At 51.6% G+C, this 141,224-nt stretch overlaps 2 protein-coding genes and 1 long non-coding RNA gene across 7 annotated transcripts in view; 1 reads left to right on the top strand and 2 right to left on the bottom strand.

Annotated features, from left to right (window-relative positions):
• The first annotated feature begins 18,829 nt into the window (after positions 1–18,829).
• On the top strand, positions 18,830–81,933 carry NR3C1 (nuclear receptor subfamily 3 group C member 1). Of its 3 annotated transcripts, none has more exons than XM_056502573.1 (9): positions 18,830–19,029; positions 20,670–21,837; positions 56,982–57,145; positions 60,489–60,605; positions 66,522–66,791; positions 69,919–70,063; positions 73,749–73,879; positions 76,702–76,859; positions 77,679–81,933. In XM_056502573.1, exons 2-9 carry the CDS (start codon positions 20,684–20,686, stop codon positions 77,829–77,831), a joined length of 2,292 nt encoding a protein of 763 aa, XP_056358548.1. In that variant the 5' UTR covers positions 18,830–19,029; positions 20,670–20,683; the 3' UTR covers positions 77,832–81,933. The 3 variants fall into 3 exon arrangements, with proteins under 3 accessions (XP_056358548.1, XP_056358551.1, XP_056358550.1); XM_056502576.1 differs by lacking the exon at positions 18,830–19,029 and adding an exon at positions 19,870–19,958; XM_056502575.1 differs by lacking the exon at positions 18,830–19,029 and adding an exon at positions 19,893–20,575.
• LOC130258854 (uncharacterized) lies at positions 19,548–20,513 on the bottom strand. Its single transcript, XR_008841548.1, has 2 exons — positions 20,424–20,513; positions 19,548–19,895 (listed from the first exon to the last, which is right to left on the bottom strand). It is a non-coding gene; the product is annotated as an uncharacterized LOC130258854 (long non-coding RNA).
• A 6,874-nt stretch (positions 81,934–88,807) lies between the features above and the next one.
• ARHGAP26 (Rho GTPase activating protein 26) overlaps positions 88,808–141,224 on the bottom strand; it is a 104,084-nt gene continuing 51,667 nt past the window's right edge. The window contains exons 13-23 of one of the 3 annotated variants that reach the window (XM_056502577.1): positions 135,610–135,675; positions 134,860–134,934; positions 130,707–130,794; positions 129,615–129,673; positions 128,882–128,987; positions 115,482–115,641; positions 114,114–114,246; positions 108,759–108,912; positions 92,866–92,976; positions 91,552–91,643; positions 88,808–90,155 (exon numbers count right to left, since the gene is read on the bottom strand). In XM_056502577.1, the coding sequence (XP_056358552.1) occupies positions 90,067–90,155; positions 91,552–91,643; positions 92,866–92,976; positions 108,759–108,912; positions 114,114–114,246; positions 115,482–115,641; positions 128,882–128,987; positions 129,615–129,673; positions 130,707–130,794; positions 134,860–134,934; positions 135,610–135,675 (1,133 nt within the window). In that variant the 3' untranslated portion in view covers positions 88,808–90,066. The other 2 variants (XM_056502578.1, XM_056502579.1) reach the window with 2 other exon arrangements.

A 141,224-nucleotide genomic window follows, 5' to 3' on the forward strand; every position in this document is an offset into this window, starting at 1 on the left:
GTATTTGCACTATATTTACACTATTACACTCTATTGACACTTTTTATACACTATTTACATTATGTGCATTCTATTTACACTATTACACTCTATTTACCCTATTTACACTCTATTTCCACTGTGTACACTCTATTTCCACTATTACACTCTATTTCCACTGTGTACACTCCATTTCCTCCATTTCCAGCTCTGCCCTGGGGAGCAGCTCTGGGTGCATCCCCCTGAGCCCGTGCATGGCAGGTGACCCCCACTCTGTGTTTTTACACAGAATTAAAGCTGCAGCAGACTGGAGTCTCCAGCACAGAGCTGCATCTCCTTATTCCAGGAAAAGGGATCGTTGCCCCCAGCAGAATGGTGCCTTTTGTCTGCAGAAAAACCAGCAGGAGCACTTGCAAAGCTCCTCAGAAATTCTGCAAGTGGCCCAGAGCTCGCTTTGTCAAAGAATTTAAACATGTAGTCCTGACATGTAAATATTTCCAGAAATATTTCCTGAATAAATAAGATTCCTTCCAAGATGACCTCAGCCCTTGGCAGCAGCGAGAGCTGCACTGTACATCTTCCAGAAGGATTCATCTGCCGGGCTGGAGCTGCTGCCAGCAGCCTGGCACCTCTGCAGGGATGGGGCAGGGCTCTGGAGAGTGTCACCCCTGCCCAGCCCACCCCAAAACCTCCTTTCCCTGCTCATCCCACCCTCCTGCAGGCCCCTCTGATCCCACCATGTATAGGCAAATGTGGGGAGGCAGAACTGAGCATCCCTGCACTTTGTGCCCATAAATCATGTGGGATTTATGGTTCCATAACTCAGCCTGCACTCCAGATTAGCAGGGCTGGGACTTGGTTTGCCTCCAGTTTCTGGGCAGGTTCCTGGGGGCTCTGCAGGGCTGTTCCTGCTGGTCTGACCTTCCAAAGCTGCTGTGGGCTTTTCTCCCTGGTATTTTTGGAGTTTCCCTTCAGGGTGAGCATCTGTCCCTGCAGCCTGAGCCAGCTCCCCACCCTGTGTGCTCCCAGATCCCTGAGGGACAGGGAAACATTTCCCTGCAGACCTGGGGGGATGTAGGACACAGCAGGCAACAAATAAAGAAATAAATTAATAAATGAATAAAGCAATAAATGTTCATCACAGCCCTCTCTTACAGCTAAGAGCCATTTCCCATTTCTGTGTCTGGGAATTTCCCTCCCCTCCTTTCTGCCAGCCCATTTCCTCCCCAGAATTTTGGTTTCCTCACCCCCTGCTCTGCCCTTACCTGTGTGGCTCCACCTCACCTCCCTCCCCTCTCTCCATATCTGGCACCTGCAGCCAATTTCTTGCTGAGCTGAGCAAAGCACAAATTATTCCTGCCAATTAAATCTTTCTCCAATGATCTCCAGCTCATTTCAGCTGCCCAGGGAGCTGCAAAGTCTCAGTTCCCCCTCCTGGGAAGGCTGGTGCAGCAGCTCTGGGGGAGCAGTTCTGCCTCCATAAAACTCTGGTTTTTCTCTCTGCTTGTCTAAAGTTATAAAAGTGATAAAAACTCTACTCGTTTCTTCAAGTTCAAGGAGAACACAGAGTTTCCCAAAGGGTATCTCTTCAGAAAAAGGGATTTTAAAACCAGTTTCATTTCTTGGCCAATTTGTTGCTCAGCCCTGACTGTGTTATCAAAATACTGTATTTGCAGAAGTGAGCAGGGCTGGCTGGAACACAAGAATGTCATTTCTCTGGAAAACCCTGAGACTGGAATTTGTTTGCAATGCAAGTTGAACACAACCAAACGCTTTTTTTGGGGGGGGAAAAAGGAAAATATGCAAACTGTGCCTCCTGGATGGGAGAGTTCAGAGACACAGCAACCCCAGTGTGCAGCCCCTGGGTGGCACTGTCCAGGCTGGGCTGGGACATGGGGACGTGGGGAGGGGACCCTGCCCTGCCCTGGCATCCCCAGAGCCTCACAGGGACCTGCTCACACCTGAGTGTCCTTCCACGGATGGTGACTGAAATCCTGCTGAATTCTGCTAAAACTCTGCTGAATTCTGATGAATTCTGCTGAATTCTGCTGAAATTCTGCTGAAATTCTGCTGAAATCCTGCTGAATCCTCTTGAATCCTGCTGAATCCTGCTGAATTCCTGCTGAATTCCTGCTGAATTCCTGCTGAAATCCTGTTGAAATCTGCTGAAATCCTGCTGAATCCTGCTGAAATCCTGCTGAATTCTGCTGAAATCCTGCTGAATCCTGCTGAAATCCTGCTGAATTCTGCTGAAATCCTGCTGAATTCTGCTGAATTCTGCTGAATTCTGCTGAAATTCTGCTGAATTCTGCTGAAATTCTGATGAAATCCTGGTGAAATCCTGCTGGATCCTGCTGAGTTCTGCTGAAATTCTGCTGAAATCCTGCTGAAATCCTGCTAAATCCTGCTGAATCCTGCTGAATTCTGCTGAATCCTGCTGAAATCCTGCTGGATCCTGCTGAGTTCTGCTGAAATCCTGCTGGAATCCTGCTGAATCCTGCTGAAATCCTGATGAAATCCTTCTGAAATCCTGCTGAATCCTTCTGAAATCCTGCTGAATCCTGCTGAAATCCTGCTGGAATCCTGCTGAATCCTGCTGAAATCCTGATGAAATCCTGATGAAATCCTGCTGAATCCTGCTGAATTCTTCTGGATCCTGCTGAAATCCTGCTGAATCCTGCTGAATTCTGCTGAAATCCTGCTGAATCCTGCTGAATTCTCCTGAAATCCTGCTGAATTCTCCTGAAATCCTGCTGGCTGCTCCCTGGAATCCTTCACAGGAGTCCCAAAATCCTGCAGAGCACGAGCCCTGCTGGCCTCTGACGTTTGTTTTCCATCTGTGGCTCCCTGGCTCTTTCCCCTCTTGGCTAATTATTGCAGCTCTTTTTAAATCATGCATTTGGTATTGGACTATGGATTTTCAAAAGTTTTTATGCTTGTCTGAGCTGGAAATATGTTCTGGCCTGACTTGTAATTCCCTCTGCAGCCTTGTTGGAGTCAGGTAATATACCTCAAATATGAAGTCAATACAAATGTACTGTAAGTCACTGCAGATTGAAAGACCCTTTTTCTTTTTTTTTTTTTTTTAACTTTTAATGAACAAGAATCTCAGGCAGCTAGAAATCATTTCAAAAAATTCCAAATCCTAATTAAGAAAATTATTTAAGAATATCTTGGGGTTTAAAACAATGCCAAGGGTTGGGTGCAAAGAGATGGGCACAGCTGGGCACAAATTATGTCCAAAGTTAAATATTTCCAGGTTAAATGGAACACACCAGATGCTTCCCAGAAACTGTATAATTTAATAATCAATTAATAATAATAACCAGAGCCATGGCCCTGGTCCTGCTGGGGTGAGGGGAGTGAGGGCAGTGCTGGGCCAGCTTTGGGCAGGGGCAATATTGGGGTGCAGTGGATTTTCCTGCCAGCAGGAAAGCAGAGGGGGAACAGAACATCCATCCCTGTGCCTGGGAACTCTCACAGTGGCCTTTGGGACCTTGTGCAGAATCACCAAATTTGCAAAAAATTAGAAAATTCTCAAGACAGAGCCACGAGTGTGGCCCAGAGCAAAGCCCAGCTGGGTGTGCAGCAGGTTTCTGTGATGGGGAAAGTTCCCATTCGAGCTCTCCAATGTTCTCATTCTGGTCTGGAGCTGTCAGAAGTGTCACTGCAAACCTGGGAGACCCTGGGTGACCCTGGGTGACCCTGAGTGACCCCTGGGTGACCCCTGGGTGACCCCTGGGACCCACCTAATTCAGAGTTCCTCTCAAGCACAGGTAAAGCCTTCCTAAAGGAAGACATGGCTGTGGTTATTATTAATTGATTCTTATTAACTGATCATTAAATTCTAAATTATTGATTATTAAATTCTAAATTATTGACCATTAAATTCTAAATTATTGATTATTGAATCAGACAGTTTCTGGGAAGCATCTGCTGTGTTATGTTTAACCTGGATGTATTTAATTTCAGACATAATTGGAAATTGTGCATTTTGCTTTAGAGATAACTTGGAGAGAAGAATTCCAGGATTCTGTGGTTGCAGCACCAGCCTTGTCTCCTCAGAGCTGATAACACTGATGGAGTCAGAGCTTGCTCAGTCCCATAAAGCAAATGAGTGACTCACAGGCTCCATCTCTGCAACTCTATTTATACCATCCCAGAAATGATATAAATACTGTGTTCATCAGACATCTGCATTCCCTTGATGGCAAGTTGATTATTTCTCCCTAGCACAGCCCAGTTCAGCGACTTCCTAAAGCTCCAGAGATGATTTATTCCTGGAAAAAAAAGTTAAAACACACTTTAAATGGTCAGCACCATATTGCCCATGGTGTCCCTGTCACCCCCTCCCAGGGCCAGGTGTGTCCCTGCAGCTGCACTTATGGATTATTTCAGAGTTTTTAATTTTTTAGTGGTTTTCAGATGTGCCCAAGGGGGTATTTATGGAGTGGAGATTTTTTTTTTCCCAGGGGATGAGAATTGTAAAAGTAAAAACACACAAAAAATCTTTATTTTTTCTCTTAGAAAAATCCCTATAGCCAAACAAGAAAAAATTCCTCTCCTTAAAATAAACTAAAACAATTATTCTAATAAAATACTAACTGATGTGTCTCTGTATGTTGTTGTGAAGAAATGTGAAAAGTAGCGGGGGAGGAGGAAATAATCTAAAAATCTTATTCTGAATTTCTTATTTTCTCTGTGTTGTCAATAAATTTCCTCTTTATGCCTTTTTAAGTTTTAAGCCTGCCTTGTTTTAGCTCCTAATCCTATCTCACAACAAAAATTAAGTATATTAAAATTAAAAAACTGAAACTGAACCAAGACAGTTCCAGAGCCTGCCCCAAAAAAGCAGTGAGAGCATCCCCAGAGCCAGGGCACAGCCCAGGGCTGCAGTGCAGGGTGTGACAGAAATGTGAATTCTGTCCCATCTGTTAACCCAGCTGGGGCAGTGCCCCTGATCTCCTGGCACACATTATCTGCTCATGGGCCATCTTTAAACCAGCTGGGCAATCATCTTTATCTTCCCACAGCCCATCTTCCCTCCAGGAGATATCTCCTGTTCATGGCCACTGAGTCCCAGGGCATGACTGATAAAATTCCATCATCCCACTGGGAGATGCTCCAGCCAGGGGAGCAGCCAAGCCTTTCCTACCCAGATAAAAACTGAGATTTGGGACACCAAGGAACCTTCTTCCCACTGGATCCCAGAGGAAAACCAGACCTTTGCACATCATCCCTGGAGCTTCAGAGGAAACTGCACCTTCTCCAGGAGCACTGCTCCAGCTGAACCACATCTGCCCCTGCAGGAGGATGCAGCCACCATTGAATGGGACTGTGCCAACACCCTGACTGACTGACGGGTGTCAGCTTGGATTCTGACTCTGGCAGGGTTGGGATTGTTCTGTGTAATGCTGCATTTCTATTTTCATTTTCCTAGTGAAGAACTGTTATTCCTGATTCCCATCTCTTTACCTGAGAGCCCCTTAATTTCAGAATTATAATAATTATAATTCTCCATTTCAAAGAGAATCTCCTGCCTTTATTGGCAGATACCTGTCCTCAAACCAGGACAGACACAGACTTGGGGAAGGAGTTCATTCTCCAGGGCTGCAGGCTGAGCTGCCTGCTCGGCTCCATCGCCCGACACTCGGGCTCTTCTTCCCGAAAGATGAAAAGTGCTCCTTCTTCAGAAGTTTCTTATTAAATGCATAATCTGGTTGAGCAAAACCATCTTGCTTTTAACTCGTTTTCAGGGCCTTTCATGGCATATTTGTTCCTGCTTGATCTACAAAGTGCTTTAAGTTTTGCAGAATTCCGTGGGTGTCGGGGGTTGTTTCCTCAGGCTTTTGTCTCAGGGAGGTTGGAATGGGAATTATTGCAAAGACAAAGCAAATGTCCCAGTGCCAGGCAGGTTCTCCAGGCACTTGTGGGCTCAGACTTGGCTGTGTTACCTTCTCACAGTAAATGGCTGGGGGCAGTCCCCGAAACCTGGGGTGCAGGTGGGACCCAGCTGTGCCCACTGAGAGTTTCAGGTCTGTGTTTTACTGGGAGCCGAGCCTAGCACCCGGGGGAGGGTGGGTGCCAGGGTGTGAGGATTGCTCCCACATCCCATCAGGAGCCCCCTCCCCACCAGGGACCCTCCTTGCCCTGCTGTCCCCGGGCTGTGTGCCCTGCAGGGCTCAGCACTGGCACTGTCCCTGTTTGGTGCCACTGCATCAGGTGGCTCAGGTGCAGTTCTGGCTCTTCTCCTTCACCTTCTGGCTCCTGCCCATTGCCAGCCCATCATCCCAGCTCCATCTCTGCAGAATCCCTGCAGGAGGGGCAGTGCAGCAGGGCAGGCTCAGGCTCCCCCCCACAGGTGATTTACTGACAGAATCCTGGTTTGGCAAACAGGTATTTCAGTCATTGCAGCTCCTTAAAGGAAAAACAGAGCTTACACCTAGATCAAATATCCAGATTCTATCAAATATCAAGGTTGTTCAGGTACTAGTTCAAATTACTTAATCTTTATTTATTTTTTCAATTTTCCCCAGCACTAATTAAAATCTCCCTAAACCCTTGCAACTCATACAATATCATATCTATTTTAGCCAAGCAAAAGCCTTTAAAAACATTCTCTTACTACATTAGGGGAAGGAAAAAGAAAAGAAAAATGAAAAAGATCTGAGCTCACCCAGGGGCAACCTGAGCCCACCCAGGGGCAACCTGAGCCCACCCTGGGGCAACCTGAGCCCACCCTGGGGCAATCTGAGCCCTCCCTGGGGCAACCTGAGCCCACCCTGGGGCAACCTGAGCCCACCCTGGGGCAATCTGAGCCCTCCCTGGGGCAACCTGAGCCCACCCTGGGGCAATCTGAGCCCACCTTGGGGCAATCTGAGCCCACCTTGGGGCAACCTGAGCCCACCCAGGGGCAATCAGAGCCCACCCTGGGGCAATCTGAGCCCACCCTGGGGCAATCTGAGCTCACCAGGGGCAACCTGAGCCCACCTTGGGGCAATCTGAGCCCTCCCTGGGGCTGGGGGCATCTCAGGGGGCACAAACACCCCCAGCTCACAGGCAGGAGGGGCTGGAAGGGCTCTGGGAATGGCAGGTTTTCCTGGAATTCTGGATGTTGTACAAAAACGGCTCTTTTCAGCCCCAGCAGACAGAAGCAGAGTAAAATAGGGGTTTGGAGTGGAAAACTGCCAATTATTCCAGATTGTTGTGATAGTTTAGTGATTCACACAAGACTTAGTCGGCTGCTGGAGAGAGCTCCTTCTCCAAATGCTCTTCAGGCTCTTCCAGAGCCTGTTTGGGAGTAATGCACACTTGGAAAAGACTCTGCTGTGCCTTTTTCCTGCTTCCTGAGGACTGGCAGGGCAGGGCAGGCTGGGCAGGGGGTTCCACGTTCCAAAATTCCCATTAAAAAAAGCAAAAAAACCCTAAAAATGCACGAAAAATGGCCCAAACACTCCTAAAATTATATTAAAAACACACACAAAAAAAAAAATGGTCCCAAAACGCAGCCAGATTTCAGGGATTTCTGAGGAAAAATGTGGAAAAAAGGTTGGGAGAAAAATCCGGTGAAAATCTCATGTTGAGCGGCCAAAACACCCAAAAATCAACCTAAAAATGGCCATAAAAGTGCTCAAACCTGCACTAGCACACCCCAAATCTACCCAAATTCCAAGGATTTCTGGGAAAGAACTCCTGACACATGCACTGAAGAACAGCCAAAAAAAACCCCAAAAATCCTTAAATCAGTGACTGGACACCCCAAATTTTCCCTGAACAAGCCAAGCCTGCCAGAACTGCAGCAGCAGCTCCATGGTGGCCCCAGGGGACAGGAGCAAGGCCACAGCTGGGCTGGGACTCTGGTTAAATGAAGGCAGCAGGAAAAGAAAGAAGCCCCAAATTGACTCATTTTTACCTTCCCTAAACTTCTCACTGAAGTATGTGAGTGACAAAATGTGCATGTGGCATCAATTCTGTTATAAATGAAAAAAAAAATAAAATTCTGTGCAGTTTATAGAAACCACAACAGATCTTTAGAACAAATGATTTTGGGTTTTTTTTTTTTCTTTACAATTTTGCAGTGTTGGCAGTTTAAGGAATCTGAAAATTGAATCCATCCATCTGGCATTGGGAAAACAAACAACATATTTGTCTCTGTTCTCTCTCCACTCCAAAGCTTAAAGATGTGAAACACAACCAAGCAAATGTGACACGGGAGGGGAGGGCAGGGCTGAAATCACTCAGCCCTGGGGCTGTCAGCCTGAACAGGTTCTAGAGACAAGATTTGACTCATTCACCCAAATTCCTCCTTGGAACAGAGAAATTTCAAGGATTAGAGAAGATGCTGAGCTCCTACTTTTGCTTTTTTCTCCTTCTGGACAGGAGAGAGGGATGGTGTCTCACCAGTGAGTCCAGCTGGTCCCTCTCCAGCTGTGCCCATCAGGAAAATGCAGCAAGCCACAGATTCTCTTCTTGGTGTGCAGAATGGAACGGATCCAGAAATTCAGCTCCCAGATCCCCTCAGGGATTTTTCTGTCCCTGCTTCTGGAGGTGATTTCTTTGATTTTGCTGTGCTGGGCTCCAACAGCTCAGCCCAGCAGGAAAGCTCTGGCTGTGGAGGGCAGGTCCTGGGCTGGGTGTGCCCTGAGATGTGAGCTGGAGGCTGAAGCTGTGGCATCCTGAGAGGGAAGGGTAATCTGGCACTGCTTCCCTCCAGGAGGATGCTCTGGCCTCCCCAGAGGGAATCCCATTGCTCAGACCTGAGCACTCCCAGGACAGCAGGCAGGAACTGAGGCTGCCAGCCCAGCCAGGAATGGATCACTGGGCACCTGGTGAAGGAGAGAAACTGCAAAGAGTTAATCTTTATCAGGAAAGCATAAGCACACTTAAGCACACATAATGGCCACATTATTTCCATTAAACTCCCTCCTCCCATCTATAACCTTGGTCACATAATCAGGAATGAAAATCATTATCTATTTCATTCACATCTGTTAGTAATTTTTTTGAAACCTCCTTTTAATCTGATTAGAACTTCTCCTGTAAAGCAAACAAATTCTAAACTCAAGGCTGAAATATCAGGTTAGCTGAGTATTCCACACAATATTTTAATTTTCTCTTCCTAATTGAATTTGTACATTGATCCATGTTACTGTTCTGGCCATTGTTACCAGCTGTTTCCCAAGTGCCCAAGGTGTGTGCTGCACTGACAGCAGGCTGCTTTCCAGGCTGTCCTGTCCCTGCCTGGGCTGTCCCTGTCCCTGTCCCAGCCCAGGGTGTCCCTGTCCTGCCCAGACTGTCCCTGCCCTGCCCAGACTGTCCCCCTGTCCCAGCCCCGTCTGTCCCCCTGTCCCAGCCCAGGCTGTCCCCTGTCCCTGCCCAGCCTGTCCCTCTGTCCCTGCCCAGCCTGTCCCCCTGTCCCTGCCCAGTCTGTCCCTCTGTCCCTGCCCTCTGTAACTCCCTGGGGACAGGGTCTGAGCTGAGCCCTTGGGGACTGGCCTGGTGGCAGCTGTGACAGGATCCCCCAGCCCTGGCAGTGCCCAGGGACAGGGCTTGGGGCACCCTGGGCAGTGGAATGTCCCCATGGCAGGACGGGACAGGATGGGCACAAAGGTCCCTCCAACCCAACCCAAACCATGCTGGGGCTCTCTGATTCTAGTTCAGAGGGACAGGAGGCAATTCAGGCATTTTGCTGCTCTCATTACTGTGCAGGGCTCAGGACACAGCACGGCACAGGAACCAGCATCCCTGTGCAGGCTGTGGAATCCTGTCTCTGCCAGCTCTCCAGAGAGGTCTGTCCATGGAAACTGGCACCAGTCCCCCGGGGCTGCTCCCAGCAGGGCCAGCCCAGGGCTGGGCTGAGCTCCCACCCTGGGGCCAGGGCTAAAATAACCTGGGCAGTTTCACTTTCCCTGTGCTGAGCAGAGCAGATGCTGCCAGGCAGTTTCCTCTGACACCTCGAATAAAGCAGCTTTAATAACCAGCTGCCAAGGCCTGGGGAGGAGCAGGCAGAGCCCCCAGCCCCAGTCTGCTCTCCTCTCTGCAGCTCTCTTGCCTCTGTCCCAGCCCCTGGGGCTGCAGGCACAGCAGGGCTTGGCAGGGAGAGCTCCCTGGAAAGCTTTATTTGCCTTCTGCTGTTGTTTCAGGTCCTGTTCTTTGTTAAGCAGTAATGGAAGAAGTCAAACCCCGACCTTTGGTGTGAGCACAAAAGAGCCTTTTGGGCACTCCAACGACCTCTGAGGGCTCCTGTAGTTCTTCACAAGTCTGAATAAAAGTTACTGTTCATAATGGGCTTTTTCCTTCCTCTCTGATGATGACTGAGGTATTTTAACTTAGTGTATATTGGTTTATTAGTAAATATTTCTCTGTTCCATCCATTCACTGGGAGCATCCTCTCACACTGCTGATTTAAGGTGTCCCTGCCCATGGCAGGGGATTGATCAAAATCATCTTTACTGGCCCTCCCAGCCCAAACCTGCCTGGGATTCTCTATTCTCACTCAGCTTTCCCAGAAGGAGGGGCAGGCTGTGAGCACTCAGAAGCTGAGGAGCTGTGCCCGTGGGTGCAGGTCCAAGGCAGGGACATCACCACAGAGCCCTGGTGATGCCAGACCCTCTCCTGCACACACATGATGCAGCAAGGCTCAGGACAGGGCTGCTCTCAGCAGCCAGGGAGCCTCAGCTCCTGAGAGACGTGAGAAACCTCTGCAATAATTCCCAGGCAGTGCTGAGCCCCGAGTTCTCATCTCTGCTGAGCCCCATAAATCATCACACCTGCAGGGCTCCTGCAGCCCCTTCGGCTGTGACAGCAGGGGTGGGGCTGCTCTTACCTGCAAATTAACCAGCAGCTCCACTCCATACCTGAAAAACCAGAGAAGACTTGTTTCACGGGAGAAACAATTTAATTTTTTTTTTTTTTAGGAAGTTTTGCATTGATACAGGAGAGTCCAAACCTGCAGCTTCATTAGTGCCTCTCAGCAATTAACCTCCCTCCTGTTCTCTCGGGGAGAAGTTTGCAAACTGAGGAGCTGAAATCCGTGCTGGGCAGGAGCTGCTGAGCTCTGTCTGCAGGGTGAGCCAGGCTCTTGTTCCCCCAGCAGCAAGCTCTGGTTTCCCAGCGTGACACCCACGGCAGAGCTGGCCCCATCCTCTCTCCGTGCTGGGGCTTCACTCCCAGCCCAGGCTCCTGCTCTGCTCTCCTGTCCCTTCCAGACAAATTGAGCTGCCCTGGGAAAGAGAGAGGATCCTTTAAAGGCTCAGAAAGTGGTTAAAATGTGGAAGCAAGAGGCAGGAAGGAATAGATCATTTCGCAGCTAAGTGGAGTCCCACAGAGATCTCTGCCATTCCAAATACTCGTAAATGACTTGGAAAAGGAGAGGAGGTGGCAGGAGGTGACAAAGTTGTCTGCTGAAAATACGTTATTCAGAGCAATAAACCCAAAATCCAACCATAAAGAGCTGCAGAAGTGCCTGACCAGTGCCTGGCCTGAAAGGAGCAGATGATCAAATGCCAGGCTGAGCTGGTAATGCACAGAAGATGAAAATGCACACAAGGAAAAGCAAGAAAAACATGTGAGTGTGTGCCATGAAAAACTGTAAATTAGGTATTGCCACTGGAGATATGGAGCTCTTCTGGAACAAACTCCCTGCTGGATGTCAGAAAAATCATCTGGAATGTTCGGAATGATGAGGGAAGGGAGAGACAAGAGCTTTGTGTGGCCATGTCTTGTGTCCTGTGTCCCCAGCAAGTCTACCCTAGAATTAAAAGGTGTAGAAAAGATGAAGACACAGGATTGGGGCAAAGCTGGAGCTTTGGAGAGCACACAGTGCTGCTTGGCTCCGTGTGCTGAGCCAGGGGTGAGGAGCTGTGACACCAGTGGGACGTGGGGACACGTCTGGGGACACTGAGCCCAGCCCCAGCCAGGGCTGCAGGGCAGGGAGGAGCTGCAGGGCTGCTCCAGGCTATTCCTGAGCAAAAGCTGGGAGAGCAAAAACTCCTGCTCCTTGGAGTAATTTAAGTGAGGCTGTTCCTGACAGAGCTGCTGCTTATTTACACCCAAGTGTTTCAGAGCCACTCACCAGTCTGGGTTTCAGTGCTGCTGGCAATGCAGAAACTCTCAGGTGGCAGAAGAGCCACCTGTTCTGGAGAGATTTCTGTTAGCAGAATGTTGGGGCTGTCTCTAAGCTCATCTTTAAATAAGATAAGACAATATGATTTTCTTCTTATTTGTTTTCTCTTTTCAGCACCAATTTCTGTGATGTCAGTCTGATGCCAAGCACAATCCCTCAGAGGAAATACCCTGGTAAGTCTTGTTTTTTTATGAGATCTCCCAACTAAATCACAGAAAAAGCTGTTTAAAACAGCAGTGCTTTGAAGGTTATATCCATGTAAATACTGGAACAACAAAACACAAGGAGAAAATAAGATGGAGCTTAAAGGACAAGGACAATTAAGCACTTTTTCCATAAAAAATTACAAGATCAAGACCTTGCATCAAATTCATTTCTACCATATTCCCTTCTTGGCTACAGAAAAAGTATTTTCTTTTTTTATGTCCCAGGTCCTTACCTAACTCCCTTTGAATTCTCTCATTTTGGGTATGTGATATTTAAAAAAAGGTTCAAAAATTCTTTCTTCATGTGGTGCTCACACTGCAAGTCCAAGAATCCTTCCCCTTGGCCCCTGGGATTGCCTCAGGCTTTTGTTGAGGGTACAAAGCATGGCAGAGTTTGGAATTATGGTTCCATTTGGGGAGGTACCAGATCTCCTGCTGTAAAGGCAGATGCTTTAAAAGGCACGTGGCATTTCACAAAACACACTTTTAGTGGTAACATTTTTGTTTTCTTCATACCTTTACTTCCATATTTCACTCCTGAGTCCGAGCTGAAAACTCTGCCAGTGTCACAGCTGAATTTGTTTCCTTAGAGAGCCCAGGTGCACATAACTCTGCTTTACTGCTGACAAGCCCTGGATTTATAGAACGTGGAAATCACCAAATGGGGGAGCAGGACTTGCTTTAGAAATAAAGAGGTGTCAGCCTGCTGAGTGTGCACTCCTGCAATGGATCTGCCATGCTGGAGTCCCTGGGGATGGAGCTCCAGAATTCCTGGGGATGGAGCTCCAGAATTCCTGGGGATGGAGCTCTAGAATTCCTGGGGATGGAGCTCCAGTTATTGGGGATGGAGCTCCAGTTTTATTTGGGATGGAGCTCCAGAGTGCTGGGAATGAAGCTCCAGAGCCCCTGGGGATGGAGCTCCAGAGTTCCTGGTCATGGAGCTCCAGAGTCCTTGGGATGCAGTTCCAGAGTCCCAGGGGATGCAGCTCCAGAGTCCCTGGGAATGAAGCTCCAGAGTTCCTGGGGATGGAGCTCCAGTTATTGGGGATGGAGCTCCAGAGCCCCTGGGGATGCACAGCTGTGCCCAGCTGTTTCCAGCTGTGCCCAGCTGATTCCAGCACGTTGCTGCAGCGCTGCCTTGGCACTGCTGTTCATCTGCCCCTCTGCAGCAGCCCCACAACATTCCAACCCCAGCACAGCAACTCCCAGCGCTGCTGTTCATCATTCTGCTGGCCTGGCTCCTCACACCTGGCCATTCATGGAGCTGTCCCAGGAACTGGTGAGCCAGCTCAGGCCTCCATCCACTCACCTGTCCAGGTGCCTCCTCCCTGAGCCAAGATCACCCCAGCAGCTCCCTCAGGGCTCTGTAACCCAGGGAGCCCCTACAGCCCCCTGCCCATGGGCTGTGCTGGCAATGCCACAGACCCCACTGAAATCTCTGTGCCCCTGGCTGCTGGATTTCAGCAGGCATTGTGCTGCAGGAAAAAATAGGGCTGCAATCAAAGGTGGTTCTCCTCTTGCAGGCATCCTGTAATTAGATCAAGTTTTCTTTTTTTCATGGAAAGGTCTTGATGCATAAACCAAAGGTTTCCTCTTCCTTGCATGTTGTTGCCAGATGTTTCTGCGAAGCTTCAAAACAACAAAGTTGTTTGTGTACTTGCACATGACTTCACCCATGCCTGTCACAAAGTGCTCCTCCCCCTCATCAATTAACCCAATTAATTCCTCTCCCCTTCCCCCCTCCACTTCTGACCCTGCATTTCCCTGTCTGTCTGTCCTAGCACTTGGGGTTTCAGCCTTTGTCACAGATCCCACAGGAATGGGTCGAGCTTGGAGCTCCTTCCAAGCCAGGCCATTCCATGATCCCTGAGGGCAGGAGCAGAGGGGTTCAGGAGGGAACAGGTCAGTGCATGTAAAGAAGAGGGAGCTGGGAAGGACAATGCACAGAGGAGGAGCTGAGAGTGGCTCATGAAGAAGTGAAGGACCTGGTGGGAAATCAAAGCACAAGATAGACCACAACAGACAAGGGCTACCATGGGAAATACAGGAAAAAGCAGAAAAACCCCAGGAGTCATTAATGCAAGGCAGAGGCAGAGGCAGGGCCCAGCCCCTGGGTGCCTCAGCCCGTGTCTGGGCACAGCTAATGGCAAAGCACACCTGCAGGGAGCTCAGGGCAGCAGCATCCTGGCAGGCAGGGGAGGATGCTCTGGTGTCCTGCTGCTGCAGCAGCTCCTGAGCTGTGGAGCCACAGCTGGGGAACATCCTCATCCCATCCTGCCTGCCCTGCAGAGCTACTGACAGGCTGCAGGCTCTGGCTGAGGCACTTTGATCTATGCTCAAGAATTAAACAGAATTACTCTCAAGCTGATAGGAAACAAAACACAGCTCCTTACAAGGCAACCAAGATCTTAAAAGATTTGGCCTTGGGAAGAGCCTTAGACCCTGGGCACGTCCCTGCCCTTTTGGGGAGAGCAGATTGCAGAGGGGGGAGCAGCTCTGCCTGTAAAACTGTTTTACATGAGCTGTGAGAGGCACAACCACAGCAGGATCTGCTCATCTCCAGGTGCCCCCCCGTCCCTGCTGACCCCAGGCAGATTTATGTCAGCCACAGGAGTCCCCTCTGGTGCTTCAGATGCTCCTTCTGACCTTTGGGAGGCTCTACACAAAACTCAGAGTGGCTCCTGCGTCCATGAATTGCTCATTCTCCTCAATGAGAGCCATAATTATGTTTTAATGATTTAATAATATTCTCCACTTCTATATTTTAAAGTCTATATTTAGTGTTTGTTAAGGTCAAGGCTCATTATCTGTGCACTATTATTACATTGTGGTGTAGGAATGTGCAGCCATTTATAGATTTTTTGAAATCTGTAGCATGACAATTGGAACCACTCTCCCTGCAGCTCCCCAAAATTCCTGGGGCTCTGGGCTCCAACCAGAAAAAAATCACAAGTTTTTTAAAGCCTAACTTGCTTCAAGCATTTGTGACCAACATCCCATAACAGATTTGAACTTGTTCTGTACTGGATACAAGTTAATGTTGTAAAAGAGCCAGAACATGCAACTTATCAACTTTTATTCATTATTTATTTCATTAACTTATCAACATTACATTTATTTTTACAGTGCAGGAGTGTCCTAGGGAGCACTTCTGTCTGAAGGAGCACCTGATCAAGGGAGAAGCTGTAACATTCTTTCCCAGTTTTATAGAGGAGAAAACATCTGACATTTTTAATCTGCTCCATTCAATAGGAACTCTCTGAAAGGGAATAGATCTCCAGGGCAAAATCCAGTGCAGACCCAGAGCTGCTCTGGGCACCCTGAGCCTCCCCACCCTCCCAGGGTACAGTAAAATTCCATGTACTAATCTAAACTTGGGCTCTTTTGGACCCAAGATGACATTAAGATAAAGAATTATTCATTAGAGCAGGAGTGTCCTGCCCATTAGTGCACAAACCCAGCTGTAATTAAGCATCTGAACGGGTGTTTATAAACAGATGTTCTCATCGAAATGTCTTAGAAATAAACAGCTTTGTTATTCCAGCTTCCCCAATCTGCAGAAGGAGCTCCAGCTCTCCTGCAGGCTGATGTTCTCCCACACGTCCCTAATATTTGAGTTCCCCAAATTTCAGGGGTAAGAGGGGCCCCCAAATGCGAGAGAGTTTCTGCAGCAGAACATTCACAGAGCAATAGTGTAAATTTCCCAGGTCCAGCACTTCGGGATTTCACGCTCTGGGAGACACTGTTGCCTTTACTGAGCAGCCAGGACCTGGAGCAGCCCCGCTGGTGACGGAGGTTTCACAGCCCGAACGTCCCGACTTCTGCTATTCTGGCTGCTCGCATGGGAAGAAGCGTTTCCTGAGAGCTGCAAATCCATTGCATCATTCGAAATGCACCACAAGGCAGTTCTGAGGGCTGCCTTCAACACATCTCTCAGAAATGGGGAAGAGCTACAATTTTTGGAGCCATTTTTCATAATTCGTGGGGGAAAAAAAATATTGTTAATATAACGTTGTGTGCATGTGTTTTGCATTTTAAAAGTAAAACAACAGCTTCCAAAAGTCAATGTGGCCTGAAAAAAAAACCCTTATAACTTAAACAAAAAGAAAAAAGAGGCATATAATTGTGCTAAATAATAAAATCTCTTCATCTTGTCCAACCCTCTGCCAAGGCAGGGTCACCTGGAGGTGACACAGGAATGTGTCTGGTGGGTTTGGGATGTCTCCAGAGAGGGAAACTCCGTGCCCTCCCTGGGCAGCTGTTCCTGCCCCCTCCATGGAAGGAAATTCTTCGTGTTGAGGTGGGACTCGCTGTATTTGGGTTTATTCTGCTTGTCCTGTCCCTGGTACCATCCTGTGCCAGCCCCGGGAGATGCTGGTGTGGATTGATGGGATCCCCTCTGAGTCCTCTCCTGAATAACCCAGCGCACACCCCATCAGAAAGATGCTCCAGACCCCTCAACGTCTTCGTGGCCTCTGCTGGACCTTCTGCAGTAGCTCCTTGGCTCGTCCATAAAGCAGAGCTCAGAGATGGACACGGGCTGGGGCTGGACACGGGCTGGGGATGGACACGGGCTGGGGATGGACACGGGATGGGGATGGACACGGACAGGGGATGGACACGGCATGGAGATGGACACGGGATGGAGATGGACACGGGCTGGGGATGGACACGGGCTGGGGATGGACACGGGATGGAGATGGACACGGGCTGGGGACGGACACGGGCTGGGGATGGACACGAGCTGGGGATGGACACGGACAGGGAATGGACACGGGATGGAGATGGACACGGGCTGGGGACGGACACGGGCAGGGGATGGACACGGGCAGGAGATGGACACGGGATGGAGATGGACACGGGATGGAGATGGACACGGGCTGGGGATGGACACGGACAGGGGATGGACACGAGCTGGGGATGGACACGGGCTGGGGACGGACACGGGCTGGGGATGGACACGAGCTGGGGATGGACACGAGCTGGGGATGGACACGGGCTGGGGACGGACACGGGATGGAGATGGACACGGGCTGGAGATGGACACGGGCTGGAGATGGACACGGGCAGGGGATGGACACGGGCTGGGGATGGACACGGGATGGAGATGGACACGGGATGGAGATGGACACGGACAGGGGATGGACACGGGATGGAGATGGACACGGGCTGGGGATGGACACGGGCAGGGGATGGACACGGGCTGGGGATGGACACGGGATGGGGACGGACACGGGATGGAGATGGACACGGGATGGAGATGGACACGGGCTGGAGATGGACACGGGCAGGGGATGGACACGGGCTGGGGATGGACACGGGCTGGGGACGGACACGGGATGGAGATGGACACGGGCTGGAGATGGACACGGGCTGGGGATGGACACGGGCTGGGGATGGACACGGACAGGGGATGGACACGGACAGGGGATGGACACGGGATGGAGATGGACACGGGATGGAGATGGACACGGGCTGGAGATGGACACGGGCAGGGGATGGACACGGGCTGGGGATGGACACGGGATGGAGATGGACACGGGCTGGGGATGGACATGGGCTGGGGACGGACACGGGTGGTAGCCGTGCCTCGCCAGTGCCGAGTGGATGCATCTCCCCCTGCTCTGCCCGTTCTGTTCTGTCCCTTCTGCCCTGTCCACTCTGCTCTGCTCTGCCCACTCTGCTGTGCCCTGCTCATTCTGCCCCGTCCACTCTGCCCTGTCCGTTCTGCTCTGCCCGCTCTGCTCTGTCCAGCTTTGCTTTGGTTCTGCCCCGTCCTGCCCAGCTCTGCCCGCTCTGCTCTGTCCGCTCTGTGTATCCTGCTCTGCCCCGTCCTGCCCGGCTCTGCCCTGCCCATCCCTGCCCGCTGTGCCCATGCCCTGTGTCCATCTCTCCGTGCCCAACCCGCTGTGTCCATCCCACTGTGGTCCATCCCATCTCTCCGTGCCCATCCCGTATTTCCGTGCCCATCTCTCCGTGCCCATTCCACTGTGTCCATCCCGCTGTGTTCATCCCATCTCCCCGTGCCCATCTCCCCGTGCCCATGCCGTATCTCCGTGCCCATCTCCCCGTGCCCATCCCGTATCTCCGTGCCATCTCCCCGTGCCCATCCCATCTCCCCGTGCCCATCCCGTATCTCCGTGCCATCTCCCCGTGCCCGTGCCATCTCCCCGTGCCCATCCCATCTCCCCGTGCCCATCCCGGCTGCACTTTCCCGTCTCGGCCAACAGGTCGCACCGTTCCCCCTCGGCTGGGGCAGCCCCGGGGCCGGGGCCGGGCCGGGCCGGGCACAGCCGAGCCGAGGCGAGCGGGGCGCGGAGCGGAGCAGCTCCGCCGCGATCCCCCGGCCGAGCCCGCCGTCTCCACTCCCTCTCCACGTCGGGGAGGCGGAGGGAGGGAGGGAGAGAGGGAGGGGACGGGGAGGAGGCGGCCGCCGCCGCCGTCCTCCATTTTGTGGCGGGGGCAGAAGCGCCGAGCGCGGCGCTGCCCGGCGGAGGGACGGGGCGGGGAGCGCGGGGAGGGGGCCCGGTCCGCGCTGGCAATTAGCGCTAATTAACGGAGGGGGCGCCGCGGGGACGGGTCAGGCTGTGGGGCCCGCGGCAGGAGCAGCAGGAGCGGCGGGGGGAGCGGAGCTGCCGCGGCCCCGAGGGGCGGCTGTTCACCCCCAGCCGCCATGGCCGTGGGCGGCTGAAGCGGCCCCAGCGCCCTCCCCCGGACGAGGTAAGGGCGGCGGGGGTCCCGGGAGCGCGGCGGGGGTGCTGGCGGTCCCGGCAGCAGTGCCCTGGGCGGGGGAGCCGAGCCGAGCCGCCCCCGGAGAGCCGGGCACGGCAGCGACCCCGGGCCGGGCCCCCGGTGCGCGCGTCCCGGGGGGAGCGGGGCTGGTTCTGCGCGGGTGGGTGTGCCAGGAGACGGCTCAACAGGTCCCGACACATTTCTCTGAAAACTGTACTTTGCGAAGGCGATTTTATTGCGATCCGGCGGCTTGGAGTGTTCGCGGCGCTTTCCGCCTTGGGCAGCCTCTCGCAGCTGATTTTTGACACGTTTCCTACGCTGCACGATTCGCTGCCTTGTTGTTTTTGGGGCGTTGTGGAAATTGTCAAATGAAACTGGCATTTTCCTCTCCGAGGTGTTCCCATTACCTCTCCGCTCCCCTTCACGTTCAGAAGGCAGCGCTGGAGGAGGAATTTTTTGTAATTTCTCTATTTTTTCCGGTGTCGGGTGTCCGCCTTAAGCTCCGCTCCGCGGGCCGGGTGCGGGTCCCGGGGCTCGGTTCTGCCGGGACCCCCGGGCCGTGTGAGGGCACCGGGGGCTCCGAGCCGCTCCCGCCCGGGATAAGCTCGCCCGGGCCACCTTAAGGTTTTTCCACGTGCTTTTTTTTCTTTGGGTTTTTTTTTTTTTTTTTTTTTTTTTTTTTTTTTTTTTTTTTTTTTTGTCGGTCGCAGCCTTAACTTTGCACACAGAAATAGCGGCGGGGCCGGGGCTGTGGCCGTGTCCCTGTGCCCGCTGAGGGCCGGGGGAAGGCCGGACGCCGTGTCGGAAGTTTGCCGGAGAATTTACAGTGTTTCTTCAAATATTTATGCTCTCCGCTGGAAAAAAAAAACCCAAACAAAACAGCCATGTAGCAAATACAAACATCTGAAACTTACGAGGTTTGTTCTCGGTGTCGGGTGTGTTTGGAGAGTAGCCGTGAACGGGTAGAGCGCTGGAAGCTAATAAAAATCCCGCTTTATTTTTAGCTAGCTTTTATTTATAAGTTTGAGATGTGTTTAAAGAATCATGCGGGGCTTGCTGCGGGATGGGTGGGTTGTGTTTTAAGACCGAGCCCGTGGCAATCGCGGTGTTTGTGGTGGGGAGATCGAGTGCTGGGGAATGCCAAACCAGCGAGGTGCCGCTCGGACCTGCTCTGCCAGGGGAGAGCTGGCTGGGAAAGGGGGAAATGTCCTTTCACCCTGCTCAAGGTGTGGTTAAATAGCAGGGAAATCTACCTGGCAAAACTCGTAACCCTTTAATAATTCTTGCAGTTGTCGGTGCGGGGATGGGTGACAGAGCTGGAGAGTGCGTGCAGGGATGTCACGTGCTGTAGCTTCATTTGAGTTGTGTGCAGGCAGACTTACCCCTTCCTCCAGCTTTAGCAAAGCTTGAACATACGTAGTTCCTCCTCACTAGCCAGAAAACAAAACCCAGAACTCGTGCGAACCGGCGCAGTGTTTGGGAGACGTGGCACGTGTCAGCGCGGTGTGCCGCGCCTTCGCTCTCCGAGCAGCAGGTTCGCCCGGCCAAGGGTTTAGACTTTTTATTTTAAGGCTCTTGTTAATGTGTCTTTGCTCTGCTGACTTTGACTGCTTCTCATCTTTTTATAGTTAATGGTAAAGTAATGGATTCCAAAGAATTGCTTAACCCGTTGGATCAGGACGAAACCAGGAAAAATGCACTCATCAGTACCAAAGGAGGGATCGTGATGGACTTCCATCCACCCTTCAGGGGTGGAGCCACTGTGCAAGCCCCTGTGTCTGCATCTCCTCTCCCTGCATCTTCTCAGTCAGAGTCCAGTCAGCAACCTGCTTTGGCTGACTTTCCGAAAGGATTAGGAAACAATGTGCCTCAGCCGGACCTTTCCAAGGCAGTGTCGCTCTCGATGGGACTGTACATGGGTGAAACAGACGCGAAAGTGATGGGAAACGACCTCGGATTTTCGCAGCAGGGCCAAATCGGCGTCTCCTCCGGAGAAACGGACTTCAGGCTCCTGGAGGAAAGCATTGCGAGCTTGAACAAGTCCTCGAGCCTGGCCGAGGGCGCCAAGGGCAGCGCGGCTTCGGAGGCGCCCGATTTCCCCGGCATGGCCGGGCGCGGCGAGCCGGGAGCTGCCGTCCAGAGCCAGGTGGGCTCCAACGGTGGCACCTTGTTCTCTGAAGACCAAAGCACCCTGGATATCCTCCAGGACCTGGAGCTGCCGCCGGTGTCGCCGGGCAAGGAGCCCAACGGGAGCCCGTGGCGGCTGGAGCCGCTGCTGGACGACGGCGGCTTGCTGTCCCCCATCTCCGACGACGCCGCCTTCCTCCTGGAAGGAAGCCTCGGCGAAGACTGCAAGCCTCCTCTTTTATCTGACACTAAACCTAAAATTAATGACCGTGGTGACCTTTTACCCAGTTCCAAAATGCCAATGCCTCAAGTGAAAACAGAAAAGGAGGACTACATTGAACTGCATACTCCCGGCAGTATCAAGCAGGAAAACACGGGCCCGCTGTACTGCCAGGCCAACTTCTCGGGCTCCAACCTGCTGGGTACGAAAGTCTCGGCCATCTCCATCCACGGGGTCAGCACCTCTGGGGGACAGATGTACCACTATGATTTAAATACTGCCTCGCTCTCTCAGCAGCAGGATCAGAAACCAATTTTTAATATCATTCCGTCTCTTCCTGCCGGGTCAGAAAATTGGAATAGGTGCCAGGGATCGGGGGACGAGGCATTGGCTCCGCTGGGAACGCTCAACCTCTCTGGCAGACCTGCTTTCTCTAATGGCTATTCAAGGTAATTAGTTTTTGTTGCTCTTTATTAAAACGCTCCAAGCGTGTTTAGCACGACTCCGTGCATGCTGGTTTGTTGCTTGGCCTTTATTTCTTTTTTGTTTTCCTTTTCCATTTGGAATGTGTGGCTGATCAGACGTAATTCCCCATAAACACGGGGAATGTTTATCCCACAGTACAACAGCAGCTTTAAGCAACTACTCAATTATTGGTATTAAAGGGAAGAAAAGTGGAGGGGAGCTGGCATGCTCTAAAAAGTAAATAAATAAAAATAAAACTTCCAAGATGCAGCCTAGAGGGAAAATCGAGTATGTGGCAGCAGGATCCATAGACAGGCAGTATGGAAGGAAGTATTTAAGTGTATACAAAAGCTCCTTCGTACCCAGGGGTTAGAGGATCAATCACTTTTTTTCCTTCCTAGCATTACTTAAATGTTATGCACAAAAATAACTTGGTTGCTGGGTAAATTTCTAGAATTACATTGAAGCTGAACTGGAGTTTTCGCTGTGCTCGGTATCGCATTTTCCTTACATGGACAAGAAGATTCCGAGTGGGAAACACTCAGCAGCCTGTTCAATAACTGCCTTGGAAGAGATAAGAGTGTTTGCAGTCCGACTTGAGCACACCTGGAATTTAACTCTGAGAGCAGCAGGAGGGGGTGTGGGAGCTGCTCCTACCTGTGGCTGTGTTTGCTGGAGTAATGCAGAGGAGCTGCTGCAGGGAGGGCTCTGCAGGGGCAGCGTGGCCAGCCCAGCCCAGCTCTGGGCCAGCTGTGGGCCAGCTGTGCTCAGCTGTGCCCCCAGAAGGTTCTGGTTCCAGGAACACCCAGTTGTGTCTCTCACTACTCTGTTTACCAACTCCTTGCACCAGCAGCGTGAGGCTCCACGGAGGATTTCGTGGAGTCTGTTGGAAAATGGCTTTGCCATTTGTGCCTCTGCAGAACCCTGATATTTGTAGGCTCCCAATGAAGGGTCTGGTTTAACATTCTGGGTTTTATTGCTGTGCTGACAGTTGGATCCCCAGGGTGTTCCCGGGGCTCTCCCTGTGCGATGTTTGCTCCATTTTCCCATGGCTGGAATGAAGTTTGTGAGGATTTCTTCTTTGTTTCAGGAAGACAACGTTTAGCTTCCTTTCATTCTCAATTTCTCTCATAGATTTTGATTTCTGTCATAAATATTTTATTTTTCTTTGAAATGCTGAAAGCAAATTGCAATGTAAGAGATCCAGAAAAAAAAAAAAAAATCAACATCTGTGGCTAGATTCCACCTTGATACGTGAATACTGAGCATGCCTTCCCATGGATTTCGACAGAGCAGACAAGCTCTGTGCTAACCTTTTGCATAATTAGTCCAATTCTTTGTTGTGTTCTGTTTGTTTCATGGGGATTTTTTGGGGAGTTTATTTCCTCTGCTCTCACTGTATCTTTAATGATAATCACAAACTGTGTGTCAAAGCAAGAAGTGTTTCAGCTTGGGGAGGAGGTTTCAGAGCCAGTTTAAGTGAGCAGATTGCCCTGAGATGATGAAATGTCACTTTTGAGGATCGTTCTGGGAGGTGCTGCCTGGGCTGTGCAGGGCTGGGTGTGCTGGCACAGGGAGCTCAGACCGTGGTGTTGTGTCCTGGGTGATCCTGGAGACAGTTCTGGGGCACTTTGGGGCAGTCTGGGCAGGGCTGGCAGTGCCAGGACAGGCAGGGCAGCTCCCAGAGCATCCCAGCCCCAGCTGCCTCCTCCAGTGCCCAGGGTTATCCACACCAGGGCTCCAGCATTGACATTCTTGCTTCCTGCAAGGTCATCTTATATTTTATTGCTTCCTTTTTGCTGGAAGATAATGCATTTTTTTTTTTTTTTCTTTATGGAATGTGTGAAGAATTTCGAGGTGGCTCCTAGTTGAGCTTTGCAGAAAAATGCATTTTTAACAGCTTTGTGGGAGCTGTTCTTACTTCCTGAGGATTTTTGTACACTTCAACTACAAAGTCCAGTTCTAAAAACAGAATTGTTTGGGTTTGCTTTATTATTTTTATTCTATAACATTCAGGCAGTTCCATCTTCCTTTTACAATGTTCGAGGTATTAATGAGCCCTGGGCTTGAAGCAGGAATTTTCTTCCTTCTTGAACCTTGCCAGAAATATTTGGTCTCAACTGGGTTAGTTTAAGGTGATGTGTTGTGGATTTGTTTGTTTTTCTTGCAGAAGACTTAACAAAATTGGCATTTGTTTTAGAAACAAAGGAAGGACTCTCTTGCCAGGTTCCCGTGGTCTGGTTTTTTTAAGGTACTAAATGTGAGAGGTGGAGGCTGGGATTTTGAGAAGCTTCAGGTTCCAGGAGGAAATTCTTTTTGGTGTTTGTAGAATTATTTGTCTACTAATAACATACTAATTGTAGGCTGAGCACAGGGGAAGAAAAGCTGCAGTTCAGACTGTTTAATCTGCCTGTTTAATGGGGAGCCTGGACTGTCCCTTTCTATCCACTCGGAATTGATGTCCTGCCATTTCTGAGTGGTTTTGCTCCTCCAGGTAGCCCAGCATGCTGCTTTAATGAGACAAGTGATCATCAGGCCCAAGAAAACCAATCAATTGCAGTGAACTGCAGGGGGGATCCAGACTGACAAGCAGAATGCAAACTTCAGGAAGTGATTGATGGGGATGAATTGGCAATAATCAATAAGGTGGTGGTGGTGGAAGAGGCAGCTGGTGCTCGTGCTGAGCTGCTGGAGCTCTGAGCTGCAGCTGCTCAAACCCAGATCGGAGCAGGAGGGAGGCTCTGGAGGCTGGGATGGCTCCAGGATCCACTGCAGCTGCAGGGAATGAAGGGGCAGAATGAAAGGGAGGAAAGATGAGGCTGACAGACAGTTTACCTTAGATTGTCCTTAGTGGCAGTGAGACAGCAGCTGGAAGGGGAGCAGATTGTGCTTCACTGAGGAGCTGGAGGTTTGCTGGTGCCCATCTCCAATGGGATGTTCTGTGATTTATTGCAAAACCCAGGGAAAACTGTTCCATTTCAAGGAAATTACTTTAGCAACACACACTCCTGGGGCTCTAGCATGGTATATACATTAAATCCTTCGCTCAGCTCCCGTTGCTCTGACTTCCTGGAGATGTGGCTTGTTGTGAGGGGAGTGAAGGATGCTGAGAGGCAGCCCAGCAATGCAGGGTTTGCTCCTACAGCCAGAAACTGGGCCCCACTGGCGCTGTTATGGCTTCTCTTATTACAGCTGAAATCATTCCTGGTAGTTAAGCTTGTGGGGGATAAGGATCATTAAGGAAGTTTAGGAAAGGGCAAGAGCTGAGAGAAGCCATTAAAGAGGAGGAGAGTCTGGAAGGAGGAAAAGTTTTGCTGGTTGGTCACAGCTTCCAAAATCTGCCCTTCCCCCTTGGGCTGGGACTCTCCTTGGGCTCAGGTGCGGTGTGGGAGGGAGGGGAAGGAAGGGATGGCTGCCAGCAGTGGGAAAGGTCACTTGTCCGTTTGTCTTGCCGCTTTGTTTCCCTCGGCCGCTGGCCAAGGCCGCTGGCTTGGCAGGGCTGGAGCAGCCTGACTCAGCACTGGGGTGGTGGGACATCTGCAGACGGGATTTCACACTGTTCACACCCCTGCTGGGATGGAGACCCAGCCTGGTGTGTGCAGGGCTCAGGGTCCCAGCAGTTTAATGTAGCCCTGTACTGGGGCTTTGGCTCTGGGGTACAGGAATAATCCAGTTGTTCTGGCAGAAAGGCATCAATCAGGAATGTCCTGCAGAATGTGCTCTGAGGTGCTGAGGGAAGGTAACTAGATAAAGGAGAGGTCATGGAAGGTGTAATCCACTTTTCTCAGTTTTCGCCGATCCTTCCATCGAGCTCACAGCCAAGGAGGTTGTTTTAAGTCCAGTCCAAATGGTTAACTTCTGCAAATTTATTTCTCCCTGCAATGTCTCTATTTTAAACTTAATTCTGGCTTATAAAGCAACCTTATTTTTGTTGTCCATACCATTTAAAAAAAATTATCTCCACAATTAAACCCCTTGTACTCTCCCACTGTAAGCAAAGCTGTGGTTGAACGAGTCCTATTCACGAATCTTCTCAGAAATGGGAAATACAGGTATTATCCAACTCCTACATTGTATATTTACCAGGCTAAAGATTACTTTTACAGTGAGAACAGTTTATCTTGGGGGAAGCAAATTTTGCTTCTTCCTTGGATTATTGCTGCTCATTCTAGAAATGAACAAGTGGTGCATATCCTGTGTGTGTAACTGCAAACTGCAAACGGGAATTATTTCTGCCCTTTAAAAGGTTCCCAAGTCCTCCTTGGACTAGCATTCATTTTTGGGGTAGTTGAAGCCTGCCCAAGGTGCTCCATTCTGTGAATGGTTCCCATGGCATCAGTCTTGAGGAGAAAACATCCCAATAAAATCCTATTTTCAGCCCAAGTTAGGGGCAATGGGAGAAGCTTGTTGTTACAATTACCTTGGGTTTGTGCTATTAAAATAAGTGTGAGCGTCACCTCTGGTGTAGAGAAGTGAACCTGGCAATGCCTTTGTGATCAGCTCAGAGCTCAGAACAAGTGTGTGTGCAGCAGGGTGGGTTTGGGGAGAGCACTTGCATGTGCTCAGTGCTGTGCTCCAGACCCAGGGAGTCTGGGTTAATCCCTCTCTGCTTTCCCAGCCTTTGTCTCCCAGAGTCTCAAGTACACACAGATTTTAATCTTATTTACTGAGGAATTAATGTGTGGCACTGTTGCATGTCCAGATGATTGTTCTCATCCCGGGGATTTTCTGGCTGATTCACTGTAGTACGAGATCCATTGATAACCATTTGTAGGAGCCACTGTAGTGTGAGATCCATTGATGCCCTTTTATTGCACAGCCTTTGCTTAAAGAGCCCAGGCCCTCTCAGAGCAGGAGTTAATCCTGTTCTCAGGGCTGCCTTCTGGAAATACTGGTCAGATGCTGTCAGTGCATGGCCTCGTCCCCCTGGGACAGGAGTGAACCAGTACAGCTGGAACAGATGACACACAAATGAAAAAAGAATCATTTCATCTCATTGTCTTGGCTCTGACTCCAGAGCAGCTCTTTTGGGCTGTGTGTGGGAAAAAACAAAACACGGGATCGAGGGTTCCTGTGAGGGTGTGACCCATTGTGGGCTCGGCAGGCTGGTCACCTACAGGGGGGATGTGAGCAGAGGGGAGGTGAGCCCAGGGTCACCTGCAGAGGGATGTGAGCCCAGGGTCACCCTCAGAGGGTCACTGCACACAGTGATCTCCATCCATGGCTTGGAGCCCTGGGTCCCACAGACTCGAGGGGCAGCTGGAGGCTCTGGCTGTGCAGCTCTTGGAGAAGCAGCAGGGCTGGTTTGTACCCATGTATAACCAGGGTCCCCTCTGGGGTGTACCTGTCCCCACAAGTGCAGGTGGGGCTGGGAGCACAATTCAGCACAATTTCTGGGTCTCTGTGGGGTTTTCTCCTTACCTCCCCTCCGCTCCAGTGAAGGTGGTGTGCCTCTGCTGAGATGTTTCCTGCTGGGGCTCCCTCCCTGGATGCAGCAGTGTCTGCCTGTGCTCCAGCCATGCCTGTATGGTTTGAATATCAAACACCCTGACAGAGAGTTTTCCTCCCCCTCCCTCCCTGTGCTGCTGGCTGTGTCACCTCTGTCCCAGAGGTGTGTGGCAGGACAGGAGGAGCAGCTCCAGCCCCTCTGGCCCAGGGCTCTGTAAAGCCTGGAGCTGAGCTTTGGAAGGCAGGGATGGAGATGAGGTCAGGTTTGCTCTCACTGCTCAGGGAGTTCAGACTCCAGGACATGCTGTTACTTACCCAGGATGTCATGTAGAGTTCTGTAATCCTGGTGCCTTAAATCAATAATCACCACAATTGTGTGGATTTCTGGAGGAAATTGTGCTCTTCAGAAGTCATCTTGACATGGTGTGTGCAGAATGTTTCTGTACCAGCCCAGTGCCTTTTAATCCAGCCAGTGCCACCAGTAAACCTCCAAACTCCAGTTCTACTGTGGAGCTCCCAGTCTGTGCTAAATCTTCTTAGAAAATTACAGTCCTGATGTATTTTGAGAATTAATATCCCACAGACTGCTGATACTTTGCTGTGGGGATGTGATATCGTGCACAACTTCCCCTTTTTGATCAAATATCTCAGGTTTTATGAGATTGCAAAGGCAAAATACTGTTGGGGAAGGAGTTCTAAAATAATGCTCATGTCTTGAATTCAGTTTACTGCTACTGTAATTTAGTAAAGAAAACTAGTTTCATATTGGATTTTACAGTAATACATTCTTCATACTATTTGTAATATGTTTGTACAGTTACTGTGTGTCAGAAAACAGCTGGAGATCATCAAATTTCTGCACCACGGTCACACAAGATTTAATATGAAACTTGTGAGCAGCAGGGCGCCATTTACTCTTGTGTTGCCTTATTCAGATACTTCTTGTTTCTCCTTGCTTTTATTTGTGTAGCTGAGTTTAAAGTTAGAAATTATTGCTCAGGACAGGAGCTTTTATAAAGAAATGGGGGCACAAATGAGTTGTTTGCCTCAGAATAGTGCTGGGAAACAGAAGTGGTCTGTAGAGTCAAGGAGGAGCAAATCATGAAGTGTCAGAGAAGTCTGTGATCTATTCAAGAAACAAATCATGGAGGGGATTCCATAGCTCCCTGCCTTGGCTTTCTCTTTTCCAAGAAACCTGGGAAAGGTCCTGTCCCTGTTCTTACCCAGAAGATCCCTTGTGATGCACTTCTGGGTCTTTTCTTCAGTCTTCTTCAGTCTTCTCATTAGAGCCTTTGTAGGCAGGGGTGATCTGGGGGGTTTTGGTGCATGTTCCCATCCCTGGGTGTTTGGATCCCTGTTCCCATCCCTGGGTGTTTGGATCCCTGTTCCCATCCCTGGGTGTTTGGATCCCTGTTCCCATCCCTGGGTGTTTGGATCCCTGTTCCCATCCCTGGGTGTTTGGATCCCTGTTCCCATCCCTGTTTGGATCCCTGTTCCTGCTGCCCTTCTCGTGGACAGGAGGGCTGGAAGGGGGGTGACCTCTTTGCTCACAAGTGATCCTGGCTGTGTCTCACTGGTGAGAGGGGTGTGAAAACAGGATATCTGGGGTTAGAAATTCTGTGACATTTTTAGAAAATGAGATGTTGGCCGAGACTCCTGCAGCCACTACCCAGCTGTGTGAATTGGCTGTGGCAGGAGAGCTGCCATGGGCTCTTCATTCCCAGCTGCACATTGGGAAGGACGTGGCTGCTTGTCCCTGCTGTGAGCACCTGGGCACAGGGAGCTGCAGGAGCCTCTTGGGGTGCTGGGGTGGGAAGGGGGGCTGCAGGAGCCTCTTGGGGTGCTGGGGTGAGCACAAGGAGCTGCAGGAGCCTCTTGGGGTGCTGGGGTGGGAATGGGGAGCTGCAGGAGCCTCTTGGGGTGCTGGGGTGAGCACAAGGAGCTGCAGGAGCCTCTTGGGGTGCTGGGGTGAGCACAAGGAGCTGCAGGAGCCTCTTGGGGTGCTTGGGGTGAGCACAGGGAGCTGCAGGAGCCTCTTGGGGTGCTGGGGTGGGAATGGGGAGCTGCAGGAGCCTCTTGGGGTGCTGGGGTGGGAATGGGGGCCTGCAGGAGCCTCTTGGGGTGCTGGGGTGAGCACAGGGAGCTGCAGGAGCCTTTTGGGGTGCTGGGGTGGGAATGGGGAGCTGCAGGAGCCTGTTGGGGTGCTGGGGTGGGAATGGGGGGCTGCAGGAGCCTCTTGGGGTGCTGGGGTGGGCACAGTGAGCTGCAGGAGCCTCTCAAGTTATTTTAAACCAACACCTCTCTCCACAGGCACACTGTCCATTGCTTTGTACCCATATATTTTTTTCTTGCTTATTTTTTTCCCCTAAGAGCTGCTGTTGCCTCTCTGGAGCAATAACTTCCTAAAGCCATCAGCAGAGGTTTTGGCCAAATCCATGCTGGAAATGTGCACGTTCTGTGTGCACATGTGTGGGTTTGTTGTGCAAGAATGCAGTCCAGGCTTGTTAACTTCAAAAACAAAAACCAAAAGTGAATAAAGAGAAGAACTGGCAGACTTGGTGTGGATTTCAGTTTGCATCTTGATTTCAGTTTCCTACTCCCCGGCTGTTGTTTTCTCTCTTGTATCTTTTTTCTGTGGGTTACTTTTGCTCCCGGGGCCTTTGATGGTTTATTTTGCCTGTTGAATTTCTGTTCATCTTGTGTTCTGTATGAATTGCTCCCAAACCAATTGTGCTGTCCCCACATGAGAGTGATGTAGGTATAATTAGACTTTTGTTTTGTAAAGGACTCTGCATCTTGGTTCTCATAAAACATGGACTAGATTAGAACATAAGCCAAGATGAGAAAAACAGTCATATCTGAAAACAGACTTTTAAAACAACTTTAAAAATTGGAAATTTTGAACTTTATATGCAGAATGGTTTTTGGATGCTGAAGATGTATGGAATTTAAATTCACACCTTCATTTTAGTAAGATAATACATGTTTAATACATGTTTATTGCAATAATGGGGTACTGGGGATGTGCTGCCTCTTGGTAAGGCTTGGCAGTGACCCAGCCATGGCACTGCAGTGGCCTTTGGGGCTTCCCAGACCTGGCTTTTATTAAAAAGTCATTTCCAAAAAGAATCATTTTGATTGGAAAAGCCTCCTGAACCATTGAGTCCCAGCTGTGCCCAATCCCTGCCTTGTCCCCAGCCCAGAGCACTGAGTGCCACGTCCAGGTTGTTTTCAGCACCTCACTGGGATTTCCAGACATGAATTAAAATTAGTTTGTAGAGAATGATCTTACATCCTTGCCTTTTGATGAATAAATGATGTCATCTCTTTGGTGGTAAGGAAGACTTGTAATTCTTCTGGGGTTGTTTGCTTTGACCAGCCAGTCCTGCTAAGTCTGGCAGCAGCTGCAGGTTGGATTTGAAGCAGCCCCGAGTGGAGCCGTGGTGCTGGATCCCAGACCAGCTCTCCCAGCTGGAACAGCACTGCTGCTTTAATCCATATTTCAGCAAAGGTTTTTTCTCTGACCTCCTTTGGCCAGCCAGGCTTTTGAGAGGTCCCTTGGCTGCCCTGGCTGTGGGGCAGTTCTCTGCTCTGGGCTCAGTTCCTCACTTTCATTTTCACCTTGCTTTATGAATTCTGCCCTTCCTGGACACGTGTTTCTGCTCAGCCCCCCACATCTGCCATTTTCTGAGCTGGAAAGGAAGCTTCTCTGACACCTTCTTTTTTAACAAAACCCATCTAACAAGTTCTGTGCTGACTTGGTTTCCATAGCTGGAGAAGACAAGTCTGTTCTCATGCGGTGCCAGGTGATTTGCAAGTTCTGTGCATGATTTGATAAAAGAATTAGTGCTGAAACTCCCTCGTCTAAAATGTGAGTGTTGTAAGAACCTGAGTGCTTGGAATTCTGTATTATGAGCAGCAGAGCATTCCTTTTTCAGCCCTTACTGAAGGGAGCAGTTAATATTAGGATGCCTGCACGACAACATCCTGAGTCATCGAGATACTTGACAGCTACTTTCCAACCAGAGCAACTGGTTTGACAAATGAGCTTGGACTTATTTTATCACTTTAGAGATAAATCTTTAAAGGCTCTTTTAACACGTTAAAGGTTGGGACATCTGATATTTTATTAAATAACAATCTGGAGGTTTCTGAGTCCACTTATTTTTGTGCCTGAGCTGGTTGGGTGTTGCAGATCAAAGCCCGGCATGCCAGTGGGGAGGAGGAAGTGACTGGGTTTCTATTCCTGGCTGACCCCAGCCTCGGAACCGAGGAAGAGCTTTAAAGGAAATGCAGCATTCAGCTCTGAGTCTTTCCAAGTATTCAGAAGTGCTACCAGCACTGGCTTCCTGCATGTGCTGTTTCAAGGCGTGGACATCTTCAAACTGTCCTAATTTCAAAGTGAAACACGGGGGGAAGCCCTAAACTTGATGGAAATAGCAAAACCTGCAATTCCAGATTTTTTATCAAAAACATCCATCCTCTTTTTGCCTGGCAGGCAGCTCTGCAAGCCCAGCCAGGGTGGGAGGTGGCTGGGGAGGGATGGCTGGAGCCTGGTGGTGCTGCAGGGAGAGCTGCATGGCATCACTGCTGCCCTGGCCTGGGGGGCTTTGCCAGCCCTCAGAGATGTTGTCTGCAGTGAACCAGACCAGGACAGGGCTCTGGGGGAGCTGGGGCAGCTCTGGCCTTTGGCACAGGACAGCTGTAAACCTGTAAGGTCACGGGGCATGTGGAGCTCTTGCGAAAGAGAACATCCCCCAGCAGTGTCCTGGGCTGGGGCTGGGCTGGGGCCACTGCCCTGCATAGACTGGAATTGCTTCTCTCCTTCCCTGGACCCACTGCCCTGCATAGACTGGAATTGCTTCTCTCCTTCCCTGGACCCACTGCCCTGCATAGACTGGAATTGCTTCTTCTCCTTCCCTGGACCCACTGCCCTGCATAGACTGGAATTGCTTCTCTCCTTCCCTGGACCCACTGCCCTGCATAGACTGGAATTGCTTCTTCTCCTTCCCTGGACCCACTGCCCTGCATAGACTGGAATTGCTTCTCTCCTTCCCTGGACCCACTGCCCTGCATAGACTGGAATTGCTTCTCTCCTTCCCTGGAGACTGACACACTTCCTTGCCAGAGGACATTTCAAAGGAAAGAAGCCAACAACCCCTCCAGGGTGGAGCTGGAAGAGCAGTTCTTGGGCAGGGGGCAGGTTTAGGGCAGGATTTGGGGCAGGGTTTGGGGCAGGATTTGGGGCAGGTTTGGGGAGTGATTTGGGGCAGGTCTGGGGAGTGATTGGGTTCCCAGGGCTGGGGAGCAGCGAGCACAGAGCTGTCTGGGTTTAGCTGATCCTGAGCTATTTTGGGTGCTGAGTGCCAGCCTGGAGAGCTGTGTGAGCACAGAGCAGAGGGGAGAGGAGCTCCAGCTGGAAAATGTGAGGCTGTGAGCCTCAGGAATGTTCTATTGCTTGTACAGCTGGGGCTGGGGAAGGGTCTGGGCTGTCACTGATGCTGTTGGACCCCTGTAGCTGTGGGTGGTTTGGCTCCAGTGGCAAGAAATTGCCAAAATGGAGCTGGCAAATCCAGGGTGGTTGTGGTGATGTCCTCCTGCACAACACTTCTTCCTTCCCTCACTTTTGATACTGGGATATTCACATGTCTGTGTATTCCCTCCACCCCATGTGTTAAATTCCATACTTCATTTTGTTTTTAAAATTTCAAATAAATCACGGCAATTAGAGGAAACAGGCTCTTCCAGATGCTGCCTGGGGAAATTCCTAAGGGCTTGAAAGCCATCCCTCACTTCTTTCATGCTGTAGTCATCGTTCCAGAGCCATCTAGGAAATTAAAATCCTCTGTTATAAAGATGGGTTACTCTGTCACACATATTACCAGCAGTAGCTTCCCTGGCTGTGCCTGTTGTCCCCACACATTTTGAATTGCTGTGCCAGTTCTGAGGAATGTTCCTTTCCCTCCTGTGCTGCTGCCACAGATGTGCCATCAAAAGCAGCCAGACCCCAGTTTGGCAGAAATCAATTTTTTTTTCCTCTAGTTTAACTGCAGGGAGATTGTAGTAAACAGAATAAATACCAGTTTAATAGAATCAATACAAATTTGGAACTGAAATGTAATATTTCAAAAGTGTTTTTCTACAAACACAGCAAGAAAGAACTTTAGTTGTTGAAGAAAAATGAGAACTTGACCATGTTGTAGCCATTCCAGTAGTTTATTTTTCTTTATTTTCTGCCTGCCAAGGATAGAAGTCGGTGCTCTCCTCTGGTTAATCATTCTTTCCTGTTTGAGGTGATTATGTTTGTTGCTGCTGTGTTAACCATGTGCTTCAGCCTGCTGGTTTGGAAGGTGCATTAAATCTGGGGGTTCCAGGGTGGGGATTGGGGTGCTGAGAGGGGCTGGCTGTGTCTGGAACAGGCTGTTGGGGTCTGGGGGGCAGAGCTGGGCAGAGCTGGGCATCCCTCCTCTCTCTGTACAGTACATTGTGTTACTGCTGTGCATTTCCCAGGGTGATGATGAATCCCAGTTTTCCCAGAATTGTAGTTTTAGTGAATAAAGCTGTTCTCCCTGCCAGAGCAGGGGATGGTGTTGGGAATCCTTTGCATGTTTCTGCCCTGGGGGGGTTTCTAATTCTTTCCAGTAGAAAGTCGTGGTGCAGATACAGCCGAGCATCGATTGCCTGGACTCAGCCTCATGTGGAAATTAACAGTAATACAAACAAGCTGGCAGCTGGGAAACATTGTGTTAAAATGACAATTCCTGGCTGCTCCAGCCCGTGTTTGGAGACCTTTCTGTGCTGTGAGAGCAGGGAGCAGCGAATGGCTCCATCCTCCCTGGCTGCTGCTCTGCTCCAGGGCACCATGCTCTGCAGGCAGCGCTTCCAGATCACCACAAAAACAGTTTTTTTGTTTAAGTCAGTCTTGGGGCAGTGCTGTCCTTGCTGCAGGATGCAGTTTGTGCTCAGCAGTGGCAGGGCAGAGCTGTGGCCCTGCACACTGGAGCAGTTTCTCAAGGAAGAGCAGTTCCCTGTTCTCAGTGCCCTGGGCTGCCTGGGACACTCCTCCTCACAGCCTGTCTCAGCCTGGCCACTTGAACTTCTTTGGACTCTTTGGGCCTGTTCAAAGCAGCTTTGAGTTGTCACCTGCCTTTATTAATCCTTTACAGCATCACACTCCCCAAGCTGCTGCTGTTTGGGGAGAGGCAGTGTCTGACCATCCTTCAGCTCAAAAATTGGAGTCAGAATTTGATTCTAATTCTGTAGCACTCCAACACTGACAAATTCACCTTTTATTTTGGATCCTTGAGTTGATGAAGTCTCTACTTTCTTTTTTTAGGCACGGTGAAGGCAGGATCATAGAATGGTTTGGGTTGGAAAGAGCTTAAAGCCCATGCAGTGCCACCCCTGGCATGGCAGGGACACCTTCCCTGTCCAGCCTGGCCTTGGGCACTGCCAGGGCACACTGCCCTGTGCCAAGTCACCCAAAACCCTTCTGACCCTTCCCTCTGTCAGTTTAAAGCTTTTCCCCAGGCCCTTGTAAAAGAGGAGAGTGCCTTTTGTCTCCTTCTAAGTAACCTTTTGCCAGTCCAAATTTCAGTTTTCAGTCTGGATTGTGCAATTGCCTTTGATAAACAAGCAGTGTCTGGGTTTGCATTTGACAGGACTGGCACTGGGCAGTGAAAACTGCATCTTCACCCCAGTGATGCCTCTTTCTGTTACAGCCCCAGCTGTGATTGTATCACTAACTGTATGCAAGTATTTTACATTTTCTGTTGTGAAACCTGCACTTCCTTCAATTAGAAGGCACATACAGAAGGCCTGTATTTGCTGTTTAATATTTTTAGAGAAGCAGGGTGCTGGTTCTGTCTCAGGGTAGACATGCAAATGTCAGACAGACACTTGGAGTCACGGGCTGGGAGGCTGTTGGTCAGTCCCAGCCTGTGGGACCAGACTGGGGTGTCTGGATGGGAGAGGTGGTTGAGCAGAGAGTCCTTTCCTCCCCAGAGCACAGGTTGGTGACTGTCCACATCAGGGTCAGCAAGGGGCTCAGCCCAAAGCTCTGTGCTCTGTGTGCCTACAGGGGGGATAAACTGCCTGGAAAAGCCACTGCCCCCTTTGGGAGGCTCAGAGCACTTCCCAAACCCTGCCAGGGGTTTGCTGGGCTGGGACCTGCACACCAGCACTGTCGTGGGTGCTGAAGGTGCTGTGACAGCATTCTGTGTGCCCTATAGGACTAGGAATATTTTCCAAATATTTTGGAATATTTGCCAGCCCCCATCAGCAGGGTTTTCACTTGAATCACAAGACTAAACTTAGTCTTACATAGCTGAGAGCTCTTGGAAGGAGCAAACATCTGTGTTGTGTGTGTGCTTCAGGTTTGCAGCTGCTCTGTGCTGTGCTTGCTGAGTGCTGAAAGTTGGATTTTTACATGGGGGCATGCCCACAGCAGCATTATTCCTCCATGCTGGTGGAATTCCTGCTCTATCTAAATGCTCTCTCCAATTTGATAGGTAGAGCTTTAATTTGACTCTGGATTCTTGACTCACTGTATATATCAGAAGTGAGTGTTGTAACCATCAGCAGTGAATATTTTTACTGTTGTCCCCTTTGTTCTTCCTCCCTCACTGAGCAGAGAGCTCAGTTTTTTTTGGATTCATGGATGCCCTGCAGAGTTATCAGTGCTCAGACAACAAGTAAACACGTACTGTACATGGGCTGCTGGCCAGCTGGCCCTGGCAGCAGCAGCTCAGGACTTGCTTCCAGCCCCACAAGAATGCCTGTTTGCTTGGTCATTTCCTTTCCTTTCAAACACAAAAAATAAAACTTTTTTTTTCTCCAATTTAATTGCTTTCCTGGCCTAAATATTGAAATTAAAGAGAGAGCTCCTCAGGTTTTGGGGCTCAGGCAATTTGGGAGGAAGTTTTTGAGTTTGCATAGAAGCCTCTCAAGGAGCAGTCGTGGGGATGCTGGGCTGGGAGCTGACCAGGCTCAAAATTCAGCTTTTTTTCCCCTTTCTTTGTGGGGGAGTTTGAGTTTCTGTCCCTGGCTGCATTGTTTGTGGCAGCTGTGCCTGTCCCCAGGGAGGTGTTGGGGCACACAGAGCCCTGACCAGGAGCTGTGTCCCTGAGGAAAATCCCTTTCCCCAGGGTGTTTTGTGACTGTTCTGAGCTCCAGAGTGGGGAAAGCAGCTCAGAGCAGGACCTGGAGCACCCTGGGACATACCTGGTGTTCTGCACAGCTGTGACTGCTTTTCTCCCAATGTTTGAGTGATCCCATTTCTGTAATGGGGAGTTAAAAATGTCTGTGCTGTAAGCTGGAGAACAATTAGGCTGAATGCATGTCTGTAATTGATCTTTTTGCTGGTTATTACACTAAAGATCTGCCGGGAAATTTGCTTCCTCTCCCCTCAAAATGTGCTCAGAAACTCCAGAACAAAGTCCTTGTGCTGGGAAAGCCTCAGCACACGAGTGGAGCTCGTGGCTGTGGCTCTCTTCTTTGACCAGAGGAGGATTTTTTCAAGGGCACAACACAATGTGTGCATTATTCCCTCCCTCCTGGCTGGGGTCAGGTTTGGCTGCCCAGGGAGGGTGGGATCCCCATCCCTGGGGTGTCCAGGGAGCTCCTGGGGATGGCACTCAGGGCTCTGGGCACAAGGTGGGGCTTGGGCACTGCCTTGGTGACCTTGGAGGTGCTGTCCAGCTGGAATGATTGTGTGATTTTGGTGGCATCCTTTCAGCAGTGGCACCTGTACCAAGGAGTTCTCATTGGATGTTGGGGTAAATCTGCTTTTGCAGGGACTTCACAGCCATCATGTCTTACACAGCAGCCTGGGGTATCATCTCTCTCCTTGCCTCTTTTTGAGCTCTGAAGGAAACCAGAGGGTGCCTTGGCAGTGGGAGTGAAACAGCAGCTCAGGTGTTCTTGGGGTTAATCTACTTATTCCACAGAACCCCATTTCCAGCCTGGCTTTATCTCTTCCCCTGCTGTTGTCTCTCCATGTAATGCTGTTTTGCAGCAGCAGTTGCATTTCTGGCAACCTCTGGGCTGGTTTTGGCTCCTGGGGGTGGCAGAGCTGCCTCTGCACAGCCACAGCCCCCCCTGCTTGTGGTGAGTGCTGGGGGCAGGTCTGGGCTGGAACACAGGGATGTGTCTTCTGAGCTCTGAGGGGCTGCAGAAAGCCCAGAGAGAGATCCTGGGAAATCAGAACAACAGAGGCTTTCGGGGGAGTGAGGGCTGATGATAGGAGCCACCTTCTTTTCCAGCTGCCTCCAATAAATGTCAAGTAAAATGTTTATTTTACACACCAAGGCAGTGGGGGAGCTTGCCTTTAAAAACTGTGTGAAAACTTTCTTTTCATATTGTAATTCAGGACTGAATTTAAAGGCTGGTTTTGAAATCAATAATGCTTAGTGGAAACTGGTTTTGAGTATTTTGAATGGTTTTCTTCATTATTAATTTTCCATTTGAGCACTTTAAAGCCTGTCAGGTCCATTTCCCGTCTCCATGATCACACTGACTTGGTGGTTTCTCTGATCTTCTCAAGGCCTGCCTTTCTGTAAATGACAGTCCCTGTGATATTTATAAAACTGTTTTTTACTTGGGTGGTGTTATTAAAAAATGTCGAGCTGAAGGAGTGAGTCTGGGAGGAATGGCTTTGGTTATTTGTGACTTTGTGGCTCTCAGTGGGGAAGGAAGAGGCTGGTGCTGAGCAGGAGAGCAGTGGCCAGGGGTTTATTCATGCCTGGGGACATCCTGGCTGCATTAAGGCTGGGATGAGTCCCTGCAGGGCTTCAGCATCTGAACATGTTACATTCCCATAATACACTGAATATCTGGGAAATAGCTGCCTGTACATGCAGGTACTGATCCTTCACCTCCTGCACCCCAGGAGCTGCATCATTTCTCACCTGCCGTTAGCCCTGAGCTGTAGAATTTGTTCCTTGCTGCATCAAAGTCCATAAAATACTCCAAGTTTTTCTTACAGAGCTTAAAAGCTCTACCAGGTATGGTTTGAGGCTCAGCCTAATTGTGAGATTGAGTTGGTAATTTCCTTTCAGATAGAAAAAAATAAAACTTTTTTTCTTCCCATTAAATTATTTTCCTGGCCTAAATATTAAAATTAGGGAAAGAGCTCCTCAGATATTGGTAGGAAGCTTTTGAGAAAAGGTTGTGGAGATCCCAGAGTCCCAGAGTCACTGACCCCAGCCCAGAGCTCTGAGTGCCTCCTCCAGGGATGGGGACTCCAAACCTCCCTGGGCAGCTCCTTCCAGGCCTGTCCATACATTATCCCACTGAAGAACCCAGGAGCTGGGAGGAATAATGTTTTCTTTTTCAGCAATGTTTTCTTTTCTTTGTGCAGCAGCTCAAGCCCATTTTCTCTCCCTGGTTGAAATCAGAAGTGCTGCTTTGTTCTTTAGCTCTTCTGCACATACACTTCTCAGCCCAGAACAGATTTTCTGAGAAAAGACAGATTCCCTTAATTGTCAGCCCTTAAGTGAAGCTGAAGGAGAGGTGCCAGATGCTGCAGGATTTGTGATTCAAGTTGCAAGAATAAGCAATCCAGGGGAACACTTATCATTGTCTCCTTGGAAAGGCCAAGTGCTTATCTCCAGCACCAGCCCCAGCTGAGGTGAGGAACTGCAGCTTCTGCCTGGAGCTGGTATTTCCTTAAGGATTGTTGCAGGGGAAAATGGGGTTAAGTTTTTTTAAGCTTTTTGAAGCACCACAGCTTCTGAAATACTGAGGAGTAGCAGCAGGAATGGAAGTTGGTGGTGTTATCATTGACTGTATTTCTCTCCTGCTCCTTCCTGGGTGTTTCTCCCAGAAGCAGCCCCAGGTTCCACAGACAGAGCAGGGGTGAGAGGGAGGTCTGTACTCCAGGTGGGAGAAGCTGTAGATAATGATGGCGTGTTCAGCATCACCAATAAGAAAATACAAAACTTCAGACAGCTCTTCCTGTCACTTTGATGATAATTTATATTCAGGCGTTGGTTAATCTCATCTAAATTCAGATGTGCTGAGGACTCAAATTTAAGAGCATAATTATCCATAGTTCAGTTTTGTGCATGAGGCAGTGGGGAGGAGAAACAGGCTTGGATTGTTCTTTGATGTTCAGTGTTTCTCTGTATTGCCAGCTAAGTGTTCATTATAGCCATCCTTCTAAAGTCAGTGCCTCTTTTGGTTCCTGAAGTGAGATAAAATTAATTTGGGGGAAAAAATTGACTCCAGATTTTTTTTAATATTTTATTCTTAGGATGTGTTAGTTCTTTTATTTTTCATGTTCCATGGTGGTGGTTTATTTGTTGATAGTCTCAACTGTACTTTACAGATTGGTGGTTGAGTCACTGAGATGTTGTGACTTCATCCTGCATGATCCAGATATTATTTTAACTTTTAACCTGGTTTGTCTCTCAGCCAAATCCTTTATTACTGTGCCACCAATAGACTGAGCAGTGGAAGCTTCCCCAGGCAGGGTGGAAAGGAAAAGCCCCAGGTGTGGTGGGATGGCTCCATGAAAACCAGGAGCTGCTTTTCTCCTGGGAAAGCAGTGGGATGGCTCCCCCAAAAACCAGGAGTCCTCCTGTCCCAGGGAGATTCCAGTGTGACACCCCAGTGGCAGCCACACACCTGTGCCAGGTGGATCCCTGCCCAGCCAAGGCTTCGTCTGCAGGTTTGAGCTGAGCCCTCTCCACACAAGGAGTTAAGTGTGCAGTCAGAGTGGGGTTGTTCCTGTTGCTGTGTTTGTAAGCATGACCTTTGTTTAATGTTCCTCTGACAGAACATGTCAGTGACATAAGAGCAGTTCAGACACCCCAGACAGATCTTAGCCTGGAAATACAGCTGGGCTTTGGTCATACAGGTATTTACTGCACCTTTAAAGAACCCTTTTCTGGGGGCTGCTCAGACCTGGATGGGAGCCCTGTGTGCTCCCAGCCTCTGCCTTTGGAGCCCTGTGTGCTCCCAGCCTCTGCCTTTGGAGCCCTGTGAGCTCCCATCCTCTGTTTCCAGAGCCCTGTGTGCTCCCATCCTCTGTTTCCAGAGCCCTGTGTGCTTCCAGCCTCTGTTTCCAGAGCCCTGTGTGCTCCCAGCCTGTTTCCAGAGCCCTGTGTGCTCCCATCCTCTGTTTCCAGAGCCCTGTGTGCTTCCAGCCTCTGTTTCCAGAGCCCTGTGTGCTCCCAGCCTGTTTCCAGAGCCCTGTGTGCTCCCAGCCTGTTTCCAGAGCCCTGTGTGCTCCCATCCTCTGCTTTCAGAGCCCTGTGTGCTCCCAGCCTCTGCTTTCAGAGCCCTGTGTGCTCCCAGCCTCTGTTTCCAGAGCCCTGTGTGCTCCCAGCCTCTGTTTCCAGAGCCCTGTGTGCTCCCATCCTCTGCTTTCAGAGCCCTGTGTGCCTCCAGCCTGTTTTCAGAGCCCTGTGTGCTCCCAGCCTGTTTCCAGAGCCCTGTGTGCTCCCATCCTCTGTTTCCAGAGCCCTGTGTGCTCCCAGCCTGTTTCCAGAGCCCTGTGTGCTCCCAGCCTCTGTTTCCAGAGCTCTGTGTGCTCCCATCCTCTGTTTTCAGAGCCCTGTGTGCTCCCAGCCTCTGTTTCCAGAGCCCTGTGTGCTCCCAGCCTGTTTCCAGAGCCCTGTGTGCTCCCATCCTCTGTTTCCAGAGCCCTGTGTGCTCCCAGCCTCTGCCTTTGGAGCCCTGTGTGCTCCCATCCTTTGCCTTTGGAGCCCTGTGTGCTCCCATCCTCTGCTTTCAGAGCCCTGCCTGTGCTGATGTGTCTGGAGTCTCACGTGTTGCTCTGAAACTCCATTAAAAACGAGGAAGGATCCAGCACTTTGCTGTTCCCTAAAGCTGCTTTGTTTTGGGGTTAATTTTTCTAAAGCCCCACGGATCTGAGAGAAGCTTTCCAAGGGCAGAAAAGCTTTTGTCAGAGGGAACCTGGCTGGAGTTTGCTGAGCCATTGGATCCGTGTCTCTCCAAGGAGCAGCAGCAGCTGAGGTTGCTGTACTGTTAAAGCAGCACAGAAATGCTTGTTGAGACTGGGGTGTTGTGTTTTATAGACAAACACAGCTCCATGTGCTTTCCATTTGCAAACATAAGGTGTTCTGGATGTCAGCATCCCCTGGTATTTGGAGTTGGAGCCTGTTTGGTGTGTGCCTGCCCCTGCATGGGCTCTGCACCCTGCAGCTCCAGTGCTGCTGTGGTTTGTTTCTCTGCTACTTGCTGCTGGAAAAGCTGATTATGAAGCTGAGACTGAGGGAAATAAAGTTGTACACCAGTGAGATCTTAATAATATCTGATTGAAATTGATCTTTTTTTTTTCTCCTTTGCTTTATGTTAATATTTTTAAATGGTGGGATTGTTGGATTGACTGATCATCTGACGTGTTGAAGGAATTGGCTGATGAACATTCATTTTTTCCTACCCTATCCTGTGTCTAGCTTTGTCAGATTTTGTCTCTGATATGCTCTTTTCAGGTGCCCCTAGCTTTAAAACCTTTCCTAGCTGCAGCTAAAAAAGCATTTTTTGGTATTTTTATATTATTTGATTTCATCAATAGTATGGGAAACTAATGCCATACCTGCTCTCTCACCTCCTGTGTAATTAGGCTTATGTAAGGAGATCAGGACTTAGGGACTAATACATAATCTTAAAACTGAATTAAACACCTGTTTTCTTCAGGTGCTGAGTAGAGTGAGCTCACCCTCCAAACCCAGCATGCAGTGAATTCTGCCTTTCCCATATTGCAGTAGGAAACACCCAGTAATTTTTCCACAGCTCTTACTGGAACAGTCTTTAGGTGGCTTCAAACCCTGTTGCAGCTGTGAATGCAATATAGACTGCATTGAGTAAATCCTGAGTAATGGCCATAGTTAGAATGTTTGATCTGAGCTGTTGTAACATGTTCTAATTCAGGAAAAAGAAAAGAGTTTCCCAGCAGGGAAGTTTTTAATGCTTTCCAGAAAGAATGTTGGAATTGCTGCAGTTGGGCACTTGCAGTGAATTCAGCCCCAAGGACACGGGAGGTGTGGAGGACTCGGGGTCTGTCTGTCTGTCTGTCCCTGTCCTGGTGGTTGTGTGAGAGAGGTAAACAGCCCATTAATGAAGTTTACAGATGGAGTTTAATTGGGAGGGGCTCCCAGCGCTGCTCAGGAAGAGAAAATACACAAAGAGGCAGAGAGGAACAATGTGGCCAGGAAATTGTGCGAGGTTCGGGGAGGAAGGAATAGAGCTTCCTTCAGCTGGCAGGGAGGGGAGAGGACACAGCAGAGGGGACCAGACCAAACCAGCAGCCCGGAGAGAGAGAAAGCAAGAGCTAGAAGTGTCATGTGGGGGAAAAAACACACCACAGAGGAGCCTGAACCCCGAGGTGAGAATGGCCCGTGGAGGCAGCAGGAGGGATGTGGTGAAACATCTTTATACACACATCGAGTGTGTGACACGGTTGCCAAGTGGAAATAAAAGCAGGTAATAACCTACTGTGTGTGCATGTTACAGCAGAAATTGTGTCTGTAATTGCTTGACAGTGTTGACAAAAGTAATTACAGCACTCTACTGGATAATTCAATAAAGTTGACTTAAAAGTGCCTTGGGAATGACATACAGTATCCACGTCATGCAGGTCTGGGGGCTACTCCTTGCTTGGCCTTCTGAGAGCATTACACAAGTTTCTGTGGCTGATTTTGTGTCAATAAACAAACTTGGGACGTGCTTTTCTTCCTGTTGGTGCGGGGAAGAGTGGTTTCATATTTGTTCTTTGTATCCACTGCGTCAGAGGCCGGTTAAAGCAAAGTGAAATTGTGTTCTCAAGTAAAGGTGGTTGTAAGAGTTCGGGAGATGCTTTTTAAACAGATTTGCTCAGTTTTAAGCTCTGTTATGCAGACACACAGATGTGGCTATGAAAGATAAAATGCACTAAGAATTAAGTGTATAACAGGAAAGAAAAGCTTTTTGTAAGGTTTGGGGGGAGCCTTGGTCTCTCCCTCAGGACCCTGCGCCAGCACCGTGCTCATCCATCAGCAACTCTCTGATTTTTAAATCCCCAGGAATTTTGGATTTGCTCCTTGTCTTCCCTGCAGGAATTCCTGTTCCCTCTGTAGGTGATGAATAGAATCCCTGCCCTTCTGGGTGATGTTAGTGCTCATGAGTAGATGAACGTGACCCACAGGAGCCCGTGGCGCTGCCAGCAGCTCGCAGGCGTCATCCCTGTGACTAAGAGCTCAGAATCATCACAGGTATTTTTGTCTGCCAGCAAAGTACCCAGGATATGATGCTTTTATTGGCTTTTTGTTTGTTTTTCATGCTCTTGGAAGCCGTCAGGAGAGCTGATTCCATCCTGGCAGGTTTATTGTAGCAAAGCCCAGTCTCCCTTCCCACTGCACTTCTCATTAAAGGAGCTCGGGCTCCTCCTCGGCTCATTTCTTCAGCTGCTGATGGAAATAAGTGGCTGTAACAATGAATTTCCCTCTTAGGGGATCAAAACCTACTGAATGCATACCTGGAACTGGAGTGCAAATACAGTGGGGTTAGTAAACAGCTTGGAAACAGCAGGAATGAACCTTCAGTAGGAATTCCTGTTGGTAAATTCAAATTATCCGTGTAACGAGTTTGTTTCGTGTCACATCCGTGTGGAAACAAACCAGTTGAGTTTGTGGACATCTCTTCTGCCAAAAAGAAGGTGTCTTCAGTACTGGAGCTGTAACTTCTTAAATCTTTTCATTTTCAGTTGTAGGTTGAGCATTGGCTGAAGCAAATGACCACAGTGCCCATTGACCATCCAAAATTTCAGGAGTTTGCTGCTGTTAAAATACAGTTCTCATTCTCATTGATTGATTCTGGGGGGAAAAGTTTGCTTTCCTTCCTACAGATATTGGATATATACAGATATATACAGCAGACATGTTTTAAACCATGAGGTAGTTTTTGATTTTTTAGCAGTTTTTACTAAAAGCAGATGTCATTTAAGGAGAGTATTTTTCTTGTTTGCGTGCCTTGTTTAAACTCTCTTTTGGCCGCTTTCTTTTTGGTCCACTGGTGTTTTTTGAGCTTCTGGACTCCTGTTCAAAGTTTAAAGAACAATAACCAGTCAAATGTAAAATAATGTCAATTGAACCAACCGATGACTCAACAGTCAACCAAGTCATCCTGGCCCTGCACCAAGTGGAGCGAGGCCAAAACCTGGAGCTGGCACCGGGCCCGTCCCTGTCCTCCATAGACTTGCTCTGAAGCAGAGCCCGGAGTGCAGGAGCTGGTTAATGTTCCATCATGAAGTGCTGCACGTGGAAATGTGTGCCTCCCATTGAGTCAGCCCTGCAGGGCTCCTCCAGAGGGACAGGAGCAGGGAAATGAGGAAATGGGGTTTGTGCTCCCAGGAGTGCAGCAGCTCAGGTCCTTCAGGGTCTATCCCCCTCTGAGCCCTTCCTGGAAGGGCTGGAGAAGGAATGAGGGGAAGAAACATTCCTTTCTGCTTCTCTTGCCTCCTCTTCATCTTTGCCTTCTTCCTGCTCAGAGTTAAGGTGTCATTCCTACTCTGTTATTTGTGTTTGTTTCATTACTTTTAGTTTCTTTCTTTATATTTCTTCTGGTTTTTGTTGTAAAGCAGGAGTTAGCTCTGCAGTGCAGTCTGAACTGGTGAATAAAGCTGTGTGTCCACATAGATACAGCTTCAGGTCCAGAGCACTGTTAGATGTTCCACTGGCAGCAGCACAGTCTTGATTTTATTGTTTTTTTCAGAATAGAAGAAATTCACTTCCTAGTTACAAGTCTAAATTTATTTATATCCTGATGGTTATTTGACTGTGGAAGGACTATACTATTTGAGGCTTTACAGCGAGGAGAGGAGAGGAGAGGAGAGGAGAGGAGAGGAGAGGAGAGGAGAGGAGAGGAGAGGAGAGGAGAGGAGAGGAGAGGAGAGGAGAGGAGAGGAGAGGAGAGGAGAGGAGAGGAGAGGAGAGGAGAGGAGAGGAGAGGAGAGGAGAGGAGAGGAGAGGAGAGGAGAGGAGAGGAGAGGAGAGGAGAGGAGAGGAGAGGAGAGGAGAGGAGAGGAGAGGAGGGAAGAGGAGAGGAGAGGAGGGAAGAGGAGGGAAGAGGAGGGAAGAGAAGAGAAGAGGAGAGAAGAGAAGAGAAGAGAAGAGAAGAGAAGAGAAGAGAAGAGAAGAGAAGAGAAGAGAAGAGAAGAGAAGAGAAGAGAAGAGAAGAGAAGAGAAGAGAAGAGAAGAGAAGAGAAGAGAAGAGAAGAGAAGAGAAGAGAAGAGAAGAGAAGAGAAGAGAAGAGAAGAGAAGAGAAGAGAAGAGAAGAGAAGAGAAGAGAAGAGAAGAGAAGAGTCCAAGGGACCTTGAGACCCCTTCCAGTGCCTGGAGGGGCTTCAAGGGAGCTGGAGAGGGACTTTGGGCAAGGAGTGACAGGACAAGGGGGATGGCTTCCCACTGCCAGGTGGGATATTGAGGGTGGGCAGGGCTGGCACAGGTACCCAGAGCAGCTGTAGCTGCCCCTGGATCCCTGGCAGTGTCCCAGGCCAGGCTGGATGGGGCTGGGAGCAGCTGGGACGGTGGGAGGTGTCCCTGCCATGCCAGGGGGTCTTTAAGGTCCTTTGCAATCCAGACCATTCTGGGATTCTGTGATTCTGCTGCAGTTTAACTGAATCTTTTGCTGCCTTTCTTTCTGTGTCATGAATATTTTTCCATGTATGTGAGGATCAGCTTTCCAGATGTCTCTCTCCTTTGCTGGAGCATCGTTCTGGCAGCCTGCACAGTCCTGTGACTGACAGGAGTGCTGGACTCAGCTCACCATGAGCTCATCCATGGAACAAGTCCTGTTTAATATTTTAAGTTCAGTTCCTCTGGTACAACATTAATGTGTGCTGGAATAAGGGGTCAGATCTGATCTGTGCTGACTGTGGAGGAAGAGCCAAAATGCTGGGGCTGCTCTGAGCCTGTGGATCTCTGGTGATCCCTGCAGAATGTCTCAGTGCAGTTCTGCTGCTCTTGGGTTCCAGGTGCTGGCCCATGGAATTGGTGTGTTCAAGGGTCAGTGTTAATGCATTTTTGGGCAGTGTCTTGGCTCTTGGTTAGTTTGCAAGGTTCAGAAAACTAAAAACCTGCTTCCAAGTCAGGTAAAGAAGCTCTGAGGCTGCTGAGGTCTGAAACAGAGCCCCAGAATCCATAGAAGTTGGAAAAGATTTTTTATTATTGAGTTTATTTAATTATTATAGTTATTGAGTCCAGCCTGTGCCCAATGCCCACCCTGTCCCCAGCCCAGAGCTCTCAGTGCCACCTCCAGGTGACACCTCCAGGGATGGGATCCAAACCTCCCTGGGCAGTTCCAATCCCTGACCCCCCTTTCCATGGGGAAATTCCTGCTGTGCACACCCTCATCTCCCCTGCCCAGCCTGGGGCTGTTCCCTCTCCTCCTGTCCCTGTTCCCTGGGATGAGATCCCAAATCCCACCTGGCTGCCCCTCCCATCAAGGAGTTGGCAGAGCCACGAGGTCCCCACTCAAAAAAAAAAATCTAATTCTGCTCAGACTTTGCACTTTATTGTACAGTGCATTATTCTTGCAGCTCTCCTGGTCCTGGCTCCCCTCAGCCTGAGCCCTGAGCGTGTCCCTGTGCCTGTGATGTGTCCTGAGACCGAGTTTGTGCAAGGCAGGTTTGGGATGTAAACACAGGGAGAGCAAATGGCTATTTTGTCATCCAACAAAGCATAAAAAATGTGTATGCCAGGATCACTTGATTCCATATTTTTATGTAAGGTTTGCATTTAAGTGTAGAGGTACTGGCTTCTGTCTGGGTCTCTTTTTTTCCTGCCTCTTTATTTAGGGAAGGAAGGGTGCACAATGAAATTAAAAAAGCAGCACAAAGCTTTGGAAAAGTATGCCTAAATTGATTCATGTAGAAATGAATTCTACCCTTGAAGGTAAGACATTTTGGCTGCTTTACTGGAGCACTGTAATAAATATAAAAGTTTAGAACATATAATTTAATTATCATATTCTGGCCATAAATGCTTTAGGTCTGTAGCACATTTGAAATCCCCAGAGCTCTGGCTGAGGTTGCAGCTGCAACATCAATTACCATTTATCCATTCCAAGAAAGCTTTGCCTGTGCCCTTGAAACCTTCAGGTTCTGGAGGGGCTCCAGTGGGAGCCAGTGATGCCAGGATGGGAGTGGGCAGCATTTCACAGCAGGGCCGTGGCCCTGGCACTGCCAGCAGCTCCCAGAGCTCCAGGGGCTCAGGGTCCCCCTGGCAGGATGTTCCTCAAGATTGGGAATGGCCCAGAGGGCTCAGGGTCCCCTTGGTGGGATCCTGCTCAAGGTCTGGGAATGGCCCAGAGAGCTCGGGGTTCCTTTGGTGGGATCCTGCTCAGGATTTGGGGTGACCCAGACCTCAGGGGTTCCCCTGGTGGGATCCTGCTCAGGATTTGGGGTGACCCAGAGCTCAGGGTTCCTTTGGTGGGATCCTGCTCAGGATTTGGGGTGACCCAGAGCTCAGGGTCCCTCACAGGATGCTGCTCAGGATTTGGGGTGACCCAGAGCTCAGGGTCCCCCTGGTGGGATCCTGCTCAGGATTTGGGGTGACCCAGACCTCAGGGCCCCTCAGTGGGATCCTGCTCAGGATTTGGGGTGACCCAGAGCTCAGGGCCCCTCAGTGGGATCCTGCTCAGGATTTGGGGTGACCCAGACCTCAGGGTCCCCCTGGTAGGATCCTGCTCAGGATTTGGGGTGACCCAGAGCTCAGGGCCCCTCAGTGGGATCCTGCTCAGGATTTGGGGTGACCCAGAGCTCAGGGCCCCTCACAGGATGCTGCTCAGGATTTGGGCTCGGGGCTGGCAGCACAGGGAGCTCTGGTGCTGTGCTGGGAACCTGCAGGTTCTGTTCTGGCTTTGCCAGCAGTGTTGGTTTGGCTGTGCAGCCCACAGGGAAGGAACAAGGTTGTTCTGCAGGTCAGGCCGTGCAGAACCTGCATTTGGAACGTTTCTGTTGGATCCTGGCAGTCTGTGGCAGGTCAGACTGTGCAGAACCTGCATTTGGAACGTTTCTGTTGGATCCTGGCAGTCTGTGGCAGGTCAGGCCGTGCAGAACCTGCGTTTGAAACGTTTCTGTTGGATCCTGGCAGTCTGTGGCAGGTCAGACTGTGCAGAACCTGCGTTTGGAACGTTTCTGTTGGATCCTGGCAGTCTGTGGCAGGTCAGGCCGTGCAGAACCTGCGTTTGGAACGTTTCTGTTGGATCCTGGCAGTCCTGTGGCAGGTCAGACTGTGCAGAACCTGCATTTGGAACGTTTCTGTTGGATCCTGGCAGTCCTGTGGCAGGTCAGGCCGTGCAGAACCTGCGTTTGGAACGTTTCTGTTGGATCCTGGCAGTCTGTGGCAGGTCAGACTGTGCAGAACCTGCGTTTGGAACGTTGCTGTTGGATCCTGGCAGGTCAGGCCGTGCAGAACCTGCATTTGGAACGTTTCTGTTGGATCCTGGCAGTCTGTGGCAGGTCAGGCCGTGCAGAACCTGCGTTTGGAACGTTTCTGTTGGATCCTGGCAGTCTGTGGCAGGTCAGGCCGTGCAGAACCTGCGTTTGGAACGTTTCTGTTGGATCCTGGCAGTCCTGTGGCAGGTCAGACTGTGCAGAACCTGCGTTTGGAACGTTTCTGTTGGATCCTGGCAGTCCTGTGGCAGGTCAGGCCGTGCAGAACCTGCATTTGGAACGTTTCTGTTGGATCCTGGCAGTCTGTGGCAGGTCAGGCCGTGCAGAACCTGCATTTGGAACGTTTCTGTTGGATCCTGGCAGTCCTGTGGCAGGTCAGGCCGTGCAGAACCTGCATTTGGAACGTTTCTGTTGGATCCTGGCAGTCTGTGGCAGGTCAGACTGTGCAGAACCTGCGTTTGGAACGTTTCTGTTGGATCCTGGCAGTCTGTGGCAGGTCAGGCCGTGCAGAACCTGCGTTTGGAACGTTTCTGTTGGATCCTGGCAGTCCTGTGGCAGGTCAGACTGTGCAGAACCTGCATTTGGAACGTTTCTGTTGGATCCTGGCAGTCTGTGGCAGGTCAGACTGTGCAGAACCTGCGTTTGGAACGTTTCTGTTGGATCCTGGCAGTCTGTGGCAGGTCAGACTGTGCAGAACCTGCATTTGGAACGTTTCTGTTGGATCCTGGCAGTCCTGTGGCAGGTCAGGCCGTGCAGAACCTGCGTTTGGAACGTTTCTGTTGGATCCTGGCAGTCTGTGGCAGGTCAGGCCGTGCAGAACCTGCGTTTGGAACGTTTCTGTTGGATCCTGGCAGTCTGTGGCAGGTCAGGCCGTGCAGAACCTGCGTTTGGAACGTTTCTGTTGGATCCTGGCAGTCCTGTGGCAGGTCAGGCCGTGCAGAACCTGCATTTGGAACGTTTCTGTTGGATCCTGGCAGTCTGTGGCAGTCAGGACAGGGGACAGTTCTGCACACCAGGAGTCTGGGGCTTGGCAGGGGAGGAGCTCTGGCCATGGGGACACATCCCTGACGGTGCCATTATCTTGGCCCTGTCACAGACATTCTGCACAAAACGAGACCGTTAGTTCACATCTGATTTCCTGGCTTATCAGGGGTTTTAATACAGTGTTTATCTGGGTGTGTGATAAAGGAAACCGTGTTAATCGTCCTGGTTCTCAGAGCAGCTGGAAACCAGAACTGCTGGGGGCTTTTGTTTACAGCCTTTGGTTAAATACTCCAAAGTAGATTTTGCATTTGTTTATTGTTGGGGAGGGAATAAAAAAAAATTTATAAGTGCTTAGCAAGTAATTCTGAAACAATAGATGAAATAGAGATGTTAGCAAATTTTGATATATAAGCTGAAAACAGCCATGTGAAGGTTTGAAGCTTCTTCCTTTGTTTAGATGACACCAAATGCCACAAATACTAAAGAACCAACAGACATCTTGTCGTAAGCTTGGCAAGAAAGGTTTGAAGATAAGGGTTACAAATAAGAAAGTTATAAAACATGGTAATTTAGTAGTTTTTATAGATTGCATGCAAATATTAGGAAATTAGTATATTGTATTAAATTGGCTAAAGAAAATTAGAATATTTGTTATAGAAGAATACTTATTGTATTAAAAATGGAAAATCGCTCTCTTGCTTTCTTTTACCCCCTTGCTCTTATTTCTTACTTCTCACTCTTTTACTCTTTATGCTCTACACTCTCTTATACCCACACTCTTATAATAAACTACAAACCTAAAAAACAAAAAATAAAAAGCTCCTAAGTCTGTCCAGCAACCGTCCAACCAACAATACTCCCCCCACATTTATCACTGAGGACATGCTTGTTGTGGAGACCAGCACTCCCAGCAAAACCATCCAGGTCTCCATTCAAACAGAAAATAGGAAAGAGAGCTGAAGAGTGGGTGGGTGAGGAGGTTACGTGGAGGAGGATTTGTGGCTTTGTGAGCAGCCAGCACCCCAGCACACCTTGGCTTGGGGTCTGCCACCATGGAGCTGTGCCTCTGGCCAGGGCTGGCTCTGCTGCAGAAATCCTGGGTTCTTACCAATTTACAGTCTCTTCAAAATGTAGTGAAAACATTTCAAGAGACAGAAGGACCAATGGTTCAGGTTCTCAGCAGAATGTCTTTCTGGAGTTATTTCCAATTGGCAAACACAGTTCTATTTTAGTAGTCATGACAAGTCTAGTGTCAACAGCCTTGGATTAAAATGTTTTCCTGCTTGAACTGAAAGCTACTTCCCTGCCTAAGAGGATATAAAAATAATTAATAGTTTCTCTAGTTAATGAAGAAATAAATAAACAATTCAAAAAATGTAATCAGGCAGTGTCCACAGCCTGGTGTTTACATTGTTCTCATTGCTGGAAGATAAGGAGGAGGCCCAGATGGCAGTGACATTGAGAATGGTTTCTTTACTCTCAGTTTGGTGGTACCACTTACACCAGGGAGTAATTTGCTCTTAGGATTCCATTCCCAGTAGCTGAGGTGAGGGGCAGGTGTGGTGCCACACTGGGTGTGTCAGGAGTGAGCTGTGTGTGGACAGGCTGTGATCCATCCCCTCCATCTCTGGTGAAGGTGGATCAGTGATTTTGGTTCCTGGAAGGGCTCCCCTTGTCCCTGTCTCACTGGAGTTGTTTCTCACAGGATCAGAGAGCCATGCCTGGTTTGGGTTGGGAGGGACCTCAAAAGCCACCCAGAGCCACCAGGGCAGGGACACCTCCCACTGTCCCACTGCTCCATCCCCATGTCCAGCCTGGCCTGGGCACTGCAGGGATCAGGGGCAGCCTCAGCTGCTCTGGGCACCTGTGCCAGCCCTGCCACCCTCCCAGGGGAGAATTTCTTCTCAAAAACTAACCTAAAACTACTCTTGAAAGTTCAATACTTCTGTGATTTTCATTTAACAATGCAAAGTTGCAGGAGGGTGGTGTATTTTTAAATCCCGTTGCAGTGTTGGCAGGTTCAGCACACGTGGCTGTGCCCGTTCTGTGTGCTGGGGAGCTGCTGGGGGCCAGAGCCCCTGCTCCTGTCCGTGTGTCCTGTCCGTGTGTCCTGTCCGTGTGTCCGTGTGTCTGTGTGTCCGTGTGCTCCTGTCCGTGTGTCCTGTCCGTGTGTCTGTGTGTCCGTGTGCTCCTGTCCGTGTGTCCTGTCTGTGTGTCCCTGTGTCCGTGTGTCCCTGTCTGTGTGTCTGTGTGTCCATGTGTCCGTGTGTCCTTGTCTGTGTGTCCCTGTTAATGTGTCTGTGTGTCTCTGTCCCTGTGTCTGTGTGTCCCTGTGTCTGTGTGTCCCTGCCCATGTGTCTGTGTGTCCATGTGTCTGTGTGTCCACGTGTCTGTGTGTCCATGTGTCCCTGTGTCCTTGTCTGTGTGTCTGTGTCCCTGTCCATGTGTCCCTGTGTCCATGTGTCCCTGTGTCCCTGTCCGTGTGTCCCTGTGTCTGTATGTCCCTGTGTCCGTGTGTCTTGTGTGTCCCTGTCTGTTTGTCCATGTTCATGTGTCCGTATGTCCCTGTGTCCGTATGTTCCTGTCCGTATGTCCCTGTCCGTGTGTCCGTGTGTCCGGCTGTGGCTGTGCCCATCCCCCCGCAGGACCCCGAGGCAGGAGCTGTCCCCACCCCCGGCCGTGCTGCAGTGACCCTTGAGCCGGGGTTGAAGTTCTGGTCAATGATTAACGTGCCGTGGCTTTAGTTAAACACCTTCATTTCTGCCGAGCTGGCTCCGGGCAGCGTCTTCCTAAAGCCTTCCCACTGCCCCCTTCAGTAACAGTTCCCATTCTTTATTAACAGTTCCCATTTCTTTATTAACATTTCCCATTTCTTCAGTAACATTTCCCATTGCCCCCTTCTATAACATTTCCCATTTCTTCAGTAACATTCCCCATTTCTTTATTAACATTTCCCATTTCACCCCTTCATTGACATTTCCCATTGCACCCCTTTATTAACATCCCCCATTTCACCCCTTCATTAACATTTCCTATTTCACCCCCTTTATTAAGGTTTTCTGTTTCACCCCCTTCATTAAGTTTTCTGTTTTGCCCCCATATGATCACACGACTGGAAGTGATAAACCCACCTATACAAATAAATAAAATCAGATTATATACAAATAGTTTCTGACAAACACATGGGAACGTACTGAGGTTTGTACCCCATACCAATACCTTGCCTCCCAAAACCAAATTTAATCAAAGATTTTACAGATTTAGAACCCTGAAAACTGGGAGGTTTTTTCCTCTCTCATCTCTGCTGCTTGATTTTTTTCTTTTATCTAGATAAGACTCATAGTTTATTGGGGTGTTGTTGTGTTGAAAGCAAGTTCTGTAAATACTGAAAGGCATTCTGTTATTACATTATCTCAGGGTGTAATTTCCTTGCCTTACCTCTTCCTTAGGAAGTGGTCATTTGCCTTTTGGTGTGTGTAACTCTAGGTGAGAGGCTGATGTGAGATGCTGGGCTGGAGCTGTGGCTGTTCCACAGGGGCTGTCTGGCAGCTCTCACAGCCCCAGTAAATATTGCCCTTATCTGATACAGCCAGGCTGGCAAGATATGCCTGCAGCCCGGATTAGATTGCTGGCTACTGCTTTATTCATCAATGTAATCATTTATTTTTAGTTTTCTAAGTCATATCATCTGTTTTCTTTCTCATATTACATTTTCTGTGGTGCTGGTACAGAATATGAGCCCTGTTTAAAAATTAAAGGTGGCTGAAAAGTTTCAGTGGAATATGTTTGGCACTGTCATGGTTTCCCTGACAGCTGATGAATGTTTCCTTAAAAACGCTTTTGTCAGAAATTTGAGAGGTATAAAGAGTTTTATTTTTGTATCTAAATTAGCTGTCTTCAAAACTATACATAGAAAGATGTTTCCATCTTTTTCTAGTTTTAATAATTTCAATGAAGCAGAGTTCTCAAGTTATATATTCACTATTTAAACTCATAACTCTCAGCCTGTACTTCAGTGTTTAATCTGAGATATTTAGTCTTAGAAAAGGAGTAACTGGGCCTAAACCTTTAGAGAAAAAAGGCATCTTAGAGCAGCCAGACAGTAACTGCTGCTTGTAGAAGGGGTATTGCTTGGTTTTGAGGTAAGTATTGACATTTTGAATTGGGTTTTTTTGCATATGACAGTCTAAAAGCAGAGAAACAAATTTCTCTATCCAAATATATCAGTAAGCTGGGAGAGAAGGAAAAAAAAATTAATGCGTGTCACATGAAAGGAAGCAAAGTTTGAGGTCAGAATTGTGATGATTAGACAGGTGTGAGAGCAAAGGACCAAGGATGGCTCTGCTCCTGAAGTCCCCCTGGAGCAGCAGCACAGCTGGAACAGATGTGCACGGAGCCCTCAGCTGCCTCCCAGAGCTCTGCCCTGCAGCCCTGGAGCGGCAGGGACAGGGCTGGGGGTCCCTCTGTCCCTGCAGGCTGTGACTGAGCTGGGAGCTCCTGGGGAAGGCAGAGGGCAGGGAGGCTGTGACTGAGCTGTGTGCTCCTGGGGAAGGCAGAGGGCAGGGAGGCTGTTCTGAGCTGTGTGCTCCTGGGGAAGGCAGAGGGCAGGGAGGCTGTGACTGAGCTGGGAGCTCCTGGGGAAGGCAGAGGGCAGGGAGGCTGTGACTGAGCTGGGAGCTCCTGGGGAAGGCAGAGGGCAGGGAGGCTGTGACTGAGGCTCTGTGCTCCTGGGGAAGGCAGAGGGCAGGGAGGCTGTGACAGGCTGTGTGCTCCTGGGGAAGGCAGAGGGCAGGGAGGCTGTGACTGAGGCTCTGTGCTCCTGGGGAAGGCAGAGGGCAGGGAGGCTGTGACAGGCTGTGTGCTCCTGGGGAAGGCAGAGGGCAGGGAGGCTGTGACAGGCTGTGTGCTCCTGGGGAAGGCAGAGGGCAGGGAGGCTGTGACAGGCTGTGTGCTCCTGGGGAAGGCAGAGGGCAGGGAGGCTGTTCTGAGCTGGGAGCTCCTGGGGAAGGCAGAGGGCAGGGAGGCTGTGACAGGCTGTGTGCTCCTGGGGAAGGCAGAGGGCAGGGAGGCTGTTCTGAGCTGGGAGCTCCTGGGGAAGGCAGAGGGCAGGGAGGCTGTTCTGAGCTGTGTGCTCCTGGGGAAGGCAGAGGGCAGGGAGGCTGTGACTGAGCTGTGTGCTCCTGGGGAAGGCAGAGGGCAGGGAGGCTGTGACAGGCTGTGTGCTCCTGGGGAAGGCAGAGGGCAGGGAGGCTGTGACAGGCTGTGTGCTCCTGGGGAAGGCAGAGGGCAGGGAGGCTGTGACTGAGCTGGGAGCTCCTGGGGAAGGCAGAGGGCAGGGAGGCTGTGACAGGCTGTGTGCTCCTGCGGGCATCAGGGGTGGCACTGGCTCGGGTTGCAGTGCCAGGCTGGGCTGTGCACCAGGGCTGGTTAGAGCTCTTTGGCAGAGCTGTGCCATGGCTGCTGGGCAGGGATGAGCCAGCAGTGACCCTGGGGCTGGCAGAGCTCTGGGGAGCATTCCACAGATACTTGCTGAGCACACAGCAGCAATGTGACAGATTTCACTTCTCTTCCAAGTTCTGGAAAGAAGCATTCTTGCCTTTGGGAGAAGAGGGGCCGTTTTCTTCCCTTCTTCCCTCAAGTTTGACTCCTTCTCCTCCATTCCCTCTGCCAGCCTTTCCTGCTGGTGGCTTTGCACCACCCTTGCTCTGCTCTTTGCTCTGCTCTCCCCCTGCTCTGCAGCACGTTCTGTCTGCTGCTTTCCCTCCTGCTCAGCCCTCTCTGCCCTGAGGCACAGCTCAGCTTCTCCCTCTGGTTTTGGGGGTCTGCACATCCTACAGGTCTTTGCCTGCCTGTGCTGTCTCATTTTCCCCCATAACACAAGTAATTTTCACTTCTCTCTGCCTTCTGGTTCCATTTTTGTCAAAGTGAGAACTTCATTGACACATTTATTGTGGTTTGACTTTGATCCCTCTGTGTTTGAGTGGGAGGATCCTGCTCCTTGTCTTTTGGTTGCCTCAATCCCTGTAGGAAAGAACAAACACAAAGTCCTTTGGATGCATGGATGGATGGGGAGGGGATGGATGGATCTCTGGGGATGGGACATATGGACCTGTGCAAAAGCAGAGCTCCCAGGTGCTGGAATGTCTTCATTTGGGATGGAATTTGAAGGTTTGCGTGAGCGTGTTGGAGCTGTGAGGTTTTTTAAATGTGTGACCAAATCTGCTCATTCTTCCTTGAGGAGAGGAAAAGGAATTTTCCATGCAAAAGCCATCCCACATACAAATGTTAAAGCCCACATCAGGGAACGTGGATGGTCTGGAGAGCTTCCAAAGAGAGGCACCAAAACCTTAAATAAAAGTGTCATTTTTCTAACTTCATCTGGAGAGTGGCTGGAACCCTGGTGAACAGGATTTTCTGTGAAAATCAGTTTCAAGTGAAGCAGGCAGTGTAGAGATCGTGTTTTAGGAGTTTCAGACTTAGTTGGAAATCCCAGAATAGCTGGGGGTGGAAGGGATCTCTGGAAGGGACCTCATCCAGTCCAGCCCCTGGCAAGGCAGGGTCACCTGGAGCAGGGGACAAGGACCATGGAAGGAAGTTGTTCCTCTGGCAGGTGTGGAGCTGGCTGAGCTCAGCGAGCTGAGCCTTGCAGGGCTGTGGGGCAGGGCCATTTCTGGGGTGCAGCTCTGTAAGATCATCCCCTAAGCACTGCTGGGTCAGCCCCGAGGGTCAGGAGCAGCTCCAAGGTGATTACGATGGATTGTTTGTTGTTCTAAGAGGGATTTGGTTTTTTTTCCTTGTAGCTGGGCTGGGTGTTTACATCCAGATCCTGAAATGGGGAATATTTCTCACTCTTCTCCCAAGCTGCTGGGTGCAGTGATGACTTGCTGCTGTGAATATTGGTTACTGCATGGCCCAATTTGCAGAGCTTCTTGCATAACACCCTCCCAGCAGAGCAGGCAGTGGTGCTGCTGGGAAGGGAGCCCTGCTGCAGACTGCAGGGAATGTGGCAGTAATGGAAACAATATGGAGCAAGAACGTGGTTTAAGAGTCAATTTTAAAGGCTGGGGTAATTGTGCAAGAAACTTGGCTTCAGGAATGTGTAAGGGAAGGAATCCTGATGCAGCCAAATAGGCCGTGAAAAATCCCCTCAGCTTTTCTTGGGTTTTACAGAAGTCCTTGTTTAACTGTTCCTGTGTGCAGAGCTCTGCCACCAGGGCTGGGGACAAACCACTGCTGGCAGGTGCCAGCCCTGTGTTGGCCTCTTCCCCAGTTAAAGGTGTTGTTCTGCTTTGTTTCAGCCCTGGAATGAGGTCAGATGTAAGCTCTTCTCCATCCACAACCTCAGCAACCACGGGACCACCTCCCAAGCTGTGCCTGGTGTGCTCTGACGAGGCCTCCGGGTGCCACTACGGTGTCCTGACGTGTGGCAGCTGCAAAGTCTTCTTCAAAAGGGCAGTGGAAGGTAGGACCTGCTTGCAGAGATAAAATCCCCACTCATACCATCCATTTTCAAACCCAGCATCCTTGGTTTTGCTAGAATCCTGCTGAACATCCCATCCATTAGATCACTGATCTTGTCATAGTAAATCACATTGATAATGGTGCATTATCCAAATGTGGATTCCATTCACATGGCTAAAAGGCTCCCATTCACTCTGTGTAAAAGAATTTATTGTTGTCTTGGCTTTTGTCTCTTGCATTTTCTTTCACTGTTGTTTTTGTTTATTTGTCCCATATTTATACAAATATTTGTCTGTGTGCAATAGATTTATAAAGTTTGTGATTTTTCAATTTAAGGTTAGTTGGTTTGTGTAGAAAACTTACATGGAACTCAGTAAATCTGTTGTGTGTGAGGTTATTGTCATTTTTCCTGTAAACAGTGTTGGTTGAATTGCATCCATGTCCCTGGGTGTTACTTGCAGGGACACTGGGTACCAGGGTGTGGGGTTGGGTCACTGAGATTTCTCTCCAGTTGTGATTAGAGAAAATCATTCTGGAACACAGAGATGATGGAGAGCTGATGTGAACAAGGACTGTGTGATTTTTGGGTGCATCAGTAGCCAATTTGTGAGGGACTAGGATGTGCTTGATCTTGATCTTGATCTTGATCTTGATCTTGATCTTGATCTTGATCTTGATCTTGAAGTTGTGCCTCAAGATCTGCCTGCTTCAGTGTCACATGCAAAAAACTGGAGCATATTCCCAGTGTTTCTGGGAAGATGGTGATTCCTTGGCTCTGAAGAGCATCTTTCTTAGTTCTGGCCCTCAGGGTTTCCTGTCTTGTGCCTCCCTCGTGCAGCCCTCTCTGAACCAGGCTTTCTCTGACATTTGCTGGGCTCACTGGAGGGGAGGGAAGGCTCCTGCCCCAGGCAGCCACCACTCCTCAGGAGCAGCTCCTCCCCAGTTCCGGGCTCAGCAGGGCCGTGGCAGCTCCATGGAAGGGCAGAGCCCCTCAGGGTTCAGGAAGGTCAGGTTCCTGTCGTGGTGCCTGCTGCTCAGAGGGTGTTGGGTGTGGGAGCTGAGTGTGGCAAGGCAGTTTGAGCTCCAGTGCCAGGCAGGAATCACCTGTACCTTGGATTAAATCATGGTCACCAGAGATCCCTCAGAAGATTGTGAGGCAGCTGGATGTGTGCCACAGCCATGGGTTTGCCTGTTCTCAAGCCTAAATAAATCACAAGTGTATTGATACAGGAAGGAATCACCCCAGTGATTCTTTTTTGTTGTTTTGACACACCATAAATCAGCTGTCTTGATATTAAAAATGTCAGCAGGCTTGTGGCAGTCAGTTCCTCAAGGCTCACCTCTGCTTCCATTTTGATTGTGCCACAAATTAATTCACTTTTCACACAATCCCAGAATCATTAAGGTTGGAAAAGACCAGGATCATCAAGTGCAGCCTTTGATCTATACCACCATGTCAGCTGGGCCATGGCACCAAGGACTGAGCACCCTAAATCCTCCCATTGATGTCATGGATGTTTGCAGGACTCTTTCCAGTCTTCACTTTAAGGAACAAATAATTTGGTTTTGTCTTTTATAGGCATTTTTCTTATTAGGAACACGTGTAAAAAGAATTTGTTCTGCAATATCCTTTTTATTAGTGGCTGCCAGGCACCTGTTAGTGCTCAGATCAAGCTGACTCTGCACACTCATTATCCAGCCTTTAGCCAAAGCCCTTTTTTCCACCTTTGCCTCCAGGTCTGTGTAGTGGGACAGAAATAGTCACAGAAACTGGAAGTGTCAGTGTCTAGGAAGTCAGTGTAAAGTGCATTTTTTCAGCAAGGAGTAGAACCAGAGGAGAGGAAGGGTGAAGGTGGAAGGGGATGGGGATGGGATTGGGATGGGGATGGGATTGGCCAGCCTCTGAAAAACAGCCCTGTGTGCCCCAGATCCCCCTGGAAACACCTGCATTGGCTCACTCCTGGTTCTTACCAGGGTGTTTGTGGAGTGTCTGGGTTTGAGCAGCACAGAGAACCAGAGCACAGAGTTCCTTTGGCACATCCCTGGGCAGCAGGCAGACGTGGAGCACCAACTTCCCTTCATTTTCCCCCAAAATGGTCGTGTGACAGGAGAGCTCTGATATAATATAACACAAAATAGTGCAACTTGCTGCTAGTAAAGGCCAGAATAGGTGAGCAAGACACAAGCATTGTAGTACAAGGCACCAGGCAGCACTGGCACGTGGGCATCAGTTCATGTTCCATGTGTGTTTCTGGGTGTTAGGGTGCTGATGGCACCAGAATGGTGATTTGAGGAGCTGTTGTCTGAATTAATTAAACACAAAGCTGGCACAGGGGTCAGGAAGGCTCCTCTTCCCCAAGTGGAAGAGGTGGAGGGGGCACTCAGAAAAACATTCCTTGGAAAACCAACTTGCACACTTCACAGAGGTTTGGCCAAAGCCATAGGAATGAACTCTGCATGCCCATAATTTTCACAGCTGACTTGTAAGAAATTCCTTCTCCAAGCTGTTTTCCTGTGAGAAAACTCTTGGACTCTTCTGTTAATAACTCAGTATTTGGAAAATCTCACAATATTGTACTGTCAGTACTTTGCACTACAGTGTTAAAGCCCAGGCTGCAGCTTTCTGCTCCCTGGGAAAACATGCTCCTTGACCCCTGTCTGGGAGATGGATCTGTTCTTTGGTAATACCTTTCCCTAAATAAGTTCCATGCAGACATTCATTCACTCACATAACTCATTTAATTAAGAATAGATACTTCTGTTGCCTGGTCTAAACAGCTAAGAAATACAGTAATTTTATTTATGTACTTCAGCTTGTCGTGTTTTCAGGGCCAGTTTTGCTCTGAATCTGAATCCATTAAAATGTCAAAGAATTTGGTTTGTCCATGTCAGGCTGTGAGTTACAGGAAGGTTCCATGACTGTCCAGCTGATGTGTCTGTGCTCTGTAGAAATGTCTATAAGTGTTTTCTCAGAATGAGTTTGTGCACATTATTTATGTCTCTTGTCAAACTATTCAGAGAAATGGGAAAGATGCTGTAAAAATGAAAATACATTAAATGTGAAAATGCTGTAGAAGGTGGCTTTGGTAAATGCAAGAGGAAATAATTTTAAAAATAGAAGTTGCCTGATGTTAACAAATAGAAAATAATGTTTGTACCTGAATGGTTTGAGGTCTAAACACAAGAGTTGGGTTTGGGTGTGAGGTCAGGTGGGTTCTGGTGTTTTTGCAGGGCAGCGGGTGAAGGTTTTTCTGGTCCCTGCTGTGCCTGGAGGGTGGCTGAGGGGGTCTGTGCCCTGGGGCTGACGTTTGTCTGTCTGTCTGTGCATCTGTGTTTGTGCCCAGGGCAGCACAATTACCTGTGTGCCGGCAGGAACGACTGCATCATCGACAAGATCCGCAGGAAGAACTGCCCCGCCTGCCGCTACCGCAAGTGTCTGCAGGCAGGCATGAACCTGGAAGGTACCGGGCACGGTGGGCTGGGCTGGGCTGGGCTGGGCTGGGCTGGGCTGGGCTGGGCTGGGCATGAACCTGGAAGGTACCGGGCAGGCTGGGCTGGGCTGGGCTGGGCTGGGCAGGGTGGGCTGGGCATGAACCTGGAAGGTACGGGGCAGGCTGGGCTGGGCTGGGCAGGCTGGGCAGGCTGGGCTGGGTGGGCTGGGCTGGGCTGGCTGGGCTGGGCTGGGCTGGGCTGGGCTGGGCTGGGCATGAACCTGGAAGGTACGGGGCAGGCTGGGCTGGGCTGGGCTGGGCTGGGCAGGGTGGGCTGGGCTGGGCTGGGCTGGGCTGGGCTGGGCATGAACCTGGAAGGTACGGGGCACGGTGGGCTGGGCTGGGCTGGGCGGGGCTGGGCTGGGCATGAACCTGGAAGGTACCGGGCACGGTGGGCTGGGCTGGGCTGGGCTGGGCTGGGCATGAACCTGGAAGGTACCGGGCAGGGTGGGCTGGGCAGGCTGGGCTGGGCTGGGCTGGGCTGGGCTGGGCTGGGCTGGGCATGAACCTGGAAGGTACCGGGCAGGGTGGGCTGGGCAGGCTGGGCTGGGCTGGGCTGGGCTGGGCTGGGCTGGGCTGGGCATGAACCTGGAAGGTACCGGGCAGGGTGGGCTGGGCAGGCTGGGCTGGGCTGGGCTGGGCTGGGCTGGGCAGGGCTGGGCTGGGCTGGGGCTGTGGGCACTGCTGGGGCTGGGACTGCAGCTGGGCTGGGCTGGGCTGGGCTGTGGGCACTGCTGGGGCTGGGCTGGGACTGTGAGTACTGCTGGGGCTGGGACTGCAGCTGGGCTGTGTGTGTGGGCACTGTTGGGGCAGGGCTGGCAGCACTGCAGCCTGAGCTGCATTTTTGGGCATTGCAGCCAAGGCTGGCTGTACACTGCAAGAGAGGCAGCAGTGTTGGAGGTGCAGGGTTCATTCCTCTCTGAGTGTGAGACAGCAGAACAGCTGGGAACACCTGGAGGGAGGTGTAACACCTGCAGGAGGGTGTGCTGAGTGACCTGGCACTGACACCAGGGGGGACAGGGATGGGAGTGGGGATTGCATCTTCCAGCTGAAGGAAATTGAAGCACTTTTGTTCATACTGTGGATACTTCTTAAACACCTGTCAAAAGTTCTCCAGAAAACATTGGTTAAATTTAACATGGCACCACATGGTTGTTCTCTGCTGAGTCCTGAATGACTGGTGAGAGTCTGAAGGCCACATCAGCCAGAGATTCAGCAGCAGTTGTAAAATGGCATAAAACACTTTTATTAGTGTCAGCTTCATTTTATGTTTGCTGTTTCTCCCCGAGCAGCAGAGATTAACACAGCACTTACCAGTGCAGTTATCCTGGTGGTACCTGTACAATCAAAACTGTCAGATAAAATAAAAATGTCAAAGATGTGTGTGTCAGCTCCAAGGATGAGCAGAATTGCCTCTGAGTCAGTGCTAATACCCTTGGTGAGGTGGAAGTGGTAGGTTGAAGAGGCCCATGAAGCACAGACTGTGTCAGCACATCCTGCCCCTGTGCTCCAGCCTGGCTCAGGGGCACAGCCCCCCTTCTCTGGCTGGCCCTGCCCTCCCAGGCACGTCCCCTCCTCAGGGAGGCTGCCATGGTGCTGCTCCCTTTGCTACTGCTGAGCTCCTGTCGTGTCTGTGTGCAGGAGGGGAGGCTGCAGCCAAAACCTCCAGTAATGGCTTCTGAAATCAATCCCTAAAGGACACTCAGTGTCTCACAAAAGCAGGATTTAGGTTTTGCACTCTCCCAGGGGGCTGCACCTCATCCTTCAGAGGTCAGAGCAGGACAGGCCCCTTGCCTGGCCCTGGTGTCCCTGGGGACAGGTCATTGCCCTGCTGGTGTGGCTGGGCCAAGGACACGTCACAGCAGAGCCCAAAGGCAGCTTAAATCATGCCAAACCCCCAGCTCTGCTTTGGGGTGGAAAAGAATGCATTTTGGTTAAGGCTGATTTGTGTTTTTTCTCTTTGTGGTTGTTTTCAGAATAGATCAGTGACATTCAGATATTTATCTGTTGGAGAAGTGCTGAGCAGCTCTCAGCAGGTTTGGTGCTCCCATTGTGAGCTTTGCCCTGCTGCTTCCCTTGCAGTGGCTCCAGGACATGGGACCAGAGGATTGTGGAGAGCTTTGGGCTGGGAGTGTCAGAGCTGATCAGCCCCACCCTCCCCAGCCCAGGTCACTCCTGGCCCTGTGTGCAGCACAGAAAATGCAGTGGGGCTCTTGCCACTGCTCCACATGCAGGCTGGAGCCCTTCCAGAGCAGTTTGCCTGAATTTTGCCACAGGGAATCCTGGGGAATAGGGAGGTTTTGGAGGATGGATTTTGTTATATAAGTTGTTGGAGAAAGTGGGGAGAGGGGAGCTTTTATGGCTGAGAGGGAAAAGGAATCTAGAAATTCAGCAGCACAAAGTGGAAGAACCCAGAGTTGTGTGAAAAGGCGAAAAACACCCTGAAAACAAAGAATTTTGGGAGAGATCTGAACAGATGGAGAAGTGGTCATGCAGAAAAGCAAACTGGGAGGTAGCATAAAGTGCAGAAGAGAGTAAAATCCAGTTTCTTTTATCTTGTCTATTTTAGGGTCCCAGTTCAGGAATGACTGTTGTTTAAGAGAGAATTAAATTTGCATGGTTTTTAGACAGTAATTTCTTTTTGAAAAGTCCCCAGCTGCATCCTCAGTGCATAAGCAGTGGTTATAGCAGAGCAGTGAATGGTCAGGAGAGATCCCAGTGTCCACCAGTCCTTGGCCCCTTGCCCCTTCCTGCTGCACTTTTCCCAGGAGCCTGTCCTGTTCTGGGTATCTCTGTTTGTAGTACCTACAGTGGATTTCACTGCTAGGTATTGGTTAACTAATTAATTTTTAAATTCATTCATTCATTCTGTCATGCAGTATTTTCATTGACCTGTTCTTGTTGTGAGTTAAAAGTGGCCCTTTCTGGTCATTGGATAATTTCCTGTTAGTCTTTTTTACCATAATTTACCATAATAATAATAATAATAATAATAATAATAATAATAATAATAATAATAATAATAATAATAATAATAATGACTTTTTTACCATGAAGTCACTAAGGTTGGAAAAGACCTCAAGTCCACAGCACCCCTTTGGCCCTGCTTATCATCCCTTTCTGGAACTTTCTTTTTTCTGTTCCATGTTCTTGGGGGTGTGGGTGAGTGGAAAAACATGAAACTATCAAGCTGCAGGTAGCAGAGATTTGCACAGCACAATGATGATATTCTGTGCTCCAGCCTTTATTTCCCTGAGTTCTCATTTCCGCTCCCTCCGTTAATTGCTGTTCCTTGGCACCCTTTCTCTCGGTGATGTGCTGGAAGAAAAGATTTATTGTTAGGTTTTGTGCCCCTGAAAAAACAGTCTCATCATTTTTTTTGGCTTTTCATGCCCAATTTTACAGTTAAACTTGGCAATTAATTAGTTTTTTCTGCAGTCTTCGCTTGGGATTTATTTCAGTTTTTTGGAGGAATCTTTAGTTCTTTCTCATTGTGTGCCTGCAGTGGGCTGGTTCTGGCTGCCAGTTTGGGAGGGCAGTGCCCACCTGGCTCAGGTGCCCACCTGGCTCAGGTGCTGGGGCCATCTGCCCCCAGGCAGGAGGAGGAAGCCTCTGCAGCCTGCAGGAGGTTGGGGCTTGGGGGGTTTTGTCTATTTTGAACAGAAAATCTTGGCTGCTTTTCTCTCCATGCTGAGTTTATCTGTGGGGGTTATCTCCTGTAACTGCCCTCAGGAGCTGGCTTTAAATTAGTGGTCTTTTTATTACTTGAAAATTAATTGCAAAGAAATATATTAGCTCAATCTTTTTTTTTTTTTTTGTGAGGTACAGCTATATATCTAAGTCAGGACTGGTAACAGCCTGATAAAAATTCTTGCACAATAATTTGTCTTATCAGATCTGTTTATTTTGATTATAATTTTATCAGGCTTTCTGGGCTGGAAATGCTCCATCCAGGTGTCTGCAGGAAGGCACGTGCTTCTAAATTTAAGTCAGAGCAGCTCATTTGCTCTTCAGAACACGGATAAAGGGGCAAAAAAAAGCCAGAATATGCAAGGATTTTGAAGCAGCCATTTCCAAATTGAGAATAACAAGAAACTCTTTGCTCCAAGGAAACAACTGTTGCTATTCCCTCATGGCAGGCTTGGCACGTGTGGCCAGCCTGCAAAATTTGGGGAAAATTCTCCTTTGCACAGCGAGTTCATGTGGCTGCCTGCATCCAGGAGAGCCAGAGCCAAGCAGGAGACTCCACCAGGGACAAGATGCTCATAAAATTGTTGCTGCAACTTTTTTGTAGTTTACAGTTAACATCTCTGTGTGGTGTTTTATTTATTTGGCGAATGGGTTTTATGGTTTAATTACAGACAGTGATTTATATGCAAGAGAGCTGGCAAGAGAAAAAGCTCCTCCTGCCCAGCATTTAAAAAAAAAACAACCCTGTTTTCCCTGGCTCAAGAGATCCAGTAACTTTTTACCCATTAAATACATTTTTTCTCCTTTCTTTTGCCTAGTTTCTATGCTTGGTATTTAAAGGAACTTTTAAAGTGTGCAGTCCTGCAGATATTTTTAGTGGTGGGACTGAGCTTTATATTTTAGGGTTTGTCTTGAATTTTAGGGTCAGCCTTGTATTTTAGGGTCAGTCTTGAATTTTAGGGCTGGTCTTGTATTTTAGGATCAGTCTTGTAAGGAACCTGCAGACATTACTGAACATTTGGAAGCATGGGCATAAATGTGGCTTTTATTAAAATGTAAAATATTATTGTGTGCAGTCCTGCAGATATTTACAGTGGTGGGATTGAGCTTTATATTTTAGGGTCAACCTTGTATTTTAGGGTCAGCTTTGTATTTTAGGGTTGGTCTTGAATTTTAGGGTCAGCCTTAAATTTTAGGCTCAGCTCTGTATTTTAGGGTCGGCCTTGTATTTTAGGATTGGCCTTGTATTTTAGGATCAGCCTTCAATTTTAGGATCAGCTCTGTATTTTAGGGTTGGCTTTGTATTTTAGGGTCAGCCTTGTTTTTTAGGGTCAGCCTTGGATTTTAGGGTCAGCCTTGAATTTTAGGGTTGGCCTTGAATTTTAGGGTCAGCCTTGGATTTTAGGGTTGACCTCGTATTTTAGGGTCAGCCTTGTAAGGAACCTGCAGACATTACCAAACATTTGGAAGCATGGGTATAAATGTGGCTTTTATTAAAACAGAACATTATTTTCACTGCAGTTTGCTCGGAGCGAATGGGAACCCCTGCCTTTGGCACCAGTGCCGTGCAGGTTTCAGTGCCGTGCTGCCAGCCCTGGGGAGGGGAGCAGCATTTCCCTGCTGTGTTTCCAGCCCTGGGGAGGGGAGCAGCATTTCCCTGCTGTGTTTCCAGCCCTGGGGAGGGGAGCAGCATTTCCCTGCTGTGTTTCCAGCCTGGGGAGGGGAGCAGCATTTCCCCAATGTGTTTCCAGCCCTGGGGAGGGGAGCAGCATTTCCCGCTGTGTTTCCAGCCCTGGGGAGGGGAGCAGCATTTCCCTGCTGTGTTTCCAGCCCTGGGGAGGGGAGCAGCATTTCCCTGCTGTGTTTCCAGCCTGGGGAGGGGAGCAGCATTTCCCCAATGTGTTTCCAGCCCTGGGGAGGGGAGCAGCATTTCCCTGCTGTGTTTCCAGCCCTGGGGAGGGGAGCAGCATTTCCCTGCTGTGTTTCCAGCCGTGGGGAGCAGCATTTCCCGCTGTGTTTCCCCTGCTGTGTTTCCAGCCCTGGGGAGGGGAGCAGCATTTCCCTGCTGTGTTTCCAGCCCTGGGGAGGGGAGCAGCATTTCCCCGCTGTGTTTCCAGCCCTGGGGAGGGGAGCAGCATTTCCCCGCTGTGCTTCCCCCCGTGCCCATTTCTCACTGTGCCCTGCCCACGTTCACAGCCAGGAAGACGAAGAAGAAGATGAAGGGGCTGCAGGCGGGCGGCGCGCGCGAGGCGCCGGAGGCGGCGGGCAGCAAGAGCCTGGTGCCAGCCTCGCTGCCCCAGCTCACACCCACCCTGGTGTCCCTGCTCGAGGTCATCGAGCCCGAGGTGCTCTACTCGGGCTACGACAGCTCCCTGCCCGACTCCAGCTGGAGGATCCTCTCCACCCTCAACATGCTCGGCGGCCGCCAGGTGGTCGCTGCCGTCAAGTGGGCGAAGGCGATCCCAGGTGATGCAGGGGGGGGGAGAGGGGCTGGGGAGGGACAGGTGGACAGATGGACATGGGGATGGACAGGTGGACATGGGGATGGACAGACACAGGGGAGGGACAGGTGAGCGTGGGGAGGGACAAATGGACACAGGGGAGGGACAGGTGGGTGTGGGGAGGGAGAGGTGGGCGTGGGGATGGACAGAGACAGGGGAGGGACAGGTGGACACAGGGGAGGGACAGATGGACACAGGGGAGGGACAGGTGGGCGTGGGGAGGGACAGATGGACATAAGGATGGACAGAGACAGGGGATGGACAGATGGACGTGGGGAGGGACAGAGACGGGATGGACAGACACAGGAGGGACAGACGGATGTGGGGAGGGACAGGTGGACGTGGGGATGGGCATGGGGAGGGACAGATGGACATGGGGATGGACAGATGGACATGGGGAGGGACAGAAGGACATGGGGATGGACAGATGGGCATGGGGAGGGACAGAGACAGGGGATGGACAGAGACAGGGGATGGACAGACACGGGGAGAGACAGATGGACATGGGGATGGACAGATGGGCATGGGGGATGGACAGACACATGGGATAGACAGACAGACTCAAGGGATGGACGGACAGACAAAGGGGATGGACAGATGGACATAGGGGATGGACAGATGGACACAGGGGATGGACAGAGAGACTGCACAGACACAGGAGATGGGTAGACAGACACAGTGACTGCACAGATACAGAGGAAGGACAGACACAGGGAATGCACAGACAGACACAGGGAATGGCTGCAGGCTTCCCACTGGACCTCAATCTGCCTGTTCTCCTTCCAAGCTGCACAGATGAAGTGTTGGTCATATCACAGCTTGTTCATGGTTCAGGTGCTTCCAGAGCAGAAAAGCAGAAAAAAATGCAAACATTTATTTACCACAAATTAGGTCATTTTAATTGTGCACTTTGACCATTGGATATTAAAATTCTTATTTAAATGGGTATTGGTTGTTAAACTATTACAGAGAGCTGTTTGTAATAGCTGTATCTCCACCTTAGGTTCACAGAATGCCAGAAATGGTTGGGTTGGAAGGACCCTAAAGCTCCCCCAGTGCCACCCCTGCTGTGCAGGGACACTTCAGGTGGCTCCAAGCCCCATCCAGCCTGGCCTTGGGATCCAGGGGCAGCCACAGCTGCTCTGGGCAGTAAACAATTATTTTTTGAATATTTTTAGCAATGAGGTTCTCTTGACTCCTGCAGCCCAGCATCACCGTGCTGGCTCACTGGGTCTGTCCATGGGAGGATCTTTCCTGACTCCCCCTCACTCTCCAGCTCCAGGCTGGAATCAAGGTGTTATTTTCTCTCCAGCTCTGTTCAGACTGACTCTTACCTGGGCAGAGAGGGAGGTGTGCTGCTCTTTGGCTCCCACCTGCAGACACAGAAACAGTGATGTCAGATCTCGGCCTTGGACGTGGCACGTGGCATCTGTCGTGGAGAGGCAGGGCCAGGGGGAGCTGGAGGTGTTTGTTCCTACAGAACAAAGCCCAGTGTTCATCCCCTTCACCCCTCTCAGTGCTGTTCACTACCTGTTCCCAAAAACCCTGGCAAAAACACCTCCATGACGCATAGGTTGCCCAAAAATAACATCACAGAACAGGTCTGCCAAAAAAAAGGGAAAAAGAAAAAAGCCTGATAATGAGATTTATGAGTCATAACTGTGTCTCTTTGAGCAGGGGAAATAAATTAACAGTGGGAAGGAAAGGCTGGAAAACTCGAATGCATCCATGTCCAGCAGAGATGTGGCTGGAGAGATCTTTGTGGGGTCTGGTGGACGAGTGGGGCAGGTTGGACTGGGTGATCTTGGGGGATTTTCCAGCCTCAGTGGTTCTGGCATTCTGTGTCAGGGCTGTTTGCACTGGGCACTGTGCTGAGTTAGCTCAGTCTGCTCTAGGAGAGGCTCACATGCACACACTTCCTTCTGGGACAGGTTTTTGGGAGACCATCTGGTACTCCCAGATCCAGATTTAGATTCCATTTTATAAAACACTTCTCTGTTCATCATCTCTGCTGAGCAGTTTTTGTAATTAGCCAAACCCTTCAGGTTAGAGCTTATGCTCTCAATGAAAATGCCAATCTTCTCTTTAATAGCAACTATTCTTATCGTTTTTATCTCCTTTCTTTTGTTTGCTGAGGTGGTTCCTCGGGAGTGTTTAATTTGTATATCCTGCTCCTGGTTGTAGCCCATCAGCCCTGCTGACAGCACGCCAGCATTCCTTGCCAAACCCTTTAGTTGGGATTTCAAAATAACCTTTTCCTGGGGAGGGTTTGAGCACAGATTTGAAGGTTTGACCCAGAAAGACTGGAATCACTTTGAAACCCTTCCTTTGACTTCAGAGGCAGTGGCTGCTCACTCCTGGTGCCTGCAAAGCCAGGGGCTGTGTTTGGTCCCACCAGCTTTGTTAGACGTTCATCCTCTGGCTCTGCCTGTTGGCACAGCTTCAGGAAGCAGCTCTTTAGATGTTATGAGCTCTTTAGATGTCAGATGCTTCATAAAAATAGATAAAATCAGCTTGTATTCAGGCTCTAATAATGGCTCTGTGTGGCACTGTGGTTTTTGGTGAGTGTAGGCTGGGTCTGAAAGGAGCTGGTGCTGCAAATCTGAGGCTGGTGCCATTTTCAGACTCCTTGAGGGACCACTTGTCAGGTTTTACTCGTTTCCTCCTTGCTCAATTGGCTCTGTTCATGCTACATGTGAGATTAGAGGAGTTAATGCTGGTAACTAATGCACTGCACACTTTGTAGGTTCAGTGTGCAATTGTTGAATAAGAACAGGATTTGATATGAAGTCATTTATTGTCTAGCAGACTGCTCTGGTGAAAAGGAGCTAACCCTGTTATTTTTGGAAGGCAGCCCAGTGAATTACAGAGTATGTGAACTAGAATTGTTGCCTATTGTGATGTATCTGGCTGACCATCAGTTCCAGATAACCCCACACATATGTACTGGGATTTTTTAATTCTGCATCTCTTTCCCTGTGCCCTGATAACACAGCACAGTGCTGCTCATGCCCTGCTCCTTTTCCAGGCCACACAACTCTTTGTTGCTTTTTTGTGACTGACACCGTCCCCCCTGTTTTTTATTTCTCCAGGTTTCCGAAACTTGCACCTGGATGACCAAATGACCCTCCTGCAGTACTCCTGGATGTTCCTGATGGCTTTTGCTTTGGGCTGGAGATCCTACAAGCAGTCCAATGGCAACCTGCTGTGCTTTGCCCCAGACCTGATCATTAATGAGTGAGTAGGAGCTGCAGGGTGGGCTTTGCCTGGGGGCTGCTCCTGGCCTGGATCCCCCAGACACCCCCAGCAGCCTCCCCTTCCCCCTGGTTTTTCTCCAGCAGCTTGCTTTGCATTTTCACTCAGTCAGGCGGAAGGTAATTGAGATATTAAGTGTATTTATATCCAGAAGTTTTGGTGGGAGGTGTTTGTGCTTTAACATTCCATATTGTGACTGTTCCTGCACCATTCACTAGAATCATTCATTTGATCAGAGCCAACACAGTCAGAGCTAAAAATATGCCTGGGATGGAGAGAAAAGTTTGGCAAATTGCATAATGTTCTGTCTGTTCAGTGTATCAGGGTGGCAGAATGGCCAGAGTGAAACATTTCTGTCTGCTCTGATGAAACTGGGGCTGGAGAGACAGGGTTAAAGATGGAACAACCTGCCTGGTTTACATTTTCTTGCTGAATTTTGTTGTCAGCTTTCAAGCAAAGCTGAATTTGGTGGACAGTTTGAACATATTTTTTTCTTGCACCACACATCATTTTCCTTGTATTTTTCCAGGTTTGTGTGGTGCAGTAATTCTGTGCTGTAGGAGAGGGGATTTGGGATTAATGAGATGATTGGATCTTACTGGCTTTGGTATGGAGGCAATACCTTTAGCCTGCTTTGGCACAGTTTAATATTTTTGGTCCTATTTCACTTCAAAATCAGATCTCCCAAATATTTTCTGTCTTTTAAAGAAATGTAATAATTGTTACATTTTCTGTGGGATCAGTGATTTATATTTCATATTTATTTATTCCCTTGCTGGTTTTTTTTCATTGTAAATATTTATCCAGGCTTTTATAAACTGTAATCATTGCCTTATAATAGTATTTTTTTTTAAAAAGGCTGGGGAGGAGATGGTAGGTGAGGGCCCATCTGTGTGCTTGTGTTTACCAAAGTGCTTAGAATGTCCCTGGAGCAGAATAGTCTCTGTGTGGTGGAATTGAAATAATTGAAGTTGTCACTCAGTGCAATAGCATCTAATTTGCTGTAAGTCAGAGGTCTCCTGCTGTTTTATCAGTGGGGCAAAACCACAGAGCCTCAGTGCCAGGTGTTGGAACTCTTGAAAAGCCCCAGAAATGAAAGGGTGATGCAGTTACAGCAAGCAGCAATTCCCAAATTCCTTCCAGCTACAGTTTGGTGAATCGTAGATCAGAGTGACATTTGTTTTCAATAAAACACTGAGCTGACTGGGAGCTCTGCAGTCCCTTCCAGGGAGCTCCAGGTTCTCCATAAAACTCTCTGGTTGTAACTTTTTATGTCCCATCCCTCCATAAATCTGAGCCACCTCAGGGAAAGCCCTGACAGGCAGCAGGGGAGACAGGAGAGCCCTGCAGGGAGATGAAATCAGAGGGACAAAAATCAGTGCCAGGGGTTTGGGGGTCACTGGTGCTGGGGGGAGGTGGGAGCTGGGGCAGAGCCTTGGCACAGAGCAGGGCAGCTGCTCCTGGACCACTCTCCTTGGGGTTTTGTGGCCTTCAGAAACCATTTCCTCCATTCCTGAGCTGTCAGGGCTCACCCTCATGTTCAGTACAGCTCAGTGTCTTCAGCTTCACAAGGGGAAACTCCTGAGGGGTGTCCAAAGCTTGGTGCTTCAGCTGGACATAACTGCAGTTACTGATTGATTCCTTTATGGAATTAATTCTCTTAATTAATTCACTTTCTTTAGCCTCATGTATCTGCCCAAGCATCTGATCAGCATCATTCCTTCATGCAATTATCCTTGTGCCAGCCCTGCCCAGTGTGTTCCTGTCTGTTTACTGCTACTTGCATGGAGTAGCAGCATCCAGTAGCTGACCCTGTGTGGTGGGAAAAAGGATTGAATTCTCTTCTTATGTTTTAAACTGGCATATTGGTCATTTGCTCAGTCTTCTCCTAAAAACTGAATTTTTATTGAATATTCTACTTTTACATCTGTACTCCTGTAATTTATTTCTTTTTTATGGAGGTATGTCTCTGCTAGCTGGCAAGTTTATATATATTCTACGTGTTTTTGTACACACGCACATGAAACTCGATTCAAACTGTTGAAAAGTTTGGCAGCTGAATAAATCTTAGGCTTCAGGCCATTATTTAGTACTTGGAAAGGGTTTAGACCTGTGATTTTGCAGTATTGTATAACTGTTTCCCAGTTTGTGATTGAAAACATGCCCTGCTGGAACTGGAGCTGGTTCTGTCTCAGCTTTCGTCCTCTGGGCACGTCCCAGTGTGCCCAGGGTGAGTGAGCACAGGGTCAGTGCCCAGTTGTGCTCATGGAGGAGCAGATGCCATTGAATTCCTGCCCAGTTGAGACACAAGTTCCTGGAAATCCTCAGGATTTGTCCCTGGTTGTGTTTGTCACTGCAGCTCCTGGCTGGAGGAGGAGCTCAGGGCTCTGTCCTGCTGCTGTTCCTGCAGCATCACCTGCTGAGCTCCCTGTGCTGGATCCTGGCTGGGCTGGGCTGGGCTGGGCTGGGCTGGGCTGGGCTGGGCTGGGCTGGGCTGGGGTGCCACAGCTGCAGGTGTGGGCAGTGCCACACCTGGCCAGTCCCTGGGGGAGGAATTGTCCAGCAGCTGCCTTTGGAAACGCTGGGCTGTGGCACTTGGGCTGCTTTAACGCAGTTTCAGTAATTTGTGTTTCTGTCTTTCCAAAGCCACCAGAACTCCCCTGATTTTGCACTGGAGGAGGGGCTGTTCCCTGTTGGCACCCAGGCTTTCCCAGGGGGACTGACTCTGTAATCCTCCTTAAGGGCTGGGGCAGGGAGGGTGGAGAAGTGATCAGCTTTGGAGGAATTGTTGTTTCATAACCAAATCTTAGTTGTAACTCCCACAGCAATCCCATTTTGCCTCTGTAGATTGCAATGCTGGGTGGGTGACACCAAGGAAAGGTGACACATCATAATCAAAAAATGAGGTGCTGGCATCACTGCAGAGACATTGTGTGCTCACTGCATGGAGTTATAGTTATTTCTGCTCTAGAAAACCCATGGAGGAGCATAATTCTGTCTTACACTCTTCAGAATTAGTCTGTTCTTCATTTCCCACTCCAAACTAATTCTGTAATTTTCACAGTAACCAGCTGTAAGAGCACCCATAAGCAAGATTGCTGTGTCAGATGAGATATTAAAGGAGTTCCTGCCTTGATGCAAGTCTTCACTGAAATAGGAAAAACAAATATACAAAACCATAATGTTTGTTATTCTGATTCCAAGATTTGCCTTTGCTTGTCAACATGGCTTTCCATTTATGGTTAGAAAAGAGTTTATTACAGTACAAAGATAATGAAGTTTAATTGCAGTGCTGGTCATTGCTTCAGGAACATAGATGGGCACAAACATAAAGTCACTTTGAAAACTGAGAAGTTACAGGAAAATACTCCTAAATATATAAACATGCATTAAATTAGGTGCACTTCTCAAAACTATTGGAAGAATTAGAGAAATCCCAGCTCTGGTGTGGCACTCATGTTTCCCTGGGAGGATGGGAGGCTCTGGGAAGTCAGACTGAATGTGTCACCGTGTCACTGCTGGTGGCAGAGCTTGGCTGAGTCCCTGTGCAGCCAGGCTCCCTCTGGGGGGCTCTGGCTCAGGCTGTCAGGGCTGCTCCTGCCCTGTTGATCTGTGTCACCTCAGGGTGCAGTGGGCAGAGCTGTGTGTGACTGTGTGTGTTCCCCAGGCAGAGGATGAACCTGCCCTGCATGTACGAGCAGTGCAAGCACATGCTGATGGTGGCCCGGGAGCTGTCCCGCCTGCAGGTGTCCTACGAGGAGTATCTCTGCATGAAGACCCTGCTGCTCCTCTCCACAAGTAGGTGAACAGCTCAGACCAAGCTTTTGGCTCCTGCAGATGTGGTGGGTTTGTACAGTGTGAGATAGATGTGTACAACATGCTACAGGCTGGTTTTTATCTTTGGGTGGGAGATGCTGGAGTCAAACAAGTCATAGCTTAGTAAATTCTGTCTGTACTGCAGGAAAGTTCAAAGTGCAGTGTCAAAAATACTCCTTTTAGAATATATAGAAATAACCTGAGACAACAAAACTAATGTAAGTGATGATGTGGAAATTCCTTTTACAGTGCTGTTTTTCCCCTCTGTTGATGTCACTGTAGCCAGTGACTTTGTTCTCCCCTGGGGATCTGAGATCAGCCAAGGCTTGGCTGCAATGCAGGGACTCACACAGCACAGAGAGAGAGAGTGTGAGTGTGAGAGTGTGAGTGTGAGTGTGTGAGAGTGAGAGTGAGTGTGCTGGGGTGGGTGTGAGCCGTGCACCTCTCCAGCACAGCCTCTGTGTCCTGGGAAAACCCATCCCATTATCCCATCCCATCATCCCATCCCATTATCTTATCCCATTATCCCATCCCATTATCCCATCCCATCATCCCATCACATCCCACCATCCCATCCCATCATCCCATCCCATCATCCCATCCCATTATCCCATCCCATCATCCCATCCTATCCCATCCCATTATCCCATCCCATCATCCCATCCCATCCCATCCCATCCCATTATCTTATCCCATTATCTTATCCCATTATCCCATCCCACCATCCCATCCTATTATCCCATCCCATCCCATCCCATCCCATCCCATCCCATCCCATCCCATCCCACCCCATCCCTGTGGTGTCCCTGCTCCTGCCTGGCCCCAGGCTTTGCTTCAGAGCAGTGCCAGTGGTGCCAGTGTGTTTGAAGGGTACCAGGAGCAGCAGAGCAGGTGAGGATTTGTCAGTGAACTTTGGTACTTCTGCATCATCCTCATCATCCTCATCTGCTTTGGCTTGGAAGGGACCTGAAAGGTGATGGAAAGGAAATGTTGATAATATTCCTTATCTTCAGTGTTCCCAGTGAATGATAACATTGGTTCTCACCCAGAAATGAGGGTTTGGTCTCCTTGGGCTTTTCTGGCTCGGAGCAGGAGGGTTGGGAGGCCCAGCAGTGCCAGGTGCCAGGGCAGTGCCAGGTGTGGGCAGGGCAGTGTGGGGCTGCCATGGCCACTTCCCCCAGTGCCCACCAGCCTGGCAGTGCCCAGCACTGCCTCTCTGCCAGCCCACAGCTGGCACAAGGGCTCCTTTCAGAGGAGCCTTTCAGCCTCTCATGGCCGTGGGCTTTGTAGGAACTTAAAACTTCCCTGGAACTGCAGATTTCAAACAGTTCCTGTTTGATTCTGAAATCTCTCCCAAAAATTCCTCAAGTGTTTCGGGTGTGGTAGAGGCCAACTTTCCTCCCAGGAGCTGGAAATTTCCATGGCAGCAGTGGTGAGGAGGCAGCCCTGGCAGGATTCAGCCCCTCCAGCAGCTGGCACTGCCCAGAGAGGCCTCTCCTCTCCATTTCCAGTGGGAGACAATTTATCTTCATTTTGTTAACTCCACACATAGTGTGAGTGGAACATCAGGGAACTTCTGCAATTGAATAGCTGGAGTTTCTAAAGCTCTTTAATCCACGACTTGACAATTTCAATTTGTTTATTGTGTTTCTGTGTGAAGTTTTCCAAGAGGAGAGGAGGAGGAGTAAAACAGGAATCCCATCAGGTCTAGACTTGTAGCTGACACACAGACATAGCTCAGAGACCTTTTCCACGTGAAACCCTTGACAGGTTTCATCTCCTGTGTAGGCAAGACAAGAGACTTCACTCCAGAATCCCTCAGAGGCTGGCAGTGCAGGGAGGTTGGATTTCTAAGGAAGGGAATGTGCCCTGTGCCTCTGTCGTGCTTTGGTCACCTTTGTCTCTTGCTCTTCTCTGTCTTCAGCTCCTTCCCTTCCCCAAGGTGATCAGGGCCTCGAAGCACCTTAAGGACCTGTGGAGTCCCTGTGCTCCAGCTGTCCCTGTCTTTGGCAGGACCATCCCCACAGGAGGAGACAGCACAGGTCTGGCCCTGGCTGGGATCCAGGCCGTGGGTTCCTGCCCCCCTGCTCTGTCCCTGCACTTGGGGACATCCCAGCCCTGCCAGCCCTGCCATGGTGCTGCAGTGTTGGGTCTGTCTGTGCTGCCTGGACCCGTGACCTGATCCGTGTCAGCAGCTCAGGACCAGATGATCTTTCAGGGTCCTTTCCAAGCCAAGCTGTCCTGTGATCCTGCCCTGGCTCTTCCCTGGCAAGAATTTGGATGGAACCTTCCTAAAGTCACGTTTCCCCAGGCCTGGAGAGCAGAGGAGCTCCAGCCCTGCTGGTCCTTGGTTCTCCATCCAGCTGTTGCTGCCTCCATGGTCCAGTTCCCTTCCCACTGATTTTTGGTGGGATGCCTTTGGAGGTTTATTTTTCTTACTTTGCAGCAGGCCTGGCTTTGTGTTCAGCTGGTCACTGTCCCATTCTGTTATCTCCTTTTCTCTCTGCTGTCATTTCAGTCAATCCAAGTCCTTTTCCTTTTGCTCATTTTCACAGAAGGCTTTGGGTTGGAAGGGACCTTAAAGCTCATCTCATTGCAGCCTGGCCTTGGACAGGGACCAGGGGCAGCCACAGCTTCTCTGGGCACCCCGTGCCAGGGCCCCCCACCCTGCCAGGGAACAATGCCAGATTTTAACCTAAATGTCCCCTCTGGCTCCTGTGCTGTCTCACAGCTGCTGGTGCCGATTCCCTCTCGGGGTAAGCCGTGGAGGAGCTGCTGCTGAGTTGAGTTTGTGTCTGTTGCAGTTCCCAAGGAGGGCCTGAAGAGCCAGTCCCTGTTCGAGGAGATCCGCATGACGTACATCAAGGAGCTGGGCAAGGCCATCGTCAAGAGGGAAGGGAACTCCAGCCAGAACTGGCAGAGGTTTTATCAACTGACTAAACTGCTGGACTCTATGCATGATGTAAGTCCTGACAGGAATGCTGCAGCCATTCCAGAGAAATACGTTTGGGGCGGGCACTGAGCTCCTCCAGCTCTTTTTATTTAAAGAGATAAATGTAAAGGGAGGAGGAGGAGGAGGAGGAGGTCACGCTCCTCTGCTGTCTCACAAAAGGCAAATTGACAGCCTTGAACGTGGTCCTCTCAGGCTGCCTCTGCAGCCCAATCCACAGCAATTAATTGGATAATTAATCTCATTTTCAGGCTCTCCAGGTTTTAAAAATTACGTTGCTTTAAAACGGAGGAGCTCAGGAACTGTGACTGACTTTGCAGTAGAAGCAGGAATGTGATGTTTAAAATCAGCCTTATCTCAGAGCCCAAGAAGTGAAGAGTTTATGGAATAGTTTGAAATTCCATTAAAACAATGCCTCAGCACTCTGTGTGGTGTTAGCAGTGATCTAATTTTGAAGGAATTTCCAATTCAGACTGTCTCCTTTGGCAGTTTAATTCTAATTACACATGTAGCACAAAGCAGTGTTTAAGACAAGGGTAACTTTGAGACCTCAGAATTGCTGGTTTTTTCTTGTTACTGTAGCAAGCACCTGGAGAGATCTCATTTAGTTCATCCTTGTGTGTGTTATTTATCTGCTGGAATGGGAATTGGTACCAGATCTCCTCAGTGTTTGTTTGGTTTATATCAGAGTGCCACAGACAATAATTAATGAACTAAATGAGGATTCCTGTGCACATCCTGCCTGAGCCCCATCCTGTGGGCAGGAGCTGGGGAGGAGGGAGGGGAATGTTCTCTGAATCTGCAAGTAATTCTTTGTCTTGTCACTCGTAGGTGGTTGAAAATCTTCTGAGCTTTTGCTTCCAGACATTTTTGGATAAATCCATGAGTATTGAGTTCCCAGAAATGTTGGCAGAAATCATCAGCAATCAGATACCAAAATATTCCAATGGAAATATCAAGAAGCTCTTGTTTCATCAGAAGTGACTGCCTTAACACAAAGGGTTGCCTTAAGAAACCGTCACACGATAGCTTTGTTTTGTAAAGAGAAAACCTACAGAACTTGTTCTTTTGTCCTCGCAGGTGTTTCTTTTGTAATTATGCACTACATGTGGTTTACAGAGGGCCAAGACTAGGCTGGAGAAGCAGCGGATTTCTTGTGTTTGGGAAAGAAAGGGGGAGAAAGGAAAGGAAAGGAAAAGAAAAAAGAAAAATTGGTTTGGGCAGAAATTTTCTCTCTCCCCTCGTGCACCATCCCTGGATGCATCAAACCACCAGTGACAAGCTCTGAGGCTGTTACGAACATTCTGCTAATTAATTAATTAATTGCTGCAGTTGGCTGGAGACAATTTTTTAGGCTTTTTTTTTTTTTTTATTTTAGTAAAGTGTTTTGGATTTTTTTTTTTTTAAAGTTAAGATAGTATTTTGGTTTATGCATGTAACCTGAAGAAAGTTTACAAGTGTATATCAGAAAAGGGAAGTTGTGCCTTTTATAGCTATTACTGTCTGGTTTTAGCAATTTCCTTTAACTTTATATACCGTGAACTCAGCTTGTTCATTTTTTCTTACATAATTTTTTTGTAATACTTCAAGATGCCTATTGTACAGCTGGTTTTTTAAGGTGGGGCAGCTCGTAGCTTTCCTAAATGACCTCTAGACAGTAAATACTCGAGTAGATTCATGTGAAACTGGGTTGGGCTTTTCTAACCTAATGCTTTCAACAGGCAAAGTGGCCATAAAAATTGGGTTTTTTTTCTAAGGGCCAGGGTGGGTGGGAGAACACTCTCAAATCTCATTTCAGTAGATCAGGATGAAACAAATCCTTTTGGTACATTGCAAAAGCGTTGGATATGCAGATTCATAGAAAATTAACCCAGTCCTAACTGGATGTAAATGAGCAGGTTATTTTATATACTGAAAAAAAAGAAGAAAAAAGAAAAAAAAAAAAAAAGAAAAAAAAAAAAAAAAAAGAAGCCTGATTTTTGCATATGATGCAACAGCCATAACGCAAAGAGTCACGGGCTGCATTGATGCCAAGAAGATCAGTCCTGACTGCCCATCAGGAAATTTTCAGGAAAATATGCATAGCTTCAGAAAAGTTTACTTCTGTGTGGAGAAACTCCGTTTTCTACCCACTCAAAGCCGCCATCACACCAGTAATCGCGGACGGGGAGGGCGCCCCGGGCTGGGGCTGCTCCTGGAGGGTTCCAGAACCTCTCCGGGGACTCGTCCTCGCAGCTGGGCTGCATCTCCCAGCTCCAGACTCACCTGGTTAGAGACCCAGTTCCACATCTGCACCCTTCACTGGCTGCTCCATCCTCCTTCCCGGGGAGCAGGAGAGCTCTGCTATGAGTTTGTGGTCTTAGAGTTGTCCGTCAGACTTTCTGTCCTTGTAAGGCTGCAGCCCTCCATTGAATTCCTGGCGTGCCATAAATCCCCATAGGCCTTGTGGATTTCTCCTTGTTGCCATTGATGAGGATATTTTCGACATTTAGAAGCTGTAGTAGCCTTTTCTACATGCACCTTAACAATTTTCTGTATCTCAAAACTGAAATCTTTACTATGCCACTCTAAAATTTGATTTTTACTCAAAGTGGCCAGATCGTTTGTGTAATAGAAATGAGAAAGATCATCTGAGAAAATACAAAACCTAATATATTTTTATATTTAGTTATAGTTTCAAATATGTATAATCGGTATATTCGCTGATCCAAGAAAAAAAAAAAAAAAAGGGAAGGGCTACTGCAGCTTTAAAAGCAATTTATTAAATGATTGTAAAATAGCTTGTATAGTGTATAATAAGGATGATTTTTAGCTGACAGATTGCTCTATCATGATACATGTAATTATATTTTTTGTAGGGGTCACAGATATCTGAGTGGGAAGCGCTGTGTGCGGTGTGGCTGTCGGTGTCGGTATCCAAAGAGGTTCAGAGGGGAGGCCTGTGCTCCCTGCGTGTTCGTGGGCTTGGGTTGTGTTTCTTGACTCACTGTGTACAATTCCCGCTGGTTTTTGGGGTGGGGCACTCCTGTCTGTGTGGTGGGGAACAGACCCCGCTGCAAAGCTCCCAGCTCTGAGCCACACAGACCCGCTCAGATCGGGCAATAATCCACATCCAGGTGCCAGCAATATGTAAATACAGAGCGTGGGGTGTTCACAGCACATTTCTACATTGAGCAGACCTTGGTTTCCAGCTGAAACAGGAAACTCAATTCTCATCCTTTCTTAAAGCTCTTTTTGGATGTTATACCTATTAAAAAGAAAGATCCTATATTCAGTACTTTGGAGTAAAATGGCATCTTTAATAAAAGGAAATAATCACACTCTTCTTGATCTGTAAGGAATATGTACATTTTGTAACAGGTAAAGGTCAGGATTTTAATTGCAGCTTGCAGCCCCAGTGGCTGGGAATGCTCTGTTTGTGATACAGATAGGAGTTTGTGCTGCTGGGCTGGGGAACCCTGCTCTGACTCTGGAGAATGTTTTATGAACCTGCACCCCCAGAGCCCCGTTGGAGCCTGGGGACAGTGTGTGGGTTGGGGTGCAGGGACCCCACGTTGTGGTTTCTGCCAGCAAAAGGAGCTGCAGTGAGCTGCAGCAGATGGTGGAGTCGGGGCTTGGAGCTGGATGAGCTTTAGGATCCCTTCCAACCCAAATTCTGGGGTTCTGTGACGCCCCACAGGAGGAGAGGCTCTGCCCTTGTGTGTGTTTGCCTGTACATTCATTTTCAGTGTGGATTTCAGGAGAAGCAAAGGAAACTGTGACGTTGGAGCAGAACCGTCCTGTGCGTGCCGTTCGTACCCTCGGTGAGGAGTCGTGTCCTGTGTTCCTGTGTTCAGTGGGGAGTCCCTGCACTCTGGATAAAGCAGGGAGCCCTTGGCCCTTCAGTGCCTTATCACAAAGTGCATGGATCCGCTCAGGACTCGCAATGGCCTTAGGGGGACACGGGGACAGGGATGGGGCTGGGGCCGGTGCCAGCCGACGCCGAAACTGAAAATGACCTCGCTGTTCCCACGGGGAAAGGTGGGGAAGGAGGAAGTGCCTGGATGAACATGGGCTGTGGGAAACACCTGCAGCCAAACTTCAGAGAGGGAGGGCTTCAGGGGCATGACTTGGGGTGAGATTTTATAAAGATTGTATTATTATTGTTACTGTTATCATTATATCCCTGCAAGTGTTCAAGGCGTGCTTGGACAGGGCTTGGAGCAGCCTGGTCTGGAGGAAGGGGGGAATAGATGAGTTTTGGAGGGGATAGATGAGATTTAGGGGGAATTGATGAGATTTAGGGAGGATAGATAAGGTTTAGGGGGAATAGATGAGCTTTAGTGGGGATAGATGAGATTTAGGGGGGATAGATGAGATTTAGGGGGGATAGATGAAATTTAGGGGGAATAGTTGAGCTTTAGGGGACATAGATGAGTTTTAGGGGGGAGAGATGAGTTTTAGGGGGGTAGATGAGCTTTAGGGTCCCTTCCAGTTCGGGTTTCGTGGTCCCAGACCAGGCACACTCTGCCCCTGTCCCAGCCTCAGCCAGGGCTTGCCGAGCCATCGACTCATAGGAACCAAATTTTCCATGAAGGTCGAGGCCTCTCCAGCCTCGTGTCCAAGGGAAGGCTGGAGCTGTGGGAACACCTCACCTCCAACCCCTGCCCACAGCAAGGCAGCAATGGGTCATTACTCTATTTTGTATATTAAACAAAAAAGATATATACTGGGGACAAATCCTATATCATACCAGTGTATGGCATTATTAAAAAAAAAAAATCATTATTTTTATCACAGCAATTTTAAACAGCATTAAAAAAAAAAATTAAACCAGTGACTCCTGTTTAAAAATAAAAGTTGTAGTTTTTTATTCATGCTGAATAATTCTGTAGTAACAAGTCTGTAGTTTTCACCTACTCAGTGAAATGTTGGACTGTAAAAGCTTGTGTGGAATTGTTGAACATTTATTTTTTCATTTAAATTTGCTGTTCTGGTAATACAAAGCCACACATCTGTACAGAAGTTGCAGTAAATGTGAGCCATTTACAGCAATGCCGAATAATGGACAGAAACCATATAATAAAATTCTGCTTTTTTCATTAAATGGCTCCAAAATGCTTTTGTGGAGTTTTTGTTGTGGTCCTGGACAGGGCTGGGTCTGACATGGCACGGGAGGAACTCTGTGAGTTTAACCTCAACCCCTGTTTAATTCTATCATTTTAAAGGTATTTTGTCACTGCAGTGGTTCCCAAGTGTCTGATGCTCAGCAGAATGTGATAAAATCTCCCTCCCAGGGCAGGTCCAGCTGTCCAACATTAGTGATGGAAATGAAATGCACAGAAAGGCCCTGGGGGTCCCCAGGTGTGGGGCTGAGCTGCCCTGGGCAGTCGGGTCCTGTGCAGAGACAGAGCCCAGGAGAAAGGGAAAAGGATTTGGTGAAAAAAGGAAAAAGGATTTGGTGAAAAAAGGGAAAGGATTTGGTGAAAAAAGGAGAAGGAGTTGGTGAAAAAAGGGAAAAGGATTTGGTGAAAAAAGGAAAAAGGATTTGGTGAAAAAAGGGAAAGGATTTGGTGAAAAAAGGAAAAGGATTTTGTGAAAAAAGGAGAAGGAGTTGGTGAAAAAAGGAAAAAGGATTTGGTGAAAAAAGGGAAAAGGATTTGGTGAAAAAAGGAGAAGGATTTGGGGAAGCAGCAGTGCTGAAGGAGCCTCTCTCCAGCTCTGAAGATGCTCTTGGCTCAGGAAGTCTCAGCCCAGGGACAGGAGATGCTCCCATGGAGCTCCCGTGGAGTTTCCACGTTTCCAGCCCCCAAACCCTCCGAGGTTTTCCCCCAGCCCAGCTCAGCCTCCCCCTGAGCCACACAGCGAGGCTGCTGTAATAAAACTCATTTAACTGCAGCAGAAAAGGCCGAGTTCCCAGCAGGGAATAATTTCTTTGAATTGTTTGCAATTAAAACAAAGCTTACATAAATTTCCCTCGGTAATTCCCAAGCTGGATGGCTGCAGACGGGTCAGAGCAAGACAAGAATGGATTTACAGTCACCACGTTTATTGGGGTTTATTATGGAAATGCTTCCAGGAGAACATTCAGACACTCAGCTGAAGAACTGCTCGTGGGAGGGCACAGAGTCCTCAGGGGGGTCACACTCCACCCCAAATCCCTTTGTCCCATTCCCCTGACAGCAGCATTGGGATCAGGAGGATCTTTGGCCCAGGATCTGGATCCCTGCAGGATTTCTGCCCCTGCCCTGGGCTGGGCTGGGGCTGTGCTGCTGCCTCCCTCACCTGCTGCTGCTCTTGCTTTCCTGGGCTCTGTCCTCAGCTTCCAGGAAACTCGGTGCAGCCCAGCATGTGATTGCAATTCGTGGTTTCTGTTGTGTTGACATCATCCCAGTAAAATGATGCCATTTCACACTGGTTAGGAGAAGATGCCATTAAATGCCATTTTTACAGTTCTGACATTTGAGATTGGAGCTTTTGAGCTCGTGTTTGCCCCTGGGATGGTCCCAGTGGGTTTGTCCCTGGTTTGTCCCTGGTTTGTCCCCCTGCAGCCTGAGCTCGTGTGGAGCTCTGGGCACACAATTGTCACAGATTCTGGGGGTTTGCTGAATAAAAGACTCCTTGGTTCTATGTCACTGGGTGTCCCAAAGGGGCTCCCAGATGCTCTCAGTGCTCCTGCCAAGCCCCTGCCAGGGTCCAGCAAGTTTCAATTATTGGTGACCCTGAAAATCTATTATTTACATATATTATATATAGTACATGGGCATTTCAAAATAAAAAAATATAAATATTGAACTTGTAAAAGTGTGGCTGGAGGAGTGGCACAAAGAGGAGCCACTGATGTCCAGGGCCTGAGCCCATGGATCAGCTGATAAAACCCAACCTGGAGGAGGGGTGGTGGCAATAAATAGCCTCATCCAATCCATCCCAGGCCTGGCACAGCTCCAGAGCATAATTAAGGATATTCTCTGAGGTCACAGTAGGAAACCTTAGGTTAAAAAAATAACAAGTAAGTGGAATCCTTCTAATTATGGGATCTGTTGATTTGAGATCCAACCACATTAAAAGGTTGGGGCAGCACCAGCTGTGGGCAGTGATTGTGCTCCTAGTGCAGGACAGGGGGACACTCCTGTGAGAAAGGACAGGGGGACACTCCTGTGAGAAAAGTGACAGGGCAGGGCAGGGGGCTCGGGGAGTCCCCAGGGACAGAGCATGGACAGGAAAGGATGCCCAGGGATCCCTGAGAGCTGGGAGGGGACACGGGGGACACGGGGGACAGCAGTGACAATCTGGGGGACACGGGGGGACGTGGACATGGCACTGACAATCTGGGGGACACGGGGGACAGCAGTGACAATCTGGGGGACACAGGGGACAGCAGTGACAATCTGGGGGACATGGACATGGCAGTGACAATCTGGGGGACACAGGGGACAGCAGTGACAATCTGGGGGCTGTCATTGCCAGCCTGGGCTCCTGCCTTGGCCCCAGCACAGCCCACGGGCTCCTGCAAGAACAAACCCAGAGTTAAAACCCAGCAGTTTTTATTCCTCATTTCTCTCCTGCCCTTTCCTTTTTCACCCTTTTGGCTCTCAGGCAGTTCCCAGCTGAGCCACACGTGTTCTGCCCCAAACAAACACAAACACAGGGCTGGCCTGCGAGCCTCTAACACAGCAACTGCTAAAAATAATTATGACAAATCCACCCAACCCTGGGCAAGCCCAAGGGAACCCGAGGGATGTGGCTCCCCCTGGGCTCCTGGGGGCTCCTGCTGCTGCTGCCCCTCGGCCACTGCTCCATTTGCTGAGCAGAATGGGCTGAAACAGCTCAAAGCTGCCGGGCTAAATATATCCCCGTTGCTGGGGAAATAAATAATAAACAGCAGCACCATGGGGATGGTGCAGAGCCATTGCTTCTGCTGGGGCTGCAGAGCTCCAGGTGCCACACAGGGCAGCCAAACTGGACAGAAACAGCAGCACTGGCTGCACAAAAACACAGCCAAAGCCAACCTGGCAAAAAAAAAAAAAAAAAAAAAAAAAACAAAAACAAAGAAAAAAAAAAACCAGCAGTAAAAGAGAGGAAAAAGCAGCACGTGCATCTCCCAGACCCGGAAATATTTATGGTGGGTGATGGCTGCAGCAAAATGAATGTTTTAAAAAAGCACAAAGCATCTCCAGGGTGTGTGGAGTGGGAGAGGAGCTGAGCACAGGGCTGCTCCATCCCTGGGCCCGTGCAGGGACCCCGCCCAGCACAGGTGGCACTGTCCTGGTGTGGTGTCCCCAAGGTGCCACCTGGTGCCACGGCCTGGCTGAGCAGGGTCGGGGGAGCTTTGGGAAAAGCCCCTTGCAGGCTCCAGGACAGCAGGACACGAGCACTCACCTGTGTGTGACCAGGGAGAGGGGCTGGGGACAAGGCACGGGGGACAGGACACAGGGAATGGCTTCCCACGGGCAGGGCTGGATGGGCACTGGGCAGGAACTGCTCCTGGCAGGGTGGGCAGGGCTGGCACAGCTGAGGCTGCCCCTGATCCCTGCAGTGCCCAGGGCCAGGCTGGACATGGGGCTGGAGCAAAGGGACACTGGGAGGGGTCCCTGCCCTGGCAGGGCTGGCACTGGGGGGATTTCAGCCCTTTCCAGCCCCCTGTGCCAGGGGGATGCTCACCCCAGGGTCCCTTCAGCCACATGCCAGCCCTCCTGGGCTCATCCCTGGAGCCTCTCCCATCACCTGCCCCTCTGCTGTCAATGAAAGCTCTGATTAACCTGCAGATATTCAATAATCTGATTTCCCAGGGTAGCAGCTGGATGCTGGGGCAGGGGCAGCAGCTGGTGGGAAGTGATGGGGGCTGTGGGGGCTCCCAGGAGATGGGGACACAGCAGGGACACAGAAACCTGCCCGTGGAGATGGGATTGCTGCAAGCCAGCCCCAGCCCCAGCCCCTGCTGTGCCATCCCACCTAATCCAAGGCAGCCTGGTCTCCAGGGCACTGCAGACTTCTTCCCCTTCCTGCGTGCGTCAGTGAGTTTAGAGCCCAGGTGTGATTTTCTAGACCCTTTGTCTGAGGTTTAGAAGCAGAATAAGCTTCATTAGTAGCAGGATTTACAACAAGTAATAGGTAGGTGCTACCTTGTGAGCCATCAGTGTGGTGCTAAATGAGCAGCTGAGCCCTCTGCAAACACCAGCTCCTGCCCAGAGAACAGAGCTCTGAACTGCTTCTTAAACACCTCTGCTTTTAATCCTTATTTCCCAACAGCTGAAAGGCTGAATTAGCCCAAATGTACCAGGTATAATTGCTTTGAGGGTTCTGCTTGGTTAGAGAATGAAACCAGCACGCACTCACTGATCTGTCTCTCCATCCCCGGGCTCTGTGCAGGAGAATTCTCCCTCCAGCCTCCCCTGCTCACCCCTGTGCCCGTGGAGCAGTGACAGGGCAGGAGGGAACAGCCCCAGGCAGCCAGAACAGCCCAGCCCAGCCAGAACCAAACCAAACCCAACCTGAACCAAACCAAACCAAACCAAACCCAACCAAACCAAACCAAACCCAACTCAACCTGAACCAAACCCAACCCAACCAGAACCAAACACAACCAACCCAACCAGAACCAAACCAAACCCAACCACAACCAAACCAAACCCAGCCCAGCCAGAACCAAACCAAACCCAACCCAACCAGAACCAAACCAAACCCAACCCAACCAGAACCAAACCAAACCCAACCCAACCTGAACCAAACCCAACCCAACCCAGCCAGAACCAAACCAAACCAAACCAGAACCAAACCAAACCCAACCAACCCAACCTGAACCAAACCAAACACAACCCAACCAGAACCAAACCAAACCAAACCAACCCACAACCAGAACCAAACCAAACCCAACCCAACCAGAACCAAACCCAACCCAACCAGAACCAAACCAAACCCAACCCAACCTGAACCAAACCAAACCCAACCCAACCTGAACCAAACCAAACCCAACCCAACCAGAACCAAACCAAACCCAACCCAACCCAACCTGAACCAAACCAAACCCAACCCAACTTGAACCAAACCCAACCCAACCCAACCTGAACCAAACCAAACCCAACCCAACCTGAACCAAACCAAACCCAACCAAACCCAACCAGAACCAAACCAAACACAACCAACCCAACCAGAACCAAACCCAACCCAACCCAACCTGAACCAAACCCAACCCAACCAGAACCAAACCAAACCCAACCCAACCTGAACCAAACCCAACCCAACCCAACCAGAACCAAACCAAACCCAACCCAACCAGAACCAAACCCAACCCAACCCAACCTGAACCAAACCCAGCCCAACACCAAACCCAACCCAACACCAAACCCAGCCCAACACCAAACCCAACCCAACACCAAACCAAGCCCAACACCAAACCCAACACCAAACCCAGCCCAACACCAAACCCAGCCTAACACCAAACCCAACACCAAACCCAGCCCAAAACCAAACCCAGCCCAACACCAAACCCAACCCAACACTAAACCCAGCCCAACACCAAACCCAGCCTAACACCAAACCCAACACCAAACCCAGCCCAACACCAAACCCAACCCAACACCAAACCCAACCCAACACCAAACCCAGCCCAAAACCAAACCCAGCCCAACACCAAACCCAACCCAACACCAAACCCAACCCAACACCAAACCCAGCCCAACACCAAACCCAGCCCACCCCAGGTGCCACCAAATCCAAACCAAACCCACAGCCCACTTGTGGAACCTCAGCCATGGATGTGGCAGATGGCAGGGCTGCACCAAGAGCCTCTTCAGTTCCAGACATCACTGCACCATCTCTTTTTTTGGGTTTAATGCCCACAGTCACCAGCTGGGGCTGCAGGAGAGGCTCTGCCCACCAGCAGTCACCACCCAGCCTTCTTTTCATTTTGACTGATAACTTTAATATTTTAAGCATCAAATGCTGTGTCAGGCTGGTTTAAAAATTATTTTCTATCTTTAATTTCTCTTGGAATAAACCAATGTTTACTACAGTATTACAGCTGGCCCAAAATGGGAACATTTAGTAAGCATTCCAGACAAGGTTTTCTTTTTGGAAAATTTTAATTGAAAAAAAAATATTCCACTGGCTCTCCTGTAAGAGCAGTAACTTCTGCCTCGGTCTGATTTCCTTTCCTCCAGGAGACATCCCATAAATACATCTCAGTGGGACTTTTGTTCCCAGAAACTCTCTAGGTAGCACATCCAAAAGCTCCCAAGTGCCTCTGAAAAGGAATTTACTCTGGGCTCAGAGTAACTGGAGCATCTGAGGAGCCAAAGGGGGACCCTGCATGGAAAGGTTCTGTGGGGACACGGGGGGACAGCGTGGTGCTGGTGCTCACACAGCATTGCTAAGCAGGGCCCGAAATGCCCTGGCCCAAATAATGCCAGAAATGCCTTTTGGAGGCTCCTGGCAGGTTTCAGTTCCCATTCATCCCCAGCCCTCTGCTCTGGCAGCATCCTGGGCAGGCAGGAGGGACAGCCACTTAAAACACAAATAGTGCTGGCAGATGAAATATTAAGGGTGTTTAAAATCCTTTCCATTAACCCTCCCCATCCCTGTCCCACCCTGCTCTCACACACCCCAAATCCCAGCCAGGGCTGCTAAAGCCTGGCCTCACCCTAAGCCAAGCCTGGACACAGCCCAGCCCCAGCTGATGCCAGGGCTGGATAAAGCCTGGCCTCATCCTTGGCTTCAGGAAAGCCAAGAAACAGCACAGAAGTTGGCCATACAATCCAAGCATGGAGATGAACCAATGTGCTGGGGAATTTTATCCCCACAAACCTCTCAGCCTCCTCATCCAACAGCTCAGAGCAGAGAGCACGAGGCACTTGGGGACTTCATCCCTGCCCAAACTGTGACAGCCCAGAGTGTCCCCAGGGGCCAGAGGTGATGGAGAGGGTGTGACCCCATGGCACTGAGCTGTGCCACCCACCCTGCAAAGCAGGAATAAAATCATCACCTTTTTCCTCTCTCTTTTTTTTCCCCCAAGACAAAAGCGCAGGAAGTTTAATTACAGTGCACAAAAACGTGAAGAGGGCTGAAATTTCAGCTCCCCTCTCTCCAGGTGACACCATGGAGGGAAGGAAGCAGCAGCTCCAGGCTGGGGCTGGGGCTTTGGAGCCTCTTGGTGACAGCTTCAAATGTCCTTTGCTCCTCTCGTTACAGCTCTTCTAAAGATATCAAATATAGATCTTTTCCTCATAATAGCTTAAGATACTCTATTTATACATAAATCCTTTCAAAAAATAAAAAGTGACACACAGAGCAATTCAGTCACTCAGAGTTTTTAAAACTGTTACAAAAAGCCACGACATCCATCCCCAGCACCACGGCCTGGGGGCTCTTTTGAGACTTTCCTTTTATAAAATACAATTCCAGCTCTCAAAATCCCGGCTCTGCAGTCACACAGGGCTCCTCCTCCCACTGCCCCCTTGCACAGGAGCTGGGATGGTGAGGGGTTTGCCCTGCTGGGCCCTGGGGCAGCCCTGGCTCTCACAGCCCCACAGCAATGCCCAAGGGTGGAAATGCTTCACTGGCACGAGCAGCACTGCACAGACCTGGCACAGACGGGGCAGGGGAGGCTGGGGAGGGGCAGGGCAGCTCCAGCAGGGCTCAGCAGCAGCTGCTGGGCACAAAGTGCCTGCACAGAGATGTACACGGAGGTACCAACACCCAAACACCACCAGTGGGGCTGCAGCTGGGCTGCCCACCTGGCACAAAACCAAAACCCTCAGGATAAGGGGCTGGAGAGGTTTGGTGCAGAGGAGACCCTCGCCCTCGCCTGCAAGAGCTGGCCCTGTGTGCCCCAGGCAGGGGCACCTTCCCTGCCCCACACCCAGGGGTGCCCCTGCAGCACCCACAGCCGTGCCTGGGGCAGCAGGGAGGCTCTGGGAGCACAGGGACCCCCAGAGCCCCCCACCCTGGGGCCATTCCCAGCCCTCAGCTCAGCCCCTTGGCCGTGCCTTGGCTGCTCTTCCAGGGCTGGGATGTGGCTGGAGCAGCCCAGCTCGGGGCTGGGGGGGTCCCCATCTCCCCAGAGCCATTCCCCTGCAGCACCACGGCAGGAGAGGCCACACAAACACCCAGCAGTGGGCACAGGGCTGTCCCATCCCCTCACAGAATGGCACAGGGTGTCCCCATCCCCTCACAGCGTGGCACAGGCCTGCAGGACTCCCCATGGATACCATGGAACGCTCACAGGGGCTCTGGGCCCCCCCAGTTATAGGAACTCCACGTAGTTCTCGGGGATCAGTCCTGTCTTGCCGTCCAGGGTCCCCTCCAGCCAGCCAGGCTCCTGGGATGGGTGAACTGTGGACACAGGGAAGCTTGTGCTCATTGTAAGAAAGGAAACAAACTGAGTTAAAGGTGATTTTCAAGGCCCCTTCTGACCCAAACCATTCCAGATTCTGTGAGCACACCAAGGGGCTCAGGCAGCTGAAGGGAATCCCACTGCAGGCTCCTCCCTGGGGCTGAGGGAAGTGAAGCATTTGGGATAAAATCAGGGGCCCAACACTTTCTCCAGGTCTGAGCTAAGGCTCCTTGGAAGCTGGAGAGAAGGTGGGTAACTCCATACTGCCCATCCTGCTGGCCTGGCCCAGGCTGGGAGGGAAACTGCCCCAGGAACAACCCCAGAGGGAGAGCAACCCTGCACCCTGTGTGCAGCCAGAAACCTGAGCAGCCCTCAAAAGCCCTTCTTTACTCAACCAGCCCCCAAAACCTGGTGGTCCAGGAGCAGGCCAGGGTCCCCTGCAGGCAGAGGATATCCCCTGCCACAGCAGTGGGTGCTCAGAGCTGCTGGGGCTCCCTGGGCTCTGTGGCCCTGCAGCTCTGCCCTCACTCCAGTCTGGGGTCAGCTCAGCTGAACTGGAGCTCTCCCAGTGCCCCAAACCCATCATCAGCCTCACAGCAGCTCCAAGTCAAACCAGAACTGGCCCCACATCCCTTTGTCTTTGCAAAGGCCCCTGGTGACAGCCAGGCTGGTCCCAGCTCAGGCCCTGAGCCCACATGAGCCCTGGCTGTGCTGCTGACTGACTGGAACACGCTGTGTACATTTCCCTTGAATAATCCATTGATTTTTATCAGCAAACATCATGTATTTAATTCAGACTTGTTCCCCTCCTAGCTGCTCTGATTCCCACGGGCCCTCAGAGGGGAGACCATGTTTATTTATAAGATGACTATGGAGCTGCTTTGGAGAAGGATTGTCTTTAATTCACATGTATTCCCTCTCCTCCCTTTCTGCTCCATATCCCAGGGCTAAACCAGTGCCTGTGGTAGCAGCTTCCCAAATGACAATGCTGAGCATTTAAAAGCCAAGAATGACTGGGAAAGTCATAAAAAAGGATTGTAAAACTGGGATTATAACTAAGCCAGAGCTGCTTGGTTCCACGAAGGTGCAGGAAACAGCAGATCTGTGCTCAGGAGTGTGCTCTGAGTGAGCAGAGCCCACCTGCTCCAGTGCTCACAGCCAGAGGGAAAAAGCACACGTGGCTTTCCCATCTCCTGTGAAAAACATCACGGAGTATTTCTGGTGCTGATACCCAGAATCTAATCTCCCCTTGCCAGAACTCTGGGAAGGGCTCTGTGTGCACAGCCCAGCAGGGCCCCCGACACCCAGGGGAGGGGTGAGGGGCTCTGCAGAGCCCCAGACCCTTGGGACAGGCTGGGAGGGGCCCCAGCTGTGCCCAGCTGTGCCAGCACTCACCATTGTCGAACACGGTGCCAGCAGTGAAGGAGAGCTCGGAGTCGTGCTCGGCTTTGCAGGCGTAGAGAGCGCGGGCTCTGCGCAGGGGGGAGCTGCAGGAGAGGCACAGCCCGGGCTCAGGGGTGCCAGCCCAGCAACCCACCCTGAGCCCAGCTGGCACCACTGCCCAGCCAGCCCAGCAACCCACCCTGAGCCCAGCTGGCACCACCTGCACCACTGCCCAGCCAGCCCAGCAACCCACCCTGAGCCCAGCTGGCACCACCTGCACCACTGCCCAGCCAGCACAGCAAACCCACCCTGAGCCCAGCTGGCACCACCTGCACCACTGCCCAGCCAGCACAGCAAACCCACCCTGAGCCCAGCTGGCACCACCTGCACCACTGCCCAACCAGCACAGCAAACCCACTCTGAGCCCAGCTGGCACCACTGCCCAGCCAGCCCAGCAACCCACCCTGAGCCCAGCTGGCACCACCTGCACCACTGCCCAACCAGCACAGCAAACCCACCCTGAGCCCAGCTGGCACCACCTGCACCACTGCCCAAACAGAACCAGCAAACCCACTCTGAGCCCAGCTGGCACCACTGCCCAACCAGCACAGCAAACCCACTCTGAGCCCAGCTGGCACCACCTGCACCACTGCCCAACCAGCACAGCAAACCCACTCTGAGCCCAGCTGGCACCACCTGCACCACTGCCCAAACAGAACCAGCAAACCCACCCTGAGCCCAGCTGGCACCACTGCCCAACCAGAACCAGCAAACCCACTCTGAGCCCAGCTGGCACCACTGCCCAGCCAGCACAGCCCAAGGCAGAGTGCTCAGCACAGCCCCAGGCTCCAGCTGCAGCTGGAATGGTCTGGGTGAGAGGGACAGCACTGAGCAGAGGCTGGCACACAGCAAAGGGGGCACCAGGGGCTGGCACACAGCTCAGCCTGCCCCTGCTCTGGAGTCACTGGGCATGCTGTGCTGGTCCATCTGCTGCTCCAGGGATGCCCAAGGACCTTCAGGCTGTGCTGCCCATGTCCATCACCCTGCTGGCATCCCAGAGCTTCCCAAGGGCTCTTCACTCCTCTCAGCACACTCCTTACCTGTTGCAGAGCAGAGCAAAGGCAGCTGAGCTGAGCTGAGCTGAGCCCAGCAGTGACAGCCCCTCTCCCCTGGGGCAGGAGGCTCTGGCAGCTCCCCTGGCTGAGTGCAGCTGTGCTGGGAGGGCTCGAGCAGGATGGAAGGAACGGGAAGTGAAGTGGGGGGAAGCAGGGAAATTCAACAGCAACAGCAAAAGCAACAAGAAGCCAAGGGAGCTGTGGCACAGACCTGATGGGGGATGAGTCGCTGGACGTGGAGGAGGTGGGCATAGGGCTGGAGGGCGCAGAGAACATGGGCCAGGACGGTGACAGGGGTGACGTTGGGCTTGCACTCTGAGGGCTGCAAGACATAACCAGAGAGCTGATCAGCAGGCAAGCACAGCAGCAAACAGCACTGACACACACACAGCCCAGGACAGTGCTGGGAATGTCCTGAGAGTGAGACACAGCCAGGAAACGAAGCACCAGGGCCTTGGGAAGTGCCTCAAGGCTGGGCAATGAGAGCTGATCTGCAGCGAGCCCCAGTGCTCTGCCCTGTGCCCAGGGCTGTGCTGCACCACTTACCTGCCCCATGCTTCCCCCAGGGCTGCCAGAAACTGCTCCTGGGATTTCTGGACCTTAATGATGACTGTGAACAGCCTCCACCCCTCTGTCTGTCACTCACACATTCACTGTATAAAAATGCCACTGATTTTGTTTTACATCCCCTTTCCCCTTGTGCTGATTCCTGAAGCCACAGCTGTCAACTGCAGCTGGACTGAGTTACTGAACTTGTAACTGCACACAGGAGTTTTTGGGTCCTTCCAAACTGTTCGATTCAGGTCATTCTCAGGTTCACCAAAAAGCCATTATTGTACTAAAATACCAGTTTGATTCATTTACTGCTGCTCTGCTTAGTAACTTATTTGTATTCCCCATCCTACTCAGATTAGAAACTCCATCCCTGACAGAACACCAGAAATCCTTCTCCCCACTGTAAATGCCTCTGTAAAAACAATTAGTTCTGTAAAAGCATCATGATTTATGTTTTCTCCTTGAGGGAGGGACAGCACCTCTGATCACACAGGTCTGTATCCCACAGCTGGGGCTCCTGGGGCACAGGGAAGGGATTCAGGGACTGGTGGCCCCAGAACAGGGGGAGAACCTCAGCCCTAGAGTTGCTCAGACCAACGTTTCACCTTCCCCAGTGTCCTCTGGCTGCCACCACAGGGGGATATTTATGTCACAGATCCTTCCCCTTGGACCATCTCTGCTTAAGGCCACACTCTTGGCTTGACTCCCTGCAGAAGCTGTGCCACTGGATTCAACAGACACTGATAAATTCCCTCTGAAATTACAGGCAACACCTTTATTGTGTCAGAAGATTACACACAGAAAATGGGATACAGCAGTGAGTGCAGCATGACCTCACCAGAGGCTGGGAAACAGGGAATGCTGTCAGGCAGGCTTTCAAGCAGATTCCCAAAACATCCTGCTAATAACCATCACTATTCAAAAACAATCCTGTAGCATTTCCATCATCAAAGCTGTCCCTCTCCTGAAAAATGAGTTTTCCTTGGTCTTTCCCAAACCTGTGCCATTGGGACTTACCAGTTCCTCCATCTATTCCCACCCCCAGTGGAGGTGCTACCAAGGTCACCAAGTCATCCCAAACTACCAAAATTCACCCTTCAAGCACCAGTTCTTGCAAAGAGATGGCTCCAGGAGGAGCCAGGCCAAGGTGAGGCTGGGAGGGGCCACGAGCTGGTGACCAAAATGTGGCTGAGCCTGTGCCATGGCACTGGGTGTGCCAGGATGGGATGGACACTGTGCCAGGGATGGGATGGACACTGTGCATGGCACTGGCTGTGCCAGGATGGGATGGACACTGTGCCAGGGATGGGATGGACACTGTGCATGGCACTGGGTGTGCCAGGATGGGATGGACACTGTGCCAGGGATGGGATGGACACTGTGCATGGCACTGGGTGTGCCAGGGATGGGATGGACACTGTGCCAGGGATGGGATGGACACTGTTTCTGCCACCAGCCCTGGTCCTGTCCACTGCACAAGGGAAGGAAAATCCAGGGGCACACAGCTCCAGAGCAGAAGTTGCTGCTGCAGTTTTTGAGATGAAATCATGACAAGAGGATGCAGCTCTTGTTCCTCCTCAGGTGGCTCTGTCATTGCTCCACAACTGCTCACTCTGCTCAGGACAGCAGGAATGCAACCACAGCATTTCAGAGTTATCAGGGAAACAGCCTGAGACAAGGACCAGCCCTTGGGCAGCCTCTGCCTAAGTTCCCCCTGCTTTGGAGCAGGATTTGGTGTCTTGGATCCTTGGTGCCACAGCAAACACTCTGTGCCAGCAAACCCACACAGAGAGGGGTCACTAATGCCAGGGTGTGCTTTGGGGTGAGCAGAGCACCCCTGCCCATCAGGGCAGGATGATGAACTTGGTCCTGCAGTGGCTGAGCAGCTCTGCCAGTCCTTCCAGAACACTTCCTCAAGAAGAACCCAGGGACAGCTCAGGACCCACCTGAGCTGCTCCCAGGCTTTGGGAATGATGGGTTCACCTCCTTCCCATGAACCACAGGGATTTATTTCCAGGCTGCTGCTGGATGTCCCCTGGCAGCCCCCAGAGCAGCCCCTGGGGATGGCAGTGCCCAGGAGGAACGGGCTACCCCGAGGTCTCTGGTGGTTTGGAAAACAGTTTTCTTGTAGGATCCAATTTCCTTTGTTTCTCAGAAAGAGCAGAGGTGGTGAGAGGCTGGGGGGAAGTTCTGGCTGCTGCTGCAGGCAGCAAATGTCAGCTGGATGGTTTTCCCTTCTTCTTACTCGGGAGGGCTTTGCGAGGGGCTCTTCCTGTTGGATGCACAGTGGAAACAAAACAGAGAAAACTGCTAAGAACCAACACCATCAGAAGCAGGAAAGAAAGAAATGGCTCAAATTAGAGTCTTCCAAGGTGAGAATGGAGCTGTCCCCAGTAGCAGCAGCTGGGGGAACTCCACGAGTCCAGAGCCCAAGGCATCCTGAGGCTCCTGCCCTTCCTGCTGGTCCCAGAATCAGTGGCTGTGATCCCACGGGAGGGAGCACTGCTGGGCACTCCAGTGTCCCTCCAGCAATCCCACTCTTCCAACAAACACAAACTTGGACATGGATTCAGGAGCCAAATCCTCCTCCCTGCTTCCCGTGCCTTGCCCAATGCAGATGCTCCGTTTGCTGCCCAAACACGTGAAGAAAAAAAAAAGCAGAAACTCTTCTTTCAAGACTCTGCCGGAGTCGCTGGAGCTGAAACATTTCTTTTGTGATCCCTTCTCCCAACCTGCCTCCTTCATTCCTCTTCCTCCACCCAGGCTGCCTCAGCCCCAGGGCATGTGCAGCTCTCAGCCCCTCTCAGCAGGTCTCCAGCCAACTTCTGCTGCTTTGTTCTCCTCCCCAGAGGACACCAGTTCCACTTCAAACATGTTTACAGCTTGTTTATTTTTGTGGAACTCGGGGCTATTTCTGCCACAGAACATCTCACAGCTATGGATGGGCAGAGCCCACTGATGCACTCCAGCCCTTTCATGAAATCACCTCAAGAATAAACAACAATATTCCTGTTCTGACATGATCAGTACCCAACTGCAGTAAAACACATCAAGGACCACCAAGCCCTCTGCTCCCTGATCTATTCCTATAGAACAAAGCTGCAGAACATAAGGTTCTTCTCAAAGGTAACAAGAAAAAAGAAAATTACAGCTTTATGTAATGCCAGAGCACTTCAGCTCTGCTGAAACAAGGACAAGCCTGCAGCTCAGCAGCAGCTCTGGTGCCAAAGGAATGGGAGGCAGCCTGGGCTGGGGGAGCTCAGGGAGCTCAAGCAGGTCCCAGCAAAGCTTGCAGTGATGGATGGGCTCCTGAAGCAGCTCCTGGCACCCCAGAGCTGAGCACCAGCTCACAGGCTCCAGCCTGGCAGGGCTCCTCCTGGGCCTGGTGCTTCATCACAAGGAAAATGATGTTAAACCCTCTCAGGAGAAATGTTGCTGCACGCTCGTTTGGGTGGAAATGATGACAATGACACATTTAAAGAAATAAGCAGCTAGAATGGCCTGTGGTCAGCATCACTTGGTCCAAAAAATCCCAAAGTCTTCAGTGCAGACCTTCCCCAGATCTCCATTTACCAGGTCCCACCTCCATCAGCACAGATCTCAGGATCTTCCTTCCACCTCAGACTGTGATGCTGGTGACACCAGCACATGGCTTTGTCTTGTCACTTGGCTGATTTCCCAGGTGTGGGAACACTTCCCTGCTTCAGTCACTGCACAAAGCACCCAAAAGCTTTTCCTCTTGGACAGGAGAGAGCTGGGATGAGCTGTGACCCTGGGGAGGAGAGCTGGAGCTGCTGTCCCTGCTGCCAGGTGCAGGTGGTGCAGAGGGAGGAGATGACAGAGCAGCTGTGGGACAGAACTCTGGAGCTCAGAGCTGGAGAGAGCAGGGAGCAAGCAGAGAGTCAGAGAGAGTCAGAGAGTCAGCACTGGGTGAGCTCTCAGCATCAGCAAGCACTGCAGGAAGGGAGCTGCAGGAGGCTGGTCCAGCACAGTGTCCTGGTCCAGCACAGTGTCCTGGTGCCAGCACAGTGTCCTGATGCCATCAGAGATGTCCTGGTGCCAGCACAGTGTCCTGGTGCCAGCACAGTATCCTGGTCCCATCAGAGATGTCCTGGTGCCAGCACAGTGTCCTGGTGCCAGCACAGTGTCCTGGTCCAGCACAGGTGTTCTGGTGCCAATACAGGTGTCCTGGTGCCAGCACAGGTGTCCTGGTGCCAGCACAGGTGTCCTGGTACCAGCACAGTGCCCTGGTACCAGCACAGTGTCCTGGTGCCAGCACAGTGCCCTGGTACCAGCACAGTGTCCTGGTGCCAGCACAGTGTCCTGGTACCAGCACAGTGTCCTGGTCCAGCACAGTGTCCTGGTACCAGCACAGTGTCCTGGTCCCATCAGAGATGTCCTGATGCCAGCACAGTGTCCTGGTCCAGCACAGTGTCCTGGTACCAGCACAGGTGTCCTGGTCCAGCACAGGGGTCCTGGTGCCAGGTGAGCTCCAGGTGACATCCCAACAGGGAACAGCCTCTCAGTGACAGCTGCACAACTTGTTTGAACCAGGATTCCCAGTATCACCAGCAAGCCGCAGCCCCTCCAGGGGCTGCTCAGCACTGGGACAGGCAGGGGGAGATGGGGCAGCCACGGGTGCAATGAACCTGGACAGGGCACAGGGGCACAGAATGGCCTGGGGCTGGAGGGGACCTCAAATGCCACCCAGTGCCATCTGGCAGGGACACCTCCCACTGTCCCAATGCTCCAAACCCTGTCCAGCCTGGCCTGGGCACTGCCAGGGATCCAGGGCACCTCTGCCAGCCCTGCCCACCCTCCCAGAGAAGGATTTCTCCCAGTACCTCACTCCACCATTTGCTGCATTTTCTCTCCATCAATGCCCCCCTCCCTCTTCCTCTCTGCCCAAAAGGCTCTCAGCAGACTCAAAATCAGCCTGGAGGGTTTTATGCTGAACCAAATGCTTTCAAACTGTGTTAAAGCTCTGAATTATTAATAGAAAAGTTGCAATGAGCCAAAGTGGCAGTTTAGGAGGGAAGTGTTGGTAAATCAGGAGCCAGTGTCTTAGTCATGGCTTCTCCATCGTGCCACAGCTCCTGCCATGAGATAATGCTGCCAGCCTGGAGCATTAGTCACCAACAAATTCTGTTTGCAATTAGGCAGAACTCAACAGCCCTTCACTCCCCTCTGGCATTCACTGCACTGCTATCTTACATCCCCTGAAAAGAAAACTCTCCCATCTGCCACCCCAACAACCATATGGGATCCTTGGAAAAGGAAGGAAATTAAAGTCCCAGTGGGATCTCAGCTCCAGCTCAGCTGTGGGGGGCTCAGAAGGATCCAATATTGGAGTCAAACACATCCTGTGCCCCTGGCACTGCAGAGCTGCCTCTGCCAGCCCCCAGCAGCCACCCTGAGCTCTGAGTACTGAGCTGCTTTGGGAGCCCAGAGCTGCAGGGAAGCTCAGGGGAACAGGAGGATGCTGTCCCTGCTGCCAGCCACTGCCACCTGCCCTGGGGACAGCCCTGGGAGCAAAACTGGGAATTTGGTCCTCATTGCCCCAGCCAAGCCCTGCAGAGCCAGGAGGGACACCCAGGCAGGTGATGGGGATCCTGCTCTGCCCCATGGAGCAAAACCAGTGCTCTGCCAGCAGCAAGGAGGGCACAGCTCTTAAATCCCACCCAGAGCCACCCCTGCCATGGCAGGGACACCTCCCACTGTCCCTAACCGATCCAGGCTGGCCTGGGGCACTGCAGGGATCCAGGGGCAGCCTCAGCTGCTCTGGGCACCTGTGCCAGCCCTGCCACCCTCACAGGGAAGGGTTCCTTCCCAAAATCCCACCATCCCTGCCCTCTGTCCCACTGCCACCCCAACCCTGCCCCAATCCTTCTCCAGCTGTCCCTCTGAGCTCTCCCAGCCTGGCTCCAGCTCATTTCATCCTTGTGGCCAAAGGGGGGAACAAAGCAGGGAGCCATCCCCACCCTGACCCCTCCCTGTCCCACTGCTCAGCCCAGCACAGCCAGAGGGTTTTCCTCAGCCCCACAGGAGGCACAGCCTGGTTCTCCCCTCCCAGCACTCCTGCTTTCCCACTGCTGGTGCACACAGCAGCAGATGGATCCCTGCTCCTTGTCCCTCCCTCCCCATGCCCTGCCAGGACCTTTCCTGCAGGACTCCCTCCCTCCCTCCCAGCGTGGGGCACAGTGCAGGGTGTGGGGGCAGCTCTGACAATGTCCCAGCTTAGCACTGCCCTGTCACTGTGCTGCACTGGGGTTGGGTTACCCAGCCAGCTCCAGCAATTCAGGAGATTAAGCAGCACAGGGATCTCCTTTCAGACACACACAGTGTCCCTGCTCCCCCCAGTCCCCCTGAGGGAAATGGGGCTGGGGTGTCCCATCTGCACCCTGCCCACGTCCCCTGTGCCAGCCCAGCCTGGCAGGGCAGCTCTGGATGCTCTCAGCACTCCCAGGGCTGGCTGCTGTGCCTGGAGCCACAAAAACACTCCCAAAAAACTCCCCAAAAGACTCTCACAAGGCAGGGTCTGGGCTGCATCCCTGGTTTTGAATGTGATCTCGCAGCAAAAGGAGGAACCAAAGGATGCCCTTGGCAGTTCCTGGGCTGCATTTCACCTGAGGTGACATTTCCAGGGGCAGGAACCCCAGTGTGCCATCACTCTGCTCCCACAGCTCACTGAAAGGCTGGCTGGCTCACTCCTGACTCTGCCCAAGGAAATTGGGGTGCAGGCTGCACAGAGGGGCTGAGCAGGCTGGGCCAAGGAAACAGCCCAGGACCCCAAAATCAACGGGGGGAGGGCAGGCAGGGAGGGGAAAGGGGACAGGAGAGCCCTGGCCAGGGGGGTGATGCTGCTGAGCTCAGCACAGAGTGCCTGCTCTGCCCCAGCAGGTCTGGGGAGCAGCTCTGATCCCTGCATCCACCCCCCACAGCACTGAGATGGGCTTCACATCCTGCTCCATCTGAAAGTAAAATTTCCATTAGCCAATATTTACCTGAGGCAGTTTGAAGAAGATGGTCCACACTAATTACAGAATTAGGAAAGCAGTGAGTGCAAGATCTCTCTTTTTTTTTTTTTTTTTTTTTTTTTTCCCCAAGCCTTTCCAGAAAGCTGCCTCTTAAGCATCATGTGCTGCTCAAGTTTAAGGTGTTTTTTTAGAACCCTGGCAAGGAAATCTGAATTAATTCAGCTTGTGAGAAGCACCCTTGGATGCTCCCAGAGCAGCAGAACAGAACCTCAAAGGCAGAACCATCAGAGGGGCAGCACTGGGAAAAGCTGTGGCTGGTGGGAGTCAGGCTGCAGGAGAGAGGAGCTCACCTGTCCATCTGTCTGTCCATCTGTCCGTCCACCTGCAGCCACCCACCCCCCTGTGCCACCCAGAGGGGCAGAGCCACGGCCAGGGATGCAGGGGCTGCCCCAGATCCCTGCTGGGGAAGGACACAGGATGGGCCCTGGCAGCAGGGGGGTCCCAGCCTGACAAGTCACCTTTGTCTGAGAGGCAGAAAATCCTCTGGTGTGTGACCACTGGGTCACTCAGGGTCAGCCACAGGGCTGGAGACTTGTTTTAGCAGAACACTTGGCTTCATTTTCCAGCTCAATTTGTGGAAAGTTTCTAGACCAAGAGCTTTGCACAGTTGTTGTGCCAAACTCCAGGGCCTGTGGAAAGCCCACACAGCAGGAAAATGGAGCACACAGAGATGCTGGGGCAGCAGGGTCCCACTGCTGGGGGCTCCTCCACCCAAAACATCCCACCCCAAATGGAAATCTGGGCCCTCCCCAAACCCCTGCTGCCCACAAGCATTGTTCTTTTCCACACACCTTAAAATACCTCATGGAAGGATAGAGATGCTCAGAAAACAAACCCTGGGTTATTTAGGCACAACAAGGGAAGGGATTCATAGAATCATTAAGGTTAGAAAAGACCTCCAAGATCATAAAATCCAACTTTCTATATGAAATCAGTACACATACATGTATATATACATATATACATACATATATATATACACATATATATACATCTATAGATATACATTTAAATATTACATCTATAGATATACATTTAAAGATTACATGGCCATCAGCAGCTCAAGAATATTTATCTGTGGAGTCTACTGAGTTTGCTGCCTGTGCTTCCCCTGGGCCAGGTTTAAGGACATTGCCAGAGCCCTGAATCACTCTGGTTTATGGAGCTTCCTCACCACAGGCATGATCCAGGACTCCCAAGCTAAAACTGCTCGAAAAGAAACAAACACACAGACACCCTCACAACAGCCTGCACCAAAAAAATAAATAAGTCATCAGATAGTTGGAATGTGATGTCATCTGGAAGCAGCCAAGCAGCAGACTGGGAGTTTCAGGAGCTTTTCTCCAGTCAGAGGACTGGCAGATAGGCAGGCTCTGCTCTGACCTGGCAGCAGTCTCTGAGCACAAACCAGCCCACAAGACTCAGAAGATGCAAACCCTGAGAGGAAACATGAGCAGGTATTGAGGGCAGGGGAAATAACCCCCTGACCTGCCTGGAAGGCAGCACCTCAAGCAGCATCAGCCTGTTTGGGGCACCCAGGGCAGCTCCTGCACCCACTGAGCTGGAACCACAGCTGTGGGTGTAACCCCAGCCTAGCACCACAGCTGGGAGCTGCTCTGCTCCTCTTACACAGCAGCTCAGATCAGGCTGTTCTGGAGCTGCTCTGGTACAAGATTTTACCTAATCCCCCAAAAATGCCATTTATTGTTTGACAGGCTGAAGATCCACCCCTTGGGGCTGGCCTTGGCCATCCAAACCCAGATCAGGGATCCAAACCCAGACAAGAGCAGAGTTCTGGGGTCTGGGCTGAGCTCTGGGTGGCTGCAGGATGGAGGGGGATGTTCCCCCAGGGGTGCCCAGGTCAATCCCCCAGGAGGGCAGCAGGGGACACAGCAGCAGGAGGGTCCCCAGGGAGCCCAGCCCTGCTCTGCTGGCCCCAACAGCCTCTCCCAGCTCTTGGCTTGCTCCAGAGCCCTGGTGGCTCCCAGCCAGGCAGCCACAATGCAGTGGAAGGAAGAAGAAACAGCTTTGTTTGCCCAAAGCCTTGCAATTAATCAAGTTCCTCTTTCCTCACAGCCCCACGTTCCCCACCCCAAACGCACCAGGCAGCTCCCAGCCATGGCAGAGCCCAGCACAGGGTTTGCTCCACAATTTCACATGAACAAAGAACCAGAAAATGGAATTAAAGTGGGATAGAGATGTGTTTGCACTTTGAGAAGCACTCAGGGCTGTCAGAGCCCTCTGGAGCAGCCCCATCCCTGCCAGCAGCATCCCCTGGGCACCAGCTCTGCCCCACATGGAATCCCAGATTCAGGCTGGAAATGACCTCCAGGAGCATCAAATCCCAGCTCTGCCCCTTCCCCAGCCCAGAGCTCTCAGTGCCACCTCCAGGGACTCCCTGGGACCTCCAGGATGGGGATCCAACCTCCCTGCCAGAACCTGAGCACGTTTCCAAGCAGGAATTCCTCCTGATCTGGACCCCTCACTGTTTTCATAGTGACACACAGCAAAACAAAACACCAGTGCACTTCCCTGGCCTCTTTCCAAATCAAAGTGGGGCTGAATACCAGGGTGAGAACCCAGGCTCCTCAGGGACAGCAGAGCTTGATTTATGAGCAGATTTCTTCAGCAGAAGTCCCAGAGATGCCATTTGAGAGGGACATTGCCAAGGTGGCTGCCGGGAAGGCAGGATGAGGGTGGGACCTGCTCTCTGCACCTCTGATTGCCATTATCCTCCAGGAATATAAACAGGAGCCAGCAGGGCTCAGCAGGGACAGGAACTGCAGCTCAGGCAGGGTGAGGACTCGTTTCTGGCTCTGGGTGAGCACAGCTGGGCAGGCACAGCTCAGCCTGGGCTCCCCAGCAGCATCTAAAGCTCTTTGCTCCTCCTCACATGCTTTTGCTTTCATGCTGATAATTGTCAAAGTTACCTGTGCTTTTAAGAGATCATTTAAAAAAAATAATCTGCCCTCTCCTGATAGATCCATTGCCCCTGGATCCCAGCCCAAGGACAGGCTGGGAGCAGCTGGGCAGGGAAGGTGTCCCTGCCATGGGATGGAGGGGCCTGAAGGGCATTGCAAACCCAAACCCAAACCCAAACCCAAACCCAAACCCAAACCCAAACCCAAACCCAAACCCAAACCCAAACCCAAGCACTCTGTGGTTCTGGGATGCTGCACGTGGATTTGGGATGGGCAGAGCAGAGCACAGCCATGGCAGGAAGGTGCAGCACCACCCCAGCCCCACAGCCCTGCTGGGCTCTCCCTTCCCCTGCCCCAAGGCTTGGAGAAGTCCCTGATGCACAACAGTCATATCTGAAATTTCTCTCATTTTCAGGCATGGAAAGAGAAATGTTCAGTTTTAACTGGATGCCTAATGAAGATTTATTTATGTGGGAATAAGACTCTTCCTTGGAGTAACTGGGTTATTTTTTCATGACCACTAGACCTTAGATCTGCTCCTCATTTCTTTCCATACCCACAGAGGGCAAGAAATAGCCATACTTGGTCAGTGAGAAAATGAAATTAAATGCAAATAGACGTGTACTGACTAAATCTGAGTTTCCCAAGGTTATTATTTCCCTAAATGCCAAGTCCCTGGGGTGAAGGAGGGGCAGCATGGGCCTGGGGCAGGGCTGGCAGTGTGGGGGCTCAGCCAGTGCCCTGAGGGTGAGGATGGGCACCAGCTCTGGGAGCACTGGCAGGCCTGGAGCAAGGGATGACCACACCACCAACAGGACACACAGACAACAGGACACACAGACCAAGGGGACACACAGACCAGCAGGACACACAGACAGACACACACACACACACACAGGACACACAGACCAGAAGGACACACAGACCAAGGGGACACACAGACCAACAGGACACACAGACAACAGGACACACAGACCAAGGGGACACACAGACCAGCAGGACACACAGACAGACACACATACACACACAGGACACACAGACCAGAAGGACACACAGACCAAGGGGACACACAGACCAACAGGACACACAGACAGGACACACAGCAGACCAAGGGGACACACAGACCAGCAGGACACACAGACCAGAAAGACACACATACACACACAGGACACACAGACAGGACTCACAGACCAACAGGACACACAGACCAAGGGGACACACAGACCAGCAGGACACACAGACAGGACACACAGACAGACACACATACACACACAGGACTCACAGACCAACAGGACACACAGACCCACAGGACCCACAGACCAGCAGGACACACAGACCAGACCCCCCCAGGACACACAGACCAGCAGGACACACAGACCAAGGGGACACACAGACCAGCAGGACACACAGACAGGACACACAGACAGGACACACAGACCAGCTGGACACACAGACCAGCAGGACACACAGACAGACACACACACACACAGGACACACAGACCAACAGGACACACAGACCAAGGGGACACACAGACCAACGGGACACACAGACCAAGGGGACACACAGACCAACGGGACACACAGACCAAGGGGACACACAGACCAAGGGGACACACACAGGACACACAGACCAACCAGGACACACAGACCAGCAGGACACACAGACCAGCAGGACACACAGACCAACCAGGACACACAGACAGGACTCACAGACCAACAGGACACACAGACCAGCAGGACACACAGACCAAGGGGACACACAGACCAGCAGGACACACAGACCAGCAGGACACACAGACAGGACACCCAGCCCCAGCACTGCCCTGTTCACAAGCCCCTGCCCAGGGTCCTGCTGCAGTGACAGCTCCTGGCTCAGCCCTGCTGACTCACCCAGTACAACTCCTGCCCAGAGCAGTTTTTCCATAAAAATAAACCCAGCCCCAATAAATAAATGCATTCCCATCATAAAGCCTGGCTGGTGGCTGGGAAGGAAGAGCCTGAGCCCTGCAGCAGAACAATCTCCCTCTGGCTTGGAGACTCTGGCTGTGCTCCAGGGATGCCCCAGCAGGTCAGGAGGAGCCCAGTTCCCTGGGAAGGGACAGGGGGACCCCAGCCCCAGCACAGCCCTGCTGCTGCAGGAAGAGCTGACACTGCTCACAGGGGGTTTAGGAACTGGCACAGCTCCTGGCACAGCAGACCTGGGGCATGCAGGAGCATTTAGCAGGGAGCCAAGGGCTTTTGTAAACAGAAGCTCAAACAAACATCTCTCGTGTCACAGATGGTGCTCACAATTTACAGCTGGCACATTTAAAGGTCACCTTGGACTCATCAGTGCTCAAATGGGACACAAGAAATGCCCCAGGCCTGCAGCCTCAATATCTGCACTCCAAGGAGCCTCCCTGTGCCACCCACAGGAGTTTTTCCACAGGAATATCAGCAGGACTCCTCAGAAAGAACGAACATGGGAATGACCCAGCTCCTTTCCCTGCAGCTCCCCAGTTTGAGCACAGGCTCCTGGCTCAGCATCCTGAACAGCTCCCAGCACCACAGCTAAAAATTACAGAGAATTGTGAAGAACACGAGAAAAATCCCCAAAGTCCTGGAGAGAGCTGGGACAGGTGTCACAGGAGCAGCAGAGGGTCTGGAAGGAGCACAGACCCCAGGGCACTGCAGAGGCTCCCATGGGCACAGCTCCCAGCTGGTAACCCCAGGGCAGCCCCAGCAGCCTGGCACAGCAGCAGCAGCTGCCCCAGCCCTGCAGAGCCACATTTCACATCTGGGCTGCCTGCACACACAGAAGGGTCTTTATGGGGACACGGTTTGGGCAGCAGGACACTGGCACCATTCAGGCTCCCTGCAGCCACAGGGCAGGGCTGGGCACAGCCAGACCTGCTGCTGGCAGCCCCCTCATCCTCCTCACCCTCCTCACCCTCCTCATCCTCAAACCCAGTCCCAGCAGGGGCAGAACCCACAGAGCTCTCAAACCCACAGGCACAGCCCCTGCTCCCGGGCAGCACAGGGAGGGACATCCACTCCCACAGAATAAAATGGACTTAGATGCTTCATTTCTCATTGAAAGATTGGATTAAAGATATTTAATTAGAATATTTGCCCTGTGGTATCAGCCCCTCAGGATCCATATTCCAGCCTTTAGCACAACACAGACCAAAACCCCACATGCTCCTGCACATGCAGAAATTATCTCATAATCCCTGGACTTGTGGAGAAGCACCAAATGGCAGCAGCAGTGTCAGAGCCAGAGCTGCCCTGCCCAGCCCTGCTCCTCTCACAGAACCCAAGGCTCTGTAACTGGCACAGGCACCTGGGCCAGTGCCAGCCCTCTCACCCAATCCCTTGGGAACAGCACAGTGCCTCTGCTCCCCTGAGCCCCACACAGCTTCAGATGACTTATTCTGGGTTATTCTGACTTATTCTGGGTTATTCTGACTTATTCTGGGTTATTCTGTCTTATTCTGGGTTATTCTGATTTACTTATTCTGACTTATTCTGCTTGATTCCTTTGTAACTTCTGCTAAGAAATAAACCATTAGGAAGAGGCAACTCTTGGAATCTGAAAAACTGTGAATTTGGCAACCAGTCCTTGTAAAGTCCCAGCAAGACCCAGGCTCACAAACCCCATTCTGTGATGATAAGACAGAGCATTTTTTTCCCCTTGAAGGATAAACTAAAGCCATGCTATTGAGGGAATGGGATTCTGACTCCAGAGATTCAACCAGGCACGAGAGAGAGAAGCATTTTCACTGTCAGTAGCACATGTAAAGCACAGCCTGGATCTGGAGTGTCCTACCTTTGGGTGGTCTGTGGTGCCCCCACAGCTCTCCCTGTGGGGTGGTCCCAGGGAGCAGGCACAGCCCAGGAGAGGCTGTGGGGCTGCTGCAGCTCAGCTTGTGGCAGGAGGAGGATGATGGAAGCAGAGCAGATGGTGAAGCTGGATGAAGCCTGTGCCTGTTCCACACTTACCTTCTGTCAGAGCCATTCTCAATGCTGGAGTGAGAGCTGCACCCAAACCCCAAACCCCAAACCCAACCCAGCCAAGGCAACAGCATCACCAGGACCACAGCCCCTGTCCCAGCACTGGCCATGCTGGGCTCCCACTGGCACCAGCCACCCCAGGGCTGCAGGTGAGTGGGGACTGGGAGTGTGTGGGGCCGTGGGAGGGCTGGCAAGGACAGAGGACAGTGTCCCTGCACTGGGAGGGGAGCAGTGTTCCACCCTGGGGATGAACCAGGGAAAGGGGGAGGCTTCACCTGCTGGGGATGGGGCTGTGTAGGGTTGATGTGACCAGAAATGTGGATTCTGTCCCATCTGGTAACCCAGCTGGGGCAGTGACCCTGATCTCCTGGCACACATTATCTGCTCATGGGCCATCTTTAAACCAGCTGGGCAATCATCTTTATCTTCCCACAGCCCATCCTCCCTCCAGGAGATATCTCCTGTTCATGGCCACTGAGTCCCAGGGCATGACTGATAAAATTCCATCATCCCACTGGGAGATGCTCCAGCCAGGGGAGGAGCCAAGCCTTTCCTACCCAGATAAAAACTGAGATTTGGGACACCAAGGAACCTTCTTCCCACTGGATTCCAGAGGAAAACCAGACCTTTGCACATCATCCCTGGAGCTTCAGAGGAAACTGCACCTTCTCCAGGAGCACTGCTCCAGCTGAACCACATCTGCCCCTGCAGGAGGATGCAGCCACCATTGAATGGGACTGTGCCAACACCCTGACTGACTGACGGGTGTCAGCTTGGATTCTGACTCTGGCAGGGCTGGGATTGTTCTGTGTAATACTGCATTTCTATCTTAATTTTCCTAGTGAAGAACTGTTATTCCTAATTCCCATCTCTTTGCCTGGGAGCTCCTTAATTTCAGAATTATAATAATTAGGAGGGAGGGGGTTTACATTCTCCATTTCAAAGAGAAGCTCCTGCCTTTATTGGCAGATACCTGTCCTTAAACCAGGACAGGAGGAGACTTCACCTGCTGGGGAATGGGGGAGGCTTCACCTGCTGGGGATCTGAGCAGGTCTGCACGTGGCAGGGGTGGGAGCTGCTGTGGGAAAAGCTCTGGGCTGGCAGGAAGGAAATTCCCCCATCGCTGCTGCTCTGCTGCCGCCCGTTCAGGGACTTCAGAAATAACCCAGCATCCCCAGGGAGGCTCTGCTAAGGTCACTGCTTTTTCCCTTGAACTTTCCAGATGAAGGAAGCAATAGCAGAAGCAACAGCACAGATTTGGCCAGAGATCAACTGTACTGACAACAGTCACAGGATTGAACTCAGAAGAAAAGTTCTTTGTGTGTGCTGGAGTTATCAGCAGATGGGCTGGGCAGCACTGGGGAGCTCTGCTCAGAAATATTCCACATGGGCAAAACCAGCAGAGTGGAACTGATGGCAGATGTAACCCACAGCAACTAACTCCAGTTAAAAACAGAGGGCAAATGTTTGGTGCCCATTAAAAATTAAAATGTTCAATGGTATTCTTCAGCAAACTGCTGAGGTTGGGAATAAGAAACTACTCTGATTAAAGATTAAGGATGGAGAGTCTATAAAACACTAATTACCATTGTACTTACAGGGAATTTGGCCTGTTGGGCTTAATTACTTCCAGTTCAAGATCACTGGAGTTGAGGCTGGGCTGGGGAGCGCTGCTGGAGTTGAGGAAGCTGTTTGCATTTGAGGAGATGACAGATTCCAGGCTGGAGTTGATGATGCTGTTCCTGTTCTCCTCTAAAAAACACCAAAACCCAAGAACCATCAGCTGCCACTGAACAGAGTGAAGAGCAAATGGCTGTGAAGGCACCAGGAGCTCCAGGAAACCCTGAGCCAGGGCAAACAGGGACATCTCCCCAGAGCTCAGTTAGCACAGACACACTCCACATCAAACCACAAGAAACACCAGGCACTCCTTGGCTCTTTAGCCTTTAAGATGCAGATTTAAATGAACACCATTTTTAGTAGGAAAATACACATTTTCTTAAGGTATTAATATTTTACATTCCCAAAGGTGTCCAAAATGCCACAACCTGAAAGAAACTGAAATGTAAGCTACGTGCAGGAATGGATTTGTGTGACTGAAATCAGCCCCCAGGGATGGTGGCAGAGCAGGACAGCACCTCAGAGACAGGGCAGATCACCCAGGCCAAGCTGCTTCAGCCTCACCAACTCCTGCTTCTCTGTCCTGCTCAGCTCTGAAGGGGAAGAGGATGGTCCCTGCTCCACTCTGGCTCAGCTCCTCCCAAATGCAGAGCAGCAGGGGAGCAGGTTTTGCCTTTGGCTCTGATGTGGAATGGGAGGTGCTGGGCAAGCCCCAGTGCTGGGGCAGAGCTGCCACTGCTCTGCTGACAGCCAGGGCTCCCCAGGGATCCCCCTCTGCCTCCATCACATCTCTGAGGGGTGTCCCCGAGGTTTGTGCCACCTCAGCAGGGAGCACACTGAGCATCTCAAAGAGCCACCACGCCCTCCTCAGCTCTGTGCAGGGCCACTGACAATCCCATTAACCCCTTTCCAGTAATGCCCTTGCCACTGCAGCAGTAATGGCAGCTGTGAGAGGCAATTAGCAGCACTGATGGCACAGGGCAGCCCTGGGCACAGAGTGGCTGTTTCTGGGATGCTGCTTTCCTGAAAGACAGCACCAGCTGGAAAACATGGAGTCCTACTGCCAGGATACTTCTTTCCAAAACTATTTTTCCAGTGCACAATAACATGGTCAAACCACAACCCAAAAGTGATAGGGAATCCTTGCTCTCAATCCCTTTAAGTTCCAGCTCTTTCTGAGTGAGGAGAATGTGCAATAGTAATTTGTATCCTGTGCACATATAAAGGAGGGTATAAAAGAGTGCAAGAGGAACTCCTGGGTTGTGTGAAAAGTTAATCCTGAGCACACAGCAGAAAGGAACTGCCTGGGGCAGCTCTGCCACCACTGCAAAGGGAAATGCCACACCAGCCTGGGGATGCCCAGAGCAGCCCAAGGCTCCTCACCCTGCCCCTTCTCTGAGCTGCTGCAGGACAGGGCTGCAGGACAGGACCAGCAGGACAGAACCAGGAGGACAGAACCAGCAGGACAGAACCAGCAGGACAGGACAGCAGGACAGGGCTGCAGGACAGAACCAGCAGGACAGAACCAGCAGGACAGAACCAGCAGGACAGGGCTGCAGGACAGAACCAGCAGGACAGAACCAGCAGGACAGGGCTGCAGGACAGGACCAGCAGGACAGAACCAGCAGGACAGAACCAGCAGGACAGAACCAGCAGGACAGAACCAGCAGGACAGGGCTGCAGGACAGTACCAGCAGGACAGTACCAGCAGGACAGTACCAGCAGGACAGGACAGCAGGACAGGGCTGCAGGACAGAACCAGCAGGACAGGGCTGCAGGACAGAACCAGCAGGACAGGGCTGCTTCAGCTCAGGTTGAGCTTATCCTCCAGAGATGAGCCAAGGATGATGCTGATACACGTCAATGTGCTCCTGAAACTGGATTTCATTAATCTCCATCTGCAGGGAGCCACCATGGGAACGAGCAGCACAGGCATTTCCCTGTCCCCAGCTCTGCAAAAGGGCTCAGAGGGCACCAGCACCTTGGGATGAAAGAGATGATCTATGAAAAAGAGGAGAAAGTGAAGAAAAGCAGAGCACTGACCTCCAGAAATACTGACAGGCAGATGTGATAGCCAGCAAATGAAAAATGAAAGAAATGAAGCTGTCCAAGGATCTAAAAACCCCAAAGCCCTCTGGTTTTGAGCAGGTTCTAGGCAGCCCACGGGAGCCCATGAGAGGCCAGGACTGCCTGTGCTGAGCCTGGCCAGCCCCAAGGAGTGGCCTGAGCCCCTGGAGGGTGGACTGACTCCAGCTGGTTATTTGCAAACATCTCCTGCCCAAGGCTGAAGGCTGGAATAAGCTCCATAAGCTTGGCAGCTCAGAGTGGATTGTCCCTCTAATCTCCAGAGCAGGCACAAGCCAAGAGTGAGCTGGGAGTCCCCAGCAGCCACAGAACTGCCACAGCCTCAGCTCTAGGGGAAGGAGATCAATGGCAGAACCTGAAACTCCTGCTTCATTTTATTTCCTCCTTTTAAAAAGGCTGGAGCTGTACTTTGCTTCATGTTTGTGAAAGGCCATGTGAAGGATTCTTCACTGGAAGGTTTAATTTGGTTTCACAGCTACAAGAGCAGAGCTGCCCATCAGCTCAAGAGCATTTCCAGCACACAAAGAAAAGAAGAGCATTCACTCCTTACCCAAACTTACCCAAATTGAGGCAGGCAGAGCCTCAGCAGAGCCTTTCCTGCAGGAACCCTGTGCTGGGGCAGGGCTCTGCCTGGTAACTCATCCAGGGCACACTGGTGACAGTGACCCCAGAGAGGGGATGACAAAAGAACTGATAAGGAACAAAATGGTATTTGCTGTGTTGGTGACACTTGTGTCACAAGAGCATCCCTGGGTCAGATGTGGGTAAGAATGTGAATGTTTAACAACAAAATAATCACTGTAATCACAGATTAATCACAATTATTTAATCTGCTCCCTGGGTGTTGAACATGATAATTTTTTACTTAGACACAGCTGGGTATGATGAATGCTATGAAAATTTTAGAAAGACATTGGACTTTGATGAGCAGATTTCAAGTGATGGAAAACCCACTGCCCCACTTCACTTCTTTTTATGCCCAACTGCTCCACCCTTAAAAAACGTGCATCCTGCTCCTACTTAGAACGTTTCTAGCTTCAATTTCAACTTCTGATTTCTGTGGTGCTGAGCTGCTGCCTAAGTGCTTCACCCTGATTTAAGAGCCTTGGTCTGACTCCAGACCAGTAAGAAAGGAAAGGAAGAAGAAAAGAAGAAGGAAGGAAACCTCACATATTTCTCATGATTTGCAGCAGGGAAGGCAAATAAAACAGCAGTGGCTTCCCAAAGACACAGGAGGTTATAGACTGTCAGGAGGAAAACCAAGAAAATGTTGCTTCACATGGGAATAAATAAAAGCAGAAATAAAGAAGTGAGCTCAGTTCCTCTCCCAGGATGGCACACAGAGTCCAGCAGCCTGCAGAGCCTGCAGGCTGACAAGTCAGTTAGCAGCAAATAAATGACTGGGCTGGAAGTTTTCAAAGGCAGAGTTTGATATTTGAGGCCTCAGTGAGAGCTGTCCCCAGAGCTCTGGGGCACCACTGCATCCTCAAACCCACCAGGTCCTTCCCAAAGGAGAATGCCTGCTCATTAGCAGTGACTCAACCACAAACCCACGTTCTGAGGTCAGCACAGTGCTCAGAGCACTCTGTGCCCCCAGCCCTGCCCCGCTCCTGGCTCCCCTTGTGCCTGTCCTGCTCACCAGCAGACTCTGCTGCGTTTTTACCAAACTGGGAGAGCTCCCAGTGTGCAGCTGCCTGGCCCCAGCAGCACAAGGGCAGGAGGAAGCAGAGAGCTGGGAATTGGGTTCAGGCTGTAACATGAAACAACAGCCTGAGCAGACACATTTCTGCCACCCCACCGGCAGGGCCTTGGCTCCTTCACCCAAATATCTGGAGCATCAATTAGTGACAGAAATGGAAAGATGAGCTCCAACATTTTTAAACTGCCATGGTACATAATCCTCAGGAAAATGCCGAACCTCCTGGACGAGTTTTCCTGTCTGTAAAAGGCAAAGTGCCCCAGGGCATCCCAAAATCCCGGGTGGCCACCCTGGCCACAGGTGTGGCACCCGCAGCTGATGGCAGCGATGACGGGCCAGACACATGAGAAGGGGCCAGGCAGGGCAGGGGAGGGGACAGCAGCACTTTGTCCCGTGCTAGGGCAGCCCCACTGGAGCCCTGCTCAAGGGCTTGGATGCCAGCAGAGATTCCACTCCCCACCACGGCAACAGCAGAGGAAACAGAATCCTGACCCTGTCATGGAATCGTCCCTTCCCCTGGCAGCAGGAGAAGTGCAGGGGGATGGCAGAGGATGGAAAGGGAATGGGCAGGGAATGGGCTGGGGATGGAAAGGGGATGGGCAGGGATGGGCAGGGGATGGGCAGGGATGGGCAGGGGATGGGCAGGGGATGGGCAGGGAATGGAAAGGGATGGGCAGGGATGGGCAGGGGATGGGCAGGGGATGGAAAGGATGGGCAGGGATGGGCAGGGATGGGCAGGGGATGGGCAGGGATGGGCAGGGGATGGGCAGGGGATGGGCAGGGGATGGCCAAGGGAAATGCGGGCACAGCTGGAGCAGGGGAATGGCAGGAGAAGTGCAGGGCAGTGCCAGGGCAGTGCCAGGGCAGTGCAGCCCCTGGGCACCGTGCCCACAGGCACTCACTGAGCACTCACTCAGTGAGCACACACTGAGCAGACACTCACTCACTGAGCACACACTCACTCACTGAGCACACACTCCCTGAGCACACACTCACTCACTGAGCACACACTCACTCACTGAGCACACACTCCCTGAGCACACACTCCCTGAGCACACACTCACTCTCTGAGCACACACTCACACTCCCTGAGCACACACTCACTCTCTGCAGGCTGCCCCGTGTGGAACAGCATCAGCGGCCGCTCGCTGTGCACACACTCAGTCACTCACACTCAGTGAGCACACACTCACACTCAGTGAGCACACACTAAGTGAGCACACACTAAGTGAGCACACACTCACACTCAGTGAGCACACACTCAGTGAGCACACACTCACACTCAGTGAGCACACACTCAGTGGCGTCAGCGGCCGCTCGCTGTGCACACACTGAGCACACACTAAGTGAGCACACACTCACACTCAGTGAGCACACACTCAGTGAGCACACACTCACACTCTGAGCACACACTCACTGAGCACACACTCACTCTCTGCGGGCTGCCCCGTGTGGAACAGCGTCAGCGGCCGCTCGCTCAGCACACACTCACACTCAGTGAGCACACACTCAATGAGCACACACTCACACTCCCTGAGCACACACTCACTCTCTGCGGGCTGCCCCGTGTGGAACAGCGTCAGCGGCCGCTCGCTGCACGAGGGCGGTTTCGGCTCCGAGCTCTTCCTGCGCGGCTGCAGCAGCGTCGCGCCCGCCGGGGCCTCCGGCGCCGTGCTGAATATCTGCGGAATAAGGACAGGCCGTGCTCGGGCAGCAGCCCTGCAGCAGGGCAGGGCCCCCTGAGGGACACACACACTCTGCAGGGCAGCTCTGGGGCAGATCCCTGAACTGCACATCCCCGCTCTGCCTGCACCCCTCTCCTTCCAGCCACGATGCACACACGCTGTGAAGAACCCTGACACTGGCGCTCTGCTGCTTTTTGGGGTGCAGGTGATGAGGAGCAGCCCAGCCAGGGTCCCCCTGTGCCCCCAGGGCTGCAGACCAGCTTGGGAAAGTCTTTGCAACTTCCAGCCACAGCTGTCAGAAAACTGAGTAATCACATTTTTCTCAAGGGGATGAAATTTTAAAACTGCACAAAACCCCAAAGAGCAGCAGCCTTGCTGCTTGCTGATACTGGGTTATGTATTGCTCCTTTTTCTCCTGACCCCAGGCTCAGAAAGGGCAGTGACCCCTCCAGACCAGCTCTCTCTGAGCCTCTCTCCACTGCTGGAGTCCACTGAACCCATTCCTCAGCTCTTTCCTGCCCTACCTGCCCCAGACAGACAGACAGACAGCTGGCATGGCCAGGCTTTCCCAAAAGCACAATGTGGGCTCAGAGCCATGATGCCACCCCAGCCAGGCCAAGCTACTTTCTACTTCTGCCTTTGCTGCCCAAATGCACAAATCTGTTACTCCCTTCCAAACAAAACCAAACTAACAAAAGACCATAATCAGGGAACTGGCTGCACTTAGAAGAAAATGGTATTTTTTAGCACATGCATCCAGGGAGGGACAGCCAGGACCTCATCCCCACAGAGCCACCACTGCTCCACTGACAGAGCACAGCACCCACCCAACAAACACAAATGCAGCAGGACTCAGACCAACACTGGATACAGCCAGCACTTGGATAAACCTGGATTTAGTCAGCAGAGCAGGAGCCACTGAGCATCTCACAGGTTTGCTTTAGTGTTCATCCCCTTGAAACCAAGGACAAAGTCCCACTAAAGAGTGGGAAGGGGAGAAAGGGAATTTCTGTGCTGGAGGCACGGCCATGCTGACTCACCCTGGGATGACACAGACGTGCTGGAGCAGCACAGCTTCCACAGCCACAGCCCAAACCCAGAGCCAGCTGCCCCCTCCCTGGCACAGCCCCATGTGGGGCCACCAGCCATGGGCAGGCAGGGGGTGCCTGGGCAAAGACACACCAATTCCTTTCCATAAATACTGACAGGAGAGAGGCAAGGGAAGCCATTACCTTCTCGTGGTTCTCTATTAAAATTTCAATCACAATGTTCTGGAATTTGATGTCCATAATGGCAGCGACCGTTTCCTCCTGAGGTCGGAGCAGCGTCGGCCCAAACACCACACCCAGATTAGCAACAGTCATCAGGTTCTGCTTGTGATTATCTGCAACTCTGGGAAAAAAGGAGGGAGGGAATGAAGTAGGTGATGGAGCTAATCCACAGGGAAGCCCCTCCCTGCCTTCCCTGCCTCGTGGCTGGCACAAGGCTTACAACCCTGTTTACATTTTTCACGCTCCTGGTGAGCTCCTTGAAGGCTCAGCCATGTGGAAAAGTACAAATTTAACTGTTGTGCTCCTGGAGACCTTGCAGCCTCCATGAATTGACTAATCCCATAAAACCTCAACCCCACGGCAGCCACTGAGCCTCACGCTGCAAACCACTCCCAGGAAAACATCTTGAATCATTAATGCTCAAAACCCTTCTGAAAACAAATTGTTGGACCTCTGACACACACTGCTCTCCAGCTCAATGAGTGACCTCATCTCTTCCAAAGGCCAACTCCTTCCCAGCCATTCCAGCAGCAGAGGTCAGTCCCCTCTGGCCCAGCCAGGCTGGCTGGGGGGCCAAGATGGGGCTCTGCCCCCAAATGCTGTGCCCCACGTGTTCCCATCACACAGGGACACCCAAGCCTCTCTCCTCACCTCCTCCATCTCCTTTTGCTCACAAGAGGGCACAGACCAGCCCAGCAAGGTGAAGCAGCTCACACTGAGGATGTGGCACCCTGGTTTTGGTGTTTGAGGGGTTTCCCTGGCAGCTCCCCCAAGGGGACAAGTGTCCCGAGGGGACACGGCTACAGGGACACCCCTGGGCCAGGCTGGGCTGCAGGAGCTCAGCTGGACAGAGCTCAGCAGGTGCCCCTGAGGCTGCTGAGTCACAGAGACACTGCTGAGTCACAGGGACAGGTGTGTGCCAGGACCTGTACAATGCTGAGTCACAGGGACAGGTGTGTGCCATCACCTGCACACTGCTGAGTCACAGACAGGTGTGTGCCATCACCTGCACACTGCTGAGTCACACAGACAGGTGTGCCAGGACCTGCCACTGCTGAGTCACACAGACAGGTGTGTGCCATCACCTGCACACTGCTGAGTCACAGACAGGTGTGCCATCACCTGCACACTGCTGAGTCACACAGGGACAGGTGTGTGCCATCACCTGCACACTGCTGAGTCACAGACAGGTGTGTGCCATGACCTGCACACTGCTGAGTCACAGGGACAGGTGTGTGCCATCACCTGCACACTGCTGAGTCACACAGGGACAGGTGTGTGCCAGGACCTGCACACTGCTGAGTCACAGGGGACAGGTGTGTGCCATCACCTGCACACTGCTGAGTCACAGACAGGTGTGCCAGGACCTGCACACTGCTGAGTCACACAGACAGGTGTGTGCCATCACCTGCACACTGCTGAGTCACAGGGACAGGTGTGTGCCAGGACCTGCCACTGCTGAGTCACACAGACAGGTGTGTGCCATCACCTGCACACTGCTGAGTCACAGACAGGTGTGTGCCATGACCTGCACACTGCTGAGTCACAGGGACAGGTGTGTGCCAGGACCTGCCACTGCTGAGTCACAGACAGGTGTGCCAGCACCTGCAGTGCAGCCCTGTCTCCAGAGTCTCCTGTGCTTGGCTCCTGAGCTGTCCAGCAGGAGCTGTGGTGCCTCAGGCTGTGTGCTCACACAGCTGGAGCCTGAGGGGGTTTAGTTCCTTTTCCTTCACTTTCTCTCCCGTTTCCAGTGAGGCTCAGACTCACCTGCTGGGCTGACCCCAGAATTCATTGCTGAGTTTCTACCATTGATCTTGGGGTCAAGACATTCACGTGCAAGCTCAGCATATTTCAGCACGCTGGAAGCCCAGGCTGGCTAAACAGAAAAGATGCTTTCCATCCTTTCCCATCCAAATCTCACCTGAACCAGCAAAGAACTCACCCCTGCACACATCTCCTGAGGCAGCAGGCAGGGGCCTCATCACAAGGGGGGTCAGGGCTGCTGGCTCAGCCCCCCAGCATCAACACCAGCCCTGCTCACTGCCTGGGCAAGGATCCTTGTGCTGTGCACATTTCACCCCTGGGGAACAGGCAGAGCTGTCCCCTCCAAGCTCAGAGTGGGGAGGGGCTGCCCAGAGCCCTGGGGAGCTGACAGGACCTCTCTCCTACCCGTAACTGCCCCACTGCCAGGAAGCTCTGAATATTTGATCACAGCCTGCTGGAAATCTCCAGTGTCAGTAAATGGCTGGGGCTCATGGAGAGGGCTGTGCCACAGAGATGGCAATGTGCTGCTGACACTGCCACCCAGCCAGGCTGGCATCTCATCCCTGGCTGGCACAGAGCCTCTCCCATCCCCATCCTCATCCCCATCCCATCCTCATCCCCATCCTCATCCCCATCCTCATCCCCATCCCCATCCTCATCCTCATCCCCATCCTCATCCTCATCCCATCCTCATCTTCATCCTCATCCCCATCCCCATCCCATCCTCATCTTCATCCTCATCCCCATCCCCATCCTCATCTTCATCCTCATCCCCATCCTCATCCCCATCCCCATCCTCATCTTCATCCCCATCCCCATCCCCATCCCCATCCCAGCCAAGCTGGGAGGGGAAACCAACTCTCCTCATGGAGCAGAACAGGTCCAGTAAGGAACAATAAATAGTAAATAACACCTGTATGGGGACTCAAACCTCCCCCCACTCCCACCCACATCACTCCCAATTCCCAGTGACATTTTTGCATTGCAAAATTGCATTTCAGACACACATTCATGGATATGGAAAAAGGCAGCTGCAGTCCAAATGGTTTCCAAAAGCACTAATAAAATAATAATTTTAATGATCTTCTGTGGTTAGTGAAACAATGTTCATTTATAAAAAAACAACCAAATTGATCTAAGTCTCACAAAATTAGGTGCCTCCATTTCTCATTACTGTTACCATGCCCTACATCACTCTAATAAATTGCACTGTCACCAGCTCATTACAGGGAGGCAGCTGAGCGTGGTCCTGCTAATTATTTCAGACTATTAATGGCTTCCCAGGCAGGACATGTCCCACAGCAGCAGCCACAGGCACTGCCCACTCAGCCCAGGGTGAGCCCTCACCTCCACACCAAACCCCTCCCCAGGGACTTGACCTTGTCTCTGGAAGCTGTTCTGTGGCTGTGAAACCTGGTTCCCTTCTGGAACACACCTGGCTCCCTTCTGGAACAAACCTGGTTCCCTTCTGGAACACACCTGGCTCCCTTCTGGAACACACCTGGCTCCCTTCTGGAACAAACCTGGCTCCCTTCTGGAACAAACCTGGCTCCCTTCTGGAACAAACCTGGCTCCCTTCTGGAATAAACCTGGTTCTCTTCTGGAACAAACCTGGCTCCTTTCTGGAACAAACCTGGTTCCCTTCTGGAACAAACCTGGCTCCTTTCTGGAACAAACCTGGCTCCTTTCTGGAACAAACCTGGCTCCCTTCTGGAACAAACCTGGCTCCCTTCTGGAACAAACCTGGCTCCCCTCTGGAACAAACCTGGCTCCCTTCTGGAACAAACCTGGCTCCCTTCTGGAACAAACCTGGCTCCCCTCTGGAACAAACCTGGCTCCCTTCTGGAACAAACCATGAGCTCCTGCTCTGCACCCCAGGTACTTTTCCAGCAATGCCATCCCTGTACTGGGTCACCACAGCCGTGCTCCAAAACATGATTCACCTTTCACATCCTTCAAATTCCCCATCCATTACCCACAGGATAATTTACTCTAAATTACACCTCTTCACCATCCTTTGTACTAGGAAATAACGCCACAGTTTCTAAAGATGGATGTTCTCAGCCCAAAGTGGGGCTTTAATGCTGGGGCTCTTCAGCAGGGACTGTCAGTGCCATTCCCCAGCTGCTCTTCAGAAGTCTCCCAAGCATCCACTGTATTTCCCTTTTAACCTCCTGCTTCCTTTTGGCCCTTGATGCACTGAGAGAGCTGCACTGAGTGATTCTCTGAGAGAATCACTCATTTCTGTGGGTCCTTTTTCTGCTCCCCACTTCACAGGAGCCACTTCCAGCACAGGAGAAAGCAACAGCTAAAGGAGGAATGAGCAGCAAAAACTAAAGGAGGAAAATGCAGCACAAACTAAAGGAGGAAAATGCTTCACCTCCTCACTTCCCTCCTGCTCTGGGCTCACAGTGGCTGTCACTCCCCAGGGTGTCCCTGGACACTGCTGACTTCTCATTCCCTTCCAGCCAAACAAAGGAGAACCACAGTAAATCCATGTTGGGTGTTAAATTAGATTATGCCCATGTTGCCTGGATACTGTATAATCACTGCCATGACCAAACACAGTTTAATAGGGGTAATTGGTAGCCAAGGTTCAGTGCAGGGGAAGCAGGGAACAGTAAATATTCCAGTGTGGTCAGAGCTCCAGTGGGTGCCACGGGGGCTCCTGGCTCTGCTCCCACAGAACTGCTGCCTCCCATGTCTGGAACTACTTCCTGCATGTATTTGATGTATGTATTTATATATATGTGTAAACTGCTGTGTATTTTATATATAAACACGTTTTTTATACATGGAATGCATGGATCTGAATCTCAGCCCTGATTCAGAGCAAAATCCCTGAGCAAACAACCACTGGAAGGGAACAAAAGGAAAGGCTGGAGTGTTTCTATTTCCATGCCTGGGACAAACCTCTGCAATCAAAGTGCTTGTTGTGGCTGGCCTAGCAACTCCTCATGGGATGGAAAATAAAGCAGCTCATTCCTCTGGTACAGGTAAAAATCCATCCCCTGTCTGCCAGCACCAGCACAGCTTCTGTTTAATGTGACAAGCCAACCACACAGAGGCCAGCAATCCCCAAATTATTTAGGCTGCTCTGGGTAGTTGGATAGAAATTAAACACCTTTAACTCTGGACATGGAGCGAAGGTAAAAAGCAGAGGGAGGAGAGGCAGAACATTGGGTGGAGAGGCACCAGAGCCACCAGCCTTGTTCCCACAGTCATGGAGTCACTCAGGTGGGAAAAGCCCTCCCAGACCACCAAGCCCAGCTGCTCCCCCAGCACTGCCAAGGCCACCACCAAGAATGGTGCCACATCTGCACAGTTTTAAATCCCTCCAGCAATGGTGACTCCATTGTCCAGCCTGTGACAGGGCTGGACAAGCCTTTCAAGGAAGGAATTTTCCTTCATTCCAACCTGAACCTCCCCTACTGCACCTTGAGGACATTTCCTCTCATCCTGTCACTTGTACCCAGGCACAGAGGCTGATTCCCACTCACCTGCCCACAGCCTCCTGGCAGGGAGCTGTGCAGAGCCAGAAATCCCCCTGAGCCTCCTTTGGCCCAGGCTGAGCCCCTTTCCAGCTCCCCCAGCTGCTCCTCACCAGCCCTGTGCTCCAGAAATGCCCCTGCCTGGAAGGGACAGACTGACAGACAGACAGATGGGCAGCCTGAGCACACAGCTGGGGCAGTGAGCAGACACAATCTAAGGAGCTCTGGGAGCTGTTCCTGGCTGCAGTGAATCATCCCTGCACACTGCTGAGTTTCACTGGGCTGGTGAGGGCAGGGCTGGCCCCGCTCAGGTGTCCCCAGGGAGGGTGGCCCTGCAGTCCCTGGGGTGACTCAGCTGTCACCCCAAGCCATGGGGAACGTGTCTGGTGCTGGGAGGGCAGCAGGTGCTCACTGCAGGAATGTTGGCACTGGCACCCAGCACAGGGCTGGTGAAACCAGGGGTGCAATTCCAGCTGCAGCAGCACCCACTGGTGTCCCAGGCAGCTAAATCAGCCCATCCCACATTCCTAACTGGTTCCTGAAAGGCACATGGGCATGGCAGGAGTGGCAGGGACACTGGTGTGCAGGGGCTGCTGGCAGGTGGAGCAGCAGGGAGCACAACCAGCTTCACCTGCTGTTCAAAGGGATGTGGCACCTGGGGACACGGGCCAGTGGTGGCCTTGGCACTGCTGGGGCAATGAGAGATGATGATCTTAGTGGGTTTTTCCAGCTCTGAAATTCCATGATTCCCAAAGTGGAGCACACAGGCTCAGGAATGCCACCATCCCCTCACCCTGCCCCTCATCAAGGCTCTGCCTGTGCTCCTCAGGCTGTTCTGCAAGGGCCAGAGCAGCAAACTGGGCTCACCCAGCCACACTGGGAACTGGGAGCACTGGGAATATGGACACAGCCAGGCTCAGCTCCACAGCTCCCACTGCTCCAGAGAGCAGAGCCAAGCCTGAGGAGTGCACAGAGCACCCAGGAGAGGACAGGTCACCAGGGAATGACACAACCTGCCAGTGAAGACAGGGGGAAACCTGCTGAATACAAAACCCTTGCTGCTCTCAGGTTCCCTGCTCAGCTGGGACCAAAGCTGTGCCTGCACTGATCCCAGGCTCTGACCTGCTCCAACAGGACTGGCTGTCTCTCCTGGGTGGATCTGGCCACAGCTGGATGCCTGGGTTCACTCCCAGGGAGAAAAAGGGGCTCATGTTGCACTGAGAAGCCACTGAGGCCAGAAGTGAGGCTCAGTATCAGCAGGCAGATCATGGAGCAGCAAACGTGCTGAGACTTGCAGGGAAACACGCAGGGAGCTCATCTGCTGCAGCCCAGGAGTCCCACCCTGAGCCAGGGGGTTCCAAAGCCACCCTCAGAGCCAGCCCAGCCCTGCTCACAGCCCTCCCAGGCTGGCTGGCACCAGGCTGGCACATGCCCTGTGCCCAGCACAGCCCTGCAGGCTTGCACTGCAGCCTGGGGAAAGCCACAGCAGGGCCAGGGCTGATGTCAAATGTCACCATGGTTTCCACTGCACAAACACAGCCAGCAAAGGGGTCAGGGCTGGGACAGGGCCTGCCATGTTGCATCTTTTTAGTTATAAAGAAATGGGAGCTGTGGGGACCCAGAGAGGTGTTCCCAGTGAGGGAACACGAGAGGCCTCTCACACTGCCTGCTCCTGATATTCCTGTTCTGCTCCCTGGGTCAGCCCCTCTCCCTGTGCCTCAGCCTCTGGTCACTCCCACCCTGATTCCCTGCTGGCCCTTTGCCCTAAACCCACCCTTGTGCCACCCCCTGTCCCCTGGTATTTGGTCCCTGATGCTCTCCCTGCCCTGCCCATCCCATCTGTTTAACCTGGACCCTCACAAAGCACCTGGCCTTTGTTCCCTGAGCCATGGGCAATGCACACACTGACATAAACATCTCTGTGAAACCCCTGCAAAGGCCCTTCCTGCCCCTTTGCTCGCTTTCACCCCAAACACCACCAGGTGCAACAGTGCCATGGCTGCAAACTGCACCAGTGCCACCCCAGTGCCACCCCAGTGCCACCCCAGTGCCACCCTCAGTGCCATCCCAGTATCACCCCCAGTGCCACGCCAGTGCCACCCCAGTGCCACCCCAGTATCACCCCCAGTGCCACCCCAGTGCCACCCCCCAGTGCCACCCCAGTGCCACCCACCAGTGCCACCCCAGTGCCATCCCTGAGTTCCACCCCCAGTGCCATCCCACTGCCACCCCCAGTGCCACCCCAGCAAGGCCCTGCTCACGGGCAGCTTCTCTCCCACCCCCCAGGCTCTGCCACCCTGCAGTGACAAAGGCCATGGCACAGGGCAGGAGAGCCTGGCACAGCAGCTCGGGGTGAGCTCTGCTGTGGCACAGCCAGCGCCTCCAGCCTGCTGCGTGGACAGGAGCCAAAGCAAACGGGGCTCCAGGGACTGCAGGCAGCAGCAGCAGGGAGAGCCAGGGCAGCTCCCACAGGAACCACAGGAACCTCCCAGGGCAGGGCAGGAGGTGCCTGGTGCAAGCTGCACCTTCACACAGTGCAGCGAAGAACGGGGGGATGAACTTTTTCTTTTTCCCTTAAAGGTATTTTGGAGCTCATTCACTTCATAAATGCAAGGTTGGAGCTCATCCCTCCAAAATACTGGATTCCTAGGAGATGGTGCTGGAGGGAAGGGAATATAGGGGATAAGCAGGAAAAGTGCTCCTCTCTCCTTGGCCAGTGGGACCAGGCTGTGCCCAGACTGGGAACCCCCTGAGTGCCCCAGCTCTGAGCCTCACATACATGGGCTGGAACAAGGTGGCCTTGAAATGTCCCTGCCAGCCCCAACCTGTCTGTGATCCTGGGGCCAGGGATCCCTCACCCACCCTGGCCAACACTGCAGCTCAAAGATGTCTTGGCAATGCTGATTTTCAGTCTCCTCTGCTCTGCTGAAAGACTGTCTGACTAAAACCTCCCAGACTGAGTTTGGTTCAGTGCTGGCTCTGCTCACACAGAGCAACCAAGGATGTGCTCGTGAAGAAATCTCCATCCCACTCTGTCTGTGGGGTGCAGACACCACCACAGAGACTCCAACCAGTTATTGGAAATCTTTTGCCCTCTCTTGATTCAATCTCTTTCCATAGCCAGTTTCAGTTTCAGTGTGATAAACAATTAAAAATAATCCAGGCAATGATGAGCTATCAGCAACCTCTACCCAACACCACCAAGTTCAGACACAAGCCCACAAGAATTCACACTTGAGGAATGCAAAATGCCTGGTGCTGCTCCTGGAGATGCAGGAGGAGCTTGGCAGAGATGTTCAACCACAGAAACTCCTCAGCAGGTGCTTTGTTACGAGCTGCTAAATCACCATGCCAGGTTGGTGACGCCAGCTTTAGCCCAAAATCCCGTTATCCTATCTCCAGACTCGAGTCTTGTGCAGGGTGTGGGTGCAAAGGAACCTAACAAGAGTCTGCAGCCTCTGGGGACATTCCCCTCCAGCTGAAAACTGAAGAGCTTGCATGCAATGAAAGGACTTTTAGAGAATTTGGAAGGAAAAGCAACCAGCACCCACACAGCTGCTCCAGGGACAATCCAGACAGAGAGGGTTAAAAGTTCATTTGCAGAAGCAGAACAAAACCTTTTGCTAATTTACACATTACAGGAAGCCAAGCCCAAAAAACCCAGTGAACACCTACAGGGCTTTTTGTGGTGGTTTGTAATTCTGCAGAATCTCATATTAAAAACAAAAGCAGAGGAGTGAGAGGGAGGCAGGGCTGGCAAGGGCAGCACAGAGTGCTGCAGGGCTGTCTCTCCTCTGAGGAAGCACCTGAGGGACAGGAGAGCAAAGGAGAAGCCAAAGGTGCTGCTGCTCCACAAGGCAGCTCCAGCTCCAGAGCACAAATCACAGAGCCATGGAACAGCAGGATGGCTTGGGCTGGAAGGGACCCTAAAGCCAGCTCATTGCAAGTAGGGGAAAAGGAGAAGGGGTGAGAGCACAGCAGGACCTGCCAGCCCCCACAAGGACCATGTGCCACAGGGAGGCTCCTTCCATGTCACCTCCCTTTCTCAGGAGCACCCAGATCCTCTGGGCACTGAGCTCAGGGCTTTGCACTGATCCCAGAGCAGCAGAATCAGGCACTGGGCATCCAGCTGGCATCCCCAGAGGAGTGCCTGGCCCAGCCACAGCTCCTGCCTGCTCCTGGCAGCCAAACTGGGCCAGCAGCACACGACAGGGGAGCACCTCACAGGCCTCAGTGGCTAGTGGAAATTTCCAGAACATCCTGGACAAGAATGACTTACTGGAAGCAATACATAAATCAAGCAAATGAATAGTTACCAGACAGCAGCATAAACAGCTGCCACAGGATGAAACCAGAGCTGCTGTGCCAAGAGCAGAGCCCAGAGCCTCCCTGTGGCTGCACCTTGGGGGAAGCAGCACAGCAAGGCCAGGAGAGCACATTCCTGGGGAGCTGCCACCCAGGTGCCCTGGGGGCTCTGCTGGGCACAGAGGTGGCACCAGAGCAGCTCCTGCAGGGCAGCCCCACGCTAAACAAACCCTGCTGGTGTTCTTAGGCAGGAGACCTGGAGGAATTTCTGCTCTGGTTGAGCAGAGCCCCCTCTGGAAGGTGCCAGGCTCTGGGGAGGGACCCAGTCCTGCTGGATCCCATCAGCAGCTGCCCTGCAGAGCCCCTGGAAACCATGGCCCTGATAAACAGCAAACAATTAGTGCAGGAGATAACAATCACTGTCATCTTGGTTAGAACACGTCAAGGAGAAAACACCAGCACAGCAAAAGCAAAGGGAGCCAGGCAGGGCTGGCCAGGCTCAGCTAGGAGTGATCAGAGATAATGAACTCTGCTAAATCCCTGCACACACAGCTGGGCTGCAGGGCTGCAGGGGCATGGCCTTGGCACAAGGGGCAGTGATGCCAGCCCTCAGCAGGGCTGTGAGCCTGCACTGGCTGCCACCAGAACACAGCACAGCTCAGGTGTCACACCATGGCCATGAGTGAAAAATAATTCCCTGAATGCCTGAAATGTAATCAGAGTGAAATCCCCCTGCTCTGCAGCTCCACAGCATTGACTCCTGGGTGAGAAAGTACATGGCAAAAGAAGGAGAAGGGATGATATTGCAGCTCCACTAACAAAAATGGCAATTTTCTGCCACCAGCTCCACTCCAGCAGCAGCCCTGGCTCAGCCACCACCAGCCCAACACCCTGTTTCACTTTGGATAGTTTGGCATTAAAACAAACAGGTTTAATCACAGGATCCCAGCCTGGTGCAGGATGGAAGCCTGAGAGGAGCAGGGCTGGGCACTGCTCCTGCTCTCTGGGCCACAGAGACATGCCTGGACACATGGACACGAGGCAGAAGGCAGCACAAAGAGGCAGAAATTGAAATAATTCTCTATCATGAGATTTATTCTCTCCTCCCCCATGGACTCCTCTCACTGCACCCCAATTCTGTGGCCCCAGCTGCCATGGGACCCACCACATGGAAGGGCACTGCTCAGCCACCTCCAGGGTTTATCCTGTCTGATATTTGGGTTAATAATTGCCATTTTTTTAACATATCATCTGTCTTACCAGCTTTATTACTGTTAATAAAAACTGCAGCTTCACCACATGAGGAGCCCCACATCCCCCATCAGTGCAGCAGGACACGTACACCCCAAAAACACAGAAGTCAGAAACCACCCATGACTAAAGAAAGGCTCTTTCCTTACTCAGCTGCTCAGCCCAGATTCTGGTTTTAGTGTCAGAAATCTCCACAGCAGGACTGTGAGAAATATTTTTTTAGCTCATCAGATAAACATGCAAATCTTGATTATTCATATGTTACTTAAAATAAAAACCCCAGACAGAAACAGATGAGACAAACCCTCTGAGCAGTGCAGGGCAGCCAGGGGCCCCTGGCTCTGCCTGTGGGTGCCCAGCTCTCAGCAGCACCCAGACCCAGCTGGTGCCACCCAGAGCATCCCCAGGGCAGCCAGCCCCTCCCTGCAACATCTGCTGCAGATGTGAAGGCTTCTCTCCACTCCTGCCTTTAGCCTGGCTCAATGGCACTGCAGCCTCAAGCAGCTCCTCTAGGCAGGGATGAGCCAGCTCCTGATCTGGGGGCTGCTCCTGGGACTGGGAAATGTTCCTGGGTCTGGGAAATGTTCCTGGGACTGGGAAATGTTCCTGGGACTTGGAAATGCCCCTGGATCAGAGTGCTGCTCTGGGTCTGGGCAATGCCCCAGGGTCAGAGCAATGCCCCTGGATCTGGGTGCTGCTCCTGGAACTGGAAAATGTTCCTGGATCTGGGAAATGTTTCTGGGTCTGGTAAATGTTTCTGGGTCTGGGTGCTGCTCTGGGTCTGGGCAATGTCCCTGAATCTGGGTGCTCCTCTGGATCTGGGAAATGTTTCTGGGTCTGGTAAATGTTTCTGGATCTGGGTGCTGCTCCTGGATCTGGGCAATGCCCTGGACCTGGGTGTTCCCCTTGGGTCTGAGTGCTGCCCCTGTGTCTGAGTGCTGCCCCTAACCTGGGTGCTCCCCTGGATCAGAGCAATGCCCCTGGATCAGAGCAATGCCCCTGGATCAGAGCAATGCCTCTGGATCAGAGCAATGCTCCTGGTCTGGGTGCTGTCCCTGGGTGCTGTCCCTGGGTGCTGTCCCTGGGTGCTGTCAGCCTGTGCCTGGGGCTGGCCCTGCCTCTCAGCCCAGGATCCCCCAGCAATGGCACCAGGGCTGGAGAGCTCAGCAGGCTCTCCCTCCTCAGCTTCCTGCCCTTCTCTGAGATAATTTTTTTCCTATTAAATAACACCATGAGCTGTTTCTCTTCCTAAAATAGCACACACACCACCACACACAGTTTGTTTTGTTTGAATTCCTTCCCCACTACAGCAGCACAAATCCCACTGCAAACCTGACTCCACATCTCTACTCCATCACCAGGTTTTTCCTTTAGACAGAAAACACTGAAGCAATTACAGATTCCCTGCACAAAATCACAGAATCCTAGAATGGTTTGGGTGGGAAGGGACCTCAAAGCTCATCCAGTTCCACTCCTTGCCATGGCAGGGACACCTCCCACTGTCCCATTGCTCCCAGCCCAGTGTCCAGTGACCTTGGGCACTGCCAGGGATCCAGGGGCAGCCACAGCTGCTCTGGGCAATCCCATCTGGCTGATGGGTGCACCTGGAACCACTGGCCTTGGCTTCAGGCTGTAAATGCAGAAGGTTTGAAACCAACACCTAATTTGGTTTTTAACAGACCCCACGGAGCAGGCACAAGCCCAGGCCACAGGAAAACATCTGGAGTTGTATTTAAGCCTATTTCAAATATAATTTGTGATTTTTTTCTTTGAAACAGATAACTTGGATCCTTCCAGATCTCCTCCTAAGCAGTGATCCTGATTAAATCATTCCCCAGGTCTCCCAGTGCTGCCCCAGCCCTGCTGCTCCTGCAGCACTGGTGCAAGGGCAGGTCCAGCCCTGCAGCCTTGAGGCTGCCACAAACACCTGATGATGCTTTCACTTCTAAAACACTAATCAAAGGTTTCCATGGGAACCTGCAGGAGCAGGAAGGAGATGGGAAATTACAGGTCAGCTCTACCACCCAAAGAAAAAAAATTATCCCGTTCCTTCGCCCTCGCAAAGTTTCAAGGTAACACAAAAATATTGATTCATCAGGGTGCATAGAGGCAGAAAACATGCCCCAGAGCAGTCATTTGTTGTGCAAAGAAATCACTTTTAGTCCTTCAGCAGCAGGTCTGCTCTGAAACCACGTGGGGAGCTTCAGCTCCCGGGCAGCCAAAGCCACTCCAGGCCATTAACAGCAACTCCAGGTGCCCAGGAGGAAATGGGTTCTAGGTGCTCCCAGGGGCAACAGATGGGTTCCAGGTGCTCACAGGAGCAGCAGATGGGTTCCAGGTGCTGCCCAGGGGGGGCTGGGGCTGCCTGGGGAGCTCCTGTCCCTCCTCCCACCCCCTCTGCTCTCTCAGCCCTGGCTTCACTCTCACGCAGGTTTCCAGCTGCCAGCCAGATATGACTCAACCACACACACACAAGGAAACTTTTCCACCACTATTGACTTTCAGAGGAAATGGAAAAAGGAGAGAAAAACACATCAGTCATAAACATACTTTGCCAAATGGTTCATGAGCAAGTGCAGCATCTGCCTGTTTTTCTCTGGGAGCCGATGGACGAGGCTGTGGATCTCTGACACCCTGGACTCCTGGTTCTCCAGCTCTGCAAGGGGAGGGAAGATGATTTATCTCCATCCCTAACACTGTCCTGACTCCATCCCACACCCAGGCACTGCAGATTCTCCCCATGGTGCTGCTCCATCCAGCTGTTTCCAAAGGAAGACACTAAGGGGGCTGGGAGAGCACAGTGAGCGGGGCAGGGCTGGGAGCAGCCAGAGTGATTCCAGCCAGGGGAGCACAGGCTGGAGCACAGGCACCCTGCCATGTGCAGAGTGCCCAGGGCAGGCCAGGCTGGAGCAGCTGGAGCTCCACAGGCTGCTGGTGCAGAGTGGGAGCTGCTGGAGGAGCCCAGGCCATGGCCATGGGGCTCTGCTGACATCCCCCTCCCAGAAAATCCCCTGCTCCCAGCAGAGCCCCTTCCCCTGGGCAGTGAAGCAAACACAGCCCAGGAGCCCCCAAACACCATGGTGCAGTTTGGTCAGAGCAGCCAGCCCCACACTCCAGCACTGCCTGAGCCTCCTCCTCCTCCTCCTCCTCCTCCTGCCAGCTCCAGCCCAGCTCCAGCCCTGCTCTGCTGGCCAGGACACAGCCCAGGCAGGGCAGGGGCATTGCAGCCCCTGGCAAGTGAGGCTCCTGCTTGGGAGAGGGGCCACGAGCATCAACCACTCACTTGCTGCTTTGATGAAGCTCCTTTGAAACTGGTACATCATCAGGGGCCCTGGGAGCATTCTGGAAGATGAAAAGGAAACAGAAAAGGCACAGAACACATCTGAGGAACACAATCCACATAAGAAAGCTTTGCCCCTGCAATAAACTCAACTCCATTTTGAAAAGAGCAGAATTAAGCAACACCAACTCTAATTAATTCCCCCCATCAGAAGGAGTGAGATCTATGCAAGGGCCTTTGATTTATTCACCACTAAACTAATCTTTAATTTCAGCATTCCTTCAGTAAGACAGCTTCAGTGCATTACCGAGCCCAGGGTCTCCAAGTAAGTTTGAAAACAAATTTAAAAGATTAACAAGCCTAGTTGTAAAACTTTCCCAATCCCCATTGCCCTGTCCCCTCCCACTGCTGCACCCAGAGGGACACACTGGTGCTGCCCACATTCCTCTCTGCTTTGCCAACAGTTCAGACTCTGGAGCAAAGGTTGCCAATCATGCAAAATTCTGTGATTTTCTAGGCTGAGATCCACCAGGCTAATTACTCTTATCACCCTAATTGGATTTAGGCTCTCTTTGCTCCCTGGCTCTCTCCAGCACAGCCACTGAGAACAAGGAGCTGTGGTCACAACAGGTAGGAGCACGCTGTGCAAAATGAGATGCTGCTGGCTGCCAACACCCAGAGCTGCTGGGAAGATCCCCAGGATGATACTGACACACAGAAATCACAACCACAGCAGAGCTGGCAGAGCTCCACAGCCCCTGTGCTTACACAGCTCTGCCTCCCCTTCTGCCCCTGCTCAGGAGGGGGAAATCCACTGGGAAAAGCCCAGGGAAAAGCTTAAATCAAGGCAGGGGATGCAAGAATGAGCTTTTATAAACGTGTTTGTATAATCTGTGCATCTGTCAGAGCCCAGTGTGCTCCCCAGATCTTGCTCAAACACACTGAAAGGCAGGGAAAAGGCAGAATAAACTCCCCAGGAGCAGTTTCTGCTCTGTGTCTATAGAAGGGCTGCTGTGAAGGGTCTGAAAGAGCAGGCAGCAACATCCCAGGCCAGCACCAAACCCCTCCTGAAGCCAGGTGAGGCTTTTTTCTTACCTCAGGTATGTTTTCAGTGCACTAGTAATGGTCTTGATCTCCCACTCTGCACAAATCTCTGTGTCTGTCTCTGTGGCTGTCTTGGGATCTGTGGAAAAGACAAAAAGCACTAACTGAAGGGCAAGTCCTTCAGTGTGGGGAGACCATCACACCCCATTTCATTTGCTGTTCCCAGCTCAGGACATGCCTGGGGCTCATCACCCAGGACAGGCCAAACTCACTGGGATGGGAGGGAAGAGAAGGGAATCAGGGGCAGTGGGGATGGAGTGTGCCAGCAGCACCAAACTGAGCCCAGCAGCACCAAACTGAGCCCAGCAGCACCAAACCAAGGCCAGCAGCCCTAAACTGAGCCCAGCAGCACCAAACTGAGCCCAGCAGCACCAAACTGAGCCCAGCAGCACCAAACCAAGGCCAGCAGCACCAAACTGAGCCCCAGGAGCACCAAACTGAGCCCAGCAGCACCAAACCAAGGCCAGCAGCACCAAACTGAGCCCCAGCAGCACCAAACTGAGCCCCAGCAGCACCAAACGAGCCCAGCAGCACCAAACTGAGCCCAGCAGCACCAAACTGAGCCCCAGGAGCACCAAACTGAGCCCGGCTGACCCAAACTGGTCCCCAGGAGCACCAAACCAAGGCCAGCAGCACCAAACTGAGCCCCAGGAGCACCAAACTGAGCCCAGCAGCACCAAACTGAACCCAGCAGCACCAAACTGAACCCAGCAGCACCAAACTGAGCCCCAGCAGCACCAAACTGAGCCCCAGGAGCACCAAACTGAGCCCCAGCAGCACCAAACTGAGCCCCAGCAGCACCAAACCAAGGCCAGGAACACCAAACCAAAGCCAGGAACACCAAACTGAGCCCCAGGAGCATCAAACCAAGGCCAGGAACACCAAACCAAAGCCAGGAACACCAAACTGAGCTCAGCATCACCAAACCAGGGCCATGGAATAACCAAGCATGGAAGTGCCCCCTGTGCTGACCTCTCCTGCCTGGCTGCTGCTCCCCCAGTGCTCTCTGCTAACTCCATCCTGGACACTCAGCCAGGATCCTGCTCCCACCAGAAGCCCAGGGAAGGCCCTGAGGGGGTCCCTGGCTGGGTCCCACCAGTGCCAAGTGTCCCTGGGGAGCAGGGCAGGTGCCAGGGCTCCCACTGTCCCCAAGCCCAGGGTGACACAGCCACAGCTGCTGACAGCTGCTCCCACAGGCTCAGCTCAGGGTTTTTTTTTTGCCTTTTCACAGACACAAATAATGCACTTTTGAATTTTAAAGCCCCATGTAAGCATTGGGCAATTTTTAACCTGCTTAAAAAATGTAGTGAAGAGAGCTCAGCTTTCCCACAGGGCAAAGGGTTTATTTTAAATTAAAAAAAAAGAACATCAAGAGGTGCTTGGAAAAGGAAATATGTAAGAAATGCATATTCACACAAAGATCATGTGTGTCTCAGCAATCACACAAATGACCTCCATCCTCCTGACTCAACGCCCAGGAAACTTCCTACAGCACTGCCTCTACAAGGAGGGAATTTTAACAGAGTCAAGATAAGTTTGGCATAGTAAAAAAAAAGAAAAACAAAACAAAAAAACCCAGAAGTTTCATCTTTTAAAAAAAAAAAAAAAAAAAAAAAAACTTTTTAGCAAAGTAGAACAAGCAAGGCCAGACTGTGTCTTTGCAAAGGTTCCCCCAGCAGTCTCTAGGCAGGATCAGGAACACGAGGTGAAATTCCACAGTCAGTCCCATGAAAAGGCTCAGAGCAGTTAATCAGCTCCCCTTGACCTTCAGGTTTCTGAGCCTGCAAGGGGCTGGGGCTGCAGCAGCTGTGTCCCAGGCAGGGGTGGCAGCCAGCCCTGCCTGCCCCAAGGACACTGCCCACAGCTGGGGGCAGGCTGGGGAGCACCCACAGCCCAGGACAGCTTCAACCCTGGGGATGCTTTTGTGCCAATCCCTGATCTGAAATCTCTCACCAACATCTCCAGGGTGAGGGGAACAGCCTGGGCAAGCTCCTGATCCCCCAGTGTGATTATCATGGAGGGATTTCCAAAGCAGCCCCAGGGTGACATTCCAGTGAGGGGCTCACTGGAAGCAGCCCCAGCCCTCGTGGGGGAAGGAGCAGGAGCAGCTCAGCTCCCCCTGAGCAGAGCTCAGACCTGCTGGGCCACAACAAACCCTCTCATGGGAGCTCCCCCTGACCAATTGGGGTTATTTTGGGGTTTTGTCCTCATTTTGATGGCACGTGAATGCAGGGGAGCTGATCTGCCCTGGGAGCACCCCCAGTGCTTCACCCAGCCCAGACCCAGCTAGACCTGCCCCAGAGCTGTGCCCTCCTGCAGGACACCCCGTGAAGAGCTTCCCAGCAGTGCCCTGGCACAGGCAGGAAACTCGATCCTCCTGCCATTTAGACTCTATGTGAGGCACCAACACTGTCCACATTCATTTCTAAATATAAGGGAAACCTGACAGTGCAAGCACAGCTTGGCTCCTCCTGCAGGAGCCCGGGGGCAGCAGGACAGATGGGTTTGACAAGGGACACGTTCCCGTGTCACACTGACTTCACACAGCCCAAACCCCGGGCTGATGGAGATTTAATCCCCCACAATTTGGAGGAATTATGGTTTGCAAAGCATCCCAACAATCAGCAGCATGGGGGATTCCCAAAAGGTCCCAGTTCCAGCCCTGAGCTCCTCCTCAGAGCTTCACCCAGGAGGACACGGAGCAGCAGCAGCGATTTATCAGCTCCTGATGAGACACAGGAGGCAGCTGAGTGCCTGCAGAGGCTGAGCAGATCATGGATGCTGGATGCTGTCCAAAACTGGATCCTCCCAGCCCTGCAGAGCTCTTCACCCAGCAGGTTTGGCCATCTGTCACAGCACTGGCACCTTTGTGACAGAACAGGACACCTGACAGAGCAGGCTCCATCCATGCTGAGCATCACCTGTGGAGCTGCCAGGACCTGCCCAGGGCTGCAGGCCAGCCTGCTGTGCTCAGCAGGGTCCCTGCCCTCCCTGTGTGTGCCAGGGAGCAGCACTGTCCCACGGCCCTGGCACCTGCACATGGCCCCAGCCCGAGCCAAACCTCTCCAGTGACAGCACCAGGCACAGCTCTCGTGACTGCCCTGAACTTTCCAAATGCCACAGCACGTGGGGCTGTGCCCTTCTGCTCCACCACCTGCATTTCTGTCTTCACAGGTTAACACTGACAGTAACAGCCACCATGGGCTCACTGAACACATTAATGGTGGGAAAAGAAGGAAAAGGAGAAGGAAAAGATGTTCAAACACAACAGATGAAAACCTTCTGAAAGAAGAAATCAGCAGGAGTTTTGTGAGGACAAGGAGAGGGAAGGCATGGAGCAGAGGAAAGGCAGTAAGTGAAGGGAAAGAAGAAGATGACCAGAAATGCCACACGTTTGCCCCAAGGAGTAACAAACACATTCCATGGGGCACTAACAAATTAGTAAGCATTACTTTCCCTATTCCTGCAGCTATTTCATCCCTGGTTTTGCCAAGTCTGAGCAGCACCAGGCAGGACTGGCCAAGGGCAGCTGCCCTGCTCCAGCCCAGCTCTGCTCTCCCTCCACTGCTGTGTCTCAGGCATGTCTGGACAGACAGACAGACTGTCCAGGGCTGCAGCTGTGGATGGAAATGCTGCCTGTGAGGGCTGAAATGGCTCTGTCCACACTGCCAGACCCAGCACTTTGTGTCTGTGGAGCATCCAGAGCTGCAGGATCCACTGTCCCAGCCACCAGGGAAACACACACTGGGAACCTCTGGGCAAGCCTGAGAGAAACAGGCACGAGAAAGTCTGTGGGGAAAGCAAGAACAGCCACAGGCAGCAAGCAACAGCCAGGAGAAAACCATTTCAAAGGGTGCTGGGAACAAGGGGGCAGGTAGGAGATGAAAAGCCAAAGCTCTCAGCTATTTCTTTGAAGATTTTGGTTTGCATTTGGGAAGGCTGCCAGAGCCCAGAGCATGTGTGAGCAGGACACCAGTGGCTGCACAGGAGCTGCTGGAGCCAGGCCCTACACGTGTCCTCCCCTCAGAGCAGCACCTAAGGCACAGCCACCACCCCAGGGACCCTGACAAGAGCCTCTCTCCTGCTTGGCAACACTTGAGAGCAGCACAGCCTGCCTGCCTTGAACAAAACTCCAGCTACTCACCCATTAATATACTCAGCAGCTTCTGAACTCTGGAGTTCACCCCCACGATCCTGTAGAGCCCCTGCTCATTGATCCCTGGGAAAAACAAGGAACTGATTAGCAGAAGGGCACAAGAGCTGCTGAGATTTCTTCCACTTCTTTGACTTCTCAAAAACCCAATGAAACCTTCTCACCAATCAAATACAAATCTACAGAAGATGGTAAAGTTTGGGGTTGAGATCAAGGTTTTCACATATCCTGTTCTATTTCATTAGAAGTGTTATCCCCACTTAGATCAGGAATGAGGATCTAAGGACACTTTTCCTCCTTCCCACAGCCATGGCAGGGAGTGCAGGATCTGCACTTAACCAGGACAATTTGGGGAAATTTTACTGAGCCAAGTTCTTCAGGCTGAGCTCTGAGCCTTTTGCATCCCATCCCTCGGGGCTGGGACAATCCCAGCTGTACACAAGGAGATCCACCAGAGGTTTTGGGGATGGAATCCCACATGAGAGGACGTGCTTGGCAGCATTCCTGCAGGAAGGACGCTGAAGTGACCCCCCCTTGGGTCCTGTCCCCCCTCTGGCACACCCAGGGTGACATTTCCTGACTCTGTTTGTGAGTCCCTGCTGGCCCAGCCGTGGGGCAAACGCTGCCCAGGATCAGCCTGAGCAGTCATGGGCTCATCTGATGTGGGCCCCAGGGCTGAGGAATCATTCTGTGCATGGAAAGGGCAGGAAAGCAACAGCAGCTGCCCCAGAGCTGCCCTACCTCTTGTTTCCACAGCGTGGATGCACTTCTTGATGATGCTGAAGCCGATGCTGTCCAGCTGGGCAGCTGCAGGGAAGGGCAGAGAGCAGGGGTGAACAGCTGGCAGGGCTGCTCCTGAACCCAGCAATCACTACTGCCCACAGCAGCAGGAGATAAGTGAGGGCACAGAAACACCAGTGCAGCAGTTGGTACCAGGGCAAACACTCATCACCATTCCACCATCCCTCTGAACCAGGCCCTGCCCTGGGCTCTGCCAGGCATCTACCCAGCAGATGGACAAAATTCATTTAGGATCAAGGTGAGATAACCCAAATTTGTCTGGAAAATTGACAATGGGATGCTTGGAAAGAAATTAAATCATACATTCTGACAGAACAAATCCGTGAAAGTGGCACGTGAGGTGCCAAGAGTGAGAGCTAAAAGATGAGAGTCAATAGGATGGACAACTCAATTCCCTTGTGCCAATGCAGGTTTTCACTTCTGAGTTCAAGGAATCACCAATACAGGCACCCAAACAGCTGCTGGAAGAATTCATCCCACAGAGCACTTTCCCCACTGCCCACCAGCAGCTATTCCTTATGGAAATCAGCTCCTCCCTAGAGACGGGTTTGGAAAACCTGCCAGGGGGGCAGGAGCCCCTCAGAGAGGGCTGGGCAAAAACAGGGCAGGCTGCAGGCCCTGGGGAATGGCAGGGTGGGAGAGGCAGAGCTGGCTGTGCCCAGGCTGGCAGTGCCCAGGGCTGGCTGTGCCCAGGGCTGGCTGTGCCCAGGGCTGGCTGTGCCCAGGCTGGCAGTGCCCAGGGCTGGCAGTGCCCAGGGCTGGCTGTGCCCAGGGCTGGCAGTGCCCAGGCTGGCAGTGCTCAGGGCTGGCTGTGCCCAGGGCTGGCTGTGCCCAGGGCTGGCTGTGCCCAGAGCAGGCAGTGCCCAGGCTGGCAGTGCCCAGGCTGGCAGTGCCCAGGGCTGGCTGTGCCCAGGGCTGGCTGTGCCCAGAGCAGGCAGTGCCCAGGCTGGCTGTGCCCAGAGCTGGCAGTGCCCAGAGCAGGCAGTGCCCAGGGCTGGCTGTGCCCAGGCTGGCTGTGCCCAGGGCTGGCAGTGCCCAGGGCTGGCTGTGCCCAGGCTGGCTGTGCCCAGGGCTGGCTGTGCCCAGGCTGGCTGTGCCCAGGGCTGGCAGTGCCCAGGGCTGGCTGTGCCCAGGCTGGCTGTGCCCAGGGCTGGCTGTGCCCAGGGCTGGCTGTGCCCAGGCTGGCTGTGCCCAGGGCTGGCTGTGCCCAGAGCAGGCAGTGCCCAGGCTGGCTGTGCCCAGGGCTGGCTGTGCCCAGGGCTGGCAGTGCCCAGGGCTGGCTGTGCCCAGGCTGGCAGTGCCCAGGGCTGGCTGTGCCCAGAGCAGGCAGTGCCCAGGGCTGGCAGTGCCCAGGCTGGCTGTGCCCAGGGCTGGCAGTGCCCAGGCTGGATGTGCTCAGGGCTGGCAGTGCCCAGAGCAGGCAGTGCCCAGGCTGGCTGTGCCCAGGGCTGGCAGTGCCCAGGGCTGGCAGTGCCCAGGCTGGCTGTGCCCAGGCTGGCAGTGCCCACAGCTGGCTGTGCCCAGGCTGGCTGTGCCCAGGCTGGCAGTGCCCACAGCTGGCTGTGCCCAGGCTGGCTGTGCCCAGGGCTGGCTGTGCCCAGGGCTGGCTGTGCCCAGAGCAGGCAGTGCCCAGGCTGGCTGTACCCAGGGCTGGCTGTGCTCAGGGCTGGCTGTGCCCAGGGCTGGCTGTGCCCAGGGCTGGCAGTGCCCACAGCTGGCTGTGCCCAGGCTGGCAGTGCCCAGGCTGGCAGTGCCCAGACTGGCTGTGCCCAGGGCTGGCAGTGCCCAGGGCTGGCAGTGCCCAGGCTGGCACTTCCCAGGCTGGCTGTGCCCAGAGCTGGCTGTGCCCAGGCTGGCAGTGCCCAGGGCTGGCAGTGCCCAGGCTGGCACTTCCCAGGCTGGCTGTGCCTCTCCCTGCCTGGCACCCCCTGCCCCTCCACCCTCCTGGGGCAGCTGCCAGCCCACACTCACACTGAGCCCCTCCTAATCCCTGGCTCTGGGTGCTGTGCTGGGGTGGGCTCTGTCTGTCACTGGCACAAGGAAACAGCTCAGTTCTGTATTTCTGGGCAGGCAGGCTGCAGTGCTGAGCCAGCACAGGCACAGAGCTGCCCGTGCCACGGGGCAATGCAGGGGCTGCAGGGGGTTTGCTGGGCACCCCCAGGGCTCCCAGGGAGGCTGCAGCACAAACCAACGTGCCACAGCCCAGGGCTGCAGTGCAGGGTGTGACAGAAATGTGAATTCTGTCCCATCTGGTAACCCAGCTGGGCAGTGACCCTGATCTCCTGGCACACATTATCTGCTCATGGGCCAGCTTTAAACCAGCTGGGCAATCATCTTTATCTTCCCACAGCCCATCCTCCCTCCAGGAGATATCTCCTCTTAATGGCCAGTGAGTCCCAGGGCATGACTGATAAAATTCCATCATCCCATGGGAGATGCTCCAGCCAGGGGAGGAGCCAAGCCTTTCCTACCCAGATAAAAACTGACATTTGGGACACCAAGGAACCTTCTTCCCACTGGATTCCAGAGGAAAACCAGACCTTTGCACATCACCCCTGGAGCTTCAGAGGAAACTGCACCTTCTCCAGGAGCACTGCTCCAGCTGAACCACATCTGCCCCTGCAGGAGGATGCAGCCACCATTGAATGGGACTGTGCCAACACCCTGACTGACTGACGGGTGTCAGCTTGGATTCTGACTCTGGCAGGGCTGGGATTGTTCTGTGTAATACTGCATTGCTATTTTAATTTTCCTAGTCAAGAACTGTTATTCCTAATTCCCATCTCTTTACCTGAGAGCCCCTTAATTTCAAAAATTATAATAATAATTAGGAGGGAAGGGGTTTACATTCTCCATTCCAAAGAGAAGCTCCTGCCTTTATTGGCAGATACCTGTCCTTAAACCAGGACAGCCACCCACCAGCAGGGCACAGCTGATGAGCACAGGGGCCTGAGAAGCCCAAAACCACACTGTGGGGAATGTCCTGCTGCAGCAAACCCAGCTCAGCCTTGGACTGGCACTGGTGTGACAGCTGTGGGTGTCCCTGTGTGCTGCTCCCAGCTGGGATCACTGCCTCAGGCTCTCACAAACAGCAGTTTTCCTTTAGCCCATTGCACTTTTGGGCCCCCAAGGCCAGGCTGGACAGGGCTGGGGGAACTGGGACAGTGGGAGATGTCCCTGCCCATAGCCCAGGGTGAACTGCATCATCTTTAAGGTCCCTTCCAGCCCAACCCTCTCCATGATTCCATGATCCCACACCCCTGCAGGGCAGGCAGGGCTGGATCCCAGCAGCAGCAGGAAACCCAGCAGAGCCTCTGCAGGGAAGTGACCTGGCATAATCCCCCTAAGCAGATGAATAAACTCTTCCACTCACTGTCAAGCTCTGGATCAGGAAAGGTCAGGGATTTATTTGCAGTAGAAATAATATCTGATTAAATATCCAAAGTGCCTTTATCCACCCTTAAATTTAACTTTTAATGAGCATTGTAAAAGCTTGATTTCCCCTCTCTCAGAGCATCTGCTCTTTATCTCAGTCATTTACCAAATGATTGGGCTCAGCAATGGTCCAGACCAAAGGCAGATCTGGATCTCCTGTGTCCAGATCACAGATCCATGGAATCATCTGGGTTTGAAAAGCCCCCTAAGGTCACCAAGTCTGACCATTCCCCCAGCACCTGCACAGCAGCTCTGCCCACACACCCCACACTCACCTGACCTCATCCCAAGTACTACTGAACTGATCTCATCCCCTTCTATTTTTGCCTGGCAGATTATTCCTATTTAATCCATTAATTCCTTTCCTTTATGCTGATGTGAGATGTCAGAGCATCAGGAAGGGCAGGAGGGCTGAACCAGCCCTGCCAGCCTGGCTGGCTCCAGCTGTGAGCCAGGCAGGGCAAGGTCACAGCAGCTCCTCTGCCTCCCCTCCTGTGCCAGGGAACCACCCCTGTGGGAATCCTGACAAAGGCATTCTGGAAATGAGAACCACAGAGGAGGGGGGATCATGAAGCAGAGAGCAGAGAATGAGATTACAGTTTTACCAGAAATGAGTTTTCAGGGCTCTAGCTGCCAGTGAGCTGCCAGGATTGGGAAAGGAGGATTGAGGGTCAGATTAGGTGAGAGAAATGGAAGTTTTTTACAATGAGGGTGGGCAGGTGCCAGATTTGCTGTGGCTGCCCCTGGATCCCTGGCAGTGCCCAAGGCCAGGCTGGACAGGGCTGGGAGCAAACTGGGATAGTGGAATGTATGCCCAAGCAGAGGTTTGGAACCACCTCCAGCCAGGGGTCCCAAGCTGCCCCCAGGACCAGAGGAGCAGCACACAAGGAGCATCATTCCCATTTCTAAGAGAGACCATTGGGAGGAATGTTGCATTTGTCTTTACAAACAAGCTGTGGATCTGCTGGTAGATAGCACTGAGAGATAAAAGCAACAATGGGAGGGGTTCCACTGATTGATGAATGGGAAAAGAGATTTGCCTTTACAAACATTTGCTGGTAAATGAAATTGGATATTGGAAGATGAAAGAAGCAATGGGGAAAAACCATGAATTCTATAAGAATTAAAAATTAAAAGGGAGGGTTGTACATTAGAGGGGAATCTCAGGTATCAGGTGTTTGGGAAGTCTGTACCTCTCAAGTACCTCAGCAATGGGGAAAGAGAGAGGGAAATTGGGATAAAAAGGAGGCTGAGTCCTCCAAAAATCTGAGAGATGCCAGGGGATGCCCCATGGCCTCTCCCTTTATTCCAATAAAGCAAAAAGGAATCCACTGCCTCCCTTTTGGACACAAACCTCTGCTGTTTGTGGGTTAGTTCTCCTGACACCACCAGGATGGTGTGCAGAGCCAAAGGGCAGGTGCAGAGCTGGCAGGGGCAGGGCTGTGTGCAGGGAGCAGGGACAGCACAGAGCTGAGCACAGAGCTGAGCCACGCTGGGCTCTGCACCCCAAAAACCCCTCCTGGCCCTGGGGAGCTGCTGGGCAGAGCCCCCACCCCAGGGACACACATGTGTGAGCCCAGCCCTGAGCTCTGCTCACACCTGGGTCAGGGACAGGATGGGTGTGCAGTGATGGCAGAGGGCATCAAAGGGAAGCAGAAACCAGAGCACAGAGGGGAGAGACTGCTGACATGGGTGTGAGGAGCATCAGCTGCAAATTACACCAATTATTGAGGGAAAAATGCTCAGGCTCCAGATGGAGATGTGTGTCTGAGGCAGCAGCACAATGAAGCAGGCACTGAGCATCAGCCCAGGCCTGGCTGCATCTGTGAGGGAAGGAGGGAAGGGATGGGGCTGCAGCACTGCAATTATGGCAAATCTAACCTGCTGGGAAATGGCTCAATTAGGGGTTTTAAAACACAGGACACAAGAGGCAGGACCAGGTGCAACTGCTCCTCCAGGAAGAAAAACAAGTGCTTTCCTGACCCAAGGCTTTGATTGCCTGAACTGCAATAAAAACAGCTTTTTTCCTGGTGAGGGCTCTGGGTGAGGCAGGACCTCCTCCCTCCCACGTTTCTGCTCCAGTTCCCCCTTGGAAAGACACACTGCTCATTCTGGCTCAG

Source organism: Oenanthe melanoleuca, chromosome 13, assembly GCF_029582105.1.
Source record: "Oenanthe melanoleuca isolate GR-GAL-2019-014 chromosome 13, OMel1.0, whole genome shotgun sequence".
NCBI lineage: Eukaryota > Metazoa > Chordata > Aves > Passeriformes > Muscicapidae > Oenanthe > Oenanthe melanoleuca.

Bases quoted from the DNA above. Each gene is read 5' to 3' on its own strand.
- NR3C1 (XM_056502573.1), top strand. From the start codon at position 20,684: ATGGATTCCAAAGAATTGCTTAACCCGTTGGATCAGGACGAAACCAGG. The intron at 70,064-73,748 runs GTGAGTAGGAGC...TGTGTTCCCCAG, and splicing joins CCAGACCTGATCATTAATGA to GCAGAGGATGAACCTGCCCT. The intron at 73,880-76,701 runs GTAGGTGAACAG...TGTCTGTTGCAG, and splicing joins CCTGCTGCTCCTCTCCACAA to TTCCCAAGGAGGGCCTGAAG.